Raw genomic sequence first — 120,789 nt, forward strand, 5'->3', positions numbered from 1 at the left:
AGTGAGGTTGGTCCAGGGGCTTGTGTAGGCTTCCTGGTGGGAGAGACTGGTGCCTGCATTCTGATGGGTGGAGTAGAGTCTTTTCCCTCTGAAGGGGAGAGCCTTGTCAGGTGGTGTGTTCTGGGGTGTCTGTGAGCTTAGTACAACTTTAGGCAGCCTGTCTCCTGATGGGTGGGGCTGTGTTCCTATCTTGCTGGTTGTTTGGCATGAGATATCCAGCACTGGAGCCTGCAGACAGTTGTGTGGGGTGGGTCTTGGTGTTGACATGGATATCCCTGGGGGTGCATACGCCAATTAATATTCCCTGGACCTGGGAATTCTCTGGTGGTTCACCATCCTGGACACTACGTTCCCACTCCAGAGACCCAGGGAACCAAGAGCCCACAAGCCTCACAGTGCAGCCAGACAAAAAAAGAAAGAAAAGGAAAGAAAAAAATGAAAAAAAAGGAAAACAAACAAAACTCAAGACAAATAGCAAAAACAATAGCAAACAAAGAGCAGCAACAGTATATACACAAACACACACACACACAGAAAAAAGAAAAGAAAAGCAAACAGACAAAAAAACAACAACAAAGAAACCAAGGGAACAGACAAGCAAAGAATTCTAATATGAGAACAGTCAATAAGGACTAAACTGACAAAAACAAAGAATGAAAAATAACACAATAACAGAAAGCAAACAAACAACAAAAAAGCAAAGAAAATATAAAATATACACATAAAAACAATGAAAAAAAGAAAATGAAAGTAAAAAACTGCAATTATACTCCAATAAAGATGCTAAAAAAAAAAAGGACAAAAACAAGAAAAAACCCACAAAGCAACAAAAAAGTAAAAACAGAAAAATAAAAAATTGTATATATTGAAAAAAGGTTAAAAAATAAATGTAAAAAATAAAAGATAATAAAAGCTACACCACCAACAACTGAGCAAAATGAAACAAACAAAAGAAGAATAATAGTACCAAGAATATTTTCCTAGGGCCTCGTCTGTCAGTGTCCTTGCTCCCACAGTGAGCCTGAGCCTATCCCCGCCTCCCCAAGAGGCCTTCCAATACCTCTAGGTAGGTCTCTGGACCTACTGTGGGCACTGTGGAGCCAGCTCAGACTCTGACCTGGCCCAAGTATCGCATGTACTTGTCCCTAGAGTCCACTGCTGTGAAGGCTGGACCAGTCTCAATTGTTGAAACACTCATTGTCTATTCAGGTTTCCACAGACACAGGATTTACCCAGCAGATACTGGGGATTTAACCCACAGCTTGTACAGCTGCACAGAAAGATTTCCGTTTCTCTTCCTTAGTCGCACCGCCCCTGGGGCTCAGCTTTGACTTTGACCCCACCTCTGTGTGTGTGCCGCCCTCAGGTGTCTGCTCCTTGCTCAGGCAAGAGGGAGTGAAAGCAGCGGCTGCTTGGGGCACGTTTACTCACTCAAGCCGGGGCAGGGTTACTGCGGCCACAGTTGAAGTGTCTACAAGTTGCCTGCGGCAGCGGGACTAACAGGCAACTGGAACAGACTGTGGTGTGCTTGCTCTGGTAGGTGTCCCTCCCAGTGCCCACGGAGGCAGGAACTGGAGAATGAGGGCAGTGGCAGCCCCACCCCCATCGCTCCTGTCAATCATGGCGCCTCACTTTCCAGGCAGACCATGCTTCCCCTGGGGGCATTCCTGGCCACGCGTCCCCTCACTCCCGTCCCCTCTGCTGTATCCATGCAGCCAACAGCGTTCCTCTCCCCAGATCCATCCTCCCAACCCCACCCATGCTTTAGCACCCAGCCTCCACCAGCACTGACAGACTCTCATCTCAGGCAGGGGCACCCAGGGCTGATTCCCAAGGAGGCTTTGGGATTGGCAGTGCTCTGGGCCCTGAAGCCCGGGCGGATGGAGGAGACCCCGGCCCGAGGGGGGAGTGGGTCTGCTCAGGTGGGAGCCCCTCCCAGCACCCGCGGAGGCGGAAGAAGCTGGCAGCTGGGGAGAGGGGTTATAATGGCAGCTCCGCCCCCTGCACACCACTCAACAATGACACCTTACTTCTATGGTATCTCAGGCTTTTTCTGCAGACTTTCCCGGTTGTGGAGCTCCTTACTCCTGTCCCTTCAGGCTGTCTTTTTCACAGCCAACAGTTGTCCCCTCCCTGGGTCTGCACTGAAAACCCCACTTTCCAGCACCCAGTCCCCTTTCTCAACAGGCAACTCATGATTCAGGCTGGAATGTGCAGAGCTGTGGTGGAGACCTTGCATGCAGTTCCTACTTTGCCCTGCCTTCCACAGAACATCTGCTGCATTCTCCTTTGATCCCCTGAAGGTCCTTTTCTGTCCCAGCTGACTTCCCCACCATGAGGGAGTTTTCCTGAGTGTGGGGACTTCTGCTTACCTTCAGCTTCCCGCCAGGGCTGCTGGTCCCTTTTCTTTTTTTTTAATTTTTGTTGTCTACTTTTATTGAGATATAATTGACATGCAGTGCTGTATAAGTTTAAGGTGTACAGCATAACGATCTGACTTACATGCATCATGAAATGATTATCACAATAAATTTAGTGACCATCCATCATCTCATATAGATACAAAATTAAAGAAATAGAAAAAAATATTTTTCCTGTGATGAGAACTCTTGGGATTTGCTCTCTTAACAACTTTTATAAATAACATGCAGCAGTGGTAATTATACTTATCATTTTGTGCATTACATCCCTGGTGCTTATTTATCTTACAACTAGAAGTTTGTAACTTTTTTTAAAGCACATAACTCATTTTTTACTATTAAAAATGTTTTTTAAAGAACCTACACAAAGCATGAACACATCTACAAATCCCTATGATGTTTTCATCTCCTAGCTGGTCCCTTTTTTGATTCCTCTTTTCTTTTTTTCTTCTTTCTTTCATTCTTTTAGGTGTCCGAAGTCTTCCGCTAACGCTCAGTGGATGCTCTGTGGGAACTGTTCCATCTGTAGATGAATTCTTGATGTACTTGTGAGGAGCAACGAATTCTGCAGCCTCCTATTCCACCACCCTGACTCCCCACCCACTCACACCCCCGCCACTTACTGTGTTTTCTTAAGGCTCTAGCTCTCCACGACTGATAGTGGGGTCTTAGTGTATAAGAAAAGTAAACATCAATGCTCTTTGGCATCCTGTCGACCTTCTCAATTATGCAGTTCTTTCTTAATTACCTTTCAAGGGTACAGCGACACCTAAGAATTTTGTCTCCGGCAACAGTATGTCAATATGTGCAACGGACCGTAAAACCCATTTTTAAAAGTGCCTTCACTACAAGGAAAGTCTTGGTACTCATCTGACGGCTTTTTCCTGTCTCCCATTCCTTCTTGTTTCCACAGAAAAGGTTAGATACTATTGGACACTCTTTCCTTCAATTCAAGTTCCCAATCAGTTGCTGAGAACCTACTCACTATGGGTCAGGCCGCAGGGCACCTGGACGGGAGCCTGCTTGACATTCAAGGAACAGCGAGGAGGATGGTGGCATGGAGTGGAGTTACTGAGGGAAGATGAGGTCATAAAGGTAATGCAGCCAGATCATGTCTGCCTGAGGCCATTGCTAGGACTTAGACTCTCACTGTGAGAAGAATGAGGTTTGGAGGGAAAAAGCAGAAATTTTTTTTCCTTTGTTGGTAAGAGCAAAATTACCAAATTATTAAAAATGGATGCCCTAGTATTAGGTACCATGTCCCCAACACCCTGGGCATTGTCACAGGGGCTTCCACAGACACCCCCAGGCACTGCAGGATTGAACCAAATGTTCAGAGTAGACTATTGCTCAGTCTTACAAAGTAGCCCATAGACTGGGACCTGAACAGGGGCTTTGGTTCCACATCAGTCACCTCCCTCTTGCTCTCTAACACTTGCCTATCCTTCCTACTTTCCCTAATCTCCTCTCCAGGAATTCCTCATCAACTATAAGAGTGAGCACGTTAGTGGCTGTTCTGTGGGATGAGCAAAGTTCCTTGTTCTAGCTGAGATGACAGAGCCGTGGGCCCCTCCTCACAGCTTATGGACTCCGGTGTACTGTGAGCTGTCTTAACTTAGCTTTGCCCCTGAGCAAAGGGAGCATAAACGTCAGGAAGAAAGAAAAAAGTGTCACCCACAACGGCCTTAGTGCTACATTTTTTTGCTGGCCCCTAATTAGAAACTGATTTTCAAAGCCAACCCTGAGGGAAATTACGGCTACATTTCCATCCTGACCATGTTTAATGAGGCCTCATGAAGAAAACAAGAAGTTTCTCCTTGATGGTGTCCTCCTATGGTTGAGAAGGTGTGAATGAATAAAGGGAGACAGATAAACAGCAACTGATTTCCTATAATAAAGCTGGCAGTGTCTGCTATTCCAGTGATTGAATTTTAAAATATAAACAGGATTCAGAGAATAAAGGTTAATGTGACACCCTATTGTGATGGTTATTGCTAACAGTAGAAAACAGTCATTACTGTGTTAACATTTCCAAGTGCTGATATAAGCCACAGGCTATTAGCATTACTGCTGTTCTCATTATGACAGATTAAATAGCAATCATATAAATAATCACACTCTGTCCAAAACTTGAAAATAAATTCAACAATGCCTAAAATAATCGTAGCCTATATGTACATCAGTCTTCTTTACAAAGCCCTCTTACAAGCTACTTTTTCAAATCTTACTGGATACCACACTCCCCATCATCCCCAGTTATCTAGTGAATGGTTTTCCGTATGTTGATGTTCATTAACATTGTGCAGACTGAGCATTACTAGGGGGATGTGCTTCTTTCCCAACATTCCAGTAAAGAGGGCTCGATTAATATAACCCCTGCCTCTCTTTGCTCCTTTATTCCATACGCCCTGGGAGAAGGGCTGACTTCTCTGGCCCATTTGTCAAGAATAATTCCACCTTGGCATGTGATGAGTTCTGGCCAATATAAGTGAAAGTGGGGCATGCAATTTCAAGAATGGGCCCTCAAGTGAAGAGCGTGTCCTCCTCCTTCCTGTCTGCTGTAATACAGAGACTCTTGCTAGAGCCAGTCTGGACCGCAAGGCAGAAGCTGCATAATAAGAACAGAGGGGTAGCAGCAAGCTGGGAGCCTGGGTCCCTGATGACTGAAATTATCACACCAGCCTGGACTACCAACCCAGACTTTTAACTTAAGAAATAAACTTCTGCCTCATTTTAGCTCCTGTTATTTTGGATTCTCTGACAATTATAGCCACAGAATGGCAGCAGAGAGTCTAGGAATGCAGGGGCAGGGGGAGATGCAGCCCAGGAAAAGGAAACTCAGTCAATAAGTCCAAATGAAAGAGTAAAGTGATGAAGCGTGAACAGAAAGTAGATGAATGGTGGTGGTGGGGAACATATCTGGAGAACAATCTAATAAGTCATGATCTATATTCATACACAAGATTTGTATTCACGTGCACATATAATGGATTCTCATTAATAAGCATAAATACACTAAATGAGTTAATATTTATAAAGCACTTAGAAAAACCCCTAGCACACAGTAAATATTATAAAGGTGCTACTAACTAAAAATAAATAAATAAGAATGAATGGTGTGGTGGTTAATTTTGTGTCAAGTTGGCTAGGCTATGGTGCCCAGTTGTTTAGTAAAGCACTGGTCTAAAGTCTGTGGTGAAGGTATATTGTAGATATGATTAAAGATTACAATCAGATGACTATAAGTAAAGTAGACTGACCCTGTACTGATTCTGTTTCTCTAGAGAACGCTAATACAAATGGAAAGTTAATATAAACCTGTACTAGAAGCCACTGGAATTTGTATGTTGACAGCTGGGAGGTGGGTTGAGGGACCAGAGTAGTCAGACTAGAAGCCTTGTTCAACACACCATCCATCACTCCCCATACCTCCTCTCCTCTCACAGCCGCCCTGAGGAATAACCTCTCCAGGACCCCAAATGTTCAGTCACACTCCTTTCCTTGCCACTGATTTAGAGCAGAAGATGAGAGGGCCCATAATGGTAACAGTCTACCCCAGCACTGGGAGTAAAGCTTTATAGGCACAGTGTTTCTTTTTGGGGTGATGAAAGTGTTCTAGAATAAGAGAGTGGTGATGGCTAAGCAACATTTCGAATATAATAAATGGAAGTGAATTATTCACTTTAAAATGATTGATTTTGTTATGTGAACCTGACCTCAATAAATTCTTTTCTTTTTTTTTGGCCGTGCCTTGCAGCATGAGGGATCTTAGTTCCCTGACCAGGGATCAAACCCGTGACCCCAGAAGTGGAAGCACAGAGTCTTAACCACTGGACCGCCAGGGACGTCCCCAATAAATTTTCAATGATGAATTTTATGTGATGCGAATTTTACCTCAATAAAAAAATTTCCACCTCCTTCCTGCTTGACGAGACATAGAAAGCCCAAGCTCTCCTAGTGCCTCCATGTCATAGCTTTCCCAGGGAAGCATTTCCTCATGGGCAGCATAGAGTTCAGTATCACACTCACTTGGTAACAGACCTCAAGCCAAGTCCAGCAACTAAGCTACTGTCGATAATGAAAGGGATAGCTTGGCCTCCATATTGACTCTTTATTCCCCAACCTCAACAGGGCATAAAGGCTGAAGGACGCCAGGGCTGATGGCTCCCAGTAACTGAGGTTGTCCACACCAACTCAGTCTTATCTCCCATGACCACATGTACCCCAAGTACAGAGTGGCTGCGACATTTGGAAGCCTTACCTGGAGTCAGGAAACTTCTGCTCTGCTTTTACAATACATGCTTTCTTTTTCCCCATCCTGAATATAAGTAACCCTAGAGCTGGATGCAGCCTACTGTGTCTTGTGAGTTTGTCAATCTGAACGACCTGAGCAGAATAGGTGGTACAATCAAATCAACTGCATCGACGGTAAAATATTTCTATACTGTTCTGTGACAGTACGAACATCTATGTGGACCAAATATTTCCATCAAGATAAAAATAAAGATAACAGCAAAGATGAGGGATAAGACGTTGAAGTGAGCTTCCCTCCCACCCCATGCTACGTCCCTACCTATGACATTAAACATATTTAAAACTACTCAAAAAGGTCTAGTATTTGCTGATATTTTCGCAAAAAATAAAAATAAAGGAATTGTTTGGTCTGCTTTGTTGGATTTTCATTATCTCTTACTCAAAGAGATTTATAATTTTTTTAATAAAGATTAAATTACATTTAACACTTTAAGTTTTCAGATAAGTGTAACAAACTCCAACAAACCATTCTGTCTGCGTCAATAAAGATTTTTTTCCCCGTTTTTTTTTTTTTTTTTTTACCATAAAAGCTGTATGCTGAACTGGTTTTGATTTTGTGGACAACAAGGGCTCTCAGGGGATGAAAGTTTGTAATGGCTTGAAGCAAAGAACACAGACCAGCTATAGAAGAGTGCCACAGGAAGCTATTCTAAACCAAAAAAAACAACAACAACTCTGTGCCACAGAAGGTAAGAGAAAATAGTACCCCTTAATTACGTCCTTCCTCCAACAACAAAAATAGCATGTCCACAAACCCCTCTAAGGCCCAATATACTAATTCGGAACCAACTCAGAGAAACAGTGCCATCTGCTGGTTATACATGCTGTTTGCTGCAAGTCACAGAATTTCAACCTTGCCAACATTAATATGACAAACACTAAAGTTGCCAGGAAAGGGACTTCCCTGGGGGTCCAGTGGGTAAGACGCCCCACTCCCAACGCAGGGGTCCTGGGTTCGATCCCGGGACCCCTGCATTGGGAACTAGATCCTGCACGCGTGCCACAGCTAAGAAGCCCGCAGGCAGCAACTAAAGATTCTGCATGCCACAACAAAGATCCCGCATGCCACAACTAAGACCCGGCGCAGCCTAAGTAAGTAAATAAATAAGTAAATAAATAAATTAAAAAAATGAACAGCGATACTGGAAATAGAATTATACTGTATTATCAGTGGGTAATTTTTTTTTTTCGGTACGCGGGCCTCTCACTGCTGTGGCCTCTCCCGTTGCGGAGCACAGGCTCCGGGCACGCAGGCTCAGCAGCCACGGCTCACGGGCCCAGCCACTCCGCAGCATGTGGGATCTTCCCGGACCGGGACACGAACCCATGTCCCCTGCATCAGCAAGTGGACTCTCAACCACTGCGCCACCAGGGAAGCCCGATGTGGGTAATATTTTTTTAACATAAATAAATAAAGTTGCCAGGCAATGTGATGTACGCCTAGGTTGCAATACTCAGAAACAAAACGACAGCAGGGTTTTTTGACTTGTTCCTTTATCATACACCCTGTTCAATGGATGGATAGGCTGTCGGGAAGTTGAATTCTACAGATCAGAGCTGCTCACGTTTTAATTCATCATTAGTGATTCAGTCCTAATGAGAATGTGATTAAAATGTATTTGAATGTGATTAAAATGTATCTATATTGTCATTTAGAGCAAGATTTTCACATGAATGCGTCAAAGGTGTATTTGTGTAATTAGAAATGAATCATTTATGTAACTCAAATAATACCCATTGCGCTGATAGCTTTTGTCAGCTCATGCAGCAGATTGATGGAAATCATGGAATCAAAAAGGGAAATCTCTATGCTGCCAGAAGGGGAAAAAAAATCGCTGGCTCTGCCTTCTTCAGTGTCAAGCATATACCCTGGAACTGAGATCTCTGAGCAAGGAACCCAATCATGGCAGCTAAGGGGGAAAAACAATGACGTATTCATTCATTCATTCATTCATTCATTTCTTACTTAAAAGTAGCTGTCTTGGGCTTCCCTGGTGGCGCAGTGGTTGAGAGTCCGCCTGCCGATGCAGAGGACACGGGTTCGTGCCCCGGTCCGGGAAGATCCCACATGCCACGGAGCGGCTGGGCCCGTGAGCCATGGCTGCTGAGCCTGCGCGTCCGGAGCCTGTGCGCCGCAACGGGAGAGGCCACAACAGTGAGAAGCCCGCGTACTGCAAAAAAAAAAAAAAAAAAGTAGCTGTCTTGTACCAGGGACTATACAAGGTACTGAGATACTAGGATGAATAAGATAAAATCCCTGTCCTCAAAGAATTCAGCTTAGCATGATAGGGAGGAAGGTAAATAAACAGTTACAAACTATGTTAAATGCTACATAGCAGAGGTAAGGACTAGGAGTAGATGATGGACAAAAGAAGAGAATTTTTTATAAATTGAGTATATACCACAGTATCTACCACAGAAGAAGTGCTTTGTATGTGTAACCCAGATGTTAACACGTACTCTTTTTTTTTTTTTCAGTACGCGGGCCTCTCACTGCTGTGGCCTCTCCTGTTGCGGAGCTAAAAGCACTTAGCATTTAGAACACAGTAATAAACACTTAATAAATGTTAGCCATTATTATTTTTATCACTATAATATTCGTTCTATCTCTTTTGTAGCTACACTTACTACCTAGGTAATATCCTCCAATCTCATGACTTTATTAAATACCATCTACATGCTGACAAATCCTAAATTTATCTCCAGCCTTGACCAATGCTTCTGAATTCAACTCATGTACCAAACTGCTTATCTGACATCTCCACTGGATATCTAATAGGCATATCAAACTTGACATAATCAAATGTGAACTTGTGCTTTTCCCCCACAAACCTCTCCTCTCCCAGTCTTCTTATCCCAGTAACTGGCAACTCCACTTCTCCTTTGGCTCAGACCAGAAACCTCAGATCATTCCAAATGACTCCAAGATCACTCATGATTTTTCTTTTTCTTACACCTTTCATTCAATCCATTCAGGTATCTTGTTGGCCCTGCCTTCAAAAATATGCAGAATTCAACACTGCCCTGCTGCCACTTGGTCTAAATGACCAACACCTCTTGACTGGATTATGGCAAGAGCCTCCTAACTCATCTCATTGTTTCCACCACAGTCTGTTCTCATCACAGAGCAACTCAGATCATGACTTTCCTTGGCTCAATTTCCAGAGGTTTTCCATCTCCCTCAGAGTAAAACTGAAGCCCTCAAAGTGGTTTTCAATGCCCTGTAACATTTGATCCCCCATTGCAATTACCTCTTTCACCTCAGCTCTAACTCGCTTCTTACTTTCTCCACACAGCCTCTGGCTGTTTCTCAGGTATGTCGAACACTCCTTCACCTGTCTCAGGACCTCTGCACTTGTGGTTCCTTCTGTCTGGAACACTTTTTTCCAGAGAATGTCATGGTTCTCAATCCCTCAGTTTTTTCAGGTCTCTGCATAAATCCACCCTATATAAATAGCAACCCCCATCCCCACCTTGTTTAGTATCTCCCTTATTCTGCTTATTTCTTTTCATAGCAATTATCACCATGTACAATATTATATATGTGTATTATTCTCACGGTGCTAGAACGAAAGCACAATGAGGGCAGAGACTTTGCCTATTTAATTGTTATAGGCATAACCCTAAGACAATGTCCAGCATGTACTAGGTACTCAATAAATATCTGTGGAATGACAAATGAGTTTAATCATTTAATCAAAATTAAGAAAGGCAGGAATTTCAAGAAGTTTACCAATACCTAATGTGAACAGAAGTCAAGATAAAGACTGCAAAGAGTTCACTGCATTTGTCAACTAGGGAGTTGCTGGGATAGAGGCCTTGAGTGCTGGGAAGGGACACATTAAGAAGAGAACTCTCTTCTGAAAATGGATAGTAGTGATGATTGTACAACACTGTGAATGTACAAATAGTAATTCATTTTGTCATGGTCTATTTTTCAAATGTGGTATAAAGCAAAACTTATAATACACGATTATCTGTAAAGCACTGAAGGAAGCAGGCCTGGAAAGACAGAGAAGCTGGACTGCAATGAAGCTGCAACACCGGCCTCAACTGAGGAGCTCTGAAGCTGGAATGATCCTGAAGCGTTGTCCCAAATTGAGGCAAGGAGGCTGGGCCTTTCTACCCTGTAACAACAAATCACTGGATGCCAGCCACCCAGGGGAGGGAGGGTAACCTTGAGCGAGGCAGCTCCTTTCAGCTGTGGGATATTCTTAGGGAGAGATCTGGCTATGAGTGGTCAGAGGCAGCACCCCCAATAGACGCGTAAATGAGCACATTGGTCCTGAAGGGGGCAATCTGGGCAATACACCCTAGTATCCACGACAGTTAAGATAGACAATAAAGTTGCTAGTCTCTTATCATTTTTTTTTAAGATTTTACACCTGAGAATATGTGATGCAAGATACATATTGGAAGACGTTTTATATGCAAAGCCTCATATAAGAGGCATATACAAAGGGCCAAGAAACATCATTTTTGCTTTTTATTAGTTGACTACTTCCTTACCGACAAACTTGATCCCCAAACTGCCAGTTCATGAATCCTAGATGTACAAGTGCCCAGGCATGGCACCACAGATCCAAAGAACTCAGACTTGATGATACACAACTGAGTCTTTATTCAACACCTCAAGACAATTTCAGTCTAAAAGAAATTTCCCTAAAAGGAAGCAAAAGCTGATTGCAGGAACCCCAATTGGAGATTAAATGAGTAACTCCTTTCTCCTTGCAGACTTCAGTCTTCTAAAGCTTGCTTTGTAAATTAAAACTTTCTATTTAATGTCAAAAATTACTACAGAAACCCCTTGACATGATGGTAGCTGAACCATTAACCAGAGTACAAACAATGCTTGCTGGACATGGCTTTACAGTCTGAAGTCCCAGATTAGAAAACCGTGCTTTGAAGTGTCCAGTACTCCTCCCCGTCCTGCCACAACCCACAGACCACTCTCACCCAAACCGCCCTGTAGCAACTATTATGTCCAACTGAATCTTCAGCATTAGCAATCCTAGTCTCTGATTCTCTTTCTCCTTTGAGCTGTAGTTTAAACTTACCAAATTTTTCAGTTGTCTCCCACATCTGTCTAATATTCCTAATCAGTTTAGATTTCCCAAAGATAGAAACAGGGCATTTTACCTTTTAATATTCCTTATGAAAATTCCTTAGAAATTACTTAATGAAACTGCATGAATTACGGAATTATTAATAAACAATTATAGGATGATACAAGTATGTCTTTAATGTTTCAATATTTAAGAATATATACAAAAAATTAAACAACTCAGTTTTGATTATTATATCAAAACTATAATACATTTTGCAATAAAATATATTATTATAATTAAAATAATTCTATTTGTTTTCCAAAATTACATTTACTTACTAGATTAATTTTTTAAAGGGGGTTATATAGCAGTAGTTTGATTGGTTATATTCTGAAAAAAGAATGACACATTTTCTCTTATTCTTTCAAGAAAAGGATCTGTAAGATTTAAATGATCTCCAGAAAAATGTTTCCATTGCTTCAGCTGTGACATGGAGACAGGTTTCAGGGAGTCAGACTTCTGTTGATGTGTACCAAGCTGACAATTTCTAAAGACAGGGAATTTTCCCAATGAATCACCTGAAATAAGTAAAACAATGAGGAAATCCTTAGGCCAATCAATATCCTATTACATACAATACTTTTTAAATATATAATGAGTTTATATGATTTGTTACATTTGATCACCATGGTTTATGTTAAAATAAGCAAATTCAATTAATTCATTCCTTCTACAAATATTTATAAATTGTTTACAATGTGCTGATTTGAGCAATGGGGGCCAAAATGGTGAACAAAAATAGACATGGTCTCTGTTTTCAAGGACTTTATGGTCTAGCAGGAGAAATACACATTAAACAAATTAATCATCCAAAGAGATTTATTACAGGTCCACAGTTTCTTACCTAAAAGCCTGTGGGGCCAGATACGTTTCCAAATTCAGAACATAACTGTAACAATGTGGGTTAACACTCCATAATCAAACTCATTAATATTCTGTAGCAAGGGCTTCCCTGGTGGCATAGTGGTTAAGAATCCGCCTGCCAATGCAGGGGACGTGGGTTCGAACCCTGGTCCAGGAAGATCCCACATGCCGCAGAGCAACTAAGCCCATGTGCCACAACTACTGAGGCTGCACTATAGAGCCCGTGAGCCACAACTATTGAGCCCTTGTGCCACAACTACTGAAGCCCACGTGCCTAGAGCCCGTGCTCCGCAACAAGAGAAGCCACCGCAATGAGAAGCCCACGCACCGCAACAAAGAGTAGCCCCTGCTCGCCGCAACTAGAGAAAGCCCGCGTGCATCAACGAAGACCCAATGCAGCCAAAAATAAATAAAATTAAATCTTTAAAAAAGAGAACATCAGACTGGATAAAAAAGAAAATCCAGCCTCATATTATTTACATGAAAGATACCTAAAACATAAGGACACAGAAAGATTCAAGATAAAAGAACAGAAAAAGATATACCAGACAAATACTAACAATAAGAAAGTCAGTGTATTTGCTGTACACCTGAAACTAACACATCGTAAATCCACTATACTCCAATAAAAATTTTAAAAAGTCAGTGTAATATGTTAACTAAAGACAAAATGAAAGCAAAAGACATCAGGGATAAAGCAATCACTACACAATAATAAAATAAATAAATAATAATGAAAAAATTTTTACAAAGAAGATACAAAATATATAAAGCAGAAATTGACAGAATAACAAGAAACTGACAAATCCACTGTCATACTGTAAGATTTTAACATATCTCTTTCAATAACAGATATGCCTAACACAGAATTAGGTCATTAATAGAAAAATGGGCAAATGATATGAGCAGGTGGTTCACATAAAGGAAATACAGCTCTTAACCATAGGAAAATATACCCAACTTCACTCATAATAAAGTTAAATTAAATTAAAACTAGACCAATATACCATTTGTTTTACTATCAGATTGGCAAAAATCCAAACAATTGATAATCCTAAACTGGTAAAGCTGTGGGGAAATAGTATATTGTTGGTGGGGTATAAATGATACAACCCCCAGTGGAGGGCACCTTAGCAAGATCTATCAGAATTACAAATGCACATATTCTCTGACACAGCAACACTGATAATTTACCTTATAGAGATATTTGAAGATATGGAAAAAGATGTACGAATAAAGATATATACTGACTGGAAAGAACCTAATTATACAGCTGTAAGGTCAGATGAATAAATTATGGTCTATTCATACAAGGGAGGATTATATAGCTGAGAGAAAAAAAGAATGAGGAAACTCTTTAATGATACGGGGAGATCTCAAGATACTATTCAATGAAACAGGTACAGAACTATATACATATTACACTACCCTTTATTGGGGGGAAAACTGGGCAAGAGTTCCTTGCATATGCATAAAAATATATCTAGAAGGATACACATAAAACTAATAATACTGGTTTTGCATAGGGTAGCAGGACTAGAAACTAGGCAGATGACGGCATTATGGGAGGAAGAGTTTTCACCATATACATTTTATATTTTTAAATAGTTGAGACAGGTAAATATATTATCAATTTTTCAGTTAAATTAGTAAATTTTTAAATCTGTAAAATAAGAAAAAACTAATTCGGTAACAGAAAATTTGACTAATATGGCGAACTCTAAACTAAGTAATTAAGAGAATACACATTCTTTTCATGTACAAAAATATTTACAAAGTAAACACACCAGGCCACACACCAAGTCTCTATAGTTTCCAAAGAATCAATATCATGCAGACCATATTTGTGACTACAGTGCAGTAGCTAAAATTCAATAACAAAAACTAAAATACATCATAAAACATACTTTTAAACACCTCTGAGCCAAAGAATAAATTATAATGAAAAAAAATATTTAGAACTGAATAATAAAAAGACTGCATATCAAAATTATGAGATTCAGCTTAGACGAAAATTTACAGCCTTAAATTCCCATTTCAGAAAAGAGGACTGAGAGCCATTAAGCTAAGGATTCAGCTTTAGAAAATAAGAAAAAAAAAATTTAGATAAATACAGGGGAAAAGAGAAATAATAAGAGAAGAAATTACTAAAATGGAAAAATCATACTATAGAGAAGATCAGTGTGGATTATATAAAATGTAAATTCTTCCATGTTAGTCTTATACAGTTTTACTTCTTAAACCCATCTCAACACAATTTATCAAGTGATTTCCAACTACTGGACATTGGTTGCTCAAGTGCTACTCCTGATCCAGTACCTATTTGAATGGTATTAATTCTGGAGGGTTGATGCTTTCAGCCTCATTTAAGCAGCACGAGCAGTGCATGAAGCACTGAGAAGTATGGCAGCCCATGCTTACTGCCCCATAAAATATGACCTCATTAGGAATAAGTTCTACACAAAATAAACAGTAGGATTATTCTGTCAAGTGTTATGTTTTTTGTGAAACAGAAATAAGGATTAAAAACATTTCCCTAATTCTGAAGTCATTATTATCAGGATTTGAAAGATTTTACCAATAGGCCAAATTTTTCACAACTGATTCGGAAATAAGAAGCTAAATTGAGAGAACTAATAAGGTTCTAACTAAAATTTTCTCAAATACCCATGTGGCAGCTGCCCTGTGACCTGAGGAAAAAAGAAAACTAACATATGCAAGGGGTAAATATTTTAGTTATTCTGTATTTAAATATTTTCAACTACTAAAGGGAGACCAATTAACTTTACCATCATAACAATTAAAATACAACTAACCTGTATGATTTTCTCCTGTACATTCACAGTCAAGCAGGTCATGAGTAACACAATGTGAACTTTCATGTAATGTGAACAAATTTTTAAGTTCTTCTACTGAAAACTGAATATGATCACATGTCTTGGTTAGGTCTACAACTGCCCCAGAAAGACCTTGCTTACTGATCTGCCTTTGATAGATCTTTTCTTCTATTGTACCTGAAGAGAAAACATTCATTAGATTTCCTTCAGATCTTTACATGTTATTTTTGTAGGGTAAAGCATGTTTCTTAGTATACTAGCTAACAAAATAACAGTATTCCTGATACTGAAGCACAGATTAACAAAAAAAAAAATCTTTAATTATTCAAAGGGAATACATTTTTGTCACACTGAAGGGTTATTACCTGTGGTTAGGAGTCTGTAAATATGTACGGGATGTTTCTGACCATCTCTCCACACTCTAGACATTGCCTATAGAAAATTAATGAGAATTCTGAGAGTACAAGCAGAAACTAATTATAACCCTTCCCACATAAGCAACTTGCATTAATACAATTAAGATTAGGAATTCTAGATTTCACTTACAGCTTCAAAAAACAAAGCCCAGGCATACCTAAGCATTCTCCACTTCAAATTTTTTTCTTGGGATAAAGAAAGGGATGAATGAACACTCACTGTGGTACTGTAAAATAATTACAGGGTGCCATGCAACAGTGAGAGGGTCTATCTGCATCAAAAAATGGGACAGCAAGTTTGGGCAGTAAGAATGCAAAGAATCAAGTATAGCATAGCATGGAGGGTTTATTCTCAGTCCAAGAGGCTAATGATTCACCCCTAAGGAATCCCTAGGATACCTGCAATCAGCTCAGGCTCTACGCAGATCTCTGTGGTGTTAGGATTTATCAATGATACTGTACAGTAAAAGGTTGATGTTCAAACTTTGCACATTCCAAAGAAAAGTCTGGCCTTCAACCAGCTCCTGGAAGCCCTGGAGTATCCTGCCCGATAAGAGCTTCTTAGTTTACCTGGGGCCTTGGGCCACACCAAGTAGTTTATGCTAACAGTGTGATTTAGGTGGGGACTTGGGCCAGTTGACCTCTGCAGGGATTGAAGACTGAGCAACTAAGGTCAGTCACACAGGTATCCATGCCTACATGACTGACCTCCAACAAAAACTCTGGACACCAAGGCTCAAGTGAACTTCTCTGGTTGACAATATTCCATGTGTTGTCACTCATTAATGTTGGGAAAATTAAGTGTTGTTCCATACAAATCTAGTGGAAAAGGACAACTGGAAGCTGTGCCTGGTCTCTCCTGGACTCTACCCTATGCACCTTCTACCTGTGTTGATTTTAGTCTGTATTCTTTCACTGTAATAAAACTTAACTATGAATATAGCTGTTTTTCTTGATTCTGTGAGTCTTTCTAGTGAATCATTGAACCCGAGGGTTGTCTCCAGGTCTCCTAACACAGATACCATATGAGGTGCAAATCCATAGGTAGAAATCTCAAAATACATGAAAATGGACTGTATTCTGAAGAAAACCAAAGGCTGCTTCTGAAATATTTCCCTAAATAAGCTAATTTTATATCTTTACCATACCCTGCACAAACGCTGATCATAGCACCCATAACACTTTATTGTCTTCCCCTGATGGTCATGAGGATCCTGAAGGCCCAACTACACAGTATATTAGAGCCTGGTTTGGGTGTGAATCCTGGCTCTGCCTCTTATAAGCTATGTGACTGAGAACAAACTTCCATATCTTTATCTGTAAAACAGGGCTTAGAATATCCACACTTGTAGGATTATTGTGAAGATTAAACAGATGTAAAGCACTTAGCAGAGTGCCTGATACAAAATAAGGGTTCAATACGCAGCAGTTATTATACATCATCATCATCCTCGTATCCCCAGCAGGCCCTGTATCCCCCATAGGCATTCTATAATGTTTGTTTAATACATAAACAGTCCTACCTGGATATCAGTGGCTGGATTCCAATCAATGTCATAGAGAATTAAGTGAGATCCTCCAATAAGGTTAAGTCCCACACCACCAGCTTTTGAACTTAACAAAAAAATAAAATCAGAAGAGTATTTACTATTAAAGCCATCAACAATTTGTTGCCTTTGAGAGATCTGTGTTTGTCCATCAAGTCTTGTATAAGCATATCCATGACGCTTGCATACTTCTTGTAAAATATTCAAGGTTTGTGTATAGTTGGATACCAACACCACCCTGTCAATCAAAAAGAAAGAATCTTTATACACAATTTAAAAGCAATATTAGATTTTTTTAATTGAAGGAAAATACCACAATAATACTATCACTGATATTTACAGAACATCCAACAATGACCTTGTACAATTAAAACACAGATTCTCCTTCAAATTCAATTTTAAAATCAGTATCTAAGAGGGAATTCCCTGGCCATCCAGTGGTTAGGACTCTACACTCTCACTGCTGAGGGCACAGGTTCAATCCCTGGTTGGGGAGCTGGGATTCCCACAAGCCACGTGGCCAAAAAAAAAAGTCAATATCTAAGAGACTTCCAGCATCAAGATGGTGGAGTAAAGAACTTTCTGCTTTCTTTACCTCTCTTAAGTCACCCTAAGAACAGCAGGAAAATAAGAAACAGAAAGACAAACTCTATCTTTAATGAAACAGGAGACATTTATATACGAAAACAGAGAATAGTGGAATGGTGACCTGCTTAGGAGTACAAAGAAAGTGAAACTTAAGTGCCCAAAGAAAGAGATTCCAGTAAGAAACAGGTACAAGTTCATTCACACCATATACTCTCATAAAGCCAGCTCAGAAGAAAGGAGTTTAGACTGGAGCACTGGTAAGTAGAACTCAGGCCCTCATCCCATGTAACTAGTTGACTTTTCTTTCTCAACTAGAATGTTTATTCTCTGGAGAAAGTAAACCAAAGAAACTTAGACCAGGGAACTCTAGAAGGCAGGGATATAGTGACAAACCAAAATGAAGGTCTGCAAAATGGATGGTAAGATTCCAGTCCCCCTTTTCTGCCAACTCCCAGAACACCAGCAGCAAAGCATTCCACACCCCAAGAAAGATATTATTGGAAGATTCACCTCTGGAATGACTCATTTGAATGACCCCAGAGAAAAGGTCCACAGATAGGGAATCCCCAAATAAAAAAGCCAGCTCGCTACCTGTTACCTAACGCAGGTCAGCAGTCCACAAGCCCTGCCCATGCACACAGAGCATTCAGTTAGTGTTTTACTGCCTTACTCTTAAATATAAATGGACACCAAGGGCCACCAGCTACTTGAAGCCAGCCTCCAACACGAAAAATAGAAACCAAAACAAATAAACAGAAAAAAAGAAACATGAATAAAACAGAGCAATGGAGGAAACAGAAGACAATTTTAAGGAAATAATTAATACCCTCATATAAGAGATAGCATTCACAAGAAGAGGTGGCAATAAAAAAGAACAATCAAGAATAAGAAAATTATCTTGGAAATTTAAAATGACAGCCCAAATAAAAATTTAATAGGAGATTTAGAAGAAAGAAAGAGAATCTTCCCGTAAATAGATTAAAAAGGAAAAGTGATGACCAATAGGAGAGGAAAGAAAAAAGAATTATAGAATCAATCCATGAGGTTCAATATATGACTGACCGAAATTCCAAATAAAACAAAAGAAAATTGTTTTCTGAAAGAGGCTGCTTCCCAGACATGGGATCTTCAGATTAAAACGACTTACTATAGAGTTTTCAGTTCAATAAATGAAAACATGATCCATATTAAGGCACATCAAGATTATAACTCAGGACTTCCCTAGTGGTCCAGTGTTTAAGACTCTGCGCTTCCCCTGCAGGGGGCAAGGGTTCAATCCCTGGTCAGGGAAGTTCTGCGTGCCACCAAAAACTAAATAAATAAAATAAAATAAAAGCCATGGGAAACTATCAAAAAGCATTGTCATATTAAAAAAAAAGATTATAACTCAATGTATAAAGAATGAAGAAAAATTGCTAGAGTTTTTCATGAAGAAAATATGTAAAAGACAAGAGATAGCAGTATAAATACATGGTCTGGCAACATACTATGGGAGCTGGTGATTGAGAAACAGGATGCAAAGGGGGAGAGATGGAACTATGAACTCCTGTCTTTTTTAATGATAAGCCCTTTTAACATTTTGATAAAATAAAAATTTTAAACAATAAAATATGGTAAAAAGTAAAACCAGAATTTATCTAATAGCTAAAGTTTGATAAATTAAGCAAAAAATAAAAAACAGATCAAGAATATTTCCTACAAGTTTTATAACTAGTGGGATAATTATTAGCACTAGAAATTTTTAAAATAAAGCAAATGTTTAACAGTTAGAATTATCTTAATTATCTATGCTAACAAGGTAAAGATCATGTATATTTGTATTCCTGTATCAGTTACCTTTGGCTACATAACAAACCAAACCAAAATTTAGTGGCTTAAAACAGCAACCATGTATTTTATATTTAGCTCACAATTCCGTAGGTTGGCAATTTGGGCTGGGCTCAGCTAAGAGGTTCCTCTGCTGGTCGTGGCTGTGCTGACTCAAGCATCTGCAGTCAGCTGCCAAGTAGACTGGGAACTGGCTGACTGGTGAGGGGCCTCGGCTGGGAAGCCTCATCTGAGTTTCTCAGGTCTCTTACCCTCTAGCAGGCTAGCCCAGGCTTATTCACACGGTGACAAAAAGTTTCCAGGAAGCACAAAGGAGGACCAGCCCCACGGCACAAGATCTTTTCAAGCCTCTTCTTGTGCCATGTTTGCCAGCACCTCATGGACCAATTCAGATCACGTGGCTGAGCTCAGAGTCAGAATGGTAGATCACCCAAAGTTACCCAGCAAAGGAACATGGATATAGGGAGGGAGAACTTAAGACCATTTACGCAATCTGCCAAAATTCCTATACTAATAATTCAGTCATTTTTCCCTTCCTTTTCTATACTATTACGGGGATGAATAACATTATCTAAACATAGTTTTGCTGATACAACTTTACTGGACTGGAGGAAATCTGGCTTTAGAATATTTTCCCCCAACAAGTTCTTACAAGGCTAGATGTAGATTGATGGGATAGGTGACTATCTTGGTAAAGAGCCTTGGACAATCCCCTTCCAGAGGTCTAGAGCCCCGCCACACATACATACCACTTTCAAACAAGGCTATTATTTTTATGGTCACTATACTGTCCCTGAAAGCAGTTGAAATCTGTAGGCAAGGCTGCCATGTCAGGTACAGTGCAAGCTGCACCCAGCACAAGAGTGTCCAACCAAGAGATGCACGGGGGGTGGAATTCGGCATGAACTCTACTCTCCAAGCCATGAAGCCTAGTGCGTGAATGCAACAACCAGGAGGGAAGAGGAACTTTTTAAATTTTGAAGTATTCTTTTAAAAAATTCCATAAAAGGGCCACCAGCCAGACAAGCCAGGAGTTCTCAGATATGCCTCCACCCAATTCTAATTCATCTCAATATGCACAAAAGCACTGTAGAAGAGTTCTGCCTGTAGACCGAAAATAGAACTGTCCAGTTCTAGTTAACAATAACACAGTAGATCAGGTGTAGACAGTAATACTATCCCTGAAGTCAAACACTGTGAGCAACTTCTAGCTACGTATTTTAAAGGTTTAGGAGATGTTTGTGCATAGGCAGCTCAGATGTGGAAAACCTGGCCTCTATACCCAATTGGCCATTAAAAAAAAGGGGGGAGGGGACTACAATTCAATAACAACAACAAAAAAAAAACAACCCAATTAAAAAAAATGGGCAAAGGACTTGAACAGACGTCTTTGAAAGAAAATATACAAATAGTCAACAAGTACATTAAAAGATGCCCAACATTACTAATTACTAGGGAAATGCAAATCAAAACCACAATGAGATATCATCTCACACCCGTTAGGATGGCTACTGTCAAAAACAAAACAAAACAGACCACAAAATAGCAAAGCTGGCGAGGTTGTTGAGAAGTTGGAACCTTTGTCCACTGTTAGTGAGAATGTAAAATGGTGCGGCCGCTACGAAAAAGATTATGGAGGTTCCACAAAAAATTAAAGAGAGAATTATCATATGATCCAACAATCTTACTTCTGGACATATTTTCAAAGGAACTGAAAACAGGGTCTCAAAAAGGTGTTGGTACACCCATGTTCACAGCAACATTATTCATAATAGTCAAAAGGCAGAAGCAACCCAACTATCCATCAACAGATGAATGGGTAAACAAAATGTTATATATATGCAGTGGAACACTACTCAGCCTTAAAAAGGAAAGAAATTCTGACATGCTACAACATCGATGAACTTTGAGGACACTATGCTAAGTAGAATAAGCTGGTCATAAAAAGACAAAACATCGTATGATTTCACTTATATAAGGTGCCTACAGTAGTCAGATTCATGGAGACAGAAAGTAGACGGGTGGTTGCCAGGGGCTGGGAAAAAGCAGGAATGGGGAGTTGTTGTTTAATGGGTATAGCTCAGTTTTGCAAGATGAAGAGAGTACTGGAGATTGGTTGCACAACAGTGTGAGTATACCTAACACTCATGAACAATACACTTAGAAATAATTAAGATAGTAAATTCATGTTATGTGTATTTTACCACAATTTAAAAAGAAAGGTCCATCTCTTCAGATAATGTGAAGCACCAGAACAGTCTGTGCCACTGATGGAAGTGCTATTTCTTCTTTCATCGGACAAGGCAGGATTCAGTTTTCTTAGGATACACAAGCAGTCAAAATGACTCCAACCCAACCCCTACCCCCAAATTACATTTTTCTTCCTCGTTCCTTCCTTTCCCACCACAAGAGGGGAACTTTCCTCTAGAACATCTTCAAGGATAAATTCTCACACCTACAGTCACACTTGATCTCTTCCCATTTCCTCTAAAATTCTGTTCACTCATATTCGTTGTCCAACAATAACCACCTATCCCATGTTCAGAAAAAAAGGAAAAACAGAATCCAGTGAAGACAAGATGCAAATAAAAGTCTAACTAAAAGTTCATACTCTAAGTTCAAACTGGGTCACAATCTGCATATATATATATATACACACACACATACATTACACACTCTTGTATATATAAAATATTATCTAATAAAACATTTTAATCAAACTGTATTAAAGAGTTCATAGAAAGTTTCCTTATTTTAGTCACTTCATTATTATGAAAAATAAATCTAAAAATTTTCACAAGTCAAATGATACTATTAATGCTCCAAAGGGGTTAAGTAGATTCCTTGACAATTAAATATAATTATTATTTTGCAATCTTTTCTCTGTATTTTTGCCTTAATTCAAAAACAGTTTGAATACCTCCTACAAGAATAATTAAGACATAGTCCCTGCACTATAGGTGCTGACACAGAAGAGAATTAATGATTACAATATAACGTGAGAAGAGCTCCATTAGAGGGAGGTACAGGATGCTAAGGGAGTACACAAGAGGGGCATCTAACTCACTATGAGGCCAGTGGCTTCTAAGAGGAGAAAGCATCCGAGCTGAGTCTTAAAGAAGAGAAAGTTGGTCAGAAGAACGAGAAGTGGAGGTACACCAGGCATAGGAACCTGAAACAGGTAAGAACAGAGGTGAGAAGTAGAGCAAATTGCCGGTCTTGCAAATAGTCTGGTATGATTTGACCACATGATAAGTGTGAAGGAGTCAAGAGGTATGAGGCTGGAAAAGGAGGCACCACCCAGGTCATGAAGAGTCTTGCTCAATGTGCTATAATTTAGAAATTTCTGGAAGGCAACTAGGAATCTTTGAATGATTTTTAAGAAAAGGAGTAACATGTTCACATTTGTATTTAATATAATTTAGGGCAATATTGATATGCAATGGGATTGAAAGTAAGAGGGACATAATTTATAAGAGACCACCACAAGCCAATCAGTAATTACAAGAATCAAAACAAATATCTTGGTGCTGTACAGCAGTAATTAACACAACATTATAATTCAACTCTACGTCAATAAAAAATAAATTTAAAAAAATTTAAAAATTAAATTTTTAAATAAAATTTAAAATAGTTACTAAAAAAAAAATCTTGGTACCTGAAAGGAAATGGATTCCTGAAATTAAGAAATAAAATCAATAGAATAGAATGTAGTGACTGATGACACTGGGAAAGTGAAGGAGAAAAGTAAGTCTAGAATGACGAGTGTTTTTTGCTTGCATTATGGTACCATTCATCAAGCCAAGGAATAATGAAAAAGGATCAATCTTGCAATGGCAAAATGATAAAGCTGGTTTAGTACACGAGAAGTTGAGGTCCAGACAGATTTAGATGTCCATTAAATAGAAAGAAGGATGTGGAAACTAGAAGAGAGGCTTGGACTAGAGATACAGATTTTGAATCAACACCATGTGGATGATAGCTGAAACTACGAGTAGAGCTAAACCAGGAAGGGTGCTTAGAGTGAGAAGGAGGCTGAAGACAAAGCCCTCAGGAGTATCAACGTTTCAGGACAGAAAAAGAACAAAGGATTCTGAAAGTGATAAAGAAATGAGTTAGGTGTTATAATATCAAAAGACATCTCTAGGGTTTTTAAAATATATGTATTTACATTTAGTTTTTCTTAAATAAAAGCTTACAGACACATTGTTAATGATAAGTTTACAAAAGACTGGGAGCTAACCATGCCCCCAAAGAAGAAAACAACTTATTTTTAATGTTTTCTTCTTTTCAAAAAGAGGCAGTGAGGGGAGGGAATAAGGACAGAGTCTAAGCTGAAATTCCATAAGCACTTACAAGTGGTTTATTAAATTGACTTCTTACTTTTCATCAGGACAAAGTTCGTGGATAACAGCTAAGAGCTTTGACAGCACCTGTAGTTTTCCTGACTCTTCCTCAGCAAACATGAGTGGGTTGTAATCAGCGGGAAACACATTTATCAAGCCTTCATATAGATTCCTTTCTTCATTCTCATCCCAAGTTGAGCTGCATTCTTTTTCCTGTTCAAAAGGATGCCTGTCAACACTGGTTCATGTTTTTTTAATCGGAAGGGAAAAAATGCTAAAATTATGGGGAAAAAACTGAAGATTAATAGCTACCTGAAAAGCCCAATCTAATTGCTATGTTAATCTTCATAGGTCACAATTTGGTCATTTTTGATTACAGAGCAGTTCTAATGCTGTCTCCAAATGCCTGTTCCCTGAACCCCACAAGCGCAGTATCATTGCCGATGTGTGATTGATGGGGAGGTGGGTAGCAGAGAAATAAACAGGAGGAAAATAGAGGGCAAACAGTTCTAGGAAATCTATCCTCTCCAAAACCCTGAGACCTCATCATTGCTACCTTTTTCTCTCTTCTTCCCCCCTTCCCTCCCTGCTATTACTTTTCTCTCCCAGTTTGCAGGCTCACACAGCACCTCCCAGGTGATACTCAAAATCAAGCACAACAGTCCACTCAATCTTATCAATTTCTTCTACAAGAAGGAACAAGTCTGCCAATAAGTTAACAGAGAAATCTATTGTTATTTATAATATTTTGTTTATTTTACCAATAGTTTTTATATAATTTTATTCCAGAGAGATTATCACCACCTCTGAAATTCCCCCTCAAACTGCCTAGCTGACATGTGAACACATACTGGAGATTACATTTGTTAATGACTGCATCACTTTTTCAGATAAAATTTCTGGGATTGGCAGTTCTCCTCACTCTCTCCCACATTTACCAGATTTATCATTGTTCTTGAAACTTTGTTCAACCTACTACCCCTGCCCGGCATACGCCATCTTTTTTTTTGCCCAATTATCCCAATCCTATAAATACTTGAGGGCCCAGTGCAAATTCCACCTGATTACTCACATGCCCCCTTTTGGGGGGCATTGACTTTTAACCTTTATGGTTACACAGTACATTTCAACTTCAAATTTATTTAATTATTCAATTAACTATATACTTTTTAAAAATAATTCCCTAATGTTTTAATGTGTGTTGTAATCCTTTAATAATACTAGAAACATCTTAAGGGCAGTGAATCAAGTAGTATAAAATGCTGGGCACAAAGTACTAATTTTAATCTGGCTTATTCCCAAAACATAGCAATAGTTGGGTAAAGTCACTTGATTAAAAATACTTGGAACCCTAAGATATTTACATAACTGGGATACACATGAGAGGAGAGATGGTTGCTGGCTGCTTTGGGTTAGGTTTCCTAAAATGCCTACACCTTGGCGAGGTTATCAAAGGACCACAGACCCAGGGTCTAATCTACAGCTTTTCATGTTCAGAAACTTACATAAGCTTAAGCTCTAGGGAAATGAGCCATACTAACCAAATTAAGAGACTGAATAAATCAGAATATATATTTATTGACCTATAAATGAGACCTGCCTGTTTAAACCAACTGGTCTATGCATTCTGTCCTATGAAAGGTGCATGGGGAAGCAAATCATTAGCAGAAAGTTGTCTGGTGAATATTAAATCAAAATACAAGGGAGATGAATGATCTTAATGCACAAGTTCTTAGCCAGGAACACATAATCAGAATCACTTGGGAGAACTTTTTTAAAATCTTCATGACTGGGTCCTACTCTCAGAGAATCTGAATCGGCTCATATGTGTCTAGGCTGGACAAATGTAGTCTTAAAAGCTTCCCTGAAGACTGTAATGTATAATCCTAATTAAGAATCAACTAACAGACAATATCTTTATGCTGAGACAGCCTGATGCGTGGAGGTGCATTACAGAGATTTACCAGTTAGATTCCTCACATCAACTAGACAGGGCAATCTCTTCTCTGACTCTCTGCAACCCAATACTCTTCAGTTATGAGTTGTAATATTCAGTTATAGTTGTAATAAAAATTCATCAGATAGCCACAATAACATTATCGGGAAGTTATTATTGTCTCTGTGTTTCAGTTAAGATAAACTGAGGCTCACAGACACAACCTGGCCATGGTTAAACTTGTCTGTAATTAAACAAGTAGTAGAGTAGGGACTGATACCTAGTTCCAACACCAAAACAGAAAACTCTCACTATACCCCAAACTGCCTTATGTTCATTAATATCCAAATGGTCAGGTCAACTATGTAGCCATTAAAAGTCATACTTGTAGAAGGCATCTAATTTGGGGAAATGTCCACAATTTATTTAGTAATAATAATAGATTTTTAAATAATAAGCATAGCATCATTAGAATTAAGTTCCTCTAGAAAAGACTACTTATGGGTATCTTTGAGTCCGTTTCCTCACCCAAAAATGGGGATGGTAACAATAGTACTTACTCCATAGAATTTTGTGAAGAATAAAAAAAAAATACTAGAAAAGTACTTAGTGTTTGGTACACGGTGTTTAATAAGTATTAACTAAGATTATTAATACCAAATGTGGTTTTCTGTGGCTGGAGAGCTTTATCTCTTTATGACAAATTATTCAAAGTGGTATTACCAGGTCACAAGATACATTAAATTTTAAGGTTTTTGATACATATTGCCAAACTGTCTCCCAGTTGTACCAATTTACATTGTAACCAGTAGATGATCTTTACTTTCTTCTTTGTGATTTTTTGAATTTTATAGATTTCCTATAACAATCATGTATTACTTTTATGAGGAAAAAATAAATTATTTCTTAATGGTAAATTTTGTATTTGTTAGCTCCAAACAAACTGACTGGCTGTATTAATATAAAATAGGAAGGGAAACCAGGACCGAGCATTAGATGAGGCGCCAAAGGGCAGGGGGCACAAACTCTAGAAGGCAGAGCCTCAAGCCCATTTCATCCCTCGTTCAGCTCTATGAATATGGTCATGCTCTGAAGAACAAGTAGAAGGCTGGATAAACTCTAAAGAAGAATCACACTGAAGAGGCTGCACAGCTTTTGGAAAACCCACAAATGCAACCCCAGGGATTAGTCCAATCTGCCATCTTAGGTTCACATGACATAGAACCCTCAGCTCATATTCCTGACGTAGGCTCATACACTACTTACCTTTACTGAGTTGAACAAAAGGCAGGGGTGATTGCACAGTTTTTTAAGAGCTCCAATACATATTAGATGAGAACTATTTTCCAACAATCCTTGAAGACAGAATCTGACAGCCTGAGAATTCAACAGTTTTCGATAAAGTTCAATCTGTAGGGCTCCTGGTCGGCAAAAGACTACATTCTCTATCTTAGGTGGGAGATATTTATTTATGACTTCTTGGGTTCTTCTAAGGACAAAGAGCCCAGTGAGGCAAGTAAGTTCAGCTGCTCTTCTCTCTCCTAACTCCTTTTCTTCCTATGGAAAAACAGCAGACTTAAAAGTGTTTTAGAAAACAAAACAAACAAACAAAAAAAACACACTGGGCTGGCCAAAAAGTTCCTTCAGTTTTTAAGTAAAAATAAAAGACACATTTTTCATTCTCACCAAGATCCTTATTGAACAACATATTCACTGTTTTGTTCCACTACCTTCTGTCATTTTTCAGGCAACTTCATAATTCCATCTTCCCAAAACTTTATGTCTTTTTGAGCAAAGAACTGTTCCAGGTGCGTTTTACAGTCTTCTAGGGAAGTGAACTTTTTTCCCACTAAGAGAATTTTGTAAAGACTGAAATAAATGGAAATACTAAGGTGCAATGTCTGGTGAATACGGCAGATGAATCAGAACTTCCCAGCCAAGCTGTAACAGTTTTTGCCTGGTTATCAAAAAACATATGTTCTTGCATTATCCTGATGGAAGATTATGCGTTTTCTGTTGACTAATTCCGTATGCTTTTCGTCAAGTGCTGCTTTCGGGTGGTCTAATTGGTAGCAGTACTATTGGAATTAACCGTTTGGTTTTCTGGAAGGAGCTCATAATAGAGGACTCCCAATCCCACCGTATACACACATCACCTTCTTTGGATGAAGACCGGCGTTTGGTGTGGTTGGTGGTGGTTCATTTCACTTGCCCCACGATCTCTGCCATTCCACATTATTGTACAGTATCCACTTTTCATCGCCCGAGACGATTTGTTTTAAAACTGGAACGTTTTCATTACATTTAAGTAGATAATTGCATGTGGAAATACAGTCAAGAAGGTTTTTGTTTGTTTGTTTGTTTGTTTTGCTTAACTTATGTGGAACCCAAACATCAAAGTGATTAACAAAACCAAGCTGGTGCAAATGATTTTCAATGCTTAATATGGATATTTTCAGTATGTTGGCTATCTCCCATGTGGTTTAATGTTGATTAATTGTTCTCAATTAATGTCTTGATTTGATCGCTATCAACTTCAACTGGTCTACCCGACCATGGAGCATCATCCAGCAAGAAATCTCCAGCACGAAACTTCGCAAACCACTTTTGACACATTCAGTCAGTCACAGCACCTTCTCCATATACTGCACAAATCTTTTTTTTCATTTCAGCTGTGTTTTTACCTTTCTTGAAATAAGAAAGAATAATATGCCAAAAATGTTGCTTTTTTCTTTCATCTTCAATATTAAAATGGCTACACAAAAATCACCAATTCTGATAAGTTTTTTTTAAATGCACGCTGATATGACAGCTGTCACAATACAATCTAACAAAATTGTTTCGAATGAAGTTAAAGACAACTAAGCGCTACTAGAGCCAAATCTTACAGAAAAAAATCAAACGAACCTTTTGGCCAACCCAGAACATGCAGTTAAATGAACATTAAATATTTTTTAATGATCAACCATTTACTAATTGCTTCCCTTCAGATTTTTTTTAAATAAAAGAAATGAAATACAGTTTAGAATAGAAAAATCAACAATCATCTCTTTAAATGTTTAGCATAATCATTTAATTAAGTGAAGCCACAGTCTCCGAATCCTTGTTTGTTTGGCTATTGCCACCATTGAGAACCACTGGAAATCAATAATCCACAAACTGAATTGTCTGAAAGTAAGCTTTTATGAGAAGACTGTAACAGTATATGGTCTTAAAATCATTATCAAAGCACTAATAGAGCAAATTCTTGGAAGAAAATATTTTAACAAGTAATTGATCCTAAAACTAAGTTTACAAGAAATTATTGGCACAAGGTACTGCTGACTCTTTCAAAATCATTACACATTGTTCGTAAAATAATAGTACATTTTTAAAGTCAAAATACAGTATGAATGAAATTTATGTTTACGTTCTCTACATAGGGGACTTCCCTGGTAGTGCAGTGGTTAAGAATCTGCCTTTCAATGCAGGGGACACGGGTTCGATCCCTGGTCCGGTAAGATCCCACATGCCACGGAGCAACTAAGCCTGTGCGCCACAACTACTGAGACTGTGCACCTAGAGCCCATGCTCTGCAACAAGAGAAGCCACCGCAATGAAAAGCCCGCACACCACAACGAAGAGTAGCCCCCCACTCGCCGCAACTAGAGAAAGCCCGGCGCAGCAGTGAAGACCCAACGCAGCCAAAAAATATAAATAAATAAAAAAATAAATTCACTACATAGAATCTTTTAAGTGTATAGAACTTCACAGGGAAGCTTAAAATAAATCCCATATGTACATATTTGTTTCTATATAAATCACAGAAAATTTCCCTTATATTTTAAAACTATTCTCAATTTTTATTACAAAATAATTGGTTCACTGGAGAAAGGTCAGAAAATATAGTTATGCAAAAATAAGAAAATTAAAGCTAACTTTCATCAACCAGAAACAGCCAATGCTGCCAAGACTTTCTATGTATATCTTCAAAACCATTTTGTTTGCATAAATATGTAAATATATTAGATATTTTATTTTTATTTGTAACAAAAACAGTATCTCAAACCACAAAGCTTCACGGGAACAACCAACCAGTTTGGCTTATCACCATATTCCCCAGTGTCTGGCACTTAGCATTTGGCCCACTTTAGGTATTTAATATGTAAGTGTTGGGTAAATAAATGAATGTGATTTTATTTTTAAATAATGTATCATAAACATTTCCCATTCTATTAAATATATGCTTAAATCATTATTTTTCCTTTAATTTAATTTTATTTATTTTTGGCTGCGTTGGGTTTTCATTGCTGCACGCGGGCTTCCTCTAGTTGCGGCGAGCGCGGGCTACTCTTCATTGTGGTGTGCAACGTGCGCAGGCTTCTCACTGCAGTGGCTTCTCTTGTTGCAGAGCACGGGCTCTAAGCGCGTGGGCTTCAGTAGTTGTGGCTCGCAGGCTCTAGAGCGCAGGCTCAGTAGTTGTGGTGCACGGGCTTAGTTGCTCTGCGGCATGCGGGATCTTCCTGGACCAGGACTCGAACCCATGTCCCCTGCATTGGCAGGTGGATTCTTAACCACTGTGCCACCAGGGAAGCCCAATCATTATTTTTTATATAGTTCCTAGTTCACGGAAAATGCTCAGTAAATATTTATACCCAATTTTAAGGCTTTTGATACATATTGCCAAACTATCCTCCAGTCGTACCAATTTATATTCCAATCAGTAGAGAATAGTACTCCTATGTACACTTGCTATTACAACGTAAATCTAACCAACTAAAACATCAGTAGAAGAGTACGAAAGTTACTTCATGGTTATTTGGCTTACCTTTTTCAATACCAGTAAAGATGAATGTTTTTATGTGTTTTACTGTCATTTATAATTCTCTGTGAAGTGCCTATTTATGAATCTTTTTCAAGTGATAGGGTCATTTTCTTAAGTAAGATATGCAAAAGGAGTTGAACGATTGTGGGTAAAATTTTAAAAATCACTCTACTAATTTACTTTTTCCTAAATTAAAATAATACCCAAGTTATGAATGATTTTCCCAAACTGCTCATTTTTATCCTACTTATTGAAGTAAATTATACCTCAGAAGCAGAAGGTTGTCTCGATTTAATAATGGGTTCTTCATATATTTTTCTATAAGACGGCAAAGAGCCTAATATTCCTGGATTTACAAAATCAATTAATGCAAAAAATTCTTGGAGATCATTCTGAACTGGAGTACCTAAAGAGAGAAAAGTGATGAGAGGTCAAGTTTGTGTTTTACAGTATCAGGTCTTTATAGAAATTTGTACTCTCTTCCCTAAGATCACTAAATACAAGCAAAGTCTCAAACTAAGAAAGACCAGCTAAATCAAGTTTTAAAAAATTAATAATCGTACAAAATTTTAACTCTGGTTTTAACTGTGAACTGAAGTCTATTTAGTACAGCATTTTGGCTGAGAATAGGCTCTAGAGTCTGACTGCTTGGGTTCAAATCCTACCTGCATCACTTATTCTCTGAGTTACCCTGAAAAGTTACTTACCCCAATTTTATTTGCTGTAAAATTAGGATAATAATAGCAGTTCCCAGGGTTGTAAGGATCAAATGAGTTAATTCATATACTACTGTGCCTGCAGCACAATAAACGTTCCATAACTGTTAGTTGTTATTATTATAATTGTGTGACTCTGGACAAAGTTACTTAAGCTCTTTTAAGTTAAACTCGGGATTTTTTTCCTTATAAAAGTGGGAAGATAATAATTTCCCAGTGGTATTACAATGAAAAGTAAAGACAATGGATGTGAAGTGCCTGAAATTTAGTAGACACAGTGAATGGTACCTATTATTAATACCTTACAAAGTTATCAGATAAAATTGGGATCTTCATTGATCCTAAAGACTGACACAGGGGTTTCCCTGGTGGCACAGTGGTTGAGAGTCCACCTGCCGATGCAGGGGACGCAGGTTCGTGCCCCGGTCCGGGAAGATCCCACATGCCGCGGAGCGGCTGGGCCCATGAGCCATGGCCGCTGAGCCTGCGCGTCCGGAGCCTGTGCTCCGCAGTGGGAGAGGCCACAGCAGTGAGAGGCCCGCGTACCACAAAAAAAAAAAAAGACTGACACAGACTGTAATAGATTGAGATACCCTGCACATACTACATACTCAATAATATTTGGCTAACTAATTTTCAAAGAGACACTAGCATGTTTCAATAATTATAATAATATCAAGTGAACACATATATCAGCATAGTAAAACAGCATAATTCCAGAGGAGTTTCAAATAACAGACTACAAAAAGTTGTCCAAAAATATAAATAATAGAAGTAAATAAAAATGCACTTATTTCAATAACAGACAACACAAATTTTTACAATGTTAAGGAGTTTCATGATCACTTCCTTTGAAAGTCAATGCATAGACTCGAGGTTGGACCAATGCTTACTAATTTTTTTTAATACACCTAGTTAGTTCTAAATTTTTTTAGACACATCACAGAATTAGAGAAAATATATTTATGTTGGTATGCATTTTGTTAAACCTTTAAAAGAATATCCATGACAATGATTAATAAAAATAGGGGGAATGGGAAAAACAAGAAGGAAAGAAGGGAACAAAAGGTACAAGGATCATTGTGGTTGGCTTCCAGACAGCCAGCCAAATGATGAATCCAAGCTAATCATGGTAGTTCTACCCCTTCGCCAATGACTTATGTAAGAAAGGGTTTGTCTTAGACTGGGTTCTCAGAAGCAGAGCCTGAGATAAGGATTAGGCTACACATGATTAATGGAGAAATTATTCTCAAGAGAAAGGGAATAATGGAATCAGAAAATGCAGGGGAAGAAACTAACAATTTAGCTTGAGCAAAATTACAGGGAGCCTTAGAGCATAAACTACATTATAAAGGTCCTCCTGAAATTATCTTGAGGCAAAGGAGCTGGCATGTTACTTGCTCCTCTATACGAGTCAATCACTGACCAAGCTGCAGGGGAGAGAAGGACCTCTCACTCAACCAATGATAATTCTCCAGAAAAGGCAGGAGACATGGGTTGTTTAATCAACAGTTCCAGCAGCTATGGGGTGGGTCCAACAGCCCAGAAAAGGGGAGCTCGTGGGGCACCCACAGTTTCCACCAACAGCATGTGACCCATCCTGCCCAATGAGATATAAAAGGAAGTCAGGGAGGAGCCTGGGATAGTCTCCTCACTCTTAAAGATGGAGATAAAGGCAGAGCCAGCCCCTGTTCTCCTTTAAATATCACCACATCTAGATGTGATGTCTGCAACTGCTCTGGTCACTTGTTACAAGCATGAATATGAAGTCAACACCAAACATGGCATAGCAGAAAACAAAAAGAATCAGAATCCTTAACAACACTGTTGAGCTGATGTAACCCCACCCCTGGAACATGCCCTAGCTCTAGACCTGCAGTTATGTGGGAGAATAAGCACATTTGATCCACATATCTGTTACTTACACCTGAAATCACGCCAACTGATACACAAGGGAAAGAGGCAAAAGCAAAACTGGAAAAAAGAAAGGCAGACAATAAGAAGGGGATCAGGAAAAGGATTTAGGGCAGAAAATAATAAGGAAAAAGAGTAAAGAAGAAAAGAAAAGAAAAGAAAAGAAGGGCCTACAAGATAGCCAATACACTAGTATAGTATCATTCTGAGTTGTCACAAATGTTGTCTAGAAGTAGTTTAGTCCCCAGTTCGCTGCTTTTAGTATTCTTTTCTAATTCTAGACTATGCAGAACCTGTAGAAGAAGCTAAATAATATAACATTAATAAAAGTCGAGCAGCAAAGTCCTGTGACAAGAAAAAAGGAAACACTAAAGATTTTCAAGTAAAGTTTGTATGTTTACTAAAACTATTTTCAGGGCTATGGAAGTGAAACTTCTAGGGAAACTGAGAGAACTCTTTCTCTTTCCTTACCTCTATCCCAGCAATAAAAGCTTTTTCTTTGTTTTATTGTTTACTTTTTAAGGAGACATAAATCTACCACCCAACCAAAGTACTGGAACATTGCTAATAACCTACAGCTATATCCGCATCTATTATCTCCATAAAAAGCTCTAAGAGCTCTTTATACATATTCATACATGTATCTTTCCTTCAGGTCCTATAATTCCACTTCTAGGAATCTATATAGAAAAGTATGTGCTTGTAGATATCCATCACCACATTTCAAAATTATGCACTATCATAGGAAAATGTTTACATTAAGTGTATTTTGCTGTGCATGTGTGTCTATGAATAAAGACGGATTTTGTATGTATATATAAAAAAGAAATATGTATGTATGTTCTCTGTGTGCATGTGTGTGTGAGAGAATAATGAAACATGACAAAATGTTAATGGCTCATTAAGAAATTGAGATTGAAGGATGATTTCCATTCTCTAGTTTCTAAGCATGCTATAATATAGCAATATGTGTATGTATCTCTGTGTGTCTGTGATATATATTTTTAACTCTCACTTTTTAATGAGAATTTTTTCAAATCTCAGATTTTTCTTTTTTATAATATAAAGAAAGGATATCTAACATCTAATGAAGGATATCTAACATAATAAGATATTGTGGATTGAACTGTGTCCCCTCAAAATTCTTATGTTGAAGCCCTAATTCCCAATGTGAATATATTTGGAAACAGGGCCTTTTAGGAGGTAATTAAGGTTAAAGAAACTCATAAGGGTGGAGCCCTAATCCAATATGTATCCTTTCAAGAAGAGAGAAAGACATAGGGATGCACACACTCAGAGAACAGGCCATGAGAGGACCCAGCGAGCAGATGGTCATCTGCAAGGCGAGGAGAGAGGCCTCAGGAGAAACCAAACCTGCTGACATCTTGACACTGGACTTCCAGCTTCCAGAACTGTGAGAAAATACATTTCTGTCATTGAAGAAATTTACCACCCAGTCTGTGGTATTTTGTTACGGCAGCCCTAGAAGTCTAATACACCTCTATTAAATTTTAATTTAATTTTAATATTAAAATTTCCAGTAAATATTAACTATTCTTCACAGCACTGGGCTAGATAGCAGAAGGAAACAAAATCAAAATTACTTTCATTTGATTCTTAGATAGCTTCTGAGCACCTATTATATATGAGCACTGTACATACTCATATATAAATGTTACTTCCTAATAAGACACAAATCACATTGGGAGTAAGATATGCTGCCACTATAAAAAAGAAGAATTTATTCAGGCAATTCTAAGGAGATAAAAACCAATTGTAAGTAATTCTAAATGTAAGAGGTTAGTTAGTGCTAGTTTTCACCTACCTTCACAGCTCAGGAGCAACAGAGACAAGGACTGGAAAAGAGAAACAAGATAAAGAAGACAAAGTACGAATAAAGGGGGCAATGTTAATTCCTCAAAGGAAACAACTCACTGGTCATCATCAGGACAGTCCTTCTAAATGAAGTCCCAGAAGCATTTTCTACTGAAAATATTAAATTTAATTTGTAACGCTAGCTGAATTGGTATTTGCTTATAATTGAGAATATTAGTAAAACTGTCCGTTTTTGCTAAAGGACATTATCTGTTTTTCAAATAGAGGAGAATCTATTATTTTTTTATTATCTATTATTATTACCTAAAAGTAATCTTAGTTTCTCAGTCTCCCATTTTATTTTTCTTTCCCCTTCGAATGCCAATCTTTTTAACTCCATAGCTGTTAACTCCATAAGCAATATTGACCCCACATTGAGCAGTAAAAAGAAACAGTCTCTGCTTTTTTCTTCCAACACAGTGTAACTAAATTCAGCTAAATCTTTTTTTCCATTGCTTTTCTGACCCCAAGGATCTCAAAATCAAAAGCTAGTCAACAAGTATAAGGAATCCACTTAGTTTCTCAAATAGCCAAAGATACAGAAATTACCTAGATTAAGTTTTCCATTTCCCCAACTCATTTTTTTCTTTAAAAACAGCCTCTACTAAATGTTCAAAGTCCGTTTTTCTATTCTCTGGTTTCCATATCACCAGTATTACTGACAAACATTTGTTGAACATCTACTAAATTTGGGGGGCAGATATAACTGTAAGATTTGATCCCTGTCCTTTTTATCTTTATTATCTTTAAGTGACTAAATGTGAAGAATGTAAAGGTCATTTAACAGTTCCCAAAATCATTTCTAAAAAGCACATACAGTTTTAAAAATCACATTTGGTAACGGTTAATACAATCCTTCTTCACAAACTGGAAGTCAAATGATCATACATTACTTAAAGATGGGTACCCTCCACACTCCAACTCAATGAGAGCACAACAGGGGGAGTTTTCTCTGTTGCTCCAGGGCATACTTCTACCCTAAAGATGTGGAATGGAGGAATAAGCTGTTGGTCACACCCTTTCTCCCTCCTCACTTAAACTTCAGAGGAGAGCTCTGACATGCATATAGGACACATGAAGGACACCATGAGATATGATGTAAGAAGGATAATCATGCCCTGCCCATCCCTTCCAAAAGGATTAAAGATGATAGGGAAATAGAGCCTTAAGTAGAAAACGGAAGGGTCGCAAACCTTAGTAATGAATGTAACTCTCTTCTTTCCTCTGCTACCACATAAGACCAAAGTGAGGTGTGGGAGAAAAGCTACACTGAGTTATTCAGGCCTAATTCTAGTCTAGGCCTTAAGCTAAAAAGGATTGGGTAGAAACAGATTCTTGTATTTACACACAGTCTGGGCCAGAAGCTTTGGCCAGCAAAAAACCATATGCATACAGCACAAACATATAAAAATAGAGGATATTTATATTAAACACTTACCATGTATAGGGTAGTCTTCCAAGACCTTTACATGGATTAACTCATTTGACCCTCACAACAACTCTATGAAGTAGATGGTCTTACTATCCCTATTTCACACATAAGGAAACTGAGGTACAGAGAAGTATAACTTGCCCAAAGTTGCACAGCTGTAAATATCAGACTTGGAAACCAAGCACAAGCAGTCTAGTCCCATCTCCTACCTTCTTTACCATGATACCATTGTGTTTATTCCTCAAAGAATCCAAAATCTGGATTGCAGAACATTACATAGGATTTAAATAATTCAGAATCCTACCAAGACTCAACTAACATAGGTTTATTAGTATGAATTCCACTCAATACCATCAATTCTTTGGATGCCAAACATCATATTACAAGTTTTGCATATTCACTAGGCAAAAATACCATATCTCCCCAAAAGTAAATACGGACCAGTTAGAATTATCCTTTTCTCACAGGCGAGGCTAATGAGGGCTGTAGCTGTCTTAATGGTACTGTTCTTCAAACGATGCCCTTCATCACAAATTAGAAGATCAAATTTTATATTCTTAATTTGATCCAGGGAACGAAGTAACATTTCATAACTGATGATAAGAACAGAATAAAATGGAGATTTGGTGAATTCTTCTACTTTGTGGTCCTAAGAAAAAAAAGATAATATTTAACAAATCATGGGCAAAAACTGTGTGAAATCAAATTTAAGCAGCGTATTCCTGACAACCATTAACTAGGTATTAGAATATGTTAACTCATGACCAAATTGTAGAGCAAGATTCCATTTATCTGCAAAGGGTCAGAGCTACTTACACTTGAAAAACTGCTACGTAGACAGTGAAAACTGCAGTATTGATTTGAAAATCTAGAGATTTAGTAAATGACCAGGGCTAAACTTTTAAAAGTCTCTTACCTGATCAACAGTAAATATCTTGATCCTTTCAATTCCTAGCCATTTTTGAAATTCTTTCCTCCAATTATTCACCAAGCTTCCAGGTGAGACAATAAGTGTCTTCTTTATTACTGGCTTGCCACCGTAGGGTCCCTGACACTGTAGAGTCCAGATGAGCGAAATACATTGCAATGTTTTCCCTAAACCCATTTCATCAGCAAGAATAGCTCCACATCTGCCATTCACCCTGTTAGAAACAATTATGCTTCCTTCAATTACAAAAGGAAAATATTTTATGTCCCTAATATCATCACCTATTAGTCAAGAACCAGAAGCTGATATTTTGTACGTAGGATGATCCTAGCCCCCACTAAACACTTTTTCTAGCTCTTCAATCAGCTGATTTATGACATATCTCTCTTTTGCATCTTTGCTAATTATATTCATTACATATTTGTGAACTAAATTACTAAAACAACTTGAAATTAGAGTTGAATCTAAATCATCTGTTACTATCATGTATCTATATTTAGAGATTAGAAATGAATCCCAATTTTATATCTACCTTTGAATAATTTAACTATAACCATGCTTCTCATCACCAACAGTTGAGCAGTTTTTATCAGTTTCAGTATTAGATATCAAAACAGTTTAAAATACATTGAAATGTAAACCAGAAAGATCTATTGGTCTGTATTTATGATTCTCTGGCAGTAAATGAAGTCCTCAACCAAAACAGCTCCTTGAGCTGTAAGAAAAAATAAACACTAACTATTTGATCTAATACATGTAATTTAGTAAAACTCTCATCCAACAAACCTACTTGGTTAATGTAATTTAAAATTAAATATTATAAGGAATATAATAATATAAGTAAGTGGCATTTTATAACATTCATAGTTTTTAAAGCTCTTTGAAGATATTAGATATACATTTTTAAAGTTACAAAATCCAAAGGAATTAAGGATATTACCAAAAATATAAGTGTAGTTTGTTAATCTATTGTATTTCTTACTAGTAGAAATAATAACCAAAAACAATTTTATAGGGGACTTCCCTGGTGGTCCTGTGGTTAAGGATGTGCCTTCCAATGCAGGGGACGCGGGTTCGATCCCTGGTCGGGGAAGTAAGATTCCACATGCCACGGGGCAGCTAAGCCTGTGCGCCGTAACTACTGAGCCCACAAGCTCTGGAACCTGCACACCACAACTAGAGAGAAGCCTGCGCACTGCAACAAAGAGCCCGCACGCTGCAATGAAAGATCCCGCAGGCCTCAACTAAGACCCGACGCAGCCAAAAAAAAAAAAAAAAAAAAAAAAACCACACAATTTTACATATGTTATCCATTTCAAAGTGTAGAGAAAAAATTACAAACATGCATCATAGCCACTATTATTATTTTAGATCAACAATTTGCCACTGCAAGATGCCAGCTAACTGAGACATAGTGAGTGGCAGAGAGAAAATAGTGATCCACCATCCATCATCCACCATCATGGTATAGGGAAGAGAACAGGAAGACTTCTCTTGAAGAAGATGAAACTTGAGCAGAGTTTTAAAGGTAAATAGGAATTCACTACATTAATCAGGTAGATCAGTACAGTTGGAGCTTGAACTGAATTCCAAGCAAGAAAATAAAAGCTAGGAAGCTGGCAAAATAGGAAGAAGACAGAAGATGAGGATACTTATCCTTGAAAGCTCAGACTGTATCCTGTAGGTCAGCATCTCCCAAACATCAGTCTTTCATGACTACCATTACAATTTTTTGCCATACATGTGATACTATATGTTATTATTTATTATTTTTCTCTAAACCAACTCACTTTTTTACTTAGGTTTATTTGAAAACTCTTTCTAAGCATAATTTATCTGTGAAACAAAAAGTTTAATGTGCTATTTCTTTCTAATTATTCATTAACTCAATATGCTACTATTAAAAGTTAAAAATAAAGTTTGTCCATGTATACCTAAAATGATCCCATACACAACCCAGTAAAGTGCATATCACAGATTAGGAAACACTGCTCTAAGTTCTGAGAATTGTAATAAATTTAAGCAAGGAAATGCCATGTTCAGAATTGTTTTCAGAAAAATCAAGCTGGTGGTGATAAGGAGAATGAATCTGACAAGTATCAGAAGCAGATACACAAGTTAGAAACCACTGCAACAGTCCAGATAAAATATAATTTTATGACACCAGTTACTAGAGCTGCTACAGTGAGGTGCCAGAAACAATCAGGACCCAAATGATATTTGGGAGGTCAAAATAATCAAAAGTTTAGGTTTGATTAGATAGAGAAGGTGAGAGAGAAGAAATCAAAGATGATTCTCAGGCCAAGTGAGATAAGATCTCCAAAAGGAAGAACAGATTTGAGAAAGAACATGAATCTAGAAAGTTTCTAGGAAATAGTTTTCCCTTAACTTGTCATCATTCAACGGGTTCTTAGAGTTTGGGGAAATTTACATTCCCAACTCCCTAGTAAATGACCAGTATAAAAGTCAAGGTCCTATGCATTAAAAACAAAACAAAAAAGGACTGGAAGGAAATGTACTAACATGTTAGCAGAGACCTTTGATTTCTTTTTACTCCCTTTGTCTGGTTTGTATGTATGTGTGTGTCTTCTATTGATACTTCAACTGTACTTCGACTACAGTTCTTTAAGAAAACTCAATTTTAAAAGGGGAGGAGGGGGACTTCCCTGGTGGTGCAGTGCTTAGGAATCCCCCTGCCAATGCAGGGGACACGGGTTCGATCCCTGGTCCGGGAAGATCCCACATGCCATGGAGCAACTAAGTCAGTGAGCCAAAACTACTGAGCCTGCACTCTCGAGCCCGCAAGCCACAACTACTGAGCCCACATGCCACAACTACTGAAGCCCACGCGCCTAGAGCCCATGCTCCACAACAAGAGAGGCCACCGCAATGAGAAGCCTGCACACCATAATGAAGAGTAGCCTCCACTCGCCGCAACTAGAAAAAGCCCGTGCACTGCAACGAAGACCCAATGCAACCAAAAATAAATTTTAAAAATAAATTTTAAAAAAAATCTGCTTAAAAAAAGCTGGGGGGCGGCTTCCCTGGTGGCGCAATGGTTGGGAATCCGCCTGCCAATTCAGGGGACGCGGGTTCGTGCCCCAGTCCGGGAGGATCCCACATGCTGCGGAGCGGCTGGGCTCGTGATCCGTGGCCACTGGGCCTGCGCGTCCGGAGCCTGTGCTCCGCAACAGGAGAGGCCACAACAGTGAGAGGCCCACGTACTGCAAAAAAAAAAAAAAGAACTACCTGCGGAATAAACATACACATTAAGTACCATTTGCCATTCCCACCAACTAAAATATATGCTGTACCCACTGAGATGCATTATATATCAGGCTTGTCCTAGAAAACCATTATGTTACAGGTTAAATCAAAGCTCAGATTAAACAGATTATTTTCCTACCTCATTCCCATCACACATTCATAAAGGAATATGATCCCTTCTTTCTGATGTGGTCGAAGGTGAAATACAAGGTGAGGATCTATCACTACATCCACAACAGGAAAACAGTTCTTACTGAACATCTGCTGGTGATTATTATCTGGTTGTGGCATAACAAGTGAATCTTAAGAAAAAGAGAAAAGTATAATTATAAATGTATTCCAATTTCACTGTGTCAGTAACTACATTAATCTTGCTCTAATTACTCAGAAGGTAGAACTATTTGCCATCATTTGTGGCAAAAAAACTTTGAAATTCAGTAACATCAATGCTAAGCAAAGGTACAAAATTAAAAAAATAAAATCTCTTGCCTTATTGATGTAAGATTTCATGCAAAGAATTGTGAAGAGCTTTCCAAACTTCATGCCCAAAAGTGCTTTGAAACCACTGAAATTCACTGTTGTCTCATAAAGAATTCAGCCACAACACTTAATAGTTCAGTATTCAGAGCAAAGAGAACTATTTCCAACTGAAAGCACAGGTTGGAATTTTGCCAAGATGCTCTTGCTAATACTCACAACTTCTTATTCTGGAAAGGCTTTCTAAATTTAATATAAAGGCTCCCTTTTTTCATTCTTGTACCCACTAACAATGACCATTACTCCTATTATTCAGAAGAACTGAGAAAGAATGACAAATTTTCCATTGACTTCACCACCATTATTTGCTTAAAGTTAATTACTTCATTCATAAATCTTTGCAAAGCAGCATGAAGTAACCATCAAATAACAATGTAATTCTTTAGAAACACGCTAATACAATTTAAAAGATTTATTAAAAGTCACCCAAAAAAACAAAATCAAACATAACTAGAAAGCTGGTCTCAACTGATAAATCTGAAATCAGAAAATAAACTCATCAAAATAATTTTTTGGATATATTTGTATGTCTACATCATGGTTAAAAAAATAAATTTTAAAAAATAAACAAAAAGGAAAAAAGAGAAGAACAAAGATGAGAAAAGGAGATTTTTTAAAAATGGGTTCCAGGAAATCAAATATGGGGAATTCCCTGGCAGTCCAGTGCTTAAGACTCTGAGCTTTCACTACCGAGGGCACGGGTTCAAATCCTGGTCGGGGAATTAAAATCCTACAAGCTGCATGGTGTGGCCGAAAAAAAAAGAAGATTAAATAAATAACCATCAATGTGGAAATACATAGTCACAGGAATGAGAGTCTGGTTGTGTTTACTGATAACAATTACCCAGAAGAAAATTTTCTGTGATCTTCCCATGTTTCTGAGCAACCAGGAATTCACCTCTCATTTTTGAGATGAATTCCTGGCAGGTAGGGGACTAGGGAGTGAAAATGGAAAACTTGGCCCTTGGGTTTCCTCTATATCCCGGTAACAAAGCAAGAGTGTATGCCTTGTGGATTTCCAACCAAGAAATAGCCCCATTTTTTTCTATCTTTTAAAAACGACAAAGGGAAAAAAAGAAGATAGAGGTAAAGATGATACACAGCTCAAGCAAGAAGGACCACAGAATCATAGGTCATCTAACAAAGTACCCAGCTTCAAGAAAAGTAAAACCTAAAGCACCACAGCAATAGGACACCAATTCAAATCTTAAGATGCTCCTCTACCTTCACAATGATGAGGCATTGTTCAATGCTAACAAAATCTGTCATGCTTTAGTTTTAAGTGTACAACTTAGTCCTAACCTTAGCAAGATAAAAAAAGAGAGAGAATAATCAACTATTTACCATTTACAAAAAGGGCTTGCTTACACACACCCACACATGCTCATATACACATATATACAAATTATCACAATAAAATTTTTCATTCATTCAGTCAACAAATATTTATCATACACAACATATACCAGGCACTCTAAGTCTCTATGGTAGTTATTAGAACCCATATTTTACACATGAGGAGGCAAAAATATTAATGAAGTGACTCCCCCAACAGGTTGAAGGACCAGTTAGTTCAGTGGTAAAACCAAGACTCTAACTCAGGTCTTTGACTAAGTACAGTATTCTTTTCAGTTCCCCACAGCCCTCTATTATTACATGACAGGAAGGCAAAGAGAAATAAGAATAAAGGAGAGAAGGAGGCTTGTTAAAAGAGCTAGCGGGACAGACAAAATATTTAGATAAAGAGAAAAATCAGAAGCATAAGCTTCCACTCTCTAAATTTCAATTAAGTCTCAAACAAGCTAGAATAGAGCTAGGAATTTTTAATTTGGGGGTTTTAATCTCAATTATGCCAACAGTTATTTTAATTCAAGCAAGTCAGTTCATCCTTCTGGAACTCAGTTTCCTCAAATGCATAGTGAAGGGATTGGTCTAAATTACCTAAAAGGTCCCTTTATTTCAAAAATTCTGTTTCCATAATACTTGCAAGAGGGGAAAATAGTTATTTTAATACTTTTATTTATGATTATTTTAATAGTTATTTTAATACTTTTATTTTACTACTGTTACGAAAAAAGCCTATTCTCCAACTTCTACATCTACTACACTATAATTCAAATTTCTTGTCTGTCTCCTCACCAAATGAGAAGCTCTGTCATGACAGTTTCACCTCTGGGCCCAATGTATAAAAGGCACACAAAAAATACTTGTTGACTGAACCATTAAATTTTAAAAAGTCATAAACAGACATGGTTTTATTTTTTATGTAATTTTTAAATTAAATTCATTAATGTGAAAATTAACTTGATGAACTGAATTCTCATGAATAAAATTTGAATTCTTTACATGACATCTGACCTTTCAATATTTTAATACTGAATTAAATCACTAATATACGTGATCAAAGCATATGGCCTTCAAAACGGAAACTCAAAAATATTCCTAAGTCATGAATTTACTAATTTTTCTCCCTACTAAAGATATCAGATTTTACTCAAAATCATATACATGTATGTATGTGTGTATACATCTACAATTTACACAACTTTCCTTTAACACATGTATAGTATTTTGATTACTGTATTCTTGCAATTGTACATATACTTATGAAATAATTCTCACACTATATTGTTACTCAACTTCAACATTATCCCTTACATCAGACTGTATGTCTGAAAAATAGTATCTACTTTTACCTGAAAGCTTTAATACAAAATTTAAACTTTAAATTCACATACCAAAACATCTTTAGACAGTAAAAACATAATACTCAAATTAGTTTTGAAATCTTACTTGGTGCATATGGGTCATGGCGTGGTTTACAATTTTGGAAACTTTTCTGTCTATTTTCCTTTGAACTTAGTTTACAGACACTTTTGAAAGGGTTAGAGAAACACTTCTTGACAGCTTGAGAAGAACATAAGGCAGCAGAACTTCCTCCTCCAAGCTGAAAACATCTGCCACTGTTGAAATCATCTGGAGAGATTATACCCATGACTTCTATTTCTTTTCCACCAATCGTCATTGTTTGGCCCTCTTCAATCTTTTCAAGCTCTTTGAATTTATATCCAATGCCTTTAAATTGAGAAGAAAAAAATTAATTTAATTTATTGACACTCTAAAATGACTTGATTAGTGTAACCAGAGTCTTCTTCCTGTAACTGTACAGAATAAAAACTACTTGGAATGCAAATAGCCCCATATAACCATTAGCCAGACCAAAAATATAATTTATCATTTTAGTAAAAACACACACACATACATGCAAAAATCAGAAGGCATAAATAATTATATAGTTATAAAAATTAGGCAAGTTTTAGAGAGGCAAGGCTTTTATTAATTACTGAAAATACAGCCTATTGTATTCATAGTTTTGCCATCTGCTGTCTGTAGAAAATCATGCCAAGAAAAGAGTTTGATAGACTATATGGACCCTCCTTTCTTGTGAACAAACTAGAGAAATATGAGGGCAGCTGTATTTCCACTTGGAAACAGCTGGAAATGTGCAGAACTAGCAATAAAAACAATTTCTACCACAACTAGTACTCTACTGTTCCACCTGAGATAGCATAGTAAAAGTATATTTGTCATAGAGGCCACTGATAGTCCAAGTTCTAGCTCCTGAATAAAAAGTGGCATAGGGCTTCCCTGGTGGCGCAGTGGTTGAGAGTCCGCCTGCCGATGCAGGGGACACGGGTTCATGCCCCGGTCTGGGAGGATCCCACATGCCGCGGAGCGGCTGGGCCCATGAGCCATGGCCACTGAGCCTGTGCGTCCGGAGCCTGTGCTCCGCAACAGGAGAGGCCACAACAGTGAGAGGCCCGCGTACCGCAAAAAAAAAAAAAAAAAAAAAAAAAAGTGGCATATTTTATAATAACAAACTTGAGTTATTATTAATTCAACAGACATTTATTAAGTGCTGCCAGGTGTAAGGTGCTGATGCAATATAAATATGAGTAAGTTAGTCAGAGTCTGTTTAAAATGAACTCATTAACCAGATAGAGTGAGGGAATTTTAGATTCCTATGCTTGTCTACATTAAATGCATGGTTTTTGTGCCACTAGGAGGGGCAAAAACTGTGTACAACAAAAACTTTTTAAAGTCTCTAAAAACAAAAAATAAAAGATCATCACATTTTAGAAAACATGACATGACCCTTTTAAAACTAGCTGGAAATTGCTACAATTCCCTATTAAAACTGGGCTAATCGTTATAATCCATGCCAATTGGTAACTACATAATATACATTCTTCAATTATTTATGACAGAGGTCTGATATAGGAAGAAGTTATTTGGCTGGAGCTCCTCAATGCTAAAGACCCATCCCTCCATTTCCCAGACTATCTCAATTCAACAACAGTCTTGATCTCTCCACACTAAGGAAGAGAATAGTTTTATCTTCATATAGAATCCAACACTATTAATCCAATTCCTATTAATCACATGAAAATGGGAGATAAGAATAAACATAATTTTGAGGCATCTTCAGAAGTCTCTAATTCCAAGATCTCTCATTTCACTTTGATCCATAGTGATGACTGTCTCAAACACCTCTAAGTCTCCAGAAGACTTTCTTTGAACTCTTGAACTCTGTTTCCCACACCTGTTCTTTTCTGGGTATTGTGTAATGACAGTCAAATGAATCTGACTACATTATCACAAGCTATTAGCAACTTCAGCATTACAGCCTTCAGTTTTCTTAAGAGTGTTTATTCCTACATTAACAATATTTAAATGCTGTATATCCAATTTATTTAAAAGAAAAACCGCTTGCATTATAGGCAATAACTTGCAAGATTAACTCCAGGTTGATATATTTATTAATGTTATAATTAAGCAACCAAGTCTTATGTTTGCATGTTTTCACTTTGAAAGCCAATTAAAACCTCCATTAATGTTTAAACCAGTGGATTCAACTCCTGCTGGATATGAGAATCATCTGGAAATCTAAAACATACGGATGTCCAGCCCCTCTCCCCACCATCCAGACCAAATAATCAGAGCCTCAGAGGTCAAGGCCTAAGCACTGGCATTTTTTAAAAGCACCATGGGTGATTGTACTTGGGTAGTCAGAGCAAAAACCCACTGTTTATAAACTAATCTGCATTTATCACTACTTGCAACTGAAAGAGCATTTTATTACAAACTATACATACTCAAAACCATATATACTATACCTTATGGGTAACATGTTCCAGAGTAATTTTGATAATTTTTACCTCTCTACGTGGCTTTAGAATATAATTTCACTAAATAGTTATAAACAAGTTCTCCAAAAATTTTGCCTCAATCTACCCTAACCAACAACGTGGAATGTGTACTGCAATTTTTCTTTTTAAATTTCTCTAAACACTAAGAATAATAGTGAATATATAGCATTTGTTCAATATTTTTATAATAAAAAATTCTATTGCAGATAATTCCATACAGCCTCAACTCTTGCCTCTTTGCCACTGCCCTTCATATACTATATTCCTGAAACACTGAAGTAGTTTTGCCTTTGAAACTGTACATATGCCTTGCCCCTTTCTCATCCCCTACAAAATTATCCATCCTTCAAATATTACCTTAAACAATAACTCCTATGAAGCTTTCCGTTAGCCTCGAAGGTCAACTTAAATGGTCCTTCTATATATGCTCGTATTGTGCTTAGCAAAAATTCTCATTGAAACAATTACCTTAGTGCTTCCTAATTATTAATTACATTGCCCTGTCCCCACTAAACTGTAAACTATATCCATCTTTGAATGCTTACTCCTAGCATACTGCTTAGCACATAACAGTTACTGAAAGCTATAAACTATGGTGTTTTCAAATGAATGAGTGAACTTGTAGAACAGATTTTATAATTATGGGCCACACGCAGAACTGAACAGTAAGAGACAATGCAAAACAACCATAATGGTTTTAGGTATTCTGAATTTGTGGGCTAATTTGTACAAATCACGCTGGCAACATTTTATAATGGAAATAATGGTAACCTCCAATTTGTATGTATTAATCTAGGTCATGTCTAGTCATTATCTCCTTGCTATTTTTCAAATTTTTTTAGGTATCATTGAAGTTAAATATCATTCCACTCCTAATACCAACATTTTTTTAACTTTTAATCACTCAGCATTCTGGGAAAAAAAAAGAAAGATGTAAAACACACCAAGACAAACTGCTTAATCTCACAAAAATGCCAATGTAACTGTATATACCTGGATGGCCATTTTATTTTTGGAGAAAATGAAACCATGGGATGAGATTCATCTCACTGAGTATACATAAGACTATCAGACTCACGATTAAGAGATAATTTTATGTTTATGAGATAATTTAGACATGAAAGTCAATTAAGGAACAACTTTGTAAAACCCAATTACATTTCAATTTTGTAGCCAGAGATATATATTAATTTTAGACCAAATCATAAACATCAGGTAATATCACAATACCTCTTCCAATGTCTTTGCCTTCCAAATCCTTTAATGTGAATGACTTTCCTTTTACAATAAGAACAGCATCGCCTTCCCACTTTTTGTGTTTTTTCTTTGAAGGCTTACACCAAACAACACTGAAATATTTAACTAGGCTATCAGGCTCCTCTTCTTGTCCCTTAGACACTGTTATTTCTTTAGGGGCTAAATGAACTAGAATAAAAAATAAAATAAAAACCACATTATTAAAGATGACTTTAATATTTAAATAGTAAGATCATTCAACAAATAAAAGCACAGGTGAATTAGACTGTATTATTTCATGCACATGTTAGCATTTTATAAACTGGGAAATTGCAAATGTCACCTGCTAACATTACCATGAGTACGATGAATGTAAATTTCTTATCATCATACAAACTATGTTGAAATAAAATAACATAATAATCACTGGCAACATTTTAAACTCTACTAATTAAAGATAAAATTTCAGCATCCATGGAAAAAGATCTATAATCACATTCTGAATAAACAACTGATTTAATTAAGTGACATGACAAAATCAAGGAAAAGTAATATAAGATCACAGAGTTCTCTCAAAGAAAAACCTGTAGTTTTTTCAAATAAGAACAAAGTAAAACAGTAAAGTAGCAATCAGACTAAATTTCATTAATATACTCTTGTCTCCTAGTTAGGGAGCAATCAGGTTGGACCACTGATTCTGAGAATTCAGTAGTATATAATCAGGAAATCGAAAGTTTCTTACAAAAGTCTATACTCCTCTTGAAAACATTTCCAATATCACCTTACAAAAACATATCCAAACAGTCTAACACAGAAAATTCTCCAGCAATGGGGAAACTAATTTATGGTGATAGAAACCAGAAAGTGGTCGCTGCCTCCACAGTTGGGAAATTGACTGGAAAGAGGCAGGAGAGAAGAATTTGTTCTATTGTCATACTGAGTGAAGTAAGTCAGAGAAAGACAAATATTATATATCACTTATATGTGGAATCTAAAAAAGGGGTACAAATGAACTTATCTACAAAACAGAAACAGAGTTACAGATGTAGAAAACAAACTTACCGTTACCAGGGGTAAGGCGGGGGTGGAGAGGGGGAGGGATAAATTGGGAGATTGGATCAACACATACACACTACTATATATAAGACAGATAACTAATAAGCACTTACTGTATAGCACAGGGAACTCTACTCAATACTCTGTAATGACCTATATGGGAAAAGAATCTAAAAAAGAGTGGATATATGTATATGTATAACTGATTCACTTTGCTGTACACCTGAAACTAACACAACATTGTAAATCAACTATACTCCAATACAAATTTTAAAAAAATAAATACAAGAATTTGTTCTGAGTGACAGGTACATGCGTATATACATTTAACAAAAATCATCACTGATCATTTAAGAGCTATACATTTTATTGCATGTAAATTATAGTTCAACTTAAAAAAGATAAAACATAATAAAATAAGACAAAGAATAACAGCAGAATAGGTTGAAAGGCATGTATATGATATTCTATATAATGATATCTTTTAGTGTTTTGAAGCAAAAACACTAAAAGTTATCTATTAATTCAAAGTACACTTGACACTAGAGACAAAATCTCCCCTTATTTCTGTCTTATTTTCTCTTTTCCCCTTGGCAGTTACAGTTAAAACATGAGCACTTCCTTGAGGAATACAGACCACCCTCATACTGAGCCCTAGCTCTTACTTCTCACCTAACTTGTACACTATATTTTCAATGGCTAGATAAAAGTTATTCCAGCTGAAGAGAGGAAAATCTCATTCCCCCATCACTGAAGAGCTATTCACTGTGTCTTTTACCAAATACACACTTGACCCCGGGAAGCTATCAAAACAATATAATTTACAAAACAAAAACCAAATGATTACTTTATCTTTTAAAATACACCACCTACTTAATGGGACTTCCCTGGTGGCACAGTGGTTAAGAATCCACCTCCCAATGCAGGGGACACCGGTTTGATCTCTGGTCCAGGAAGATCTCACATGCCACGGAGCAACTAAGCCAGTGTGCCACAACTACTGAGCCTGCACTCTAGAGCCCGCAAGCCACAACTACTGAGCCCGCAAGCCACAACTACTGAGCCCACGTGCCACAACTACTGAAGCTCACGTGCCTAGAGCCAATGCTCCGCAACGAGAAGCCCGTGCACTGCAATGAAGAGTAGTCCCCACTCGCCACAACTAGAGAAAGCCTGTGTGCAGCAAAGATCCAATGCAGCCAAAAATAAATAAATAAATGAATTTACAAGATACACTTCACATCCACTAGGATGATAAGTATCAAATAGATAATAAAAAGTGTGGTGCAGACGTGGAGAAATTGGAATCCTCACACACTGCTGGTGGAATGTAAAATAGTACAGCCACTTTAGAAAACAGATTTGCAGTTCTTCAAAAGATTAGAGTTACCATATGACCCAGCAATTCCACTTCTAGGTATATGCTCAAGAGAGAGAAAAACACATCCACACAAAAAACTTGTACATGAATGTTTATACCAGGATTATTCATAATAGCCCAAAGGTAGAAACATCCCAAATATCCATTCAACTGACAAATGAATAAACAAATTGTGGTACATCACTACAATGTAATATTACTCAGCCATTAAAAGGATTAAAATACCGATACATGCTACAACATGTATAAACCTTGAAAACATTATGCTAAGTGAGAGAAGCCAGTCACCAAAGGACTACACATTACATGATTCCATTTATATGAAATGTCCAGAACAGGTAAATCTATACAGACAGAAAGTAGTTTAGTTTAGTGGTTACTTAGGGCTGGGAGGTGAGGGTGAGTTGGGGTGGGGGGTCGGGGGGGGCACATGGTGGGGGTGGGTTGAAAGCTAAAGAGTACAGGATTTCTTTTTTTTTTAATAAATTTATTTATTTGTTTGTTTATTTATGGCTGTGTTGGGTCTTGTGCGCAGGCTTTTTCTAGTTGCAGCGAGCGGGGGCTACTCTTCGTTATGGTGCCCAGGCTTCTCATTGCAGTGGCTTCTCTTGTTACGGAGCACAGGCTCTAGGCGCAAGGTCTTCAGTAGTTGTGGCTCGTGGGCTCAGCAGTTGTGGCTCACAGGCTCTAGAGCGCAGGCTCAGTAGTTGTGGTGCATGGACTTAGCTGCTCCGCAGCATGTGGGATCTTCCTGGACCAGGGCTCGAACCCGTTTCCCCTGCATTGGCAGGTGGATTCTTTTTTTGTTTGTTTGTTTGTTTTGGTTTTGGTTTTTGCGGTACACGGGCCTCTCACTGTTGTGGCCTCTCCCGTTGCGGAGCACAGGCTCCGGACGCGCAGGCTCAGCGGCCATGGCTCACGGGCCCAGCCGCTCCGCGGCACGTGGGATCTTCCCAGACCGGGGCATGAACCCGTGTCCCCTGCATCGGCAGGCGGACACTCAACCACTGCTCCACCAGGGAAGCGCTGGCAGGTGGATTCTTAACCACTGTGCCACCAGGGAAGTCCCCAGGATTTCTTTTTGAAGTGTTGAAAACATCTTACAATGGTAGTGATAGTTGCACATAACTGTGAATATACTACTAAAAATTATTAATTATATGTTTTATGTGGGTGAATTATATGGTATGTGAATTATAAATCAATAAAGTTGTTTCAAAACATGACATAACACCACACTCTCACTAAATTGACTAAAATTTTTTAAACTGACTATATTAAGTGTTAACAAAGATGTAGAGTCAATTATAACTTAAAAAAAAAAAGATGTTGAGCACCTAAAAATATCACACACTACTGGAAGGAATGTAAAGTAGTACAATCACTTTGGAAAACAGTTTGGCAGACTCCTAGAAAGTTAAACATACACCTCCTATAACCAGTCATTCCACTGGAAGGTATTTACCAAAGAGAAAACATATGACAAAAAAAAAAAAAAACTTGTACAACTTCAAGCCAGGTAAACCAATCTCCTGAAAGCCTGAAAAACCAGTCACTACTAGAATTCCGTTAATGCATATGTTCATCATTGGTATTCATGGATTTAGAAAGTGAATCTTGACTCTCTCCAAACAATAAATTATCCTCAGAACCATCAAAGCTTTTTTCTGAGAAAACAAATGATTGATATGCAGCTGAGACAGCTGTGTTCAGAATGCTTGGCCCAATGACCTTTCATCAGTCCCTGAAAGGACTCTGGCTGCTATAATCTTAAACAGAAACAGTCAAGCAGGCAAAGGACTTAAGTGCAGTGGCCCCAGTTTCCGGCTTTCCTCTCATAATGAGGGTGTTTGAACAAAGGGTAATTTTATATACTTCTTTGGGGGAAAACATGCTTCTAATATACCAGGAATTATGATGTAGAGTTTTTCAGCCTCCTCTTTTGATATATTATTGTGAATACATTTCCCATATCATTAAATTAAAAAGTAAAATGGTGTTTAATATCTGCATAATGATATTACCAATGATATTCCCACCAACGGAGAGGATCCACTTCACTACTATATATCAGCATAATATATTACCTTACCAATTTTTCTCTAACTGTAGTTATTTTTTGTTACAATTACCATACAGTAAAACTGACTTTTTCTCTTGGTGTACAGTTTTACAAATTTTAACACAGGTATAAATTTATTTACCCACTACCACAATCAGGATATAGAAGAGTTCTATCACTCCAAGTCTCCCTCAGGCTATTCCTTTTTAGTCAGACCCTAACCCTATTCAGTTACTAATCTGTTTTCTACCAATATAGTTTTGTCTTTTTGAGAATGTCGAATGAATGGAAATCATACAGTATACAACCTTTCAAGCTGGTTTCTCCCACTCAGCATAATGTCTCTGAGATTCATCCCAAGTTGCTGCCTGTATCAAGTTTGTTCCTTATTATTGTACGGAATACTGACAGACAGTTGAAGTGTTTCTAGCTCTTAACTATCACAAATCAAGCTGCTATGAACATTTATGTACAGATTTTTGTGTAAACATTCATCTTTACCAATTTAATAGACAGAAATGGCATTTACTTAACATTATAATTTGAATTTCATTATTAGTGGTTTATATATATATATACATCTCTTCTTTGCTTGACTCCTCTAATTTCACACTATAAAGGATGCACCTAAAATATTTCATTTCTTTAAACTGCATTTTCAATCTGATCTGAAAACCCTCAACATTCATTCATCCAACAACTTATAGATTGCCCAAAATGTACTCTAAACTCTAAACCCAAATGCTTATCTTATTACAAAATTTCAGTGAAGTCTATGAGTAGAAAACAGGCATTAAAGAGAACCTGAATTATAAGAAATTATGTCAAAATTAAAATATAAAACACTATTAAATTTTAGTATGTAAAAGGCTAACACTTAAAAAGTGTTGACTGTTGCTAGAAGAATCAAGAATCCATTTACATCTTCTTTAATATAAGGAATTCACTATACCTTCTATTGTAATAAAATTTTACATAACTTGTGGAATTTTAAATAAGCCCACGTCATTTAAACACTCCTCTCTATCCCTCCCCCCTAAAAAAAGAAAACTATTATGTTTTGGCAACATGTAGCATTTAACAGATTAAAATGTGCCAGGTTGAAATAAGCCCACTCACTAGAAATTATTAAACATCATTCTGTAACTCAATAAATGATTATGCTTTAGCAACAGGTCCAAAGGTTGATTCTTTTTATTTCTTAATGAGAATTAGTTTCTCATTAAGAGAAATTTAATGAGAGAAACAATGAGGGATAATTTGTGCATTATTTTAGGGGTAATAAAGAGCTCTTAAAAAGATCACTCTTGACTTCCCACTTGCTAAACTCCTTTCCCCACAATAAATCACAGAAAAAGGCCACAGCATGGAAAAATAAAGTTATTCTGTGATGCGTTATGTTCAGGGATAAACTAGAACACATGCATAAAAAGGGAACTTATACTGCCTGAAAAAGCTGCCTGCCCCCATGTTTCCACTTCAAGCACCCAAACACCCACTTAACTCCCTCCGTTTCTTCAAATTCCCAGTCACTCCTCAACTTCTCCAATCTGGCTTCCAGTCTGATCCTCCCCCAAAGCTGCCTGGTTAAAAGCCACTAAGGAGCTCTTTGTCAATAAATCCACAGGTTACTTTTTAGTCCTGACCACAGTTCTCAAAAAGCATTGGACAATGTTGACCACTTCTACCTTGAAATATTGAACTCCATTTTTATAGCTTCTAACACACTTCAAATTTTCCTCCTCCTTTGGTTGCTGTGTCTTAAACATCTTTGCCAGTTCTTACTTTTTTGTCTAACCTTTGTTTATTGGAGTTCTTCCTGAGTTCTAGGCCCTCCTCCCCTCACTGTGCACCACTTCTCCTTAAAATTAGCTCATCTACTCCCATGGGTTCAATACCTTCCCTGTACTAACTTAAAATTTTTTCTCTAGGCCAGATCATGATTCTAGATCTGTAAGTATACCAGTATATCCATTGGATCCACATGAATGTCTCATAAACATCTCCAACTCACCAGATCCACCTCTCTTCTCTCCAAAAACTGCTCCTCCTTCAGTTTTCCCATTTCTCAGTGAAAGTACTACCACCCTTATTCAAGCCAAAAATTGGAAATCATCCACAACATTCTTCATTTTCTCAGTTCCAGAGCCAATCAACCACAAAACCCAGATGATTCTATCCCCTCCATGGTTCTCAAAGCTGTGTACTGTTTGCCTTCTGCATTATCTCTACTCTTTCCAAGTCATCATCTCTGGTCTGGACTACTGTACCATTATTGTTGGGTCTTCCAAACAGTTCTGTTGAAGTCTTCTCTTGCCACCTCTACTCCCTAAAGCCATTTTCCATACTTACTATATCTATTTTTAAATGTAAATCTGATCATGCATTTGTCTTAAAGGTATTGAAGAAAACACTACTTCCAGCCAAAGGGCCTTCTACCTCTCTTCCTCCAACACACTGATCTAAATTAACTTCTACTCAGCTTTCCATAGTTTAAGTTTCCCTGACTGCCAAACTACGTCAAGTTGCGTTATTATCTCAGCATTAACTCAGCAATTAATTATGTGACAAATGATTTAATGTAAACCTTCCCCACTAAACTATAAAGTGTTGAGAGGAGGGTCTCTTTTGATCTTGGTCATCACCATATTCCCATAACAACAGGTAGTTTTCAAAACTGCCATTTTGATTCTAGGCACATTTTTCCTTCATGATTATAAAAATATTAAATGAAAGCAGAATTACCTCATTAGAGAAATGCAAATCAAAATTACAAATCAAAACTCACACCGGTCAGAATGGCCAGCATCAAAAAATCTACAAACAATAAATGCTGGAGATGGTGTGGAGAAAAGGGAACCCTCTTGCACTGTTGGTGGGAATGTAAATTGATACAGCCACTATGGAGAACAGTATGGAGGTTCCTTAAGAAACTAAAAATAGAACTACCATACGATCCAGCAATCCCACTACTGGGCATATATCCTGAGAAAACCATAATTCAAAAAGAGTCATGTATCAGAATATTTACTGCAGCTCTATTTACGATAGCCAGGACATGGAAGCAACCTAAGTGTCCACTGACAGATGAATGGATGAAGAAGACATGGCACATATATATAATGGAATATTACTCAGCCATAAAAAGAAATTGAGTTATTTGTAGTGAGGTGGATGGACCGAGAGTCTGTCATACAGATTGAAGTAAGTCAGAAAGAGAAAAACAAATACTATATGCTAACACATACATATGGAATCTAAAAAATAAAAGTGGTTCTGATGAACCTAGGGGCAGGACAGGAATAAAGATGCAGACGTAGAAAATGGACTTGAGGACATGGGGAGGGGGAAGGGTAAGCTGGGATGAAGTGAGAGAGTAGCACTGACACACACACTACCAAATGTAAAATAGCTAGCTAAAAAAAAAAAAAAATAGCTAGCTAGTGGGAAGCAGCTGCATAGCACAGGGAGATCAGCTCGGTGCTTTGTGACCATCTAGAGGGGTGAGATAGTGAGGGTGGGAGGGAGATGCAAGAGGGAAGGGGATATGGGGATATATGTATGCATATAGCTGATTCACTTTGTTATACAGCAGAAACTAACACAACATTGTAAAGCAATTATACTCCAATAAAGATGGTAAAAAATTAATTTTTTTAATTAATTTTAAAATTAATCTTCATTGAGAAAGTAGCCTGAGAAATTAACTTTGAACCCAGCTGCATTATTGTACATACTGTACATTCAGGATTATTTTCCAAGTAAATGTTATTACAAAGATTTGATTCATCGGTCACTTCTTTATATATAGTATTTTCCTGATTATAGCTTTTGCCAACATGAATTTTCTTTTATAACTATAATTTCTACCAAATACAGTTTTGCTAAATCATATTTTGCCTAAATATTATGAAGACTGTATTACTCCATTAGTTTTTAGTCAAAAAAAAGTTACCAGTTTTTAGGTAAGTTAGTTGTCATGTGTTAGTTTTGTTGTTTCACGAACCTTGATTTTTGCAGATAAAGTTTTGAGGGTTTTAGCATTAACGAAAAAGATGGGATGCTTTGATCAGTTTTTTAATTCTAAAAAAATCTGTGATGTGCATTTTGGACAATTTCAATTAGTTTTCTTTTTACACTATTTCTACCAGTAGCAGTCTCTGTACACTAAATAAAAGACTGACAGGGCTTCCCTGGTGGCGCAGTGGTTGAGAGTCCACCTTGCCGATGCAGGGGACACGGGTTCGTGCCCCGGTCCGGGAAGATCCCACATGCTGCGGAGCGGCTGGGCCCGTGAGCCATGGCCGCTGAGCCTGCGCATCCGGAGCCTGTGCTCCGCAACGGGAGAGGCCCCAACAGTGAGAGGCCCGCGTACGGCAAAAAAAAAAAAAGACTGACAATATCTTTCTGCGTTTTTCAAATTTGTTCCCATTTTTTACTTGGTTATCTAACAGAAAAGTGAAATTCCTCAGGATTGCTGTTAAAGAGGGGATAAAAATCGTGTCTTCATCAAAAATGGCTGGGAAAAACATTCCTAGAGTCAAATATCCTGTTATATTCTCAGGAGCTGACTGTTATGCTGTTATGTCCAAACTTTCCCCTGCAAAAGAAAAAAAAAAGCTGACTAGAACAAAAGACAGTAGTTAAATTCTAAGAATCCAGAATTTCTTATAATCACTTTGAAATACCATAAGATTCTCAGAATTAGATATATCCTTTCTTTTGCAGAACAGAAGAAAGATAAAAGCATGAACTCGGAAGCCAAGACTGGTTGAGTATGAATCTTGAGTCTGTCCCTTACTAGCTATGTGACCCTGGACAAGTTACTCACCCCTCTGCCAGTTTATGAATTGCCAAATGAATGTAATACTAATACCTACCTCACAGACTTGCTGCAACCATATTTCATCTAATTAGCTAATATATATGATACTTAGAACAGTACTTGCCATGCAGTAAGTGCTCTCTAAATGTTAACTACCATTATCATCATCATCTTGCACTAGTCCCTTCCCATTTAGCCCCATTTTAAATGTAGGCTATAGGGCAGGGAAGGGAGAGGGTGAATGACTGCAAAAAAGTAGAATGAAGATAACTGGGAATTAAACATATATGGAACATAACTGCCTTCATCTAGACTATTTGTAATGTATAAAATAATGACTAATTTGCTATATCCCAGACTAACCACCACTAACAATTCCACTCTACCTGTAATTTTTGTTTCTGAACTTGGTTCTGATCTATTTCCCCCTTGACCCTGTAATTTACTTCCCAAATAAACACCAAAAATGGTCTTCATAAACAAGAGGCTTGAATGCCTACAGCAAGATTCACAAGGTAAGAGTGCTTAAAACCATGCTTTGATAAAAGAGGAAGGGGGAGACACTGTCATTTTAATATTAATAGTGGACATTATCATCTTTTTTTTTTTTTTTGCGGTACACAGGCCTCTCACTGCTGTGGCCTCTCCCGTTGTGGAGCACAGGCTCCAGACAGGCAGGCTCAGCGGCCATGGCTCATGGGCTCAGCCGCTCCGCAGCATGTGGGATCCTCCCGAACCGGGGCACGAACCCATGTCCCCCGCATCGGCAGGCGGACCCTCAACCACTGTGCCACCAGGGAAGCCCGGACATTATCATCTTAATGAATGAGTCCTAAGCATAGTAACTCTAGGGTTGCATGGTTTAATTATACATTCCATAAACCCAAGCCTTTAATATTCTTTTTTTTTTTAACAATTCTAAATACACACACTGTTTTCAACGGAGCAAATAAAATTTAAAATCTCATATATCATCAAATTCAATAAAAAATGTAAATACTCTTGCAGACTGTATTTTTTGAGTTTCAAAATTACCAAAAGCTACCAGAACTTTTAATATGCATTAACATATAACTGCAATATAAATATAAGATTTAAAACATATAGTTTTTATTACACTAAAAAATATACAAACATTAATATACAAATTACTTCAAACTGCTAATCATCCAGTTTTCTTTAACAAAACAGAATGAAGGTCAACTAAGTACAAGTATCATTACGTACAAAATAAACCTAGAAGTTATTTCTTTGCATTAAAGATCATTTTCAGAATGATACTTCATGAGCATGGCAGGGACTATATATACATTTTATCATATTTCTCAGTACTTCATGTCAAAGCATATATGCAATAAGTGGCAATAAGTGCTAAAATAGAAAAAAAATCAGTAAAACTATAATATTCCCAGATATCTAAACTATCTGCCCAGCATTTTAAATTCATTTAAATATCCAAAAAAGTTATTCATCAATTTCAATTCTGACATTCCAATCAATGAACACGCAAAGCTTTATTTAAAAAAATAGTAATCCATACACTATGGAGGGAAGTGTAAAATGGTACAATCACTTTGAGAAAAGGTCTGGCAGTTTCTTAAAAAGTTAAACATATATCTTCCTTAATCCAGCATTAAGTCCATAACACATTTATACAATAATATACATAACAGCCAAAATCCGGAAATAGCCCAGAAGTCCGTCAAAAGATAATGGATAAACAAACTGTGGTATATTTATAAAATGGATACTACTCAGCCACAAAAAACAATGAACTACTGATTAGAGGATGGATGAATATTAAAAACATTAAGACGGGTGAAAAAAACAGAAACAAAGGATCTATACTATATATGATCTCAATTATACTGTGTCATAGAACAAGCAAAACTTATCCGGTTTTTTTAGAAATTAGTGTTTTTTTAAAAACAGTGGTTGCCTGAGGTACCAGGGTATTGGTTAGGAAGGGGCAGGAGAGAACTTTCTGGGGTGATAACTTTTAAAATCTTGATGGGGGTTTAAGCTACACAGGTGTAGTCATTTGTCAAAACTCATCAAATGGTGCATTTAAGATTTGTGCATTTCACTGTTTGTAAATCTTACCTAAAAAATCATACACGCACAAATAAATATTGAACTCCAGTTCATAATACTCATGCTGAAGTGTTTACGGGTAAAGTATTCTAATTCTGCAACTTGTTTTAAAATAAGTTTTCTTAAAAAATAAAAAATGTATGGATGGATAGACAGATAAACATGTGATAAAGCAAATACAGCAAAACATTAATTGTAGAATGTAGGTGGTAGGCATATGAATGTTTACTATAAATTTTTTCGTTTCTATACATTTGAAGGATTTCTTAATCTTTGTAACAGAGGTGAATTCACACTCATGAAAGATCTACTAACAAAGTGTAAGTCTAATGATACATCCATTTTAGTTTAAATTGTTTGGGCTAACTTGGGTGGTATTTTTATTTATTTATTTACTTTGCTTTCTACTATTTACAAAGGAATTGAAAACTAAAAATAAATTATATAAATTGACATTATAACTGCTACTTTTAATGAAACAACTTTAAGAAGATACATTAAAAATAAGGAACCAATTTCTCAAAATTATATACAAGATCTAGCATGACTGCTAATGTTTAATTAGGTTGCATATTTTAAGAATTTACTCTTTTGTATTTGTTAAGTACTGCAACCATATTTCATCTAATTATTTTTAACTATTTACAATCAAAGTCACCATCAAATATTTAATTGATTTTGAGAATTTGTGAATCTTAACATTTGAAAAAAATAAATATATTATGAAATTTAGACATGGTACATTTGGCATCTATTATATCACCTAAAGAAATATATTTCAATTATGCCTCATCAAAAAAATTTACCTCTATAGTACTGAATTCTTTGTTTCATGGCACACACACAGAGTACACAAATCAGTACAATGTATTACCATGTATTTAAAAGAACATGTATTAACAACGCATTTAACCACTATCATCTACAGTATATATTAATTACAATTTACCACACTTAATTATTTAAACATATCTATTTAAAACTTGACATTATTCTAAAAGAAGGCACATGGAAAATAATTCATATTTCAAACATTTTCATGTAAGTAAAGAGGCAATAGGGTAGAGTGAATCTTTCAAAAATAAAATAACACCAAGTTGATGTCGCATTATACAAAAAAGGAAAATATTTAATTTGAATATTTTAAGAAATCTGGCATTTGTTAGAAATGAAAGAGCTTCATTAACTTTTTCAGAATGCCACTATAAATCATACCTAGGTTTATAAAATCATAACTTGTAAAAAACAAACATCCATTTAAGTTCAAATGGATAAGAAAAGACAAGAAGGTGGCAAGAATAACTAGGCACTATCTAAATTTCTAATATATTGGATGAAATAGTATTTCTACAGAACCAAGTCTACATTTTAAATAAAAACACTCTTTCCTATGTTTTTCCAGCATTACATTTCGTAAGTAAACTCACAGCCCCAAACAGTTCTCTATAGTAGGATGTCTGGTGGCTTCAATTGTATTCCATTGGTACTAATAGAATTTGCCCTTATATTCCCCTTAGTGAAACTTGTCCTCAGCAAAAACTGCTAATGTAAGTTGGTAAGTAGTCAAAAACTCAAAAAAGTCTCAATATAGAAAGAAAAAGAAAAAAGCTTTAGCTCATAATTTCCCTAAGATACTCTGCAAGATAATAATAAACAGCTTCTAAAAAGAGTTCAGTCATCAAACAAGTCGTCTTTACACAGAAATTCCCATAAACTATACTATGCTAATTATAATTGCATAGGTGGGGAGATGGAGCAATGAAAATGGAGCAGAACCACATTCACTTTAATTTTTGCAGATTAAAATTAAACAAGATTGACTCAGAAAAACTGCTGCAGTAAACTCACTGCAATGAGTGTAATTCTGTTGTTTAAAAATATGTAAAATAAGGTTTTTATTCTACTCAGTCCCTACATGCTAACAAGTCTGTCACACGACATAAGCAACGAAACAACAATCTTGAACACTGCTGGAGAAAAATAGACTGTAGCAGACTATGTTTACACTATTTTCTGGGCAGCAAAAAAATTTTCAAGGGCAATTTTATATAGTATACATTTTTAGCTTCCACACTTATATTAGAATCTAACCACCAAAAAAGATGTATATTGCACTTTTTTGAACACATAACTTGGCTAAAAACATTTCACAGAATTAATGTTCCACAGAACACACCTGGAAAACCGATTTAGCTGTACAAAGTCAGCATTCAAATTGAACATTCATTAACAATTCTGAGTAGTACCATGCTAAGATTATAACATGAATTACATTTTGTATGGTAATTTGCTTTCAATCATTTCAAAAAGTTAAAGCTTACTACCTTAAAGATTTACTGGAATAATATTGTAAAAACATTACCTCAAATAAGAATTATAAGATTCATTAGACTGAAAGGAAAGTCAAAGCACAGATTAAAGATGAAATTGTCAAAAGGATATATCATACATTCAAGGCATTTTTATAATAAAATACTTAACTCTAACAGCAGATACAAAACACCAATGAAATTAAGCAGTCAACAAGCTAAAACAGTACTGTAAGAGTCCGTTTTATTTTTATTCTTTCTATTCCTATAGCCATAACCTAAATTTCAGATTTAATTTCCCCTCACTACAATGCCCACCCTGAAATGCTGCTATTATGACATTAAGTCAGAGCTCTAGTCATATGTCCCTAGTCAAAAGCCTTCCATGGCTTGCCATTATATATTCACTTTCGATTCCTTAAAAACAGCATTTAATGTAATCCATAATGTGGCACCAACCAGCTTCCAACTTCCAAATTGATATCCCTCAATTTACCTTCACCCACTCTTCAACAAAAATTTCTGAAAATCTAATATGATTTAGGCACCATGTTAGGTTTCAAAATACTCTATTCCAGTGGTTCTTTGAGTGGTTTTTTAGCTTGCATCAGAATCTCTAGAGAACTTATTAAAACAGATTGCTGAACTCTACCCCTCAAGTTGCTGATCCGAAAGGAATGGATTTACATATCTCACAAGTTCTCAAGAGATGCTGATGCTGCTGGTCAGGGTCTACTCTTGGTGAACCACTGCTCTACACCACAGGCCATGAGCCGAAAGCCCACTGGCTGAATGAGGCCCATTCACATGTTTCGTCTATTTATTATTTTAAATAATTTTAATTATTTGCAAATGTTTTACAAATAAAAATTTCTCATAAAAATGCAGATTTCTGGCTCATTTCTGCATGTAAAAATTCTGCTGGAGCTCAAGGGTAGCTACACCAGTTAGTCAAGGTATATGTCCTTGTCCAGATTATCACAGCCCTAACTGGCCCTATGCTCACTTAAAATCACTTAAAAATCACCTGGCTTAGCACTGTATTTGTGCTTATACACTCTGACCCACTTTTTCTCATTCTCTATGCCTTTTTCATGCTGCTCACTCTGGCATAAACATCCTTTCTCCCCAATACGGCTGAAATCCTACCTACCCCATTCTAAAGCTTGGCTTGAATATCCTTCCTCAACACAGTCCCAGCAAAAATAGAAATCCTTAAGTAATAAACATATTAAAGATTTAACATAAATGTCTATGTGTGCTTTAAGAATCAAGGTTTTATTTCCACAAATACTAAAATAGCAGTATTTACAAAAACATAAAAGACTATAGATATCATAAATTATAAACATATAATTTTTGCTATTTTTATTCTAAATAAAATTTTAATTTTGTTCATTAAAGTTTTTACTGTGATTTTACTGTGAAAGAAATCTTTTTCAGACTAAGACATTGCAAATGAACTGACGTATTAAATCTTGTAGTCAAAATATATAACAGCTCCAACAGAATATCTTATTTTGCTGGACAAAAAAAGGAGGAAGAGGAAGGGGGTAATTGACACAATTCCCCTGATTTCATAACCCACCAATTTTTAAAAGCAATTTTAATGAAATAAATGTTTCTAATTTTTTAACATGTAGGATATTTTTGTGGATTTTTACTTCTGTGGAATGGCAGGGGGAAAAAAATTACAGAGAAACAAAAACTGAGTGCTGGTCATTGCTCTGCCATAAAGAGCTTTGTTACATCAAGTAAATCATTGAGCTCTCCCTGGACCTCGGTTTCATTACCTCTAAACTGAGGTGGGAAAAAGTGTTCTCCAAATACCTTCCATCCCTAAAATCCTAGGACTTACTCCATCAAAGAATGAAAGCATAAAAATCAATGTCATACAGACAAGCTTCTATTAGGCTAGTATTGCTTCTAAATTAGATTGACTTAAAAACTTTGAACTACATACAGCTTTCAAAGTGCTAATTAAAAATGCTGAAGATTCAGAACTTTGAAAGAATACTTATGTATTTATATATGTTATTTATATATATGTTAATAACCAAAATAAAACATCTTTTGTAAGGCCAACAATTAAAACATCTTAGGAAAAAAATTAGAGGAAGACAAAAAAATTTATAACCATACCAATCAGCGTTTTAATATATATCAAAGGATAATTAAATAATTAGAAAATCCTGTCAAAAAAGCCTTTTTCATAATAGAGATTAACAATATTTTTTAAGAATATGTACTCTGGGATTTCCCCGGTGGTCCAGTGGTTAAGACTCTGTGCTTCCACTGCAGGGGGTGTGGGTTCGATCCCTGGTCAGGGAACTAAGATCATAACATGCCGTGTGGCGTGGCCACAAAAAAAAAAAGAATATGTACTCTGCTTCAGGATATTCCCAAATGAAAGTAATTTGGCCAAAATTAAAATTATCAAATTGCAAGACTGCAAAAAAAATCTTAGAGACTATTATATTCAGATAGATCATGCCGTAAGCGAATTGCTTTCAGCTTCTCCACTTCAATTTTTGCTCTTAGCAGCTCTTCCTCTAGCTGCTGCCTTCTTTTCAATCCATCCCTCTTCTCCTGAACATATAATCCAAAATTTTTTTGATTTTCTAAAATTATCTGATGCTCCTCTTTCAGCATTTGCAGAATCTGAGGATCATACCCTAACTGTGACCTAAAATTTTCTCCACTTTCATGCCGAAAAAAATCATCTCTCCTTGGGATAGAAGATGGAGACGATGTCATTCTCATATCAACAGAGGAAAGTGACGGTGACAAAGATCTTTCCATAACATGTACTAATTCATGTTCTTCTCTTTGCTCTAAAGTATCACTCTGTTGAGAATTTAAAACCAGTGGAGGAGGGGGCTTAATGTCTTCTTCTTGCTTCACCTCCACTGTAATAGCAACTGGATGGTGGTCCAACATTACCTGTAGTGAACTTGTACCAGCCTGTGCTTCCTCATCCAAGTTTGCACTACAGCACACAAAAAAGCATTATAAAATGTAAATCAAATGAATATAAGAGCATTTTAAAGCATAATTTCATATTTAATATACATTAAATTATCAAGCTATAAAGAAAATTATGAAACAAAAAATATTTTTAACCCTTGCAATAATAAATTAAAGTGACTATGGTTGGGATTTTAATTTTATATATATATATATATATATATATATATATATATATATATACACACACACATACATATGTCTCTCTCCATCCTTAACTTTAAAATTGGCCTCTTAAAAGAACAGGAACTTACAAATACTACACAAGGCTATCGAGGTAAATACAAAAGAAAAGGCATTTTTGATACTCTCAAAGAGATACCAATTGTCCCTATAAGCCTGAGGTTCTTAAATGGTGTAAAATGTCATTTAATTCATTCTGGGCCTTGCTATCCCGATACCTTAGTCCTAGACCTCCTGCTTCTCCTCTCCTGTCCTGATCTAAAAATCACCTGGGTCTATGACTTCCAGCAGGACAATGGAAGGCAATCTCTGAGACGTATTGATTTCTCAATAGTCACACTCACACACACACACACAGAGGAAAAACAAGATTGTGTATGATTTTGGGTATGCCCAACTATCAGGGGGTTCTCCTAACTATCCAATTTCAGATGCAATGGTGTTTCCCCTTTACCTATCCTAAACTACATGACTCAGGTGATCTTTAAGTCTTTTAACCAGTGGTCAGGTGAAGTGTACAAGGGCAAGGGTTTAGATCTACCACTGGATCATCAGTACCCAGTATAATACTCTACTTGGAACCTCACAGGTACTCATCATATGTTGAATGATTGAATACATGAAATGGGTTTTTTCAATGCAATGTTTTTTAATGGCCTATATATGATATATTGAAAATTTATTAAATTTACATGAAATTTCCATAAAATATGCATTCCTATTAGAGGCAACTTCAGTTTTAGCATAATTTAAACTTTGACATTACAATATTTGTTATGACATAAACACAATGTTCCTGAAAATTCTGTTGGTTTTTAAATAATTTCATGTATAACATGAAGTTGTGAATTAAGAATACATAATGTTTCTTGAGGGTTTTTTTTTTTTAATTGATGTTTCTGCTTAACTTAAAAATAAAAGTTATCGAGGTGAAAGAGATTATTGGAACATTAATGGAAATGCTACACTTCACATTATTTAAATAACATTTTATAAATTATAAATAAGTAATATAGGTTAGAATACATTCTACACGGATGATTAAAATGCTGGAACAAGTTTAAGTAGAACATAAGGAAAAGAATTTAAACTCCCCATATGTCACTTACTAATAACATTAAACTGCCAGAAATATCAGATATTTGTCTAACAGGCACAAATGAAATAGTAAGATATTTAGTATGTTATAAAAAACCTATTTGTAGATTATATAAATTCCTTCATTTTCATTCTTGTCTTTTTTTGTCATTTTATGATTTTCAAAAGCAAAACAATGGAATATAAATGTAATTCAAATTAGTAAGATTTGCTTTTATTAACATCTCTAAATCCTAGATTGGGAAAAAGTTAAAACAACAGATATAAATTAAATTTTTTAAATCCACATAATTACTTTTCCAAATTAGTATGTATAATAGACTATAAGACTCACAATTAAACATAGACAATATCCTCCCATGCAAATTAAAAATACGCCTTATATCTGGAATATTCCATTCCACTTTAGTTAAAACATTACAAATAAGGCATAACAAAGTCTAAAAATGATTTAGAGGTCACAAAAAAATGATAAAACAGAAAAGAACTTCTAAAATGTATGAATATGAACTCTGAGGATAAAATTGGTTATAAAAACACAAAATATAATCTGATGTTAAAGAGAGGTAAATATAAAGACATAAATCAATGTCAGTTGTAGAAATAAATAGCCTTACAAAATACCTGTATATACTTAAATACGTTAAATTATATAAGCAGTAATATTTTCCTTATTAAGTATAGAGAGTTTGATGAGATTAACTGTCATATTTATATAGAAGTATAATTAAGATAGTGAATTATAAACTTCTGAGATAATTAAGATTCAAGATGATATCAAACAAATATAAGTATATTAAGTACATAAATATATTATAAATTAAAATGCTAGTATAGAGAAAGTGGCAGAGCAGACACACTAACAAAAATAAGTATTTAATTGGCATATTTCTGATATTCTTACCTTTAAAATCTGAAAAACTGATTGTTTAAACAGTAGGTATAGAAATGTGTAAATCAATGCATTTAATCAGAGAAATGTTGGTGTCCCAAAGATTGACTGTGTAGGTATATATATTCTATGTATGTACATGTATATATACCATACATACACATACACACACACACAAGCGGTCAAAATGTAAATATATCTTTGTATCTTATATATTATTTTTCTTCTATATCAGTGTATTTTTAAAATACACAACTTGATAAAACTACAGTTTCTATGTGTAGTTTTCAAATTATAAAAACCTATACCCCAAAGGTAGTTTTATACCTATAATGCAAAGCCACTGTTCTTTATGATTCAAAGAGGGAAAAAATTTTAATGAGTATAAAACAGTCCTACTGTGGAGTTTTTTTTTTTTTGGACATTCAGCATACTAGGATTTAATCATCTGTCATCACAGTGAACAGTTTAAGCAGCGACCCCATGAATTAATATACTGTGTATCCACATCTTGGATTCCCACTGGTGCTATTTTTTTACTATGCTATCAACTAGAAATAAGAAGTATATGGTAAGAAGCTGGGCTCAAAAATATTATCCTAGTAAATTATCAAAATAACAAATATGTTTGGCTAAAAAGGTTTTTCCATTTCTTCCCTAACTTCAAAGGGATTTCATAGGTAATTAATAATTTTGCTTATATAATGACTCTTCCATCAATAGGAAAGTACCTTGTAAAGTTTTGTTTGAAGGTTCCTCAACTAACAAGGAGTTTACAGTTTGCTTAAATTACCTTAAATGATTCAGAAGAAGCCTGCAGCTGCCATTTTTATCTTTTGCCAGAGGTTAAAATCTGAATCAGCAGCAGGATAATAGTTTTTGAAGATTTCCAGGCAAGTACTTATGTAGAGCACAAATTCAACCAAAAAAACTGTTTCTAATCCAGCTGCTCTTATTGATATATTAAAATTCATAATTTGATACCCTTGCAGAATAGTATGGGAGAGCTTACCCTTTCCTGTATGACCCCAAATCAAAGTGAAACTAGACCATTATTGTGTAAAAACAACAAAAGTTTTTAGTTTTATTAAGTAATCTGAATCCCTAATTAGGCATTAACTCCTTTTCTTGTGTTGTCTTTTTTATTTTGAATGTTAAGTTAGAAAAATACTTTAAACTGTACATTTAAAAATACTTTAAACTTTAATATATACAATGATGCCATTAACAAGTTTACTTAATTGTTCATTTTAGGTTTTTAGCTCAATTAATATTCAGTAAGTGTAGACACTGATAATTCATAAAAAAAAGCAAGGGTTCCATTTTTCCTGAAACTGCTAACTTTATACAAAATTGAAAATTCTAATGAAATGTAATCTTAAATGAAATAAGAAAAAGGTATCTCTCAGAAGCTAATTAAACAATTTAATTTTAAAGCTTTAAAAGTTTATGAGGTAATGTCACAAATTACATCCCATTTATTCCTCCCTAACCTTTACCTTTCAGAAACTACAGAAGGAGGGAAGGGGGAGGGGAAGACAATAAAAAGTGGCTTAAATCCAGTGCAGCAGAAAAATTCCTTATAGCCTCACTTTTCTTTTTTAAGAATACAAAACAAAGACACTATTCACTGCTCCCGTAGTGGGGATGCTTACTATGCATATCTTTATCACAACTAAGCCAGAGCCCAATAGATAGGAGGCGCCATAATTTTCACAACAAAATAAAATAAAGCTTACCTTTGTATGTGGTTCCTGTCTCTTATCAGGCAAAAACTGGAAATCTGGGGAATCATCTCCATAACTTTCTTGGTTGGCTCAGAAATATTGCTTTTAAAATCTGATTGGGTCTCTTTTTGCTGCAATAGCTCCTGTTTGGCATATTCTTTGAGCCTTTTGTAAAGAGTGCGTAGGCCCTGCGCTGTTCGAGGAGGGCGGTCTACTCCACTTGCATTATAGTTAACTGCTATGATATCCCAACATCTATTCTTTTCCACTATTACTGAATGTTTGTTAGTGTGTTCTTCCAGAATTTTAACATATGGCTTCACAAGCTTTAACAAATCAAGCTTTTCAGATAAGGTAAAATTGGAAGATCTAGCTTTTCCTACCATTGTTCTTTTCAAATTAAGTAGGCAGTTTCTGAAACCACCATGCAGCCTTCAGCTCTGCTCAGCTCTTTTCACAAACAGAAAAAGATCAGGCTTAACTAGGCTAGCCTCATTTAGGCCCACGCCTACAGGGGAGGGTTTATTAAAATTCCTCCAGCTTAAGCTGACGCAGGTTCAGGAAATCTGCTTAAGCCAAGCCTGACCTACATAAAGCTTCTCACTGAAGAAGACAGGAAGGCACAAGCAAAACACACTTGTGTATAAAGAGAACAGCTCGAGGTAGGATTTAATACACAAAGGTCTAGAGATAAGCATGGAACACAGCTAAAAATTAGCTAATTTAGGGAGAATATCGAATTCCAACACGTTTGCCTAGCTGATAGACTGAAAATGCACTGCAGTATCACTTTAATAAAAACAAAAGAGGAACTGTTTTGTACTATTTGTTTACAAATCCAGTAGACAGAAAAATGAAAAACTAAAGATATGAGTGGTGAATGTAGTGATTCCTAACAGAGCCCCTAATCACTGTTTCTGAGCTGCTGTTCTCTCTTACAAAATCTGCATAATGCTGGTCCTGCTGTCAATCAGGAATTGCATATCCTCTAGCTAGTTAGGTTACACCCAGCTCAGACTCCACGGTAAAGCTAAGCTTCTCCTTCATTTTACAGTCTACAGTAAACACCGTGGTTTGTTTTTTTTTTTCAGTTACTTAAGAAGAAATTTTTGTTGAACACTAAATCTAGAAAGCAGATAAAAATTATGTTTTTAAAGCAATGCATTACTCCAGCTGTAACGTACATGAATATGCTAGCCTGCTTTAGCATGTGTAAAAAACACCATTCACAGTAAGAACAGCATAATAACACCTTAAGACTGCACACAACAAAATCGCATTTGCTATTATTATAGAGTACGATCTTTATTTAGCCATTTTCACACAATTTGGACTATGAAAGGAAACAGCTAGTCTAGTCATTTGCAAGGCCACCAATTTGTGTGTTTAGGATATATTTTCTAATCTCTGTCTGAAACATGATAAATAACAATGTAAACAAATAAGCCTATTTTCTCCTGATATACATGTTTCTCCAGATAGGAGAATGAATTAGAACATACTTGAACACAGTTCCATTCAATCAATTACTGAACACCTGTAAAAATGTTCCCAAGCACTGAGAAAGGCCCAAAGAAAACAAAGGTAAATCTAGATACAGCCCCTATCCAGAGAACTATAGCTCTACAGAAATGCCATCAATTTTCAATTACTTTGTTTTTCATTCTTTCAATAGAAGAGAATTAAATTAAATTTGTTAAGTTCTCACTTTGAACCAGACAATGTGCTAGAATGTGTTGTCAGGAAATGTGTTATTTGTCAGGAAAAAAAGTGAAAGATTGCTGGGTACACTATAGGATGCTAGGTGTTTTCTGGCATACTCTTCTGGGTAATCTGATTTTTAGTAGTCCTAGCCTTTCATCGTCTTTGAGCAGTTTTATTGCTGAGTAAAATTGTAGAAAATAGTAATGCAAATGATTCTTGCCCCTAGAGATGCAAACTGAAAATTGACCTGCTCCAACAACCTGACCACAGTTACTCAAAGGAAAGCAAGAACACAGGATATACACTGTCTTTAAACAATATTATTATTTTTGGAAGAAATACAGGCATTGTGTTAAGAAATGATGTGCTAATGGAAATGTGAAAAAACGTTCAATCTCACTATCAAGGAAATGTATACCAGAAACGATTTTCATCCATAAGACATCCATGAGGAAATGTGAAAAAACGTTCAATCTCACTATCAAGGAAATGTATACGAAAAATGATTTTCATCCATAAGACTGGCAAAATTCTTAAAGACTGAAAATGTCAGGAGAGGATAAGGGTGCAGGGCAGAGTACTCTTCTGTACCGTTCATGAGAGTGTAAAATGGCATTTGTGATGGCAGTCTCAGAGTACATATTAATAGTTTACATGTGTAAAAACTTCTAAAATTGCAGTAATTTTACTTCTCAGAATCTACCTTGAAAAATACTCAAACACACAAGGAGCAGCAGAGCCTTCTTAGTAGTTGCATAGTATTGGAAGCAATCTAAGAGCACATCAGTTGGGGACAAGTTAAAGTCACTAAAGTATATCCATACTATGGTCTACTCTGGGCAGCACTAAAATGCAAAAGGTAGATTTCTGTGTATTGACATAGAACAAGCTCCAAAATATATGGTAAGTGAAAAAAGCAAGTAAAACAAAAATACATACAATATAATCCCATTATGCTTACCCAAAACACCCAAAGCTAAATATTTCTGTAGGTACAGAAAATATATGTGTAGGTATAGAATGCAGGTCCATACATAGGTATGAAAATGTACTCCAAGAAGGTCTGGAACTCTTCTGCCTAATTACAGGAGCCATGACTTGCAGGTAGCTATGGAGCATTTTTCTTTTTTCTTTTTTTGGCCCCACTGGACAACCAGGGAAGTCCAGCTATTGAGCATTTTAAATGTGGTTAATGGGACTGAACTTTTTACTTTATTGAATTTTAATTAAAATTTTTTACCTGAGGCAGCATATTTTTCCATTAAACACAACTTTATTGTTTGGGTAGGATTACATTTTACTTAACCCTTTTGTCACAAATGATACTATTGTTTCTAGTATTACGGACAAGAACTCCCTCCTGGACCAAACGTTAGTCAGGCTCCTCTGAGCCTTCTTCTCAACTAGGACTTTAGCAAGGATCCTACTAAACCAGTTTATAGAGAATCCCCCTACCCTTGATACCTAACCAAATTCTTCATACTCCCACCCTTAATACCTAACCAAGTTCCTCTCAGTAATTTTCCACCCACTAACCCCCTTATCCTGCCTATTGGCTGTAAATCCCTGTTGTAGTAGCAGTTGAGTTCAGTCTCTCTCCCCTGTTGCAACAGTCTTTTTTTTTTTAAAAAATAAATTATTTATTTATTTTGGCTGCATTGGGTCTTTGTTGCTGCACATGGGCTTTTTTTAGTTGCAGTGAGCAGGAGCTACTCTTTGCTGTGGTGCGTGGGCTTCTCATTGCGGTGGCTTCTCTTGTTGCGGAGCACGGGCTCTAGGCATGCGGGCTTCAGTATTTGTGGCATGCAGCCTCAGTAGCTGTGGCTCGCAGGCTCTAGAGCACAGGCTCAGGAGTTGTGGGGCACAAGCTTAGTTGCTCCACAACATGTGGGATCTTCCTGGAGCAGCGATCGAACCCATGTACCCTGCACTGGCAGGCGGACTCTTTTAATTTATTTATTTTGGGCTGCATTGGGTCTTCGTTGCGGTGCATGGGCATCTCATTGCAGTGGTTTCTCTTGTTGCAGAGCACAGGCTCTAGGCGCATGGGCTTCAGTAGTAGTTGCAGCACATGGGCTCAGTAGTGCAGCACACGGGCCCTAGAGCACACGCACTTCAGTAGTTGTGGCTCACGGGCTCTAGAGTGTAAGCTCAGTAGTTGTGGCGCATGGGCTTAGTTGCTCCACGGCATGTGGGATCTTCCCAGACCAGGGCTCAAACCCGTGTCCCCTGCATTGGCAGGCGGATTCTCAACTACTGTGCCACCAGGGAAGTCCACAGTAGTCTTGAATAAAGTCTTCTTGCCTGTTTAACTTGTCCGGTAGAATTTTTCTTGACATTACACATAATCACATCAGCAGTGTAGTCAATCTTAAATTGATTCTGTTTTTTTTTAAAGAATTAATTAATTCATTATTTAATTCAAATATTCTGTCTAATAAGTACATAATACATACAAGAAGAATGTTTATTGTTAACTTCTGAAATCTATTTTACAAAGCACTTGAATAAGCTTTAGTTATCTGGAAAATTTACTTTTGTGGAAACCTCATTTCATGAAAATGCTAGGTACATTGTGTTAGTGTACATAAATTCTGCTTGAATGAATTTTTTCTATGCACTGATATAACATTTAATGGATTTGTTTGAATATTTTATGCAGACAGCACAAATTATAGTGATACCCTGTATAAACTGTAATTGATTATTAATCTGAATTACTTATTCTGCATTAATTATAATTAAATTATTTTTCTAGCAAAAAAAATAATGGGCAAACTTTTTAATATAAAAAAGTATACTACTGATGCAGAATCAAGTGCAGATGCAGAAGCTAGTACTCTTACTGGAATAATAAAGAAAAAAATGAGAGACCGAACTAAAGCATATTACATATTTCATACTGAATACCAAATGCAATTTGCTAAAGCAGAACAACAGGAGTAAGCTGTTTAATGCATTTTAAAAAGGTAAAGAAAATAAACTAGACAACGTTAAGAGACACTGTCAACAGACACATAGTAAATCTGACAAGCAGTTTCCTCTCAACAAACAAGAACTGATGAAGTTTAGGCACCTCAAATCAGAATTAAATATCCAGAAATATTTTTAAATAATATGTAACAACGTCTGACCTTGTAACTTTGGCCAGCTATAAAATGGTTTGGTTTCTTGCACACACAAAAAAAGAAAACCATTGTTAGTAAAGAGATGGTAAAAATACATATATACTATTTCAGTTATGGAAATTTTGTCAGAAAATTATGGGGAAAAGATTTTAAACGATATTTTAAAAACGAAAGAGCTTCAATTAAGCAGCCAATAATTGCCTGTAGAATACAAGACCTAACATATCAAACATCAATTGATTCAATATTTTTTAAATTGCAAGTACTTCTCTTTAGATTTAAATGAGTTATACAATAAAATTTATATAATAAAAGTTATACAATAAAAGAGATACTGCCCTATTAACACATGGGTCACATTTTATCTCAAAGGACTTCAAAATTTACAAAGGAATGTTATCAATTCATGACCAAATAGATATTTGAACTCATAACACAGATATTTTTTAATCTATATCTGTCAAAGAATTTTAGCTAGACATGGAAAAATAATAGTTCTACTGCAATAGATGATGCTCTGTTAGGTTAAGTTTAAAAATCTGGATTTATTGAAATTTTAAAACAAGAAATTAATATTTCATTTATTACTCTGTTCCACACACATTATGAAAATATTGTGCTCAACTTTCTAGAGCAGACTCTATGAAAAGTGTCAAGAATAGGGGCTTCCCTGGTGGCGCAGTGGTTGAGAATCTGCCTGCCGATGCAGGGGACACGGGTTCGAGCCCTGGTCTGGGAAGATCCCACATGCCACGGAGCAACTAGGCCTGTGAGCCACAACTACTGAGCCTGCACATGCTCCGCAACGAGAGGCCGCAACAATGAGAGGCCCGCACACTGCAATGAAGAGAGGCCCCCGCTTGCCGCAACTAGAGAAAGCCCTCGCACAGAAACGAAGACCCAACACAGACAAAAAATAAATTAATTTTTTAAAAATATGTCAAGAATATAGTTGTTAAAACCATTTGGAATACATATGCAAATACCAGTTTATGGAACTGGTTAAAAAAGAAAAAAATAGGGCTTCCCTGGTGGCACAGTGGTTGGGAGTCCGCCTGCCGGTGCAGGGGACGCGGGTTCGTGCCCTGGTCTGGGAGGATCCCGCATGCCATGGAGCGGCTGGGCCCGTGAGCCGTGGCCGCTGGGCCTGCGCGTCCAGAGCCTGTGCTCCGCAACGGGAGAGGCCACGGCGGTGAGGGGCCCACGTACCGCAAAAAAAAAAAAAAAAAAAGAACACTAATGATTTTTTTTGTTCTTTGCCAGTGCTCATTGGTTGAGTCATGGAGAGTTTTATAAATTATTGTACTGTCTATAAAATTTATAATTATTATTGTTTATAATTATTGTACTGTTAACTCCAACTCAAGATTTTTTTTAAAACAAAAAGAATACTTGCTAAACATTCAATAATCAAAGACAAAAAAAATGGCAATGTGATTTACGTTTTCTCATCAATATCACACTGTATATGAGTGAGCTAAATTTGAAAATCCAAGGAAAAGAAAGGCATATTTGTGACCTGGTTAGATAGGTAGAAGAATATATGTTTAATGTAAAAATTTCCATAAGCATACAACTCAGTAACTAACCGTATATATCCCTCTAACATGAATCGACAGAAAATTTTAATTATAATTAAGTTTTATGTAAATTGCATGAAAAAACTACAAGAAGAATTTGAAAAACACTTTGTTGATATTGATAAATTTAGAGCTGCTTTTAAATTTATACATTGCTCTTTTGAATTCAATGTTAATAATACTGAGTTGACACAAGAATTAGTAAATTAGTAAATTTGGACAGACATTTTTTTTTGAAACTGACATGCTTTTGTTTCCAAGTCATATCAATTCTTCTAAAAAAGATGAACTAGTTTTGTTGATGTAGATACAAATATAAACAGAAATTTTTTAAAACTCAATTCAGCTAATGGACAATTTTTATGTATGTTTAGAACTTATTTATTTCATAAATATTATGAAATCTAAATACTAATCAAGAATTCAAAATAAAAATACAGCATCCAAATTGAGATATGCCGTAAATGTATAATATACACCAGCTTTCAAAGACTTAATATGAATAATAATAATTAATAACTTTTAATCACATGTTGAGATGATATACATATTGAGTTAATTAAAATGTATAATTAAAATTAATTTCACCTGCTTCTTTTTACTTTTGTAACATGGTTACTAGAAAATTTTTTAATATTTATATATGATTTATATTATATTTCTATTGGACAGCTTTGGTATAGAAGGACAGGCACCAAACTAATGACAGCAGCTATTACTGAAAGGAGACTAAGATTGACAGGGACAGTTAAGAACCTTTAACTTAACTGTATTATTATGAAATTTATAAAAATATATTCATATTACTTAGATAATCAAAATTAAATTATAAATAATTCTTACAAACTAAGAAAAACAATGCAACAGAAAAACAAATATAGAATACAAACAGAATTTAAAGAATAAAATATAAACGTCCAATATATAAAGAACTCAACAAGTAATCAGGGAGATGGAAAGTAAAAGACCATAGTTGTTTTTACCCATTCAACTGGCAGAAGTTAAAAAGTTTAATAGCATATGTTAAGGAATTTGGGGGAATAAATTCTCTCATACAGTAATGATGGCAGAGCCACTTCAGAAGGCAATTAGCAAACCATATTAAAATATAATATAAACACATTATGATCTGACAACTGAGAAATATTTGCATAAGTTCATAAGACCACATGTACAAGGATGTTCTCTGCAGGATTGTTTTTAATAAAAATCCTAAATAAATCATGTTATATTCATACCATGGTATATCCTGCAGCAATTAAAAGAATAGGTTCATCTATATGTTCTAAAATGAAAACAAGTCTCCAAAGCATACTAGTGAGAGCTGCAAAGTACTCTCAGCATGGAACAACTCCATCCAAACCCCTGCACTAAGAGACTTGACCAACCCTAGGATGGCCTCTAGCAGCCTAAAGGCCCCAACCTAGCCTCCTTGTGAGCTCCATTCTGGAAAAGCTCAGAGCTATCAAAAGAATTTACTGTTTGTTCTAGCTAACACCTGACCCTAGGCCCCTGACCTCCCTTTGGTAGGGCATTTACTAAATCTCCCACAACTCAGGAGTGTCTTTCTCAAGGACCTGAAAGTCATTCCTTTGAAATGTAATTATCAGGAAGAACAGAGCCAAGGCCTCCCAGTCTTAGTGAGAAGATAGAATCCTAACTTTGATAACTGCTAGCTAGCAGACAGAGCTGCCCTAATCTCATTTACACAGACTACCTTTTGTAATTTTTCACTTCCCTGACTCTACTTGAGCTCCCTCTTTGACTCCCTCATCCTCCCTTCAAAAGCTGCACAAATCAGAATGGAGGTCTTTACCCCACTGTCAGGAGTTAATGAATAAAATCTGCTTCCACTGCTTTAACTAATGTCTGGCTTTGTTTATCTTTGACATTAGTGAATGAAAAAATCAAGTTGTAGGTAGATATATGTATACTGTATGGTATCATTTATTTGAAACACACCATCCACATCAATAATACCAATTTCTAGGGGCTTCCCTGGTGCGATAATTATTATTATCGCAAAAAATAATAATAATAATACCAATACAGGTAAAATATATAAGAGCCTAGCTTTACCTGTAGTATTTTAGATAATTTACCTGTAGATAATTACCTGTAGTAATTTAGATACACCATATTAACAAATTGAAGGAGAAAAACCATATGATCATCTCAACAGATGCAGAGAAAGCTTTTGACAAAATTCAACACCCATTTATAATAGAAACCCTGCAGAAAGTAGGCATAGAGGGAACTTTCCTCAACATAATAAAGGCCATATATGACAAACCCACAGCCAACATCGTCCTCAATGGTGAAAAACTGAAAGCATTTCCACTAAGATCAGGAACAAGACAAGGTTGCCCACTCTCACCACTCTTATTCAACATAGTTTTGGAAGTTTTAGCCACAGCAATCAGAGAAGAAAAGGAAATAAAAGGAATCCAAATCGGAAAAGAAGAAGTAAAGCTGTCACTCTTTGCAGATGACATGATCCTATACATAGAGAATCCTAAAGATGCTACCAGAAAACTACTAGAGCTAATCAATGAATTTCGTAAAGTAGCAGGATACAAAACTAATGCACAGAAATCTCTGGCATTCCTATATACTAAGGATGAAAAATCTGAAAGTGAAATCAAGAAAACACTCCCATTTACCACTGCAACAAAAAGAATAAAATATCTAGGAATAAACCTACCTAAGGAGACAAAAGACCTGTATGCCGAAAATTATAAGACACTGATGAAAGAAATTAAAGATGATACAAGTAGATGGAGAGATATACCATGTTCTTGGATTGGAAGAATCAACATTGTGAAAATGACTCTACTACCCAAAGCAATCTACAGATTCAATCCCTATCAAACTACCACTGGCATTTTTCACAGAACTAGAACAAAAAATTTCACAATTTGTATGGAAACACAAAAGACCCCGAATAGCCAAAGCAATCTTGAGAACGAAAAACGGAGCTGGAGGAAACAGGCTTCCTGACTTCAGACTATACTACAAAGCTACAGTAATCAAGACAGTATGGTACTGGCACAAAAACAGAAAGATAGATCAATGGAACAGGATAGAAAGCCCAGAGATAAACCCACGCACATATGGTCACCTTATCTTTGATAAAGGAGGCAGGAATGTACAGTGGAGAAAGGACAGCCTCTTCAATAAGTGGTGCTGGGAAAACCGGACAGCTACATGTAAAAGTATGAGATTAGATCACTCCCTAACACCATACACAAAAATAAGCTCAAAATGGATTAAAAACCTAAATGTAAAGCCAGAAACTACCAAACTCTTAGAGGAAAACATAGGCAGGACACTCTATGACATAAATCACAGCAAGGTCCTTTTTGACCCACCTCCTAGAGAAATGGAAATAAAAACAAAAGTAAACAAATGGGACCTAATGAAACTTAAAAGCTTTTGCGCAGCAACGGAAACCATAAAGAAGACCAAAAGACAACCCTCAGAATGGGAGAAAATATTTGCAAATGAAGCAACGGACAAAGGATTAATCTCCAAAATTTATAAGCAGCTCATGCAGCTTAATAACAAAAAAACAAACAACCCAATCCAAAAATGGGCAGAAGACCTAAATAGACATTTCTCCAAAGAAGATATACAGAGTGCCAACAAACACATGAAAGAATGCTCAACATCACTAATCATTAGAGAAATGCAAATCAAAACTACAATGAGATATCATCTCACACCAGTCAGAATGGCCATCATCAAAAAATCTAGAAACAATAAATGCTGGAGAGGGTGTGGAGAAAAGGGAACCCTCTTGCACTGTTGGTGGGAATGTAAATTGATACAGCCACTGTGGAGAACAGTATGGAGGTTCCTTAAAAAACTACAAATAGAACTACCATATGACCCAGCAATCCCACTACTGGGCATATACCGTGAGAAAACCATAATTCAAAAAGAGTCATGTACCAAAATGTTCATTGCAGCTCTATTTACAATAGCCCAGAGATGGAAACAACCTAAGTGTCCATCATCGGATGAATGGATAAAGAAGATGTGGTACATATATACAATGGAATATTACTCAGCCATAAAAAGAAGCGAAATTGAGCTATTTGTAATGAGGTGGATAGACCTAGAGTCTGTCATACAGAGTGAAGTAAGTCAGAAAGAGAGAAACAAATACCGTATGCTAACACATATATATGGAATTTAAGAAAAAAAAATGTCATGAAAAACCTAGGGGTGAAACAGGAATAAAGACACAGACTTACTAGAGAATGGACTTGAGGCTATGGGGAGGGGGAAGGGTAAACGGTGACAAAGCGAGAGAGAGGCATGGACATATATACACTACCAAACGTAAGGTAGATAGCTAGTGGGAAGCAGCCGCATAGCACAGGGAGATCAGCTCCGTGCTTTGTGACCGCCTGGAGGGGTGGGATAGGGAGGGTGGGAGGGAGGGAGACGCAAGCGGGAAGAGATATGGGAACATATGTATATATATAACTGATTCATTTTGTTGTGAAGCTGAAACTAACATACCATTGTAAAGCAATTATACTCCAATAAAGATGTTAAAATGAAAAAAATAAAAAATAAAAAAATAATAATAATACCCATTTCTACAGGTAAAATATATAAGAGCCTAGCTTTACCTGTAGTATTTTAGATAATTTTATGGGGAGAAACGTATTTAGATACATTAATCTTTTTTTTTTTTTTTTTTTTTTGCGGTACGCGGGCCTCTCGCTGCTGTGGCCTCTCCCGTTGTGGAGCACAGGCTCCGGACGCGCAGTCTCAGCGGCCATGGCTCACGGCCCAGCCGCTCCGCGGCATGTGGGATCCTCCCGGACCGGGGCACGAACCCGTGTCCCCTGCATCGTTAGGCGGACTCTCTCAACCACTGTGCCACCAGGGAAGCCCCTAGGTACATTAATCTTAATGAATGCATTAAGTATTCTGAGGAAAATGTACTGATGTCTGCAACTTTAAAATTCATTTTTTTGAAAGTAAGATAGGGGGGACCCTGCTGTGGCTACGTCCAGTCACGAGGGTCGGACGACAGCTGGGTCGGCGGCGAGTAGCCTGCAGCATTTGCCCACTACTGCAGCAGCAGTCGCGATGAGTTTGCCCCTCAATCCCAAACCTTTCCTCAATGGATTAACAGGAAAGCCAGTAATAGTGAAGCTTAAGTGGGGAATGGAGTACAAAGGCTACCTGGTGTCTGTAGATGGCTATATGAACATGCAGCTTGCAAACACAGAATACATAGATGGAGTATTATCTGGACATCTGGGTGAAGTTTTAATAAGGTGTAATAATGTCCTTTATATCAGGGGTGTTGAAGAAGAAGAAGAAGATGGGGAAATGAGAGAAGAGCATCTTTCGGGGGGAATTTTTTTTATATATATTTGTAGACAATAAAGATTTGTTTGTTTTTCAAAAAAAAAAAGTAAGATAGGGACTTCCCTGGTAGTCCAGTGGGTAAGACTCCACGCTCCTAATCCAAGGGGCCGGGTTCAATCCCTGGTCGGGGAACTGGATCCCACATGCATGCTGCAACTAAGAAGCCCGCATGCCACAACTAAATATCCCGCACACCGCAACTAAGACCTGGTGCAGCCAAGGTAAATAAGTAAATATTTTAAAATAAATAAATAAATAAAAAATAAAAGTGAGATAGACTGATGGATGAATAGATATGCAATAAAGCAAATACAGTAAAATTTTAATTCTGGAATCTAGGTCGTTGGTATATGGGTAGTCAATGTAAAATGATCAACTTTTCTTAATGTCTGAAAATTCTACTATGTTCAAAAAAGTATCTTTAAAAAAATAATAGCAGCTAATATATTTTAACTCTTTAGCTATTAAAAATGTGAGAAGTTTGAACAAAGCTAAATTTCTAAAATAGAATTTAGATAATTAGATCTATTAAATTTAATAAATAAGGAATAACTGTGGGTAGGAGTGATTTTTTTTTTCTATGAACTACTTGTTAGGCAAAAAGCTCACCATGACTACTGAGATTATTTCTATATTTTAGGAGATAAAAAAAAAAACAACACGAAGGTAAGGATATTATGCCTTATTAATCTTTGTCTTAGCCCAGGTTCTCTGGCAAACAGGGCCTGAAGCAATGACTAGAACGCTGAGGCTTTACTTGGGTGTTGCATATACAGGGTATCAAGAGTGAAAAAAAAATAAACTGAAGCAGGGAACTATGTGAAATGGTGGCTGGGGGACTTCTCTGGCAGTCCAGTGGTTAAGACTCCGTGCTTCCACTGCAGGGGGCATGGGTTCGATCTCTGGTCGGGAAGGCCACGAGGTCAAAATATAAGTAAATAAATAAATACTATTTTTAAAAGTGCTGGCTACGTCTTTACAACAAGCTATGAAAACACAGAGTAGGTCACTTGGCAAATGCATCCACTTGGTACTCTTTGGAACATCTCCTGATAGACGACAAAAAGAAACCATTCCTCAGAGTAGATCATGGAGGAAAATGTGGAATTTATCAGGCAGGTTCCCTCCTGTCTCCCATTTCCCAGTGGCCAAGCTCACCCCACTAGGAATAAACTCTACCGCACTTTCAGCCTGTGTCATCCAGCCTCCACAGGGGCACAGGGTGCTACCCCCAAGCCCTGGTGTGGTGTGTCATCCACCAGACCCTCTCAGAGTGTGTGGTTCATCGGCCCGGTGGGGTGGTGGCCACCGTGAGGTGGTGGCTCAAGTGAGGCAGCACAGTGCGGTACAGTGAAGCAGTCAGTCTAGGAAGCACACAGTGGCAAGAGAATCTGAGAAGGCATATATCACACTGCAATATGTGAGGAAGATGACACTTTAAAAATCTGCCACATAAAAACAGGGTTAAAAGCCAGGGTGAATCCAAACCCTAAGAATCATTCTGAGTTATAGCATTTATATCTCATACTTCAGCACTGTGCTTTGGTGATGATACCCTGTAATGTTAAGCACTCAAGACAATCAAAACCGTGAATTCCCTGGCGGTCCAGTGGTTAGAACTCAGCACTTTCACTGCCACGGGACTGGGTTCAATTCCCTGGTCAGGAAACTAAGATCCTGCAAGCCACATGGTGCAGCCGAAAAAAAGACAATCAAAACCTAGGTTAACAGGGATCTTGAAAACCCTTACAGAACTGAAAGAAGTCTAAGAAGGAAAAACTCAGTGCTCCTGATATGTTTCTCCTTTACTTTCATACCACTCCGACACCAGCTGGGTGTTCTACAATTCAACTCAATTATGACACCATCTATCTGGAGATAGCATCACATCCCACAGGTTAAGGGCTCAGTCCCACAAGACTGCTCCCACACCACTTCAGATGCCTATCACAAGTCCAGGTTGTCAGCTGTGCTTCTGACCAATCGGCTATAAATCAGAGGTTCCTAGGACCCCCTCCTCAGGTTCAATTAATTTGCTAGAGCAGCTCACAAAACTCAGGAAAACAGTTTACTTACTTTTACAAGTTAATTATAAAAGTATATGATAAAATTGGGAGATTGGGATTGACATATATACACTAATATGTATAAAATAGATAACTAATAAGAGCCTGCTGTATAAAAAAATAAATAAAATTAAATTAAAAAACAAAAAGTATATGATAAAAGATGAACATTCAGACAGAAGAGATGCATAGGCAAGGCACAGGTAAAAGGCTCGGAGTGTCTATGCCCTCTCTGGGCACCACCACTCTCTCAGCACCTCCATATGTTCACCAACGCGGAAGGTCTCCAAACCCCGTACTTTTGGGATTTTTACAGAGGTTTCATCACATTGGCATGATCAACCATCAACTCCATTTCCAACTCATCTCCCCTCTCTGGAGAATGGGAATGGGGCTGAAAATTCCAAGCTTCTAATCATGGCTTAGTCTTTCTGGTGACCAGCCCTCAACCAGGAGCCCACCCAGAGTCACCTCATTAGAACAAAAGACATTTCTATCACCCAAGAAATTCCAGGGGATTTAGGAACTCTGTGTCAGGAACTAAGGTCAAAGACCAAGTATTAGAAGAAAAAAAGATGCTCCTAAAGCTCTTATCACTGAGGAAATTACAAGGGTTTTAGGACCTCTGTGTCAGGAACTGGGGGTAGAGACCAATACAGACATTTTCTATTATCTCAGAGTCAAATTATGAAAACTTAATCCAGCCATGCTATGTGAATCACAGACCTACTCTATACAATCTAAATTTACATACATTTTCTTTAAATAGCTCCCAGCCACCTATTAAGGAACTCAGTTTGACCAAGTCTTATCTTTGGGGTAAAAACATTGTAAGCTAAAGGGAACTAGCCTTTTGTTAAATTTTGTACACTAAAAATGTTGCTAAAGCTATTCATCTTTAACTTAACGTTTTTTCACTTAATCATTTTTCAGTATACTTAACATGGGTGTTCCCCCTGCAGGTAGCAGCAAGGAAATTTTGGTGAGATAGCTCCCACGTCCAAGGAAGGGCTGGAGAGTGTGTATCTGATGATTCTTCAGAAGCCACTTAGGCTTCTTCTTCACTGAGGTACAATAGGTCTAAAGTTAGGAATCCCTCTGGACACAGGAAAGTAACTCCATATCAGCACAAAGTTAAGAAACCTTATTTAACGATTATGAGTAGGGACCATCTACATATCATCAGATTGACAAGAAAAAGGAAGTATGTGGTCCCAGTGGTTGCTGGTATCTATCATTTAACATGAGGAGAACCAGTCTAAGAATGAAGCCAATCTTGTGGATGACAGGAGTAGACAGAAATTGGGATCATAATGACATCCTTTAAACTGCTACATCAGTCAATCCTAAAGCCTGCAATTTCCAAATATACATGCTAATAAAATTCAATTTTATAATCCAGTATTTTTAACAATACTTGAACCAAAAGAATATTAACTGATATTTTAAAAATTGTTTCCTTTCTTTCCATTGTGCTTATCCTGTTTGCCTATTTTATCCTGCTTAAATCACGACTTCACACTTTGTTTTTATTTTATTTTTTTAACATCTTAATTGGTTTACAATGTTGTGTTAGTTTCTGCTGTATAACAAAGTGAATTCGCTATATGTATACATATATGCCCATATCCCCTCCCTCTTGCGTCTCCCTCCCACCCTCTCTACCCCACCCCCCTAGGTGGTCACAAAGCACAGAGCTGATCTCCCTGTGCTATGCAGTTGCTTCCCACTAGCTATCTATTTTACATTTGGTAGTGTATATATGTCAAGGCTACTCTTTCACTTCATCCCAGCTTACACTTTCCTCTCCCCGTGTCCTCAAGTCCATTCTCTACATCTGCGTCTTTATTCCTGTCCTACCCCTAGGTTCATCAGAACCATTTTTTTTTTATATTCCATATATATGTGTTAGCATACAGTATTTGTTTTTCTCTTTCTGACTTACTTCACTCTGTATGACAGACTCTAGGTCCATCCACCTCACTACAAATAACTCAATTTCGTTTCTTTTTATGGCTGAGTAATATTCCATTGTATATATGTGCCACATCTTCTTTACCCATTCATCTGCCAATGGACACTTAGGTAAATGCACATACCTTGAGACCTTTGATACTCAAAGGTATCCTATGAATACATTCTCACATATGATTATAATATACAGCTATTCATTGTATCTTTGTTTGTAATAAGAAAAGATACCAAGCAACCTAAATATCCATTAATATGGCACTGGTTAGGTACATCTGGCAAATCCACACAATGGAATATTATGTAGTTTTTAAAAAGAATGAGGTAGGGGAGTTCCCTGGTGGCCTAGTGTTAGGATTTTGGGCTTTCACTGCCATGGCCTGGGTTCAATCCTTGGTCACGGAACTATGAGATCCCGCAAGCCATGTGGCAGGGCCAAAAAAAAGAAAGAAAAAGAAAAAAAAAAGAATGCAGGAGTTCTAAATGTACTGAAAAAAGATTTCAAAGGTAAATCAAACATTTATAAATTAATTATAAACCAATAAAATTCAAAAATCACATTAATTTAATGACAGTGTTATTTTACTGAAATTAAACTGCTAATCACAATATAAGTATGGTACCAAAAGATTTGGCACATACAAGTCCTTTTGTGTCCAACAAGCCTCTTCTCCAATACAGCATATGAAGGCTCAATTCTTTGACTGTCCTTAATCTGAATATACGAAACCTCATTTGGCAGGAGTATACCCCATTCTGTCTACCTCTGTTCTCATCTGCTGACATGAAATCTTGTAATAATACTCATTTAGGGCTTCCCTGGTGGCACAGTGGTTGAGAGTCCGCCTGCCGATGCAGGGGACACGGGTTCGTGCCCTGGCCCGGGAAGATCCCGCATGCCGCGGAGCAGCTGCGCCCGTGAGCCATGGCCGCTGAGCCTGCGCTTCCGGAGCCTGTGGTCCGCAACGGGAGAGGCCACAACAGTGAGAGCCCCGCGTACCACAAAAAATAATAATAATAATACTCAATTATAGGGCTTCCCTGGTGGTACAGTGGTTAACAATCCACCTGCCAATGCAGGGGACACGGGTTCAAGCCCTGGTCCACGAAGATCCCATGTGCCGCAGAGCAGCTATGCCCTTGTGCCACAACTACTGAGCCTGCGCTCTCGAGCCCACAAGCCACAACTACTGAGCCCATGTGCCACAACTACTGAAGCCCGCACGCCTAAAGCCCGTGCTCCACAACAAGAGAAACCACAATGAGAAGCGTGCACACCACAACGAGTAGCCCCCGCTTACCGCAACTAAAGAAAGCCCGCGCGCAGCAACGAAGACCCAACACAGCCAAAAATAAATAAATAAATTTATTTAAAAAAAAAAAAATCAAGCAGCACTTAAAATAAAAACTCAATTATATGGTGGCCAACCGAAAGATCCAACATAGGCTTATATACTTTTATTCATATTATTTAAAAGAAAACACAGAATTCTAAGCTTCTCTGAGAATTTATAAACCCCTGAAAATATGTCCGAACATCTCCAGGGACCTAAAAATCATTAGAAAAACACTTATCTCTCCAACAGAGGTTTTATCACTCCCTTTTTATATCTTTAATCTTCCCCTCTTCAATATCTCTTTCCTCTCAACCGACAACATACTACCTTTAAAAACAACCAAAAAACCTCTATGGTTCCCTGCTATCCCTCAAGATACCACTCCTTCCCTTCAAAACCAAATTTCTTTATTGATTTACATACATTATTTATTTACATTCACTGCCTCCATTTGCCTGTCTCCACTCATCACATATCCATTACAATATGGCTTTTGTTCCAAACACTTTCTGAAACTATTCTCTTTTAAGTATTACCAATACTTGCAAACTATAATGTTCCAGCAGCTTCTTCTTGACTTCCTGACTTATCTGAAGTACTTCAGAGCCAAAGGGCTTAGCCAAGGGACTCAACTACAAGTTTTTCAAGATCCCTTCCATCAGTCATAAAATGTTTTTGAATTCATACTGTTTGACTTAAAACCCGAACAAGAGAAAGTTCCTGCCTTTGTATGCCACAGTTTAGTGAAGGAGACTCTGGTAAATAGATAAAATATAAAGAGTATAGCTGAACAGCCTGAGGGAGAATTAATGGTCTCATCTTACACTTCATCACAATGAAAAGGAATCAGAAAGAATGAAAAAATTTCTTTGTTTTTCTAAAGAATGTAAATATAGCCGGTCAGAAGGTCTAGGGCTCCCTTTATTAATTTCCAAGGACTGCTATAACAAAGTACCACAAACACTTAAAACAACAGAATTTATTGTCTCACAACCTGGAGACCAGAAGTTCAAAATCAAGACGTCAGCAGGGCCATGCTCTCTCTGAAGGATCTGTGGGAGAATTATTCCGTGCCCCTTTCTAGCTTCTGGTGGTTGCCAGCAATCCTTGGTGCTCCTAGGCTTGCAGCTGGATTACTCTGATCTCTGTCTCCACTGTCACAAGGCCTTTTTCCCTCTGTATTTCTATGTCTCTCTCCTCATAACCAGCCATTGGATTTGTTAGGGGAACCACTGACCAAAAACTGCCCACCCTGGCCAGGCACCACAGTAACCATCTGCATGAGCTGTTTTCCAAAAGGAGATCCTGGTAAGGAACATGGAACTAACAAGCCACCACCAACCGGAAGAATTCAGGAGAAGTCAAAAGGAGACACCAGCCCATATGTCCTACCAACCTCCCAGAATCCTCCTCGCTGGACTCCTTCTTGGCTGAGCCATGCGTGCACCACCAGGAAGGACCCTGAGTCAGAATGATCGGCCGGAGACTACTCCAGAAAGTAATCCCATCACCATAAAACCCGGGACTGTGAGCCACGTGGCACAGCAGTCCCTCCTGGGTTCCCTTTCCCTCCTGCTCTCCACGCGGGTGCTCCTTCCCACTAAAGTCTCTTGCTTTGTCAGCACACGTGTCTCCTCGGACATTTCATTTCCAAGTGTAAGACAAAAGCCCACTCTCGGGCCCTTGGAAGCGGTCCCCCTTCCTGCAACAGATTTAGGGTCCACCCTAATCCAGTATGACCTCAACAGACTTGATGAGACTTGAAGTGCGCAGTAAAATTCAATAGAGTGAAAATGTACTTATTAGGGCTCTTTTGGTTGTTAAGAAACCAAACTTAAACCAGCTTAAGTAAAAATGGTTTTCCTGATGAACTAGATATTAAATATTATGAATTACTGTTAATCTTGTTTGGTGTAATAATGTGGTTATATAGGAGAAAACATTTATTTTAAGATATACATGCTGAAGTATTTAGAGGTGAAGTGGCATGATATCTGCAACTTATTTTCAAATGGTCCAGAAAAAAAAAAATTGCATACACGGGGCGGGGCTGGGTGGGGAGGGACAAATGAGGCAGAATGTTAACAACTATTGAATTTATGATGATAACTGGATTATTCTTTCAACCTCTCTATATGTAGGAAATTTTTCAAAATAAAAAGGTAACCGGAAATGAGGACATATTTTAACTGGGACATGCAGGCTTGGACCTGACTTCAAGGTGGATTAGACCTGGAATTGAAAGAATGTCAAAAGGTGAATATATACTATACAGGTCTTTCATCTCCATACTTTTCTATATACAACATTCCTCTCCAGCAATCACCATGGAAAGCAAGATGTTTCTCACAATGCTCTTTTCCCCAGTTAACCTCTTTCTAAATGAGAGGCAGGAGGGTATCAGGAGGTTGGCACAGGTTCCCCAGTCCAGTGAATGTACTAAAAAAGAGAAGGGATTAAGGGATTAAAGGTTGAGTAAATTAACTCCCTCTTCAATTTATTTTAACTCTTAACTCCCTTCTCATATTTAACAGGGAACAGAATGAGAAACTATAGTAGAATGCAAAAAAAGCCCCAAATCAGTAACATGAAATGTATTATATTCTAGAGTCTAAATATCATTCTCTGGTGAAGAGATTAGCTACCAAGATAGAAAAGAAACAGGCATAGATGGATCATTATCCATCACAGGCTTGACAGTAGAGAAAAAAGTCTGGGAAAATAGGATATTCACCTAACGAAGATGGAAGGAAGAAAAGAGAAAAGGAGGGAGGTAAGGAGGAAAGTAATAAAGAGAGAGCAAATCTGTGAAACAGGGCAGAAGCTAAACTGCCATACCCAGAGCTGTCTCTAGGGATCTCCCTAAATTGATACCACCAAAAGCCCTTCTCAACTTCAGCCTGACACTTGTTACAAATTTGAGAGCACGTAAATGGTATTAAGGATCCTGGCCAGTTGGGAAAAATCAGAAGTCCCTTCTGCCCAACAAGAAATGAACCCATTTATATGTAAAACATATTAATTATCACAAAGCTCTAAAACTTCCTTCAAAAGGGTTAAGCGTTTAAGGCACTTTGTTGATTTGCACTGGTATCTTAAAATAGTAGTTATATTCTATAGACCAGCAAATGAGGCTCCCTCCCTGACACTCCTTATTCAACCAAAAAATAAAATGTTATTTAGAAAAATGTAGTCTTAATGGTGCCTTTCACAGGCCAAATAAACATCCATGAACATCCTAGATAAACTTTAATTACCTGAAAAATACTAATCTCTTACAGATGCAAAAAGAACCATAGCCATTATTTTAACTCAATTCAACTTGTTAAATGCTTGGTTTTCCTGCAATTATATACTTCCATAATTCAAATCTAACTGATTTTAAGTTACTCCAATGGACTAAAATGAATCAACAGTTTTACTCATTTAAAGTTCACCACTCCTTTTAGTGCTGTTAATGCATTTTAAAACTTTTTTAAAAATCAAATCTTTAGGACTTCCCTGGTGGCTCAGTGGTTAAGAATCCACCTGTCAATATAGGGGACATGGGTTCAAGCCCTGGTCCGGGAAGATCTCACATGCCACGGAGCAATTAAGCCTATGCGCCACAATTACTGAGCCCATGCACTAGAGCCCGCAAGCCACAACTACTGAGCCCACGTGTCACAACTACAGAAGCCCACACGCCTAGAGCCTGTGCTCTGCAACGAGAAGCCACAGCAATGAGATGCCCGTGCACTGCAACAAACAGTAGCCCCCACTCACCGCAACTAGAGAAAGCCCACATGCAGCAACGAAGACCCAACGCAGCCAAAAATAAATAAGTAAAAATAAGTAAATTTAAAAGAAAATCTTTAAACACAATTTATTTTGCTACTTGAGGTAAAGACCATTATTTGACCAATAAGTTTACAATGAATAACCTTAGACATATGCCTACTACAAAATGCAAGATTTGAATGATGTGGTTATTAATCCATCATTAAAGATAAATTACGACAACAAAAAATCTGAATTGCCAGCGACCTAGTGGTATTACATCAACTATTTTCAAATATAACATATTCATTCTTGTAAATAATCAATTTAAATAATACTGTAATAAGCTTGGTCAAGTATAAACCTGAACAGTCTTACCTGTATGATGTGGGTCTGATGTTGTCTTTCCAGATGCTTCCAAACAATATTTTTCCCTGTAATTATCCTCATGATTAATTCCTCTAGAACTTTCTTCAGCAGGCAGATTAAAACTGCATATTCTGGGATCATTTTGTGACTGCAAAAAAGTATTCTTATTTGCAGCAACCTAAAAGAACAAAATATGTATTTTATGCTGATATTAAACTTAATTTCCCATATTTTTACATAATAGATTCCTAATTTAAAATGTGAGCTACTAGTTTCTCATACCTAAATAGGGAATATTTAAAAATAAAAATTATAATTTTTATTGTTTGTTTTTTAAGCTACTTTTATTACATAATAAAAGCTGAAAGACATCACAGAATGAAAATTATGCTTACAATTATAGTGTATTTTAAGCAACATATCAAATGAGTTTTTAAACAAGTCAAAATAAGCCATTCTCAGTCAACTGCTTTTTTTCTTGCTAAATTTCTCAATATTAAAAGAAACACTTAAATATTGTCCATTTAAGTGTGATAATGATACCTGCACTGTACTGTTGGTTTAACAGTACCTTATGTTTTAAAGGCAAATACTAAAATATTTACAAATGAAAAGATATTCCTGGAATCTGCATCAAAATAATGAGAGGGGAAGAAGGGGGGAGGGAGCTGGAGAGGAAAAAATGAAGCAAGAACAATTGTCATAAATTGACAATTGTTGAAGCTGGATGATGGGTACATGGGGGTTCTTCATATACTCTTTTCTCTATTTTTGTATATGTATTAGCTTTCTGTTGCTGCTGTAACAAATTACAAGAAACTTAGTGGCTTAAAGCAACACAAATTTATTTTATAATTTTGTAAGTTTGAACTCTCACTTGGCCTTTAATGGACTAAAATCAAGGTAATCAGCAGGGCAACATTTCTTTCAGGAGGTTCTAAGGGAGAAAACATTTCCTTGACTTTTCAAACTTCTAAAAGCTACCCACATTCCTTGGCTTGTGGCCCCATTCCTCTACTTCAAAGCCAGTTCCTCTGCATCTCTCTGCCCCTGCTTCCTTAATCACATCTTTCTCTAACCCTCTCATCTGTCTCCCTCTTCTACTTTTAAGGACCTCTGTGATTATACTGGGCCCATCTGGATAATCCAGGATGACCACCCCCCACCCCATCTCAAGGTCCTTAACATTAATCACCCAGTCAAAGTCCCTTTTGCCACGTGAGGTAACATATTCACAGGTTCCAGGGATTAGGACATGGACATTTTTGGAAGGCCATTTTTCTGCTTACCATAGTATGTTTGAAATGTTTTTTAAATAACAACTCACAATAACAGACACAGTCATCATATCTCTATAAATATTCATTATAATAAATTTCAGAGACATTCAAAAACCTATCTGATAAGATTTTAAAGTAAGTCAGGTGAGGGAGGAGTCAAGATGGCGGTGTGGGAAGATGCAGAGTTAGTGTCTCCCCACAACTAGGGTGCCTGCTGGCCGCTGGTGGGGGATTTTGACCCCCAAGGAGACGGGAGGAACCCCAAGGTGAACCAGTAGGACAGAGGGGTACCGAGGGGGGAGAAGTGGAGGCCAGACAAGATCAGCGCCTATGAGGCCAGGGAGATCAGGAGAGGCAGGTAGGATGGACTCTCCGGGAGAGCGGGCGAGGAGCAGAGAGCAATTGTATGGCCCTCTTGGGCAGGCTGCTGAGCTCCCAGGCCGGTCCCCTGCCCTCCAACGCCCCCCCTTCTCCTGTCCTCCCCCCAGCACCAGCTGCATTGGTCCTGGGGCATAGGAGGGAGACTAGGGAGATCAGGAGAGGCAGGCAGGAAGGGCCCTCCCAGATCGGAGGAGCAGGAGAGAAGAGAAGGGCGTTTGCCCCACCCACTCAACCCCAGAAAGCCTGCTAGGCTCCCAGGTGCGGTTCCCTGCCCTCTGAGACCAGGGTTGGGGGCACAACTGGGCCCCTTCTGCTCCTTGAGCCTAATCCGCACTGCCAGGGCCTTTTCCAGCCCTGTGGGTCTGGATCATGGGCCAGGCCCACCACCCAAACTTCGCCCTTGCTTAGGCCCTGCTCTCCACAGCCAAGGCCTCGCCCACCCTTTTTTTCTTCCTTTCCCTCCTCCTCTTTTTTACTCTTGTGGTACTGATGTACCTTCTGGTTGTTGATTCATCTATATTTTTATTTTTACATTCTTTCTAACATATCTGTTAGTCTCCTAGTCTAATTTTATTTTCTACTTTGTTATTTTTCTCTCTTTCATTTTTTTGCCACTGCACACGGCTTGCAGGATCTTGATTCATGAGCCTGGGGCTGGGGGAAGCTCCTTCAGTGGGAGCTCCGAGTCCGAACCACTGGACTAACAGAGAACCTCTGACCCCAGGGAATATTCATTGGCGTGAGGTCTCACAAAGTTCCTCATCTCAGCACCAAGACCCAGCTCTACCCAATAGCCTACAAACTCCAGTGTTGGAGGCCTCAGGCCAAACAACGAGTAAAACAGGAACACAATCCCACTCATTAAAAAAAAAAAAAGAGAGAGAGAGATGGCAAAAAAGAATGTCACAGATGAAGAAGCAAGGTAAAAACCTACAAGACCAAATAAATGAAGAGGAAATAGGCAATCTACCTGAAAAAGAATTCACAGTAATGATAGCAAAGGTGATCCAGAATCTCAGAAATAGAATGGAAGCATGGATTGAGAAAATACAAGAAATGTTTAACAAAGATCTAGAAGAACTAAAGAACAAACAAAGAGAGATGAACAACACAATAACTGAAATAAAAAATACACTCGAAGGAAGCAATAACAGAATAATGGAGGCAGAAGAACGAATAAGCGAGTGGGAAGACAAACTGGTGGAAATAACTGTCGAGGAGCAGAATAAAGAAAAAGAATGAAAAGTACTGAAGACAATCTCAGAAACCTCTCGGACAACACTAAACGCACCAACATTTGAATTATAGCGGTCCTAGAAGAAGAAGAGAAAAAGAAAGGGTCTGAGAAAATATTTGAAGAGATTATAGTCGAAAACTTCCCTAATGTGGGAAAGGAAATAGTCATCTGAGTCCAGGAAGCAAAAAGAGTCCCATACAGGATAAACCTTATGAAAAACACACCAAGAGACATATTAATCAAACTAACAAAAATTAAATTCAAAGAAAAAATATTAAAAGCAGCAAGGAAAAATACAAAAATAACATACGAAGGAATCTCCATAAGGTTACCAGCTAATTTTTCAGTGGAAACTCTGCAGGCCAGAAGGGAATGGCAGGATATACTTAAAGTGATGAAAGAGAAAAAATCTACAACCAAGATTACTCTCCCCAGCAAAGATCTCATTCAGATTCGATGGAAAAGTCAAAAGCTTTTCAGACAAACAAAAGCAAAGAGAATTCGGCACCACCAAACCAGCTTTAAAACAAACAGTAAAGAAACTTTTCTAAGTGGGAAACAAAAGAGAAGAAAAACACCCACAAAAACAAACCCAAAACAATTAAGAAAATGGTAATTGCAACATATATATCAATAATAACCCTGAAGGTAAATGGATTAAATGCCCCAACCAAAAGACACAGACTGGCTGAATGGATACAAAAACAAGACCCATATATATGCTGTCTACAAGAGACCCACTTCAGACCTAGGGACACATACAGACTGAAACTGAAGGGATGGAAAATGATATTCCATGCAAATAGAAATCAAAAGCAAGCTGGAGTAGCAATGCTCACATCAGATAAAATAGACTTTAAAATAAAGACTATTACAGGAGATAAGCAGGGACCCTACATAATGATCAAAGGATCAATCTAAGAAGAAGATATAACAATTATAAATGTTTATGCACCCAACATAGGTGCACTCTAATACATAAGGCAAATGCTAACAACCATGAAAGGAGAAATCTACAATAACACAATAATAGTAGGGGACATTAACACCCCACTTACACCAATGGACAAATCATCCAAACAGAAAATAAATAAGGAAAGACAAGCTTTAAATGACACAATAGACCAGATAGATCTAATTGATATTTATAGGACATTCCACCCAAAAGTGGCAGAATACACTTTCTTCTCAAGTGCACATGGAACATTCTCCAGGATAGATCACATCTTGGGTCACAAATCAAGCCTCAGAAAATTTAAGAAAATTGAAATCGTATCAAGCATCTTTTCTGACCACAACGCTATGAGATTAGAAATCAATTACAAGAAAAAAAACTGTAAAAAACACAAATACATGGGTGCTAAACATTGCGCTACTAAATAACCAAGAGATCACTGAGGAAATCAAAAAATACACAGAAACAAATGACAACAAAAACACGATGACCCAAAAGCTATGGGATGCAGCCAAAGCAGTTCTAAGAGGGAAGATGACAGAAATTTAATCTCACCTCAAGAAACAAGAAAAATCTCAAATAAACAATGTAACCTTACACCTAAAGCAACTAGAGAAGAACAAAGAAAACACAAAGACAGTAGAAGGAAAGAAATCATAAAGATCAGAACAGAAATAAATGAAATAGAAACGAAGAAAACAATAGCAAAGATCAATAAAACTAAAAGTTGATTCTTTGAGAAGATAAAATTGATAAACCTTTAGCCAGACTCATCAAGAAAAAAAGGGAGAGGATGCAAATCAATAAAATTAGAAATGAAAAAGGAGAAATCACAACTGACACTGCAGAAATACAAAGGATTATAAGAGACTACTACAAACAATTATATGCCAATAAAATGGACAACCAAGAAGAAATGGACAAATTCTTGGAAAGGTACAATTTTCCAAGACTGAACCAAGAAAAATTAGAAAATATAAACAGACCCATCACAAGTAATGAAATTGAAACTGATTAAAAATCTTCCAACAAACAAAAGTCTAGGACCAGATGGCTTCACAGGCAAATTCTATCAAACGTTTAGAGAAGAGCTAACACCGATCCTCCTCAAACTCTTCCAAAACATTGCAGAGGGAGAAACTCCCAAATTCATTTTACGAAGCCACCATCACCCTGATACCAAAACCAGGCAAAGACGCCACAAAAAAAGAAAATTGCAGGCCAATATCACTGATGAACATAGACGCAAAAATCCTGAACAAAATACTAGCAAACAGAATCCAACAGCACATTAAAAGGATCATACACCACGATCAAGTGGGATTTATCCCAGGGATGCAAGGATTCTTCAATATACGTAAATCAATCAATGTGACACACCACATTAACAAACTGAACAATAAAAACCATATGATCATCTCAATAGATGCAGAAAAAGCATTTGACAAAATTCAACACCAATGTATGATAAAAACTCTCCAGAAAGTGGGCATAGAGGGAACATACCTCAACATAATAAAGCCCATATTCAACAAACCCACAGCTAACATCATTCTCAATGGTGAAAAACTAAAAGCATTTCCTCTCAGATCAGGAAGAAGAACAGTATGTTCACTCTCGCCACTGTTATTCAACATAGTTTGGAAGTCCTAGCCACGGCAATCTAAGAAGAAAAAGAAATACAAGGAATTCAAATTGGAAAGGAAAAAGCGAAACTGTCACTGTTTGCAGATGACATGACACCATACATAGAAAATCCTAAAGATGCGACCAGAAAACTACTAGAACTAATCAATGAATTTGGTAAGGTTGCAGGATACAAAATTAATGCACAGAAATCTCTGGCATTCCTATACACCAACAACAATAAATCAGAAAAAGAAATTAAGGAAACAATCCCATTTACCACTGCAACAAAAAGAATAAAATTCCTAGGAATAAACCTCCCTAAGGAGGTGAAAGACTTGTACTCAGAAAACTATAAAACACGGATGAAAGAACTCAAAGATTACATAAACAGGTGGAGAAATATACCATGTTCTTGGATTGGAAGAATCAATATTGTGAAAATGACTATCCTACCCAAAGCAAGCTACAGATTCAGTGCAATTCCTATCAAACTACCAATGGCATTCTTCACAGAATTAGAACAAAAAATCTTACAATTTGTATGGAAACACAAAAGACCCCAAATAGCCAAAGCAATCTTGAGAAAGAAAAACGGAGTTGGAGGAATCAGGCTCCCCAACTTCAAACTATACCACAAAGCTACAGTAATCAAGTCAGTATGGTACTGGCACAAAAACAGAAATATAGATCAATGGTACACGATAGAATGCCCAGAGATAAACCCAGGTACATATGGGCACCTAATTTACGACAAAGGAGGCAAGAACCTACAATGGAGAAAAGACAGCCTCTTCAGTAAGTGGTGCTGGGAAAAGTGGACAGCTACATGTAGAAGAATGAAATTAGAACACTACCTAACACCATAAACAAAAATAAACTCAAAATGGATTAAAGACCTAAATGTAAGACCAGGCACTATAAAACTTTTAGACGAAAACAAGGAAAAACACTCTTTGACATAAATCACAGCAATATCTTTTTTGACCCACCTCCTAGAGTAACAGAAATTTTGTGCTACAAATGAAACCATCAAGAAAGTGAAAGGCAAAAACAGAGTGGGTGAAAATATTTGCAAATCATATATCTGATAAGGGACCTATGTTTAGAATATACAAAGAACCCTTACAACTCTATAATAAAAAGCAAATAATCCAACTTAAAAAAAGGACAAAGGATCTGAATAGACAGTTCTCCAAAGAAGATATTCAAATGGCTGATACGCACATATAAAGATGCTCAATGACATCAGCCATCAAGGAAATGTAAACCATAACCCCAAATGAGATACTACTTCATCCACAGTATGGTTTATAATCAAATAGATAATAATAAGTGTTGATAAGGATGTGGAGGACTGAAACCATCATACATTAATGGTGGGAATGAAACAGTACAGCCACCTTGGAAAAGAGTCTGGCATTTTATTAAAAGGTTAACCACAGAATTATCATATGATCCAGCAATTCCACTCCTAGGAATGCACCCGAAAGAAATGAAAACATACGTCTAGGGGCTTCCCTGGTGGTGCAGTGGTTGAGGGTCTGCCTGCCGATGCAGGGGACACGGCTTCGTGCCCTGGTCCGGGAAGATCCCACATGCCACGGAGCAGCTGGGCCCGTGAGCCATGGCCGCTGAGCCTGCGCGTCCAGAGCCTGTGCTCCGCAATGGGAGAGGCCACAACAGTGAGAGGCCCGCATACCGCAAAAACAACAAAAACAGAAACAAAAAAAACATACGTCTACACAACAATTTATACACTAATATTCATCAGCATTATTCATAATACCTAAAAAATTTTAAAAATGGAAACAAACCAAACACCCATCAACTGACAGATGGAAAAATAAAATACGGTATATTAATAAAATGAAATATTATTCAGTGTGGCAAGCAGAATAATGCCTCCCGAAGGTGTCTACACCCTAATTCCCAGAACCTGTGGATATGTAACCTTATGTGGCAGAAGACGCTTTGCAGATGCAATTAAGGTTAAGGACCTTGAAATAGAGAGATTGTCCTGAATTATCCAGGCAGGCCCAATCTAACCAAATGAGTTCCAGTTTCAGAGAACCAAAAAGATGGCAATATAAGAACTCAAACCGCCATTACCAATTTTGAAAACGTAGGAAGGGGACCATGAGCAAAGGAATGTAGGTGGTCTGTAGAACCCAGAAAAGGCAAAGGAAACATTCTTTTTTTTTTGCGGTACGTGGGCCTTTCACTGTTGTGGCCTCTCCTGTTGCGGAGCACAGGCTCTGGACGCGCAGGCTCAGCAGGCATGGCTCACAGGCCCAGCCGCTCCGCGGCATGTGGGATCTTCCCGGACCGGGGCACGAACCCATGTCCCCTGCATCGGCAGGCGGACTCTCAACCACTGCGCCACCAGGGAAGCCCAGGAAACATTCTTAAAACCTCCAGAAATAAATGCAACCCTGCCAACACCTTGATCTTAGCCCAGTGAGACCCATGTTGGGCTTCTGACCTACAGATCTGTAAGATAATACATTTGCATTATTTTCCTTTTTTTTTAATATTTATTTATTTGGCTGCATCAGTTCTTAGTTGCGGCACATGGAATCTTTCGTTGCGGTGCACAGGCTCTTTGTTGCAGCGCGTGGGCTTCTCTCTAGTTGTGGTGCGCGGGTTCAAGAGAGCGCGGGCTCAGTAGTTGTGGTGTGTGAGCTTAGTTGCCCTGAAGCATGTGGGATCTTAGTTCCCTGACCAGGGATCGAACCCACGTCTCTTGCATTGGAAGGCAGAATCTTAACCACTGGACCACCAGGGAAGTCCCACATTTGCATTGTTTTAAGTCACTAAATTTCTGGTAATCTGTTACAGCAGCAATAGAAAACTAATACATTCAGCAATAAAAAGAAATGAATTACTGATACATGCTACAATGTAGATGAGCCTTTTGAAAAACACTATGCTAACTGAAAAAAGTGAGTCACAAAAGGCCACATGTGTGATTCCATTTATATGAAATGTTCATAATAGGTAAATATATAGAAACAGAAAGTAGATTAGTGGTTGCTAAGGGCTGGGGAATTTTGATGGGCTGATGTGTATGAGGTCTCTTTCTGGAATGATAAAAATGTTCTTTTGGTGAGCATTGCACAACTCTGAACATACTAAAGACAACTGAATTGTAGTAGGTAGACTACAGGTATGTGAATTGTATTTAAATAAAGCTGCTTGTACAAAAAGAAACCTTATTTAAAATTAAAAACTATGCTTACATAGTTTTCTCCTTACATTGTGGCCAGAATTCTAAAGGAGTGTAGGATAAAATAAACAGATGCAGGCCAAAAAACACAGAGTCAAAAATCAATAGATGTTTTCAACAACAAAAAGACAAAACACCAGTTAAAAGCCAAGGACTTGAACAGATATTTCTCCAAAGAAGATAAGCAAATGGTCAATAAGCACACGAAAAGATGCTCAGCATTACTAGTCATTAGGAAAATGCAAATCAAGACCACAATGAAATGCCACTTCACACCAACAAGAATGGCCATAATCAAAACAAAACAAAAAAAAACAACAACAGCAATGAAAACAGAAAATAACCAGTGTTGCTGAGGATGTGGAGAAACTGGAACCCTCATACATTGCTGGTGGGAATGTAAAATGGTTCAGTAGCTATGGAAACAATTTGGTAGTTCCTCAAAAAATAAACACAGAATCACCATATGATCTAGCAATTCCACTCCTAAGTATATACACAAGAGAACTGAAAACAGGTACCCAAACAGAAACTTGTATGCCAGTGTTCACATCAGCATTATTCATAATAGCCAAAAAGTGGAAACAACTCAAGTATCTATCAATAAATGAGTGAATAAACAAAATACAGTATATACATATACAACTGAATACTACTTAACCATACAAAGCACTGATGTTCTGATACCTGCTACAACATGAATGATCCTGAAAATGTCAGGCTAAATGAAATAAGCCAGAGACAACAGGGCAAATATTTATGATTCCATTTATATGAGGTACCTAGGGTAATCAAATCCATGGAGACAGAAAGTAGAATAGTGATGACCAGAGGGGAGAGCAGGGAATTATTCCCTAATGGTTACAAAGTTTCTGTTTAGAGTAATGAAAAAGTTTTGAACACAGACAGTGGTGATTTTTGCACAACAGTGTGAACGAAATTAATGCCACCTACCTGCATGCTTAAAAATGGTAAAATGGCAAATTTTATGTTATACATATCTTACCATAATAAAAAAAATAGAAGAAATATTAGTAGACTTTAATCTCCATAACATAAATGAATCAGAGAACTGTAGAGTAGCAGAAGTGTGGACTGCCCATTTTATATATGCTCTATATAACCTTTATATAACTTCTATATACCTAAGACTAAAACAATCCTTCATCTTAGTAGTAAAGAATATATATTAAGACTGTTTTGGGGGCTTCCCTGGTGGCACAGTGGTTAAGAATCCACCTACCAGTGCAGAGGACACGGGTTTGATCCCTGGTCTGGGAAGATCCCACATGCCGTGGAGCAACTAAGCCCATGTGCCACAACTACTGAGCCTGCACTCTAGAGCCCACGAGCCACAACTACTGAAGCCTGTGTGGCTAGAGCCCATGCTCCGCAACAAGAAGCCACCGCGACGAGAAGACTGCACACCACAATGAAGAGTAGCCCCTGCTCGTCGCAACTAGAGAAAGCCCGCGCGCAGCAACGAAGACCCAACGCAGTCAAAAATAAACAAATAAATTTATAAAAATTAATAAAACTAAAAAAAAAAAAAAAAAGACTGCTTCGGGACTTCCCTGGTGGTCCAGTGGCTGGGAGTCCGCCTTCCAATGCAGGGGGCATGGGTTCGATTCCTGGTTGGGGAACTGGGATCCCACATGCTGCAACTACTGGGCCTGCGCACCCTGGAGCCCTCATGCCACAACTAGAGAGACGCCCGCTTGCCGCAGCAAAAGAACCCCACAGGCCACAAAGAAGATCCCGCGTGCCGCAACTAGGACCTGACGCAACCAAATAAATAAACAAACATAAATAAATAATGTAGATTTGTTTAAAAAAAAAGACTGTTTCGAGCACTTACTTTTTACAAGCATAAATGAAAGGAAGTGTCCAGAACAGTGATATAAAGCATTATTTATATGTTTTCTCTTTAAGTTGCCTTAAAGTTTTCACTTATTTATGTGTTACCTTTAAAAAGAACACTGATCAGAACAACTTTTTTTTTAACAAGAATCTCCACCCCTTCCCTTGCAGAGGTATTTTTCACTGTTAACAAAAGTTTATTTTACAGACCTAACCCAAGTTTATTTTATGTCGTTCCTTTAAAATATATATATTTAGTCATTATTTCTAAGGTTTTTAGAAGAATTTATCAGAGATACTGAAAATTCCTATAGGCATTAAGTATTACTACCTGTTTAAATGGCACTTTTTAAAAAATACATGCTTCTCTAGATTATACTTCTTTTACTGTTTTGTTTTGTCTTTTTACCTCAGATAATTTTATATCTGAATTCAGCTTTGTAACCTCTTCATTAGGACTTGGATTACTTCTTGCTGGCGGTATAAATTTCAGCTTTTTGAAGGGATTCCCTTGCAACTGACTTGGTGCTGCCGATCGTCTCATATTCAGCAGTGTTAACCTGAAAAATACCCAAAACAAAAATGATCTAGTCATAAGTCAGATTAGAATCACCTCCAAGTATATCATCACTACAATCATGACATCTTAAAAAATATAAGAGAATAAACCTGTAAAAAGCCTTAGGAAACAAATTCAACAGCTGGTAACATTTTATTTTCCATCACAAAAGGCTTCTGAAAATATTTAAGATTTAAATTACATGGTGTAAACCTGAGCATGTATTGTATCAATTTTGATAAAACTATAGATTAGATAATGATTCTATAGCCTTAAACTCAATTTACATAGTAGTTTCAAAATCAAAAGAAACATAATTATTCACAGACATACATCCAACATGTTGCTTTTTTCTATTCCATTAATCCATAAACTGCATGAGGGTAGCAATCATTCTTGTTTTCTTCACCACTCTGTAAGCAGCTTCGACCACAAAGCCAGATACATTATAATCACTAAAGAATATTTTCGAATGAATGAATAAAATCCTGGCAATTAAAAGAACACATTTACAGTTCAATTTCCTTTTAAAACCATGGGATATTTTAAACATATAAATCAAGAGACTAGAACCAGGTTTCCAAATTTTTGCTCAATATTATTTCCACCAGGACAGGACAGGTGAGACAAAAGCCAAGAACATTACATGCACACATCATGCTTCTGCAATGGACAGCAGTAAGCACTCTTATTCAAAGTAATCTCACAAAACACTACACAAGATATAGCATCAACAAGGATGTACATGGCTACCAAAATTATTTGTTTAATCCAGAAATTCCACTTCTGGGAATTTACTCTAAGGAATTACCAAAGATATACTCAAAGAATTATGTATAAGGGTAATCATGTCAATATTACTTATAGTAAGAGAAAAAAAAGGAAATTTGAATATCCATAACAAGGTACTAGACAAATAAGTTACGTCACATCCACAAAATGGAACACACTCTCTTCATACACCACTAAAATGGTGAGTAATACTGCAGTTTCCCAAGCAAGCCATGTTCTCTTTTCCTCTAGGCCTTTGAACAAACTTTCCCCTATACAGTGTTGGGAATGCCTTTAGCATTTTCCTTTGCCTGATTGATTCCAATTTATCCTTTAGGACTCTTAACTATGAGCCCTCTTCATCTCTGCTCAAAGACTGGATTAGAGACCCTTCCTACATGTGCACTACCCAAGCACTTTTCACACTGTAATGAAACTACCTATTAATTCACCCAAGCTGTAAACTCCTGGATCAGGCATGAAGTCTTACATTCCATTCATCACTATACTGCCAGTACCAACACAAGAAGGCATTCAGTATTTGTTATATAAATAATTCTACAGCCATTAATGGGGAAAAAAATCACATTTTAAAAGAATGTTTAGGGACTTCCCTGGTGGCGCAGTGGATAAGACTCTGCGGTCCCAATGCAGGGGGCCCAGGTTCGATCAATGGTCAGGGAACTAGATTAGGTTAATACCTAAAAGTCAATTGTCTTCCAACATACCAGCAATGAATAAGTGAAATTTGAAATTAAAAACACAATACCATTTACATCAGCACCCCATAAAAATGAAACACTTAAGTGTAATCTAACAAAACATGTATAAGATCTATGTGGGGAAAAACTATAAAACTCTGCTGAGCGAAATCAAAGAACTAAATAAATGGAGAGATTCCATGTTCATGGATAGAAAGACTAAATATTGTTAAGATGTCAGTTCTTCTCAACTTTATAGATTAATACCATCCCAACTAAAATCCCAGCAAGTTATTTTGTGGATATCAGAACACTGATTCTAAAGTTTATATGGAGAGGCAAATGACCCAGAATAGCCAACACAATATGGAAAGAAGAGAACAAAGAGAACTGATAATACCTGACTTTAAGACTTAACATATAGCTACAGTAATCAAGACAGTGTGGTATTGGTGAAATAGACAAATGAATCAACAGAATAGAATAGAGAGCCAGAAATAGACCCACATAAAGACAGTCTTTGACAAAGGAGCAAAAGCAATACAATGGAGCAAAGATAGTGTCTTCCACAAATGGTGCTAAGACAACTGGACATTCACATCAAAGAAAATGAATCTAGAAACAGACTTTACATCCTTCACAAAAATTAACTTAAAATGAATCAGAGGCTTACATGTAAAACGCAAAGCTATAAAACTCCTAGAAGATAATATAGAAGAAAAGCCAGATGATCTTGGGTATGATGATGACTTTTTAACTACAACACCAAAGGCACAATCCATGAAAGACGATAATTGATAATGTGGACTTGATTAAAATTAAAAACTTCTCCTCTGAAAAAAGGCAATGTCAAGGGAATGAAAAGACAAGCCACAGACTGGGAAAAAATATTTGCAAAAGGTGCATCTGATAAAGGACTATTATCCAAAACGTACAAAGAAATCTTAAAACTCAACAATAAGAAAACCCAGTTAAAAAGTGGGCCAAAGACCTTAAAAGACATATCACAAAAGATATACAGATAACAAATAAGTACATGGAAAGATGCTCCACATCATATGTCATCAAGAATGAAGAAAATCCAGAACACTGACAACACCAAATGCTGGTGAGGATGTGGAGCAGTAGGAATTTTTGTTCATTGCTGGTGGGAATGCAAAATGGTGCAGCCACTCTGGAAAACATTTTAGCACATTTTAGCACTTTCTTGCAAAACTGAACATACTTTTAACATAAGATAACTCCTTTCAACAAAGAGTTGAAAATTTATGTCCACACAAAAACTTGCATACAAATATTTATAGCAACTATAATTACAATTACGAATAGTAATTGCCAAACTTGAAAGTAACCAAGCATTCAGTAGGTGAATGGATAAATAAACTGTGGTGTATCCAGACCATGGAATGTTATTCCACACTTTAAAAAAAAAAAAGCTGTCAAGCCATGAAAAGACATGGAGGAATCAAAAATGCATATTACTAAATGAAAGAAGCAATCTGAAAAGGCTACTTACTGTATGATTCCAACAATGTGACATCCTGAAAAACTATGGAGGCAAAACTATGGAGACATTAAAAAGATCAGTGGTTGCCAAGGGTTAGGGGAGGGGCAGGGATGCAAAGGCAGAGCACAGAATTTTTTAAGGCAATGAAAATATTCTGTATAATGCCCTAATGATGGATACATGTCATTATATATTTGTCCAAATCCACAGAATGTAGAATGCCAAGAATGAATACTATTGTAAACTATGGACTTTGGGTGCTTATGTGTGTCAACTGTAAAAAATGTACCATTCTGGTGAAGGATGCTGATAATGAGGGAAGGCAGGGATATATGGGAAATCTCCACCTTCCTCTCAACTTTGCTGTAAACCTAAAACTGCTCTAAAAATAATAAGTTTTAATTTCACAAATGGCTACCAAACATGTTCAGCATCATTCCAATTTTATAAAAAAAAAAATAGTATGTGTGTTTGTACTTTTTAAAAGACTAGAAAGTAAAGGGGCATGAGGAACTTTTCGGGGTGACTGAGATAACCTGCATCAGATTGTAGTATGATTACAAGTTTGTCAAAACTCATCTAAGGGGACCTCCCTGGAGGTCCAGTGGTTAAGACTTCGCCTTCCAATGTAGGGGGGTGCGGGTTCGATCCCTGGTCGGGGAGCTAAGATCCCACATGCCTGGCAGCCAAAAAAACCAAAACATAAAACAGGAGCGATACTGTAACAAATTCAATAAAGACTTTAAAAATCGTCGACGTCAAAAAAGTCTTTAAAAAAAAAAAAACTCATCTAAGTATACGCATTGAATTATAAACTGTAAATTACACATCTAAAAAGATTTTTAAAAGACTAGAAAAAAAAATACCTAGAAACAAATGACAATGGAGACACAACGACCCAAAACCTGTGGGATGCAGCAAAAGCAGTTCTAAGGGGGAAGTTTATAGCAATACAAGCCCACCTTAAGAAGCAGGAAACATCTCGAATAAACAACCTAACCTTGCACCTCAAGCAATTGGAGAAAGAAGAACAAAAAAACCCCAAAGCTAGCAGAAGGAAAGAAATCATAAAAATCAGATCAGAAATAAATGAAAAAGAAATGAAGGAAACAATAGCAAAGATCAATAAAACTAAAAGCTGGTTCTTTGAGAAGATAAACAAAATAGATAAACCACTAGCCAGACTCATCAAGAAAAAAAGGGAGAAGACTCAAATCAATAGAATTAGAAATGAAAAAGGAGAGGTAACAACTGACACTGCAGAAATAAAAGGGATCATGAGAGATTACTACAAGCAACTCTATGCCAATAAAATGGACAATCTGGAAGAAATGGACAAATTCTTAGAAATGCACAACCTGCCAAGACTGAATCAGGAAGAAATAGAAAATATGAACAGACCAATCACAAGCACTGAAATTGAAACTGTGATTAAAAATCTTCCAACAAACAAAAGCCCAGGACCAGATGGCTTCACAAGCGAATTCTATCAAACATTTAGAGAAGAGCTAACACCTATCCTTCTCAAACTCTTCCAAAATATAGCAGAGGGAGGAACACTCCCAAACTCCTTCTACGAGGCCACCATCACCTTGATACCAAAACCAGACAAGGATGTCACAAGAAAGAAAACTACAGGCCAATATCACTGATGAACATAGATGCAAAAATCCTCAACAAAATACTAGCAAACAGAATCCAACAGCACATTAAAAGGATCATACACCATGATCAAGTGGGGTTTATTCCAGGAATGCAAGGATTCTTCAATATACGCAAATCTATCAATGTGATAAACCATATTAACAAACTGAAGGAGAAAAACCATATGATCATCTCAATAGATGCAGAGAAAGCTTTTGACAAAATTCAACACCCATTTATGATAAAAACCCTGCAGAAAGTAGGCATAGAGGGAACTTTCCTCAACATAATAAAGGCCATATATGACAAGCCCACAGCAAACATCATCCTCAATGGTGAAAAACTGAAAGCATTTCCACTAAGATCAGGAACAAGACAAGGTTGCCCACTCTCACCACTCTTATTCAACATAGTTTTGGAAGTTTTAGCCACAGCAATCAGAGAAGAAAAGGAAATAAAAGGAATCCAAATCGGAAAAGAAGAAGTAAAGCTGTCACTCTTTGCAGATGACATGATCCTATACATAGAGAACCCTAAAGATGCTACCAGAAAACTACTAGAGCTAATCAATGAATTTGGTAAAGTGGCAGGATACAAAATTAATGCACAGAAATCTCTGGCATTCCTATATACTAAGGATGAAAAATCTGAAAGTGAAATCAAGAAAACACTCCCATTTACCATTGCAACAAAAAGAATAAAATATCTAGGAATAAACCTACCTAAGGAGACAAAAGATCTGTATGCAGAAAATTATAAGACACTGATGAAAGAAATTAAAGATGATACAAATAGATGGAGAGATATACCATGTTCTTGGATTGGAAGAATCAACATTGTGAAAATGACTCTACTACCCAAAGCAATCTATAGATTCAATGCAATCCCTATCAAACTACCACTGGCATTTTTCACAGAACTAGAACAAAAAATTTCACAATTTGTATGGAAACACAAAAGACCCCGAATAGCCAAAGCAATCTTGAGAACGAAAGAAGGAACTGGAGGAATCAGGCTCCCAGACTTCAGACTATACTACAAAGCTACAGTTATCAAGACGGTATGGTACTGGCACAAAAACAGAAAGATAGATCAATGGAACAGGATAGAAAGCCCAGAGATAAACCCACGCACATATGGTCACCTTATCTTTGACAAAGGAGGCAGGAATGTACAGTGGAGAAAGGACAGCCTATTCAATAAGTGGTGCTGGGAAAACTGGACAGCTACATGTAAAAGTATGAGATTAGATCACTCTCTAACACCATACACAAAAATAAGCTCAAAATGGATTAAAGACCTAAATGTAAGGCCAGAAACTATCAAACTCTTAGAGGAAAACATAGGCAGGACACTCTATGACATAAATCACAGCAAGGTCCTTTTTGACCCACCTCCTAGAGAAATGGAAATAAAAACAAAAGTAAACAAATGGGACCTAATGAAACTTAAAAGCTTTTGCACAGCAAAGGAAACCATAAAGAAGACCAAAAGACAACCCTCAGAATGGGAGAACATATTTGCAAATGAAGCAACGGACAAAGGATTAATCTCCAAAATTTATAAGCAGCTCATGCAGCTTAATAACAAAAAAACAAACAACCCAATCCAAAAATGGGCAGAAGACCTAAATAGACATTTCTCCAAAGAAGATATACAGAGTGCCAACAAACACATGAAAGAATGCTCAACATCACTAATCATTAGAGAAATGCAAATCAAAACTACAATGAGATATCATCTCACACCAGTCAGAATGGCCATCATCAAAAAATCTAGAAACAATAAATGCTGGAGAGGGTGTGGAGAAAAGCGAACCCTCTTACACTGTTGGTGGGAATGTAAATTGATACAGCCACTGTGGAGAACAGTATGGAGGTTCCTTAAAAAGCTACAAATAGAACTACCATATGACCCAGCAATCCCACTACTGGGCATATACCCTGAGAAAACCATAATTCAAAAAGAGTCATGTACCAAAATGTTCATTGCAGCTCTATTTACAATAGCCCAGAGATGGAAACAACCTAAGTGTCCATCATCGGATGAATGGATAAAGAAGATGTGGCACATATATACAATGGAATATTACTCAGCCATAAAAAGAGACGAAATTGAGCTATTTGTAATGAGGTGGATAGACCTAGAGTCTGTCATACAGAGTGAAGTAAGTCAGAAAGAGAGAAACAAATACCGTATGCTAACACATATATATGGAATTTAAAAAAAAATGTCATGAAAAACCTAGGGGTGAAACAGGAATAAAGACACAGACTTACTAGAGAATGGACTTGAGGCTATGGGGAGGGGGAAGGGTAAACGGTGACAAAGCGATAAAGAGGCATGGACATATATACACTACCAAAAGTAAGGTAGTTAGCTAGTGGGAAGCAGCCGCATAGCACAGGGAGATCAGCTCGGTGCTTTGTGACCGCCTGGAGGGGTGGGATAGGGAGGGTGGGAGGGAGGGAGACGCAAGCGGGAAGAGATATGGGAATATATGTATATATATAACTGATTCATTTTGTTGTGAAGCTGAAACTAACATACCATTGTAAAGCAATTATACTCCAATAAAGATGTTAAAAAAAAAAAGACTAGAAAAACACATGCCACAACATTAACACTGACTATGTCTAGATGTTAGAATTACCAGTAATTTTTTTATTTTCTTCTGAGTTCTTTCCTACATATTTCCAATTTTCTACAAAAAAAAAAAAAAGAACTGCAGCCAATTAAGCTGTGACATGCCATCACTGATGGTTAGACATTTCCCAATTACAGCAACTTAAAAATGATGACATACATGAGTATTCGATAAATAACCAGGCTTTATATAGTTTGAGAGATTAGTAGTGGTGTAAAAATTAATAAACAGAAACCTCAATTAAAATACAGACCAGAGGGCTTCCCTGGTGGCGCAGTGGTTAAGAATCTGCCTGCCAATGCAGGGTACACAGGTTCAAGCCCTGGTCCGGGAAGATCCCACATGCTGCAGAGCAACTAAGCCCGTGCACCACAACTACTGAGCCTGTGCTCTAGAGCCCGCGAGCCACAACTATTGAGTCTGCGTGTCACAACTACTGAAGCCCGCGTGCCTAGCAACACGCACAGCAACAAAGACCCAAAACAGCCAAAAATAAAAATATATTAATTACTTAATTAAAATTTTAAAAAAACATGATGTCCACATCATGAAATTTAATAGGTTCCATTCTCTACATTTAGTCAGACCCGCCTGCAGACTGACACCTTTTTAAGAGGAACACTAGAAAAATACAGTAACTAGAAACTTTGGGCAAGCTATTTAAATGCTCTGTATATCAACTTCCTCATTTATAAAATAAAGAGAACAGACTAGCTGCTAAAACTTCTTTCAACACTCAATCCTAAGAATCACTACCTTAAACGCTTAAACTTTTCTACACCTAATACACAATGTCTAATTTTTCATTTAACCAGTAAACTAAAGAAAATAATAATGAATTTGAGTATGCAGGCATGTGAGAAGCAGCACAGGGCAGTGGTTAAGAAAACACTCTGGAGTCAGCCTGCCCTGGCTTGATTTCTAGCTCTGCCATTTATATGTGACCTTAGGCATCCATCAAGCCATTTAACTTGTTGATGCATTTCAAAGTAAACTGCAGACATCAGTATATTTCCCCCTAAATGCTTCTGGATCCTTATTACTTCTTAAATTAGTGCTATTTGAGCCCTCTTCCCAGGCCCTAAAAATAACGCCCATTTGGCAGCCCTACTGTGATGCTCCAACATCTGTTACTCTTAACACCTACTGCTTCTGTTCTCCCAAGTAAAATGGCAAATCCAGGCTGATGATACATCACAAGGCCTACAGTACTTGGCAATTTAATACACTGTACTGTGTAATAATTAAGAATACAGTTTTGGAGGCAAATGCCTGAATATAAATCTGGACTGACACTTCCAAGCATGTGATCTTGCACAGTTTACATAACCTCTTTGTGTCTCCCTTTCCTCATCTATGACAGGCGGTACAACAATAATTACTCATAAGATTGTTGGGAGGATTAAATGAAATACTTAAAGTACAAAGTCTGACACACAGTACGCACTCAATGTTACCTGTAATATTACTATCTATGATAATCATTATTAGATGTTTAATACATAAGGTCCTATAAGAGCAGAGATAACAAAGTTTCCGCGAGGGGGGTAGCAAAGGATGAAGTTCGACAAAGGGGATTATGACCAGAATCTGTGGATTCGGTTTGGCTTTGAAGGGGGGATGGGGTGCAACCATCAAACCTCTAGGATGAAAAAAAAAACCTCTAGGACGCAAGAATGCAAATAAAACAGTCAAGAACCAGCAACGCACCTCCCCTGCTGTTTCTGCTTTTCGCCTTCTAACTACATTAGGTAGTAGTTATTTCACTTCGTGGCTTAAATCGCTCCTTTGATTTTGTGGCCCCGCTAAACCGGCCTACAAAAATCTTCCGTTACTTACTATTAATTAATACCGTGCAGGAGAGTGGAGATTAGTCCTGGGGAAAGAAACCCAAGCGCCACAGAAGCCGAGCGGGCTGACCGCAGTGCGGGCGCGGAAGCACCACCGTCCGGAGTCGCCTCTCGCGTCGGCCTCCCCACCACAAACACACCCGCACGGCGCGCCCTCCGCCACCAGCCACCCCACGGCCAGCAGCGAAGGCGCCCCTCACACTTGAGACCCCTCCGCGCTCCCAGACCCGCAGGAGGCGGCCACAGGCGCTCCGCCGCCTTCCTTCCCTCCTCCGTCGGAGGCCTACTCCGGCGCCTCTCCCCTCTTTGTCCCACACAAGCCTACAGGCTGTCGCAGCCTCACAAGCCTCCCCTCCAGGGACGCACCAGAGAGGATCCGAAGGACGCTGCGCCACCAGCCAGGAGGAACCGGAGGAGACAGCGCTCCCTCAACGACAGAGCGGCTCAAGGTTCCCGCCTCGGCGCTGCCAATTGCGGACGAGCCCATCGCGCGTGCGCACTACCTTACTTCCGCAGATCCCAGTCCAGCTCGACTCTGATTGGACGACCTTATCGCATCACTGCGCAAGTGTTTTTGCCTTTCTCCTTGACCTCTGCCAAGTTTGATTCGGGATTATGGTTCAATTAGAAAAGTATTTATTTGCTGCCTACGGTCAGACATGATGTTCATGCTGAGGCTACAGACCACATCCCAGGACAGATGAGGCATATTTCTTAAATCTGAGAACATCTACATGGATATGTTCGTGCAGTTTGATGGTCTGTCTGCATTGTAAAAATATACAAATATAATAGATTTTTACCATATAGCTTCTAAATTATGCCGCATTTTAGGAATGAGGGAATTTCAACGACTTTGTTAATATGTTCCTTTTAGGTACCCAGCTGAAATAAGTGAACTGACGTTTTAAAGTTGGTCCAACACCTTTTAATATGGTGACTAGTTAGAAATACATAGGTGGTGGGCCCTTTAATGTAAAAGTATCCCCAAACCAGGTCACCGTCTGTTAATATGTAGAAAAATATTCCGGTTTGAACAAAACACTTTAAAACATGTGAATACAATAATTTTCATTATTTAGCATGATTTTCAAAAGACATTAACTCTAAAAATACGTGAAGAATTACAGTATTAAATCTTACCAAATTGTAGTAGAGTAGCTATCTTTTTTACATAATAAATTGTTACAATTTTTTGGACTTTATTTTGGTAAACTCAGGAAGTGGTAGCTGAAGCAGAGTGAGTTCAGGGAGTAGTAGATGAGGTCAAAGAGATAACAAGGAGGGGGAAAATCATGTAGAAACTTGAGGACCATTATAAGAACTCTGGCTTTTATTCTGAAATGGGAGGGTTTTGAGCTGAGTTAGAAGACTATTTACATAATTGAGACAAGAAACTATGGTGGCTTAGCCCGGGTGGCTGCAGCAGAGAGGGTAACATTTGGAGTCAAGATATGTTTTGAAGGTAGAAGCCAGATCAGAGGTAGAGTGTGAGAGAAAAAGAATAGATAAGAATGACTAAGGTTTTTGGCCTGAGAAACTAGAAACATGGAGTTTCCATTTATTGAGAAAAAGAAAATATCAGAGGAGTAGTTACCATGGAGGGAATGGGTTCCTCATCCCCTTTATGATGTGGGCCCTTTGGTGTGAGGTGGTTCCTGCTGGGTGCTTACTAGGCAATGGTGGAGATGTCAAGATGCAAATCTGGGGCATCACAGGAGAAGTCTAGGTTGGAAATTTAGAGGAATCAGCATGTATAGGTGCTATTTAAAGCTGTGACCCCAAGAACAAAAAATTTAAAAAACAGACAAATAAAATAAAGCCATGACTCTGAATGAGGACAAGATAGCGAATATAGTTTAAAAAAAAAAAAAATCTTCATCCGGAGGAATTCCCTAGCGGTCCAGTGGTTGGGACTCAGCGCGTTCACTGCCGTGTCCTGGGTTCAAACCCTGTCCGGGGAACTAAGATACCTCAAGCCGTGAGGTGCAGCCAAAAATAAATAAAAATAAATAAATAATCTTCATCCAGGTAATTCTATGGATACAGATATCTTTGGAAAAAAAACATTTTGGTAAACTTTAGTTCCTTTCCTTCTTTAATCATTAATTAAATACTAAAGTGTTATCACAATTAAATACTTTTTATAAGGACGTTATACTGTGTCCTCAGGTTCAGTTAACTTTAGAACTACTGAAAGTAAAAGTTTCTGTAACTTTAAATTTTGAATTAATATTTGTTAATTGGGTTTTGATAATGTTGGCTACTTGATTAACCAACACCAACATCAGAGCTGAATGTTTCTCCTAGGGGGAATGGAGAGGAGAAAAAGAATTTGAATTCCTCCTTTTCGTGAGATTACCCTTCTTTTTTCAGTTGTGTTTATTCCACTTATTTCTTAGCCACTACATTTCATCAATTTTGGACTGCTACTTTTTACTTCAACTGTTCAATAAATATCTGTAATAACATCTCTTATGATTCATACTCTACACACATTCTGAATCCTATTTTTTTAATTTATTTTTTACTGAAGTATAGTTGAATTACAACTATGTGTTAGTTACTGCTGTACAGCAAAGTGACTCAGTTATATTTTTTAAAATAATTTTTCATATTGTTTTCCATTATGGTTTATCACCTGAATCCTATTTTATACTTAAGAATATATGAGAAAAGAGGTCCACTGATAATTTAATTTGTTCATATCACACAGCAAGTTAACGAATAGGAAAGTCAGGACTAGTGCCTAGCCTTTTTCATTCCTAATTTTTATGCTTTTTCATCAAAATGAGTTTTGGAGATACAGTTATTGAACAGCTTTTTAAAATTTCACATGTTTATGGAGCAGCTTTGGATATTTGTTTTACATGACTTTGGCTTACAAGTGAATTCTTTCTGATTCCTTATTTAACTTAAAGGAAACAATGATTCCAGAGGACCCTAAATTGTTCTAGTAGAGCCAGGTGAAATGTTTAGTCAGAGTAAGTAGCAATTGTACTGTTCCAGGTTTACCAGAACATTGAAAAGCTTCATCCCTAAACAACTTAAAGCAGCTGCAGACTTAAGGGGGTCCATTAGGCCTGCTTTAGTTCAAACCTTTACCAAAATACTCCCAAAGACTCTCTTTAGCAAAGAGAACTTCACTGAGGAATAATATACAGTTTGTCAACACAAATCATTTTTTAAGATTTATTAACTTGAAGGACTTCCCTGGTGGTCCAGTGCCTAAGACTCCATGCTCTCAATGCAGGTGGCCCGGGTTCAATCCCTGGTCAGGGAACTAGATCCCACATGCTGCAACTAAAAGTTCACATGCCACAACTAAGAATTTGCATGCCACAACTGAAGATCCTGTGTGCCACAACTAAGACCCAGCACAGCCAAAAGAATAAATAAATAAATATTAAAAAAAGATTTACTAACTTGAAAATTTTTTAAGAATTTTCTTTGGCTATTTTAGTCTTCTCCTTTCTTTAAAATGAAAACCTTGCAATTCAGCATTATATTTTTCCAAATTAATACCTCCAAACATTATTCCATTTAAAACCCTTAGGGAGGGCTTCCCTGGTGGCGCAGTGGTTGAGAGTCCGCCTGCCAATGCAGGGGACACGGGTTCGTGCCCCGGTTCAGGAAGATCCCACATATCGCGGAGCGACTGGGCCCATAAGCCATGGCCGCTGAGCCTGCGCGTCCGGAGCCTGTGCCCCGCAACGGGAGAGGCCCCAACAGTGAGAGGCCCGCGTATCGCCAAAAAAAAAAAAAAAAAACCCTTAGGGAATTCCCTGGTGGTCCAGTGTTTAGGACTTGGTGCTTTCACTGCCGTGGCATGGGGTTCAATCTCTCTGGTCAGGGAACTAAGATCCCGCGTGTGGCTTGGACAAAAACAAAACAAAACAAAATAAAACAAAAACCCAAGAATACATAATATGATAAACATACTAACCAGAATAGGGTCATTAAAAAACTACACTTCAGGGCTTCCCTGGTGGTGCAGTGGTTGAGAATCTGCCTGCCAATGCAGGGGACATGGGTTCGAGCCCTGGTCTGGGAAGATCCCACATGCCGCGGAGCAACTAGGCCCGTGAGCCACAACTACTGAGCCTGCACGTCTGGAGCCTGTGCTCCCCAACAAGAGAGGCCGCGACAGTGAGAGGCCTGCGCACTGCGATGAAGAGTGGCCCCTGCTCGCCGTGACTAGAGAAAGCCCTCGCACAGAAAGGAAGACCCAACACAGCCAAAAATTAATTAAGAAAACAAAAAACAAACAAACTAAAAAAAACTACACTCCGAGGATACTTAGGCAGCATGAAACAATGCAGCATATTTAAGAACATCTTAGATATGAAAGAAGCAGATATAAGAACCTAGAACACAACAATCAGAAATGGAATTTCCAAAGCAGTCGGTAATCACAAAAAGTACAACTAGATTCTGCAGTTACAATCTAGGACAATAAACCCAAAGGCAATCTTTATATGTAAACTATTGGAAAGAGGAGGGCTTTGGCACACATAGCTTTTAGCAATCTCTTCTTTGTTCCCCACAAATTGAACATATACTTTCTTACTTCTCAATCATGCTACAAATAGCATTATGAATTCTGCGTACCTTCCCACAAATTCACACTCCAATATAATTGCCATGACAAAAGTTATAAAATCTTTCAAATTGCCAAATCTAGGCCATCTTTTCATCTTCACCTTTTGTGATCATTTGGAGCATGTGGCACATACTTACCACCCCTAAACCTCAGGTCTCTTCAGCTGTTTCAGTTCTGCTTTACTGACATGCTAACTTATTCCTCAACCTGTTCAAGCACCCGCCCGTCTCTTTTCCCACTAGAAAGTACTTTCAAACCAGTAACTGCTTCGTATAATTTTATGCCATCATGGCCTAATATAATTCTAGAGGTATTAGAGTGTCTTAGAAATATCTTTTCTATGTGATCCTTCCATTTCCATTACCACTATCTTAGCTGAGGACATTACTTTTCATCTAGGTCACTGGATCCAAACCTGGCTGATGAATCTCCTGAGAAGTTTTTAAAAATAGATTTGTAGCCCCTGGAACTTGGATTTTTTAAAACTTTTTATTCTATATTGGAGTATAGCTGATTAACAATGTTGTGTTAGTTTCAGGTGTACAGCAAAGTGATTCAGTTATACATATACATGTATCTATTCTTTTTCAAAACCTTTTCCCATTTAGGTTGTTATGTAATATTGAGCAGAGTTCCCTGTGTTATACAGTGAGCCTTGTTGGTTATCCATTTTAAATATAGCAGTGTGTACATATCAATCCCAAACTCCCTAACTATTCCTCCCACCCCCACCCCCACCCCCATAAGTTCATTCTCTATGTCTCTTTCTGTTTTGTAAATAAGTTCATTTGTACATTTCTTTTTTGCATATAAGCAATATCATATGATACTGCTCTCTGACTTCACTCAGTATCACAATCTCTAGGGTCCATCCATGTTGCTGAAAATGGCGTTATTTCATTCTTTTTAATGGCTGAGTAATATTCCACTGTATACATGTACCACATCTTCTTTATCCATTCCTCTGTCTGGAACCTGAATTTTTAATGACCTCCCCAGATGATTCCTAAATTTGAAATCCATTGATATACAAACTTTGGGGGGCATCAAACTTTAGCACAATCACTTGCAGGACTTGTCAAAGCACACATTGCTAGGCCCCACCTCCAGTTTCTTACGTCTGGGGTGGTGCTTATGAACATCTATCTAATAGATTCCCAGCTGATGCTGGGCTGCTGGGCTGAGAACCATTCTTTGAGGATCACTGATTTATCAACAGATCTTTGTTGTAATTGATTAACTGCCCTTCCTGACTCAGTCTCTTCCCTCTCTAATCCGTCCTCCCTGCTGCACCAGAGGAAGAGTCTTTCTAAAGCAGATGATTATGAACTAATTTATGGAAAACGCCTTTTATAGCGACTGGCTAATAGTAGATCCTCATAAAAATGTACCAAATTTTAACATGTCGGGCTTCCCTGGTGGCGCAGTGGTTGAGAGTCCGCCTGCCGATGCAGGGGACACGGGTTCGTGCCCCGGTCTGGGAAGATCCCACATGCCGCGGAGCAGCTGAGCCCGTGAGCCATGGCTGCTGAGTCTGCGCGTCTGGAGCCTGTGCTCCAAAACGGGAGAGGCCACAGCAGTGAGAGGCCCGCGTACTTCAAAAAAAAAAAAAAAAAAAAAAGTCATTCAAATTAACAACAACCAAACTTTAGTTACTCCCTATGGCTTATATAGCAAATAATAAGACCTTTAATAATTTTCATAATTTAGGCCTAATCTCCAAGTACACCTTTCCTCCATTTCCTCTACTCGCACCCCTGCATTCTACACTGGCCAAAGTAGACTACTCACTGTTCTCTGCATTTTCATACCGTCTACAACCTTTTAAAGTATAAATACTATATTTTAAAAATACTACCACATGCCCCAAAGTATCCTGGAAATTCTTAGAAAGTAGACTATTTTCACTTACAATCTATGTCTATAAGACCATTATAAAATAATGCCCCCAAACTAAAAACCTCCCTAAAAAAAACACATCTAACTTGTCTGGTAGAGCTATAAATTAGTATAATTCTACTAACTTACATGTTATTTCTCAAGCAGGCATTAATTCCAATGACTTCAGAAATAATTTATCAAGTACGTCATATATGGTATACTTTTTTCCAGGCAAACGTTTGAACGAATATTGCTCTACATATTTTTTAAAAAAATCAAATATAGACTTTAATCTCCAAAATTCAGTGAGGTAGGCATAGCAGAGATTTGGCTCCAAAGCACTTCTCTACAGTATCACGTCCTATCACAAACTTACTCGGTAAATTTTACCATCTCAAATGAAAGTAAGTTTTTATAGTAATCAAGTTCCAATTTCTAAAACTGATCTTATCTTCGGGCTGGAACCCTCTGGCCACATTTTGCCCTGCACATCTGCTTGCTCATGTTTTAAATTATTTAATTTCAATTGCCATACTTGAAAACTGATTACACATCAACAATCCAGATTTTTTGCTTCTTTTTAAGAGTCAAAAGCACATCCATTAGGATGGATATTATTAAAATAAAAAGAAAATAAGTGTTGGTGAGGATGCGGAGAAATTAGAATTCTTACTGGTAGAAATGCAAAATGGTGCAGGCACTATGGAAAACAGTATGGCGATTCCTAAAAAACAGGAACTACCATATGATCCAGCATTCCTGTTTCTGTGTATGTTCCCAAAAGAATTCAAAGAATTCCCAAAGAATTCGAAGAGCAGATATTTGTATATCCATGCTCATAACAGCACTATTCATAATAGCCAAAAAGTAGAAGCAACTCAAATGTCTATTGACAGATGAACAAACAAAATGTGGTATATACATACAATGGAATATTATTCAGCCTTATAGGGAAGGAAATTTTGACATGTTACAGAATAGATGAATCTTGAGGACATCATGCTAAATTAAATAAGCCAGTGACAAAAAGGCAAATGCCACTTAAATAAGTTATGTAGTCAAATTCAGAGACAGAAAGTAGAATGGTGGGTGCCAGTGACTGGAGGAAGAGGGGATGGGGAAGTTGTTGCTTAATGGGTATAGTTTCAGATGTGCAAGATGAAAAGGTTCTGGAGGTTGGTTGCACAACAATGTAAATATACTTAACACTACTGAACTGTAGGACTAAAAAACGGCTAAGATGGTAAATTTTGTTTTTTTAACCACAAATAATTTTTTTAATTTTAAAACTTAAAACATTAAAAACAAATTTTTTTAGAAGATCCATCAGCATTGTATCTGTCAGTTTTCCAACGTATCAATCAGCTGAAGCAGAGTAGTTTAACACTGTAAGCCCTCTCCAGGGCCACCAGCTCCAACTCTCCAAGTTTTCTCCCTCATACCAAGGCCAAAGTGTCAACGGCCAACTCTTCCACAGTTTTCACTGCCTATTCTTCACCTGGTTCTATTCTCTCATTTGTTACTTTCAAGACCATTGCTAGTACTTGAGTTTGCATCCTCTTCTCTGGCTCATGAATTTACAGAATGTTTATAAGATCTTGCTCATTACTTCCCAACCTGTCCTTTGAATTTAAAAATACAAATCACATGCATATTTTTTTCCATCCTAACTAGCCTTTATACAAAAACCATTTCAAAGATGTTATTTATGGTCTAACAATATAATTGTAATGTCAAGTCTTTTCTTTTTTTCCTTTGGTTATTTTAAATATACACTTACTTTAAAAACTCCACAATAAAATCAGTTTGAAAGGTACTAGTTGGATTAGTCAAGAACTCCAAGTTGTTCAGTATTCATACACTCACCTACTTTAAAAAAAAAACTTGTTTACATGATTGTTTTCTCTATTAGATATGAGCTTCGTGAGGGCAGAAATTGCATCTTATTCATCCTTATATTCCCAAGGCTGTACTACGGTATATGGAACACGATAGAAGACTTACTCTCGTTCCTACATTCTCTGTCTCTGTTTTTGCAATTTCTTTGCACTAAGCAATAAAACTAAACTGGAACTGGTACTGCTTCACACACCCTGATTACTACCATTGCTCTTAAATGAAGCATAGCAATATTTCAGAGCATTTTTTTCTTTGGGACTTCCCTGGTGGCGCAGGGGTTAAGAGTCCGTCTGCCAATGCAGGGGACACGGGTTCAATCCCTGGTCCGGGAAGATCCCACATGCCGCGGAGCAACTAAGCCCGTGCGCCACAACTACTGAGCCTGTGCTCTAGAGCCCGCGTGCCGCAACTACTGTAGCCCGTGTGCCTAGAGCCCATACTCCGCAACGAGAAGCTACCGCAATGAGAAGCCCATGCACCGCAACGAAGACTAGCCCCCACTCAATGCAACTAGAGAAAGCCCGTGCACAGCAAGGAAGACCCAACACAGCCAAAAATTAAATAAATAAATAAATAAAAGCAATCATTTAAAAGAAAACAACAAATACAGATCATTCTATCAACTCCTTGTGTTATAGATTAAATGTTTTATTTGCAAAGGTATTCTGAGTTTTAATTTCTAAACACCACTTGAAACTTTTCCTGAAATCTCTTAACGTAAAAAAATTTTGCAAATAATACATATACCTATTCTACCAAAGTACTCATAAAACTGATGTTTATTTTTGAAGGTACGTGGTCTTACATACACATCCCCCAGTACCTATCTGGCTCACTTCTGAAATGACTAAAACAGACTGGTAGGTCTTTGGAACTCCACTTCCATGGAATAAATTAATAGGATCTCTAATACCATTCAACCTAAAAAGTAGCTTCTTAGCTCTCCATGACGCAAAGGAGAAGTAAAGAATTAGGAGCCAGCCAACCTGGTTTTAAATCCTGTTTCTATCGCTTTCGAGTAAAGTTCCTCAACTTTCTCCATCTGTGAAGTTAGGATAATACCTCCTTTGCTGGACTGAGTGATATATGCCTGGTATTAATTTGCTTCTACATTAATAATTTATTACTTTGGCTGGCCTGAATTACTGGGTACTAACCTAACAAACAAGCAGCAACGGCTCTCTGATATTTCTGAGTTTATATTCAACCTAAAGCTTAAAAAAGAAAATCAAGAAACATATCTATATATGGCCATATACTCTTATTAAGAAACATAATTATTTAAACAATTATTTTTACATATATTGTGTCAGACATTAAGGACAAACTTCAAATTCTATCTAGTGTGAAAAATGCATATTTAGAGAAAATGAGCTTATTAGTTTCAGGATTAAAAGGGGTTTAGGTTACCTTGGGTTTTTGAGGCTATTAGTTATGAAAAAATTTCCGTTACCTTTCACTTAAATAACAGAATCTTTAGAACTGAGTTTTTCTTCAAGGTTTTCCTAGCAAACAAACTTTCCATTCACTCACAAATAGCTCGACAAAACAGCATTATAAAGGGATGGAATAAGACTCATATACTCCTTTGTTGTTTAAAAGAAGTCTATATTTTCTTTGTCTGTTTGTTTGTTTTTTGCAGTACGCGGGCCTCTCACTGTTGTGGCCTCTCCCGTTGCGGAGCACATCTCCAGATGCGCAGGCTCAGCGGCCATGGCTCACGGGCCCAGCCGCTCTGCGGCATGTGGGATCTTCCCGGACCAGGGCACGAACCCGTGTCCCCTGCATTGGCAGGCGGACTCTCAACCACTGCACCACCAGGGAAGCCCAGAGAACTCTATATTTTATGCCAGATTATATAGGCTCAGTGTGATATCTCTTGAGGAAAATATGACTATTTTCTCAAAGTATAAACTTCATTTCTGCATATAAAGTACAGATTTTATTAGATGTTTCTGATTTCCAAAATAACAGTATTAGGATATGCCTCATTTTAGGCTTTAAAAAACTGCATAATAAAATAGTGTAAGTAGGTATAAAGCTAAAACACAAAGCACGTATGTATTTCTTTCTAG

At 37.4% G+C, this 120,789-nt stretch overlaps 3 protein-coding genes across 3 annotated transcripts; 1 reads left to right on the forward strand and 2 right to left on the reverse strand.

Moving 5' to 3' along the window:
- Positions 1-11,367: 11,367 nt before the first annotated feature.
- On the reverse strand, positions 11,368-110,788 carry RAD54B (RAD54 homolog B). Its single transcript, XM_060128118.1, has 15 exons — positions 110,698-110,788; positions 101,062-101,212; positions 90,094-90,262; positions 48,117-48,311; positions 44,470-44,751; positions 41,279-41,441; positions 37,861-38,086; positions 37,386-37,593; positions 31,274-31,413; positions 27,470-27,760; positions 24,305-24,480; positions 17,483-17,744; positions 15,909-15,975; positions 15,523-15,720; positions 11,368-12,360 (listed from the first exon to the last, which is right to left on the reverse strand). Exons 2-15 carry the CDS (start codon positions 101,194-101,196, stop codon positions 12,143-12,145), a joined length of 2,730 nt encoding a protein of 909 aa, XP_059984101.1. The 5' UTR covers positions 101,197-101,212; positions 110,698-110,788; the 3' UTR covers positions 11,368-12,142.
- On the reverse strand, positions 63,915-69,162 carry FSBP (fibrinogen silencer binding protein). Its single transcript, XM_060128120.1, has 2 exons — positions 68,789-69,162; positions 63,915-64,838 (listed from the first exon to the last, which is right to left on the reverse strand). Exons 1-2 carry the CDS (start codon positions 69,160-69,162, stop codon positions 64,313-64,315), a joined length of 900 nt encoding a protein of 299 aa, XP_059984103.1. The 3' UTR covers positions 63,915-64,312.
- Positions 80,202-80,628, forward strand: SNRPF (small nuclear ribonucleoprotein polypeptide F). Its single transcript, XM_060127965.1, has one exon. It carries the CDS (start codon positions 80,298-80,300, stop codon positions 80,598-80,600), a length of 303 nt encoding a protein of 100 aa, XP_059983948.1. The 5' UTR covers positions 80,202-80,297; the 3' UTR covers positions 80,601-80,628.
- Positions 110,789-120,789: the final 10,001 nt, after the last annotated feature.

The sequence above is a fragment of the Lagenorhynchus albirostris genome, chromosome 17 (genome assembly GCF_949774975.1).
Source record: "Lagenorhynchus albirostris chromosome 17, mLagAlb1.1, whole genome shotgun sequence".
In the NCBI taxonomy this organism is placed as follows: domain Eukaryota; kingdom Metazoa; phylum Chordata; class Mammalia; order Artiodactyla; family Delphinidae; genus Lagenorhynchus; species Lagenorhynchus albirostris.

Bases quoted from the DNA above. Each gene is read 5' to 3' on its own strand.
- FSBP (XM_060128120.1), bottom strand. From the start codon at position 69,162: ATGGTAGGAAAAGCTAGATCTTCCAATTTTACCTTATCTGAAAAGCTT. The intron at 64,839-68,788 runs GTAAGCTTTATT...TGTGTGCTGTAG, and splicing joins GACAGGAACCACATACAAAG to TGCAAACTTGGATGAGGAAG.
- SNRPF (XM_060127965.1), top strand. From the start codon at position 80,298: ATGAGTTTGCCCCTCAATCCCAAACCTTTCCTCAATGGATTAACAGGA.
- RAD54B (XM_060128118.1), bottom strand. From the start codon at position 101,196: ATGAGACGATCGGCAGCACCAAGTCAGTTGCAAGGGAATCCCTTCAAA. The intron at 37,594-37,860 runs GTAAGAGACTTT...TTTTTTTCTTAG, and splicing joins AGATATTTACTGTTGATCAG to GACCACAAAGTAGAAGAATT. The intron at 12,361-15,522 runs GTTAGTTGTATT...TACTTATTTCAG, and splicing joins TACAGGAGAAAATCATACAG to GTGATTCATTGGGAAAATTC.